The sequence below is a fragment of the Cupressus sempervirens genome, chromosome 2 (assembly GCF_028749045.1).
Source record: "Cupressus sempervirens isolate cs-2001-9-10 chromosome 2, ASM2874904v1, whole genome shotgun sequence".
NCBI lineage: Eukaryota > Viridiplantae > Streptophyta > Pinopsida > Cupressales > Cupressaceae > Cupressus > Cupressus sempervirens.
Genome location: NC_143119.1, coordinates 178,538,130 through 178,682,308, shown reverse-complemented (window position 1 = coordinate 178,682,308; position 144,179 = coordinate 178,538,130). Strand labels below are relative to the sequence as shown.

General features: G+C 34.5%; 2 pseudogenes across 1 annotated transcript; both read right to left on the bottom strand.

Annotated features, from left to right (window-relative positions):
* Positions 1-31,578: 31,578 nt before the first annotated feature.
* Positions 31,579-34,019, bottom strand: LOC149571656 (rust resistance kinase Lr10-like; annotated as a pseudogene). Its single transcript, XR_016359839.1, has 4 exons — positions 33,296-34,019; positions 33,108-33,137; positions 32,590-33,009; positions 31,579-32,457 (listed from the first exon to the last, which is right to left on the bottom strand). The product of XR_016359839.1 is annotated as a rust resistance kinase Lr10-like (transcript).
* A 3,024-nt stretch (positions 34,020-37,043) lies between these two features.
* LOC149571655 (rust resistance kinase Lr10 pseudogene) lies at positions 37,044-103,156 on the bottom strand (annotated as a pseudogene).
* Positions 103,157-144,179: the final 41,023 nt, after the last annotated feature.

Sequence of the window (144,179 nt, the reverse complement as noted above, 5' to 3'; positions counted from 1 at the left end):
GTCTAGGATGGTTTGATCTAGTGGGAGCCTCATGGTGCAGTAGCATAGCTACAAGATTAGTCTTGAAGTGGGAGATTATTTTTTAGTGTGGAGCCTAATCAATTCCCAAGTGGTAGTTCGTTAGTTTGTGGTGACTGATTAGGAAAGTACCATACATACTTCATAAATTCATAGTTTGTGATGACTAATTGGAAACTAAGATTGAGGATTTGAAGAAGGTACTTGAGAACATATTCTCATTCTACAAAAAACTATGTAATCCAACACTCTTCACCCAAGAGACTAGGATTCACATTCTAGGCTTGTAGAGCCAAATTTATACATTAGGTGCAAGATTACCAATGAATCCAACTCAGAGTGAGAAGTATTTTAGAACACTACTTCAAACATAGAGTTAGTTAGCTATATTGACAACAGATGAGGCTAACATAAGAGCCAAACTAACAAGCATACAAGCAACCCTCACCACACACATGGAACTATTTTACAAGGAGCTAGGCTATTCTAAAATTGTTAGTTTGTGGTGACTAATCAGGAAAGTACTGTACATACTTCATAAAATTTTTTGGGCCCTATTTTATCAGGATTTTGGGCCGACATGTAATTATTAATTATAACCCTAAAGAGGTTTAATACTTGTATAAAAGGGCTTAGGGTTAGGGATTTTTTTAATGAAGTGATGTGAAAAATAATTCTTGTGGTAGTATTGAGCTATAAGGGATTATGAATTATAATTAGGTTGTAATTATTGGATCATAATAATATCAGACTACTTTTTTGGTGGATGTAGCTCAAGGATTGGGTGAACCACATTAAATCTTGGTGCCTTGTGTTCTTTTCTATGGGATCTATTATTTTATATTATTGGTTATATTTGCATATAATTGTTATTGTTTGTTTGTGGTTTAATCCTAATAGAAACTCTACTGAAGAAAGACCCCAATCTTTGTACTTTAGATGGTCTAGTCTACCTTGTTGTTGAGCTTGCAATCCAACTCAAGTCATTGGATATTGCATGTGATAATTGGGATACTGCCCTCAAGATAATATTTGATGTTCATAAATCATTTTTGGACAAACACACAATAAGTGTATAGCCCGTTTGAGACAAGTGTCAAAAAGGGGGAGAATAGAAAGGGGAAGCATAGTAGTAGGGGGAGAAATATTCTTGAGGAGAACATGAACAAAGAGGGAGATATATCATTGATAAATAAAGTAGAGAAAGAGAAAAATGACATATATTAGCTAAGGGAGAGCACATCAGATGAAAGAGTATTAGTAGAAAAATGCATTGATGTCAAAGTGTATGAGTAGAGACATATTTACTCAAAAGGAGCACAAAATTTTGGTTATACAATAGACATATCAACTCAGAGGGAGTTATCAAATTTTGAGGTATACAAGTTATTGAAAATTTTGAAATTTTGAAGTTTTGTATATAAGATGAGTTATGAATATGTTATGCTTGAGAGATCAAGGATGATAACATATATTCAAGTGTTTTTGGCACTCATGTGAAAGGGGGAGATTGTTGATCTCAGATTGGTTTTGACAAGTTAGTGTCAACACATTTAAGTAATTTTCTTAGTTCATGTTGAACTAGTAATACATGTTGAGTCATAGTGAGTGTCGAGTCACTCATGTGCCTAGTCACTCAAGTGCCAAGTAGATAGACCATGCCAAGTGATTCTAGAGTTGAATAAATAATGGAAGTTGAGTAATGTAGGTGCCAAGTCATAGCAGAGAAATTAGTGCATGCCGAGTATTAGAGACTTCATATGCTGAGTGACACAGTTTTGAAATATATGTTTGTAATGGCACAAACAACTATGTAAACCATTTTTGAGTTGGCTTCAAGGTAAATTACAATATTTTGGAGATAAAGACAAATCTTTATTTGGATTCCTTATTCAATTACATGCATTCAATCAGAAAAAGGAAGGATTAAGTGACAAAATAGATGAATCTCAGCCGTAGATTCATACCTAACCCTAAGCCACCAAATTCTTCTTAAGGAGGATGAAAACCCTAAACTATCAATGATTTTGTAAGGAATTAAAGGAGCAGAAAAGATAGTTTGCATGACGAGAATAGATTCAAGGTCACTTAGAAGTTATGAAGAGATAGTGAATTGAAGAATTAGTTAGAGTTGAACAAAGGATAGAGAAAATGATACAACACTGAGACATATGATCAATAAGGATCAAGAGGACATTGTATAGAGGTGATCTAATATTAGGCAAGCAAGTGCCAATCATAGGATCTATGTTGAGACATTTAAACAAGTGATTTCAGTCAAATCTCTTAACATAGTAGTCTTAACAAGCTGTATGAAATCCTTTAACAGGGTGCTTAGTTAGTTGTAAGTTGAAGTTCTCTAACAAGGCATACTTCTAACAGGGTGCTGAAATCATCTAACAACATGAGACCCAATAGTCTTTGTAAGCCTTTAACATGGCAGACCTTTCATGTTAGATTGTGGTGACATGTAATTATTAATTATAACCCTAAAGTAGTATAAATACTTGTATAAAAGAGCTTAGGGTTAGCGATTGTTTAATAGTTGTGATGCAAAATTGGTTCTTGTAGCAATATTGAGCTATAAGGGATTACAAATTGTAATCAGGTTGTAATCACTAGATCGTAATAATATCAAACTTGGTGTTTGGTGGATGTAGGCCAGGGATTGGGTGAACCACATTAAATCTTGGTGTCCTGTGTTCTTTTTTGTATGATCTATTATTTTTTGTTATTGGTTATATTTTTATGTAATTGTTATTTCTATCTGTGGTTAAATCCTAACAAGTGGTATTAGAGTGAGGTTGTTTTTTTCAGTTATCCTCTACAAGAAAGTCTCATGGTTGAGTGGGAGCAATGGAAGACGAGGGTAAGTTGAGGGTTGATAGGTTTAATGGCAAGAACTTTCAATTATAGAAGATGCAAATGGAAGACTATCTTTATTAGAAGGACTTATGGAAGCCATTGGAAGGCAAAGCCAAGAATCAGGGATCTATGTCAAATGATGAATGGGATCTTTTGGATAGAAAGGAAATTAGAAGCATTTGATTATGCCTAGCACCATCAGTGGCATTTAATATTACAAAAGTGAAGATGACAAAAGAATTAATGAAAACCCTAGCAACACTGTATGAAAAGCCCTTTGCTTCAAACAAGGTATTTCTCACGAAGCATTTACTTAATAAGAAAATGGTAGAAGGTAGATCTATTGTAGATCATTTAAATGAGTTTAATACTATTACTAGTCAGTTATCTTCTGTGGGTATCAATTTTGATGAATAAATTAGGGCTCTCTTGATTTTGTGTTCTTTTCCTAAAAGCTGGAATGGCTTGGTAATGACTATGAGTAATTTTGTTCCTGGATCTAGTACCCTAAAATGTGAAGATGTGATCACTGTTGTTTTGAGTGAGGAAACTTGTAGGAAATTCTCAAGTGGATCTACATTAGAAAGTGCTTTGAATGCACAAAGTCAAGATAGAATGATTGAGAGAGGAAATAATTTTGAAAATTTTGGGAAATCAAGAGGAAAGTCAAAGGGGAGGAGGTCTCAATCGAGAGGACCAAACGACTGCCAGTAAAACCAGGTCATAGAAAGAAAGATTGCTAGAATCAAAAGAAAAATGAAGGAGATAAACCAAATGGAGATAAGGAGACAAATGTGGTAAGTAAAAAATCTAAAGAGGATGCTTTTCTTCTGTCTTTAGAAAGTGTTGATGATTCATGGATTTTAGATTCTGGTGCTTCATTTCATGCTACACCTCATAGAGGTTATTTCATTGATTATGTCCAAGGGGATTTAGGGCTTGTTTATTTGGGGGATAATGGACCTTGTCAAATTGTTGGAAAGGGAAAAATTAAGATTAAGTTTTAGAATGGGAATCATTGGCTACTCCATGAGGTAAGACATGCTCCAAGGCTGAGTAGGAATTTAATTTCAGTAGGGCAACTTGGTGATGAGGGTTGTATAGTTACTTTTAATGATAAAAATTGGAAGGTTTCAAAAGGTTCCCTTGTAGTAGCAAAAGGTGTGAAAGTAGGAACCTTACAGCTTTTTAGAGGTCATATGCTTCCTTCTAATTTAATTGTTTTAGAGAAAAATGAATGCTTAGGAATAATTGTTGCAGTTAAATAGGGAGAACAAATAGCTAGTGTAGATTTTGATACAACATTGTGGCACAACAAACTTGGGCACATAAGTGAGAAAGGTATGAAAGTACTTCATTCAAAGAAAGTTTTACCAGGTTTGAAATGTGTTAATATGGAATTCTATGAAAGTTGTGTGTATGGAAATCAAAAGAGAGTGAGTTTTGTAAATATTGGAAAGGAAAACAAAAAGGAGAAATTAGAGCTTGTGCATATAGATGTATGGGGACTGGCTTAGGTATCCTCCCTTGGTGGCTCTCATTATTATGTAACATTTATTTATGATGCAACTAGAAAAGTATGGGTTTATTTCCTTAGACAGAAATCTGATGTATTTCAAACTTTTAACAAATGGAAATGCTTGGTTGAAAATGAGATTAGTAAGAAATTAAAATGTTTCAGATTTGATAATGGTGATGAGTATTGTAGTTGTGAATTCGAAGATTATTTCTCCAATAATGGTATTCGTAGATAGAAAACTATTCCAAGGACTCCACAGGAAAATGGAGTGGTTGAACGCATGAACACAACTATAATGGAGTGCGCAAGGAACATTAGGTTGAATGCTAGGTTGCCCTTACACATGTGGGCAGAGGTTGTCAATACTATTGTATATTTGATTAATAAAGGTCCCTCTGCTCCTTTGGGCTATGGTATTCTAGAGGAAGTATGGATTGCTAAGAAGGTGAGTTGTTCTTTTCTCAAAACCTTCAGCTGTGAAGCTTTTGTTCACATAGATTCTCAAAATAGAACCAAGCTAGAAGCTAAGTCAAAGAAATGTGTATATTTTGGATATGGCATTAATGAATTTGGTTATAGACTTTGGGATTTTGAAAATCATAAAATTTTAAGAAGCAAGGATGTCATATTCAATGAGAAAGTGTTGTACAAAGATCTGTTGTAGCAACATGAGAAGAAAGAAGATGATTATGTAGTGTTGGATGATACTCCAAAAGTTAATGTTCCATCCATTCCTCATGATGTGCAACAACCGCAACAAAAAATACCACACACACCGGTGAATGTTAGATGGTCAACAAGGAAAATTAGACCTCCAGAATGATTCTCTCCCTCTTTGTATTCAATTTTACTTATTGATGCTGGTGAACCTAAATGTTATGATAAAGCTGTGTAGGTGGATACTAAGATTCAGTGGGAGTCTGCAATGAAAGATGAAATGGACTCTTTGCTGAAGAGTAAGACATGGGATTTATGCAAGTTTCCTATAGGTAAAAGAGCTTTATAGAATAGATGGGTTTACAGGTTGAAAGAAAAGGAAGGAGGTAAAAAGAATAATTAAAGCTAGGTTAGTTATGAAAGGATTTGCACAAAAAAAGGGATTGATTTTGATGAGATATTTTCTCCTATTGTTAAGATGATTTCCATTCATACTATTATAAGTCTTGTGGCTACTAAAGATTTGCGTTTAGAGTAGCTTGATGTTAAAATAGCCTTCCTTCATGGTGATTTGGATGAAGAGATATATATGGCTCAACTACAAGTATTTGTGGTCAAAGGTAAGGAGAACTTAGTGTGCAAATTGAAGAAAAGTTTATATGGCTTGAAGTAAGTACCTCAGTAATGGTATCTGCAATTTGACAGTTTTATGCATGAGCATGGATACAATAAATGTCATTTAGATTATTGTGTTTATTTTAAGAGGTTGGATGATGACAGCTACATTATTTTATGTTTATATGTTGATGATATGCTTGTAACTAGGTCTAACATGGATCACATTAATAGGCTAAAATGCCAATTAGCACATGCATTTTCTATGAAGGATTTGGGGGCAGCAAAACAAATCCTTGGTATGAATATTTGTAGAGATAGGAAGAATAGAACATTGACACTATCTCAGGCTGATTATGTGGAGAAGGTGTTGCAACATTTCTTTATGGAGAATGTTAAAGCTGTTAGCACACCTCAACCTAGTCATTTGAAGTCAACTAAGGAGATGTGTCCTAAGATACAAGAAGAGGATGATAAGATGTCCAAGGTACGCTATGCTTTAGTTGTAGGAAGCTTGATGTATGTTATGGTATGTACTAGGCCAGATATTGCACATGCAGTGGGAGTCGATAGCAGGTATATGAGTCATCCTGAAATTGAGCATTGGAATGCAGTCCAATGGATTCTCAGATATTTGAGAGGAACATCTAATAAGTGTTTACACTTTGGGGGCTCTACTACTGATTAACAGGGCTATGTTGACTAAGATTTGGTAGTGGACATTGATACTAGGAAGAGTACTACAGGTTATGTCTTTACTATTGGTGGGGCAATCATAAGCTGGGTTTCTAGGTTACAAAAGGTTAATGCTTTATCCACTATAGAGGCAGAGTATGTAGTTACTACAGAGGCAACTAAGGAGATGATATGGCTTCAGTTCTTCTTGGAAGAATTGGGACACCCTCAAAGGGATAATTATTTGTTTACAGATATTCAAAGTGCCATTCATCTTGCAAAGAATTCAGCTTTATATTCAAAGACCAAACACATACAGTTGTAGTACCATTTCATTCAATCAATTTTAGAGGATGGATAGTTAAAGTTGGATAAGATACATACAGATGAAAATCCAAAAAATATGTTTACAAAGGTAGTGATGGGGACACAACCCAAGAACCAAAATGGACACAACAGAAAAGGGAAAATTATATTAACTGAGAAAATAAGCTAGTACAAACAGTACAGGAAATAAACTTCAAAACATGCCCTAAGGGCTTACAATAGCATAAATCTGGAGATAATTTCTCCTTTCAGTACCTCCTGGGTAAGTGCACCAAGTTGTGGTGCCAAAAGGGGGTATAAGTGGACACCTTTTTCCTGAAATCAACAAATTCTGGACTTCAACAAGAATTTGAAGATAGATACGCTCAAAATTTTAAGATATGACAAAAACAAAAGTCGTAGTCCTTTGAATCTAGTTTTTAAACTACTAATTTTTTTTCAAAATGGTTTAGTTTTAGGTTCTCAAAAAAGGGGGCCACAAAAAGTGGTACTTTTTATTCCAAATAAACATAACATAGTACAAAGTGTGGCCCCCCTAAAATTTTAACTTTTTTTTTGAAATTCTTTAATCGCTCCAGTCAAAACTTACCTAACACAATGTAGTTTATCCCAGATTTTTCAGGTAATTTTATAATGTGTATTTTTTTTTAATGAATTTTTAAATTAGACCCATCCCAAAAATGTGAAATATCTGTGTGCTCCCCCTAGAAATGATTGAAAACTAATCTAAAATCAAAACTTCTTTTTTTCAAAGTGTGTAGAATGGAGTCTAGTTTCTAAAAAACTAAGTTGTTACAAAATTTGATGAATGAGCTAAAATCTACAACCCAATTAGTACATGGTGGTTTTTGACAAAAAATGAACATACATTCAAAAGAAATTATAGATGAAAGACTTAAAATAGTTCAAATTAAAAATAAATTATATGGTTAGATAGCTAACACAGAGACCTATAATGTTATGTAACCTGATCTTATCAATACCCAACCACGAGGAATCTTGAAGGGGAGCACACAAGAAAAATCAATCATTTTTTGTATGTTTGCTGGAAAACACATCTCAGACCTGTTTATAAACTCCAAACCTTTGGGTTGGATCTCCAAGGCAAAACCAAGCCTTGGGCTTGGTTTTAATGCAAAGCTTTGAATAGCGCGTGCGCCCTATTAAAACACTAGTGAATTCGAGGTAGTGCACACGCACTATTGAGACCTAAATTGCAAACCAAAACCAAGAGAGAGCTGGGGGGGTGGGGCGAGAGAATGGCTATTTGTGTGTGTGAGAGAGATAGAGAGAAAGTAGGGGATGGGAGAGGGGAGAGAGGAAGTGAGAAAGAGTAGGGGTGGTAGATAGAGTATAGGATGGGAGATAGAGGAAATGTGAGAGAGTAGGGGTGGCAAAGAGAGTACAAGATGCAAGAGAGAGGAAGTGAGAGAGAGAGAGAGTAGAGGTGGCAAAGAGAGAGTATGGGATGGGGGAGAGAGATTGAAAGTAGGGGATGGGAGAGAGAGGAAGTGTGAGAGAGAGTACAAGTTGGGAGAGAGAGATTGAGAGTAGGGGATGGGGGAGAGAGAGAGTAGGTGGTGGGAGACGGAGTGGGAGAGAGAGGAGGATGGGAGTGCATGTGTGTGAAAGAGAGAGTAGGGAATGGGAGAGGGGGAAGATAGAGTAGCTTGAGAGAGAGTAGGGGATGGAAGAGAGAGTAGGGGATGGAAGAGAGAGTAGGCGATGGGAGAGGGAGTGGGAGAGGGAGAGAGAGAGGGGGGATGGAAATGTGTGTAAGAGAGAAAGAGAGAGAGTGTGAAAATGTGAGAGAGGGTAGGGGGTAGCAGAGAGAGAGTAGAGAGAGAGAGAGAGAGAGAGAGAGAGAGTAGGCATTGGGAGAGGGAGAGTGAGTGAGAGAAAAAGTAGAGGATGGGAGAGGAGAGAGGGGGGATGGGTGTGTGTGAAAGAGAGAGAGTAGGGAATGAGAGAGGGGAGAGAGAGATAGAGAGAGTAGGGGATGGGATAGAAAGAGAGTAGGCAATGGCAGATGGAGTGGTAGAGGGAGAGAGAGGGTGGATGGAAGAGAGAGAGATTAGGCAATGGCAGAGGGAGTGGGAGAGGGAGAGAGAGGGGGGATGGAAGTGTGTGTAAGAGAGAAAGTAGGGGACGGGAGAGAGTGTGAGAGTGTGAGAGAGAGTAGGGGTTGCAAAGAGAGAGAGTGAGAGTAGGGGATGGGAGAGAGAGGGAGAGAGAGAGAGAGAGATAGTAGGTGATGGGAGAGGGAGTGGGAGGGAGAGAGAGAGGGGGAATGGAAGTGTGTAAGAGAGATAGAGTTGGGGATGGGAGAGAGTAGGCAATGGGAGAGGGAGTGAGAGAGAGAGAGAGAGAGGGGGGGAATGAGAATGTGTATAAGAGAGATAGAGTAGGGGATGGGAGAGAGTGTGAGAGTTTGAGAGAGAGTAGGGGGTGGTAGAGAGAGAGAGAGAGAGAGAGAGAGAGAGAGAGTAGGGGATGGGAGAGAGTGTGAGAGAGAGTAGGGGATGGAAGAGAGAGAGTGAGAGTAGGGGATGGGAGAGAGAAAGTAAAGAGGGAAAGAGAGTACTTGAGAGAGAGAGAGAGAGATAGTAGGTGGTGCAAGAGGGAGTGGAAGAGGGAGAGAGAGGGGGGATGGGAGTGTGTGTGACAAATCTAGAGAGTAGGGGATGGGAGAGGAGAGAGAGGGGGGGGAGTGTGTGTCTATGAAAGAGAGAGAGACTAGGGGATGGGGGAGAGAAAGTAGGCAGTGGGAGAGGGAGTGGGAGAGGGAGAGAGAGAGAGGGGGAATGAGAATTTGTGTAAGAGAGACAAGTAGGGGATGGGAGAGAGTGTGAGAGTGTGAGAGAGAGTAGGTGGTGGCGGAGAGAGCTCGTACGGGATGGGAGAGAGAGAGTGAGATTAGGGGATGGGAGTGTGAGAGAGAGTAGGGGATGGGAGAAAGAGAGAGTGAGAGTAAGGGATGGGATGGGAGAGAGAGAGAGAGTAGAGAGGGAGAGAGAGAACTTGAGAGAGAGAGATCTAGTAGGCGGTAGGAGAGGGAGAGGGAGAGAGATAGGGGGGATGGGAGTGTGCGTGATAGATGTAGAGAGTAGGGGATGGGAGAGAAGAGAGTGGGGGGATAAGAGTGTGTGTGTCTATGAAAGAGAGAGAGTAAGGGATGGGAGAGAGTGTGAGAGTGTGAGAGAGAGTAGGGGGTGGCAGAGAGAGAGTACGGGATGGGAGAGACAGAGTGAAAGGATGGGAGAGATAGAGTGAAAGGATAGGAGGGAGTGAGAGAGAGAGAGTAGGGGGCAAAATAAAGAGAGAGAGTACGGGATGGGAGAGACAGAGTGAAAGGATGGGAGAGAGTGTGAGAGAGAGTAGGGGATGGGAGAGAGTGTGAGAGAGAGTTGGGAATGGGAGAGAGAGAGAGAGAGTAAGAGTAGGGGATGGGAGAGAGAGAGTAGAGAGGGAGAGAGAGAACTTGAGAGAGAGAAATAGTAGGTGACTTGGGAGAGGGAGTGGGAAAGGAGGAGAGAGAGGGATGGGAGTGCATCTGACAAATCTAGAGAGTAGGGGATGGGAGTGTGTGTGTGTGTGTGTGTGTGTGTCTATATCTATGAAAGAGAGAGTAGGGGATAGGAGAGAGTGTGAGAGTGTGAGAGAGAGTAGGGGGTGGCAAAGAGAGAGTACGAGATGGGAGAGACAGTGAAAAGATGGGAAAGAGTGTGAGAGAGAGTAGGAGGTGGCAAAGAGAGAGAGAGTAAGAGATGAGAGAGACAGAGTGAAAGGATGGGAGAGAGTGTCACAGAGAGTAGGGGATGGGAGAGAGTGTGAAAGAGAGTTAGGGATTGGAGAGAGAGAGAGAGAGAGAGTAAGAGTAGGGGATGGGAGAGAGTGTGAGAGAGAGTAGGAGGTGGCAGAGAGAGAGAGAGAGTAAGAAGTGGGAGAGGGAGGATGGGAGTGTGTGTGAGAGATCTAAAGAGTAGGGGATGGGAGAGGAGAGAGGGTGAGAGAGATAGAGAGAGTAGGTAGTGGGAGAGGGAGAGCGAGAGAGAGTAAAGAATGGGAGAGGGGAGAGAGAGAGTGTGTAGGGGATGAGAGAGGGGAGAGAGAGTAGGAAGAGAGAGAGAGAGTAGGGAGAGAGAGAGAGTAGGGAGGGTGGAGAGTGATGTGTTCTCATATAGTGCATACACGCTATAGCGCGTACGCACTATGTGAAATCACCTAAAAATAGTCAAAAAGCAACTTTGGGGCCCATTTCATTCATTCTCTACTTTTGTTCTGTTCTGCACTCTGTTATCTTGACAGAAATCGTGGGTATCAACATAGCAAACACTCTTTCAAGGTGGAAAACACTATTTCAAGCTAACAAACACTATTTCAAGGTGGCAAACACTTTTGGAAGCTAGCAAACACCAAATTCAATCATTGGATACACGATTTGAAGACTTTTTGAATATTCCTTGTATAGAAAAGGTTAGTGCAATCTATTTTAAATATTTTTTGTTGATATATAGATACAAATTTCATTATAATTTGACATGTTGTTTAATATATAGTGAATTCATTGAAATTTGTATGTTTCAATGAAATTTTATTTCGAAATGGTTAGAAATTTGACAAGTCGTTTTATATATATATATTGTGTATTCATTTAAATAATTATAATTTTTATATGTATTTGAATAATTTGTAATTTACACATTTTAAGTAATTCAAATGTTTGAATAATTTGACATGTAGAAATCATCATCATGCCAAGGAAGAAACCAAAAAATCAAACAAATGAAGATAGGGAGAGAGATTTGGCAATTAAAAGAGATAAAATGAAATTACTACGTGACCAACTAAAATTGCAAAGCAATAATGAAGAATTGACTTTTGAAGAGGATCAAGAACCACTAGTACCAAGAAACAAAGAGGAAGAATTGGAAAGACAAAGAGAACGAATGAGACTGTTATGCTCAAGAAGACAATTGAATTGTGAAGCTACACCATCTTCTAGTGTTGGAGTCATATCGTCCGCTACACCATCTTCCAATGTTGAAGTCATATCGTCCTCTCATGTTGAAGAGACACCGATTTGTAGATCCGACGATATACACACTCCATCATGTCATGTTGAAGGCACAACATCAACACATCAAGTAGGTGATATTCCATCTTTTGCATCTTATTGCCAAGGCACATCATCTTTGGTTCAAGGTACGCAATACGCTCAACCTTATGTTGATGTTCAAAATGTTGAGAGAATTGAAGAGATTATAACACCTTCTAGAATTCGTTTTAGAAGACCAAAATATTTGATTGATATTGATAGTAACATTTTGAAATCAATGCCTGACAAGATTAACAAGCGTACTTGTCAAAGAAAAGTTAAGCGTATGTGGAGATTATTTTATGATGAATTAAATATTAAATGTCAATGCCAATTATTTGTTGAAATGATGAGAAATTTAAAATTTAGGCCTATCATGAAGATTCTTGGGCTAAGAACGATGGATGATTCAAATGAAAAAAACATTGTAAAGAATCTAATGAATGCTTATGACAAAGTGGGTTCTAAATCACGCACCAAAGATAGCAATATCGCAAGACGAGTACTTACATCGACAATAGTAAGTAGCCAAATGAAGAAAGCTTGACTCATGAGAAAGGCAAGAAAAACATTAAAAATTGGTAGAGGTACTCTAAGGAGAGCCATGCTAAGGCGTGAGAGATTGGAAGATCCAACAAAAAATGAGTTATGGACATTTAGCGATAGACTACCGCGAAAGGATAAAGAAATTAGTGAAGCCTTGAAATCATTGATCGAAGATTTTTGGAAAAATAACACACGTGTTTCCCCTAATCAAAGAGATGTTGTAAGAAGGAGGATTGGTAGCCAAAATCACGAGCCACATGCGAAACATTTTTTGGACACAACTCAGACACAATTTTTTGCAAAATTTATTGGTATGTATCCTCAAATTCGAATAAGTCAAAGATTTTTTGAGATGGGTAAACCTTTTTATGTGAAGATAAATCACACATGCACAACTACTTGTTGTAGGATACATATTGAATTTTCTAACCGTTTTGATGTTTTTAGGAATATATGCATAATTTTGCATTCTCAGTTTGTTTTGCAGGATTGTGACATAAATGAGCCACCAAGATCTTCAAGGGAATTTATATCCAATATTTTATGTAAAATAAGGGACGGCCAACAATTTTACAAGACATCATGCTTGGATGGTATGTGCTTATTTTGTGGTTCTTTGCAACTTTTATCAACTTGTCAACATATGGATAGTACACATGCAATTGGAAATGAAATAGTAGATTATGGAAAATTTAAGACAGTGAAATATGCTCTAAAAGATGGGAAACATGGTAAAAGATGTGATTTAGTCATTGAAAAGATTCCAGTGTATGAGTTCATGAAGATTTTTTGTGAAAACATTATTTATGAGTATGCAAGGCATACCCATAGAGCTCGATGGTTGGATTTGCAATTCAAGTTGTGCAAGGATATGTTTCCACTGGATACCATTGTTTTGGTTGTAGATTTCACAGAGAACTACACACTACAACCACAAAATGAGGTGCAAGCAAAGTATTATACTTCTCAACAGGTTTCCATATTTGTTCACATAACATTCATGCATTCACCTACAAGTGCAGAGGATGACAGGAAGATTTAGAGGGAGTACCATTTTTACATCAGCGATGAACGATCACATTCTACGGAGTTCGTACATGGTTTTTTTCAACTATTTTATGGAGATTTTGCTAACAGGGGCATCACATATCGTCAGCACATTATTTGGTCAGACAATTGTGCATCTCAATTCAAGAATGCACAGATGTTCTATTGGTTGAGAAGGATGCACAAGTTGTGTAGAATTCAATACATGTGGAATTTCACAGAGGTTGGTCATGGAAAGGGAGAGCATGATGGTGCAGGTGCATGCATCAAAAGAGCCTTAGCTCGTGAAGAACTAAAGTACAAAGATGGAGCAATATTGACAGATGCAAAATTCATCATCTAGTGGTGTAACACTACAATGGGTCTAGGTAAGGAAGGTGAATCTACGGTTCGTAGATATTCTTGGTTGATAGATAATACTAACATTGCACCATATCAGGATTGTTGCACACTAACAGGATCCAGTGAGTTGCACTCTTTTAGAAGCTCTGATGCATGTTCATGGAGTATCCACACACAAAAAATGGCATGCTATTGTCCATCATGTGCAGAGGAAAATTGGGATGACTGTGAGTCGACTGAATGGGTGGACAAATGGGATATACGGGTTTTGGACCCAATTGACACCTATTGTCCCCCACAAGCACTGGAAATGGTACAGATGGAATCGCCTATTGACTTTGACTGCTTGTCTAATCTAGTGCAACCTAGTAATATATATATTTATATATCTTTGTAATTTCAATATGTAACTTTATAACTTTTACGCAAGTGTTTTCTGAATTAATGACCGCATTTTGTACATTTGTCACTGCAGGCCATATTTTTGCTATTATTGCACCTGAAGACAATGAAGAAGAGACAGATTATTATTTGTGTCATTGTGTTCAAGCCAAACAAAAATTGATTCACTCGGTTATAGATGGTGAAGGTTTAGAGTACCATGTCGTTGTGGTGGTTGTAACTAGCACATGGCTTAGATGATATTCTATGAAGAACCCTAACTTGTGGTTATTCGAGGATTGGCAAACAGAGAGGAAGATTTTTCATTATTCAAATCTTGTTGTCGCATCAAATGTCCACTTGATAAAATATGGTGGAAAACCACATAATAAGAATCTTTGGAGAGTTTGTGAGTCAGACCATGAGGCAATACTTGAGATATTAAAATGTCAAGCAGATCTAGTTGGCTCATTAGATTGAATACATAGAGAGGGAGAGAGAGAAAGAGTGATCAACTGGATCCAAATACATTGTTGCAACCTCTTCCCCAAGACTATCCACATGACTAAGGTGGACCGTATTGTTATGATGCGTAAGTGATGAGATTTAGTTTAAATCATAGATTTTATGTTTTGATGTCTCCAATTTTTTTAAAGCTAGAACAATATTTTTCATATTTTCTTATTGTGATGATATTTTTCTTTCATTGCATGTTCTCTTGGATGACAGGAGGGAGAGAAGAAAAATAAGTAGATTTCCAAATAGCCAGCCACCCTTCTTCATGTAATTTATTCATTTAAGGTAAAAGTCCCATTTCCTTTGTTTGGCTAAGGTATTTGGTTATTTAAAGTCATTATTCTAGTTGGACCTTCGTATGTTTGAATTTTGGATTGTTTAGTGTCTATTTGTTATGATTATACTGAATTATTAATTCTACGATGTTTCTATTATTTAATTATTTAAAATAAATTAAAACTTTTTGTGTAAAATTATTATTTTTAATTTCTATCTATTTGTTATGATTATTTCTATTATTTAAAATAAATAAATTATATAATATCTCTATGATGAACTATTTATATTTCTAAACTTTACATATTTTACACAATGACCAACAATCAAACTATTATAACAATACAAATACATTTAAATAGTAATGTAAGAATAGTTTAGTTCACATAAAAAATAAGTCTATCTTAGATATTCTAAATACATCACAAAACTTTATCGCTTCAAAAAAATTGGAATTTCTCCCATCTACTTGAGTTCCCATCAATTGTCCATAAAACTGGGAAAGGGAATAGGTGCTATGCTCCCAATCCCAACATCCTCCTGTCCACTACTAGGAGATGTGTGTAATGTAGGATTCAGCTCCATCAACTTAGTCATTTTTTTCACTAGTTGATTGGGACTCTCTCCATTTGTTGCCAACTATGGTGACAATGCTTGGGGTTACACTTATTAAGTAAGAATATTTCCTAATATAGGGATTAGAGCATTCAACATATCAGAATGTGATTTATGCTATGGGAGAAGAGGTATGTTGGGTTCCAATATTGATTTGAGGGTTCCTAGTCAACCACACATTCCAAATATGTTTTAAGTAAGATTTTAATGGTGAGAAAAAACTAACATCCAATGATTGACACCTATAGATGGTATACGCTACAAGTGACACACAATCTATGCCCAACTTCTTTTCTTTATCAATTATTTTCCATGTCATATGGATTCCATGATCATCAAATACTAGAAGACACCTTTTTGAGAGAAACACCCCACATGGAATTGTTCTTACAAAGTGGTCTAGCCAATTCAAGAATAATTATTTCATCATCCATCCATGTACTTGGACTACCATGCAGGCCTTGAGATCATAATTGAAAATGTAGTTTTTTATATGTCTCTTAGCCTTGAACAAATAAAAATTGGAATTCTCTAACCAACAGTAATGTAAGGAGACCCACCCTGCTATTTTAGGCCACTATGCCCAAACTAACCAATGACTTCTTCTGATCGTACAGGGTTTCTTCTTGACCCTATTCCCAAGAGGATATCTCCCAGCTATCCCCTTCCCTAGGATCTATGCACACCAATTGACTATGTGACAAAGAACTCATGGTGGATAAATCTGAAGGAATTTCGTAGGAATACCTTTCTTTCCAAAATCACTCTCATCCATCCATGTTACTTCAGATTCTAGTTGATCCTTCCATTTGATAAGATGCTCCATATAGGTGCCATGACAAGTCTTCTTCTTGATTCTTGAATCCATAACCTTTTTAGCTTTTGGCTGAGATTATAATGGGATAGTGACTTCTTCAACCTTTGATTTTGTTTGTCCTTCTATGAATGTAGGCCCTTTATATTGAACTTAGTCCTTGACATTAAAGATAAGGTAAATTTCCAAGTTTGGTGGCAGTTCTATTTTGTCGGCATTAGAACCATAATTTGCAAGTACCTTACAAGGTCCTATCCTATGCTTTTGTAGCTTGGTTGGAACACCCTATGCAAGTACCAAAACTCATCCTTGGAATCATATCATGGCCTCAACACCTTGGATCATCTCAAAACATCTCATTGAACATGTTCCAACTCCTTGCACACTCTCAGCAACTCATCTCTTACACTTTCTCAATTTTGCCTCTTCTAGTCTTGTTCCAACTAGCCCTTGCCAGTCACTAATTTATTGTTTTCTCCAAAATTTTCCACAGAACTTCCTAAACTATTGGGTGATTAAAATACCCTTTTCCTCACTCTAAAATATACTCCAAAACCAACTACACTTGTTTTGTAAAATATCACTCAAAACTGGCTATTTCAGTCTGCCAACTAGGCCTAGTTTGAGGCCATTTACAAAGCAACTCACAATCCCTTGACTTTTGGAACTCCCATGACCCAAAAAACTCTTAAGACACGACTCAAATGCAAGGATTCTTCTATTTTTTTTGGTCTCATGATCAACTTTACAATGGTTTTTACAAAACCCTCCTTTCTAGCCCCTTTACCCTAGGGCTTTCTAGAATTCTTACTTTGCAATGTCTCTAGAACCCCAAAATGGTTCAAAAACCTTCACTTTGGTTGTATTAGATGACTTCAAACATAAAATGGAACTCTTGTTTGGAGAAAACACTAAATCCACCTTGGGAGCAATCACATACCCCTTTTTATGCACTCAAATTTTAGGGAAAATTATGCAAATACTTATTAAATGGTTTCAACACTCAAATTTTCAGATGGAAATGGTTATTATAGACTCAAACCAACAATAAAAATCCCAAACTTGAGGTTTTTCAACACTCAACAATCAAATTTCAAAACTGTTACCAGCACTTACTACTAGGACAATTTCTAGTTTTAATGGTTGAACTCCCAAACCATATAAAGGACCCCCCACTATTTTTGCATTTTTAAACACTCCTTTTGGAGACCTACAATAACTTCTCTCACTTTTTGGAGATCACACTCCGTTTTCATTTTACGATGCCATCTCGGGTGATGCTGAAACTTGCAATGTCAGCTAGTACAAAGTTGCCAACTGCCAAATCTCTCTCACCTTTCCTCGTGGGATCGAACTATCTACTCTGTTAGCTCCGTGTGTTTAGGTAAACCCTATCCTAAACCTCATCCTATCCCCTTCATTGCTCGAACGTTCTCAGGCATGCCAATCCAAAATGTCCCCAAGGGTGACTAAATGCCATAGGGATGCGATCTTTGATGGGGCATATCTCGAAGCTCGTGCGAGGTATGGATGTGATTCTAGTTCCTACAGGACCATGTTTCGAATACCTACAATAACCTCTCTCACTTTTTGGAGATCACACACTATTTTTGTTTTACAATGCCATCTCGGTTGATGCTGAAACTTGTAGTGTGGGCCAATACAAAGTTGCCAACTGCCAAATCTATCTCACCTTTCGTCGTGGGATCAAACTATCTGCTCTGTTAGCTCTGGGTGGCCGGGTAAACCCTATCCCCAACCTCATCCTATCCCCTTTAGTGCTCAAACATTCTTAGGCATGCCAATCTGGAATGTCCCAAAGGGTCACTAAATGCCATAGGGCTGCGATCTTTGACGGGGCATATCTCGGAGCTCGTGTGAGGTATGGATGCGATTCTAGTTCCTACAGGACTGTGTTATGGAGACCTACAATAAAATCTCTCTCTTTTTGGAGATCACATTCTGTTTTCATTTTACAATGCCATCTCGGGTGATGCTGAAACTTGTAGTGTTGGCCAGTACAAAGTTGCCAACTGCCAAATCTCTCTCATCTTTCGTCGTGGGATCAAACTGTCTACTCCATTAGCTCCGGGTGGCCAGGTAAACCCTATCCCCAACCTTGTATTGTCCCCTTCAGTGCTCGAACGTTCTCAAGCATGCCGAACTAGAATGTCCCTAAGGGTCACTAAATGCCACACGGCTGCGATCTTTGACAGGGCATATCTCAGAGCTTGTGTGAGATATGGATGAAATTCCAATTCCTACAGGACTATGTTGCAGAGACCTACAATAACCTCTCTCACTTTTTGGAGATCGCATTATGTTTTCATTCTACAATGCCATCTCGGGTGATGCTGAAACTTGTAGTGTTGGCCAATACAAAGTTGCCAACTGCCAAATCTCTCTCATCTTTTGTCGTGGGATCAAACTGTCTGCTCCATTAGCTTCGGGTGGCCGGGTAAACCCTATCCCCAACCTCTTCCTATCCCCTTCAGTGCTCGAACGTTCTCAGGCACACTGAACCAGAATGTCCCTAAGGGTCACTAAATTCCATAGGGTTGTGATCTTTGATGGAGTATATCTCGAAGCTCGTGTGAGGTATGGATGCGATTCTAGTTCCTACAAGACTGTGTTGCAGAGACCTACAATAACCTCTCTCACTATTTGGAGATCACATTCCATTTTCATTTTACAATGCCATCTTGGGTGATGCTGAAACTTGTAGTGTTGGCCAGTACAAAGTTGCCAACTGCCAAATCTCTCTCATCTTTCATCGTGGGGTCAAATTGTTTGCTCCATTAGCTCCGAGTGGCCGGGTAAACCCTATCCCCAAACTTTTCTTGTCCCCTTCACTGCTCGAACGTTCTCAGGCACGCCGAACCAGAATGTCCCTAAGGGTCACTAAATGCCACAGGTCTGCGATCTTTGATGAGGCATATCTTGGAGCTCATGCGAGATATGGATGAGATTCCAATTCCTACAGGACTATGTTGCAGAGACCTACAATAACCTCTCTCACTTTTTGGAGATCACATTCTGTTTTCATTTTACAACGCCATCTTGGGTAATGCTGAAACTTGTAGTGTTGGCCAGTACAAAGTTGCCAACTGCCAAATCTCTCTCATCTTTCGTCGTGGGATCAAACTATCTACTCCATTAGCTCGGGGTGGCTGGGTAAACCCTATCCCCAACCTTGTCTTGTCCACTTCAGTGCTCGAACATTCTCAGGCAGGCCGAACCAGAATGTCCCTAAGGGTCACTAAATGCCATAGGGCTGCGATCTTTGACTGGGCATATCTTGGAGCTCGTGTGAGATATGGATGAGATTCCAATTCCTACCAGACTGTGTTGCAGAGACCTACAATAAACTCTCTCTCTTTTTGGAGATCACATTCCATTTTCATTCTACAATGTCATCTCGGGTGATGCTGAAACTTGTAATGTTGGTCAGTACAAAGTTGCCAACTACCAAATCTCTCTCATCTTTCGTCGTGGGATCAAATTGTCTGCTCCATTAGCTCCAAGTGGACAGGTAAACCCTATCCCCAACCTCTTCCTATCCCCTTCAGTGCTCGAACGTTCTCAGGCACCCTAAACCAGAATGTCCCTAAGGGTCACTAAATGCCATAGGGTTGTGATCTTTGATGGGGCATATCTCGAAGCTCGTGCGAGGTATGGATGCAATTCTAGTTCCTATAGGACCGTGTTGCAGAGACCTACAATAACCTCTCTCACTTTTTGGAGATCACATTCCGTTTTCATTTTACAACGCCATCTTGGGTGATGCTGAAACTTGTAGTGTTGGCCAGTACAAAGTTGCCAACTGCCAAATCTCTCTCATCTTTTGTCGTGTGATCAAACTTTCTACTCCATTAGCTCTGAGTGGTCGGGTAAACCCTATCCCCAACCTTTTCTTGTCCCCTTCAGTGCTCGAACGTTCTTAGGTACACTGAACCAGAATGTCCCTAAGGGTCACTAAATGCCACAGGGCTGCGATCTTTGACGGGGCATATCTCGGAGCTGATGTGAGATATTGATGAGATTCCAATTCCTACAGGACTGTGTTGCAAAGACCTACAATAACCTCTCTCACTTTTTGGTGATCATATTCCATTTTCATTCTACAATGCCATCTCAGGTGATGCTGAAACTTGTAGTGTTGGCCAGTACAAAGTTGCCAACTACCAAATCTCTCTCATCTTTCGTCATGGGATCAAACTGTCTGCTCCATTAGCTCCGGGTGGCCGGGTAAAACCTATCCCCAACCTCTTCCTGTCCCCTTCAGTGCTCAAACATTCTCAGGCACGCTAAACCAGAATGTCCCTAAGGGTCACTAAATGCCACAGGGCTGCAATCTTTGACGGGGCATATCTATGGGCTGTCAATACTTTGACTATACTTTAAGTCAACGATTATCAATATGTGAAAAAATGGAACTCGTTCTATTTTGAAGTACTGAGAAGATGGCCTTGCCCTTCCCCAGGAGTTTCAGAAATGGGAGACATTAGGTAAGAGAGTGAAAATGTTACTATCGCTTCAACGCACATGACGCAATTGGAAATGCAAATTTTGATGGTAATCATTTTGTGATAAGGGAGAGACTAGGGATGATCATTGTTACTATCTCTTTAGTAGTGGAATTTTGTTTTCTCTTGAATTTGGTGGTGGGGGATTAGTGGTAAGACTCCTTGGATATTCCTTCTTATGATGTTAGTGAAAAGTATTTCTCTTTGAAAACACTTGTACAATCTTTTTTAAATTATTAGATAAAAATAGAGAATTGTAAGTATTAAACATGATTAGCCTTTAGTTCCTAGAAGATATTTATTTCCCCATCAATGCATTTAGAAAGTTAAGTTTTAAGAAGATCATAAATAGAAAAAATTAGAGAAGCAATTTAAACATTTATATTGATTGGAAACATGTGAGTCTTGAGTTTTCTCTACCTTTTAAAGAACGTTCCTTAGCTAGTAGACCTAATTCCACATTCCATAAGACTGTCATTGCGCTAAACATTTAGGAAACCAACTGCTCTAAGATAAAGCTTCCCAGTCAATAATAATCTAGCCTATTGAGGTACATAATACTTCTCAATTAAACTTGTGTTAATTCAGTATTAATTTTGTAATTAACTACAATTTCAGTATCTGTGTACAGGGGGTGACTGAGAAAACTATTTGAGGTCCAATTTGAAAATATATTTGTAAGGATCTCGACCAAGGTTCACAACTTTGATGACTAATGCATTCATTCAAGCCAGAACCTCACTACAAAAAAATAATATATAAAAAAGGTAGTGAATAACGTCATGTCTAGACCCAAATGCACCAATGAAAGTCAAATTAGCATAATGTGGAACAACAATATATGCATTTAGTGGGTTGTCATAAAAAAGCTTCATAATAAAATTCATGTCTAGAATTAAAAGACCTTAAAGAACATTTATGCTTGTAACACAAATGGCCATTCAAAATTGAATATGATTAAAATATGTGAAATAGCATTTGTGAACATCGTGTTAATTCTTGTAAGAATCCCTAAGATGCTTGTTATACTCAAAATTTTGTTGAAATTGAATTAGTTTTTATCCTGTCGGTTAATTGGCTTAGGGTGATATATGCTTCTTGGATGGAATAATGAGTTCGTGATTAACTTTGTATTAAGATTCATAGCATCTTCTAGTTATTTGCAAAGAAAATTTATAAATTACTTGCTAATGTCATATGGCTTGCTTGAGAAAGATGTCCTTGTTCTTATTGATGGGTACTAATGACTATCCACATTTAGTTCTTCAATATCCTATTTGACAAGCTTTCCATAGACATTTCTTTGCCATACTAAGTATTTTTTAAAACATATTTGAGTAGAAGGACTATAGTAGATACTACATGATGTTTAAACAAATAAAGTAATGGGTTAAAGACTATTATTTCCAAGGTATTATGTCATAGTATTTTAATTGTAATGATCTTAGACTAATGATATTCTTGAAGGTAACTTCGACATGCAGCAAGAAAGACAACCTACAACCAAGGCTATATTGTGCCTACAACCAAAGCCATAAATGCTCACAGCCAAAGCCATGGATGCTTATAGCCAAAGTTACAAGTGTTCGCAGCCAAAGCCATGAGTACATGAAGTCGATGATCACAATTGTTTACAACTATTCACCAGAAACAACTTCTTTGCAGTTTTTGAGAAATACTAATAAAGCAAAAAAGAACATCTACTAGTTGGTAGACATAATGGCAACTCTCTAGCAATTGAATTTAATTTCATACATGCACATATCTAATTTAATGTCATACACGAACATATCGAATTTAACGTCATATATGAACAAACATATAATATAAAATGATAACAAATAATGTCATATACATTAACAAACACATAATATATTATGATAACCAATAATGTCGTATATGAACAAACATATCATATATTAACCAATAATGTCATGCATCAAATATGTCATACATCAAATATAGAATGTCATATGTACATCAAATGTGTATCGAATATGTCTCTCAGATGCCTATATATATACATGGGGAAGGAAAGAAGTCTCTATATATATGTATCAAATATCTCAACTACATCTTTTCCTTCCCACGAGGGGAAGGAAACAAGTCTCTTGACATCCTCTTCCGTCGTGTGGAGGGAGATAGTGGAGATGATGGGGCCCTCCTGACACGCTCACTTGACCTCTTGTTGAGGTTCTTCTCCAGGTCCAACTGATACAAAGAAAGTAGATATGAATCAATATTTATTATACGTTGAAATCAAATATATGTGCTCACAAAATCAATTATTTTCTTACCGCCAACAAATAGTCACTCTGTAAGTCCACCTCAAATGCTCGTGGACGATCAGGCGTGACAAGACCCTACAACAATTCAATAAATATAATCAATTATAAATAACATTAGAAATTTTGAGATTAACTATTATAAACAACAACTAAAATGAAGAAAATTCTTTCATACCTCTGTCAGTGGCTGTGAGCTAGCCATAGCTGCGGCCACTCTACTATCAACATACTGTTGCAGATGAGGAGGTGTGTCCGACATCATGAGATGCATGTCATAAAATACACGTTATATCTAACATGAAACATGGAATAAATATAATCAAATGAATTAAATTAACATGAAACAACTGTACCTGTGTGAAGCTCGTATGATGTCTCTGCTCTGCATCTGTGGTAAAGGTTGAGGGTCCTGTGGAGAACTTATGCACATGCATATTTTTTTGGGTCAATCCTTAATATGATTAGGTAATAAATATATGTATTAATTAAAATGATTAAATTGATACATACCTCAGGACTCGTCAAAGGGACAAAAAAAGGGCCTGGAGGATCGCTGCTAGGCCCAGGAACACTTTGACCCTAAATTTTGAACAATGTCAATAAATCCTAATTAATTAATCATTCACTATATGTATGAAATGTGATAAAATTAGTAATTTACCTGTGTGTCAATGCCAAATGTCTTGTTCAGGAACTGATCGATGACAAGCCCATCATCTGCACCATCTCTGACATGAGTGCCAAATGTGCATAGGGATCCGCATGAAGTGCAGATGTGAACATGATGTATAGAAGGCTCCCCCTCAACTAATGGGCTCGTGGAATGGATGAGGGTCTGCGTCAAAGCATTAATGGTCCCTAGAGTGCTGGCCTCTACATGTTCCTTCACAACTGAAGGAATAATCACATGCTCACGCTGTGGATGGACCACGGGTGCCCTAACTACATTAGGGTCACAACGTGCTCCGGGCCTCTCAAATGATGACCCCCCCACCTCTACCCTGGGAGTCTAACATATCAAAATAATTGGGGATCTCCGCAAGGACAAACTCACAATATAATTTCTTCAAAAAATACATGGGGACCTCGTGATTGTTGCAAGGAGGGGCATCAAAAACCATCCACCATCTATCCCAAAAATTATTTCTAATAGCATCATGTATGCACCAATGGATGGGGAATCATTTAGTACCCTCTCTAACAGTATTTTGCTCACCGAGGTTTCTAAATAATGCACATATACTACCTTTTGGTATTTCCTTTTTTCTAACATCTTCATATGACAATTTATTTGCATAAAATCTTTTTTGTTCATCCCTCTTAGCCTGCCAAATATCTAACTGATCACTAACTGAGGATATTTGAGTGTTAATGGATTCAAGGGATGATGCCAATTGAGTCCTCATTGGATTGGTTTGTCCGGATTCTTTCAAACGAGCAATGATTCCTTCTAATTGAGTTTTGCCTCTCTCTATTTCATTTCTTATATTTTCTTGTGTGCCTAGTGGAGGTCTTGCAATTGGTTCGGGTTGTAGAATTTGTTCTTCTTCTTGAGGAGGATTTTGGTTTTGGGGTTCTTGAGGGTTTTGATGTTCTTGTGGATTTTCTGGTTGATTATGAACATTTCTTGATAAAAAATCAATTGAAATTCAAATAAATAAACAAATCTAAATGAAATTTATAAAAACCCTACAAAAGAATATAAAAAACTTACAAAAAAATATGAAAAATATATCAAACAATGCAAAGTTAGGTTTATATCACTTACGACTCGTCGTGGGTGCACTTGTGGTCTTGGATTTCGTCGACAAGGAGGCATTTTGGCAAATGGTGGTGCAAATGTTGAGTCTTCAACTTGCGTGCGCGCTGCTCGTTGTAGGAGTAGTAGAAAATGCTGATGAAAATGATGGGCTGTGGGTTTGCAGCCCATCATATATACTTTTTATTTTTTTTAAAGTGCGTATGCGCTATAGCTCATGCACGCTTTTTAAAATAGGAAAAAAAAATTCCTTGTCACCTTTTTGGCACCACAACTCGGTGCATATGCCCTCCTCTCAAACTCCACTCCGAACTACCTTTTACAATGCCATAAATCTCTTTAAATAGACTCCGAAGGGTTAAGGACTAGGAGTACATTCTAGAAAGTGCTAGTAGGCATCCACCGACCAAATAGAAGGTTCCAGAAGCTATGTTAGAAGTCAGTGCAAATTTAGAAGAATCTAGAAATGGTAACCAAACTTCCAGGAGGCATAACTTTTGAACTGTAGCTCTGATTGATGAACTGTTTACATTTTTGGAAAGCTCTCGAAGCACTCTATAGCCCTATTAGAAAGCTTTGCTCATCCCCCATTTTTTGGCCCTTTTCAAGGTCATTAAATGCCCCTAACCTGACTCTGAAGCATTCTTAGGAGGTCTCCAAAATCCAAAAAATTGCAATAACTTTCAAATTGTGGGACCTTTTGACCTGATTCTTTTTTTGGAATGCTCTAAATCACAATTACATTCATCTGGCCAATTCACACCTTCTAGGTCACCAAAATGATGGCAAAATTGCATGCTCCTATTTTTTTGAGATTTTCTAGCACACTGATAGTTGAACTATGAGAGTTGGAACCTTTATTTGACCCAAATGGGTATCCAAAAATGAAAAGACATGAAACAGAAACTAAGTCTAAGTACATTTTTTTGGGTGACACAAGATTGCCCTTATACCTCTGGATGCTCCTGCATCAGGTAGTAACAAGGGAGAAGTTGAACTCCTCTTTAGCTTCAGTTGGTCTTTTAGACTAAATATGAATAAAAGCATAGCAGAATCGAGGGTAGTTTGATCCAGCAGGAGCCTCATGGAGTAGTAGCATAGCTACAGGATCAGTCTCCAAGTGGGAGATTGTTAGATTGTGGTGACTGATCAAGAAAGTACTATACATACTTTATAAATTCTTTAGGGCTTGGTGCATCGGCCTAAAAAATAATTTTGGGCCCTATTTTATTGAGATTTTGGTCTGACATGTAATTATTAATTATAACCCTAAAGTGTTAAAAATAATTGTATAAAAGAGCTTAGGGTTAGGGATTATTTAATAGTTGTGATGCAAAATTGGTTCTTGTGGCAGTATTGAGTTGTAAGGGATTACAGATTGTAATCACTAGATCATAATAATATTGGATTTTCTTTTTGGTGGATGTAGCCTAGGGATTGGTTGAACCACGTTAAATCTTGGTATCTTGTGTTCTTTTCTGTGTGATCTATTGTTTTTTGTTATTGGTTATATTTGCATGTAATTGTTATTTCTGTCTGTGGTTTAATCCTAACATTTGATAAGATAGATCATATTTTATGGTTAAAAAATTGTAGCCTTCGTTGGATACACTTTATTGCTATAGTAGTGAAGATTTTTGGGTGTCATACCCACCACAATTTTACCTTCTCACTTGGAGGGTTTCTGGGTAATCATATCTGGTGTTATGTGTGTGAATGCTTACATGTTTACATGACTTAGATGTACATGCTTTATATGTTATTTCAGTTTACTCATTGAATACATGAGATGAATATATGGTGAAATTTTTATGGGTCCAAGTTTAAACTATTGATTCACCCCCACCCTCTTATCTTTCCTATTGTAATTCCAATGCCATCTCTTCTATCCACTTCTATTGTTCATCTTCTAAAGTTTCTACTTGGATAGGTTCTATTGGAGTATATGGAGGTGTTTGTGTAGAGTTTCTTCTTCTCTCTTCCTTTGCAACTTTGGTCGAGTGGGTTCTCTGGCTCAAGCAAAAAAGCTCTATTTTCCCCCCTTCTTCCTCATCCTCTGCTTCAAGGATGGTCTTTGGAACTTGTGGGGAAGGAGTATTCTTCTTTCATCAATTTCCTCCTTTGAGCACCCACCATAGTTATTTTTTTTCTTTCTCTCTTTAGAGCTGAGAGGGAGGTTTTTTCCTCTAAAGTTTTGGTTGGTGGGACCCATTGTTCCTTTGGTTGTTCCTCCTTTTGCTACTTTAGAGGTTGCTCTTGGTCAACTTAAGGTTGGTCCACTAGCTCTAGCTCTTACTAAGCTAGTGTTGTTTGGGCCTCAACCACTTCTTTCATTTTCCTAGGACGTTGCCCTCATCCTCCTTTTACCTTTATTTTCCTGGAAGTATTACCTCTTATTCATGTTAATGTACAATTTCTAGCCTTACTAGGGATTGAGAGGGGTAGGTTGGTATGGTGACCTTAGCACCTTTTCCTTTTCAAGGTCTGGTCGTAGCTTGTACAGGTATGGCCTGGGGAACTAGATCCATTCGAAATGGCTTCCATATCCATTCCCTTGTTAGCTTGACCATGTGTCTGGCCTAATGATCTATGTCATGATTTTCCTCTCTCCCTATCTTTGTGTTCATGATTGACTTGTCATAGATTTTATCTCTGTTATACAAAGGATCCATGACTTTTGGGGCATCCTTTTCTATAGCCTTTAGAGGAATGCTCATTTCCAACACATTCTCTGCTAGATAGACTCCTCCTACAATAGTGCTTTATTCAAATATCATAGTCATCTTTTACATTCATCTACTGATATTCTAGGGCTTCAACATGGATGGACTCTTTTCCTACCAAATGCTAGACCATCCCAATGTTGTCAAAATATGAGTGAGGAGAGTTGTATTATTCCAAAGGATATTGATCCCATTCTGAATCAAAGGTAGGAATATCATGCTTTTTCTTTTCCTTGAATATGCCAATTGTGATTGGCTAGACCCATGTCTTCTTGTGTTGTTTCCTCACTGTGTTATATGCAAAAGTGAGCTGGCAGCATATCTCCAAGAGTATCAGTCGATCTAAATGGTATCTTGGGAGCTTTTTGGGGCACATAAGAGTACCAGCTACCTAAAGATACATGAATGTCTTGAACTAAATGTAGTAGGCTCCTACTTCAATGATTCTAGCTATCACCTCTACTAACATTCTTTTCACATAATCTCCTTCAATGAATTTGATGATGGCAAAGATGAACCCATCATTAAGTGGTTTGTATTCCACACTTTGCAGTGGGAGCTTCTTTTTCACTACTTATTAATAAGCCACATAGGGCCAAGCATTTGCATCTTGTATGCTTCCCTTTCTATATAGCCTTGGATAGTCAATAGTTTTGGCTCCTAGCAAGTACACCATGTAAAAGAGAGGATCTATTTTGATAGTGACTATTTTCTCATCCAAGTTGTCACTTAGGATGGTGGCCCAATCAATGGGCATCTTTGTGGTCCTTATGGTTTCAATAAAGTGAACCATCCATGTTTGTAAGCGATCCACTGTAGGGAGACCCATCATACTATTGAGGAGGAAAAATGAGTATCCATTGTCATCTTTGATATATCCTCTAGTCATATGCACCTTGCCTACTCTTCAGTCCTCAAGTGTCTTGGCAATTAAGAATGGTGTTTGCACTAGTTTTTTTTCCTCTTTCTTATTCTCTCTGGACCACCTTTCTAATCCATCATATGATATTTGGAGGTATTGGTCTACCCTTGAGAGGTGGAATACTATCTCAATATTGTGAGGTTAAAGGTCTAGGACTATCTCTCCTGTGATGCTCTTTATGACCTTCTCCTTTGTCACATAGTGCTCTACCAATGTCATTATTAGTTTAGAAGATTAAATTGATGTAGGATGTGATACTGTGTTCACAAACTCAGTTCAAATCAATTCATAAATCATTTTTGACCTCTCCTTCAATTTGTTGCATTTGGTCAAGAAAGTGTTCTAGTCAATATGGCCTAGTTCAATATCTCAGATTTCTACATGTTCATCCTAGAGTCTTGATTTCTTAGGTACTCCTTGGTACTTGAATGCAATGAGTTTTGGTGTCATTTTCTTAGCCATGGAAGATGATGATGATGCCATTTTATTTGCATACAAGAAGCTAAAATTAGTCTCCTTATGTTGAAAGATCCCCAAAAGGACTCTACAGGACTTAAACTAATGAAAAAATAGGTAGAAATTGATTTGATTAGCAAAACAGTGAAATCTCCCCCCAATTAGCTAGTTTTGCACACTTGTGCACCTAGCACACCCTAGAAGGTGCACTAGTATGCTTATTTGGCCTCTAAAATGGCTTAGTGTATGGTTGCACACTAGCATACCTACACACCTTGTGAAGGTGTGCAAGCTGCAAAATTACACACATGCACATTAGCACAAGTTCTTAAAAAGGGGGGACTTCATTATTGAGTTTTAGGTTGGGAGGTGCACACATATGCAAATCTTGGGGGTGTTCATATGTGCACCTCATTGGGGTTGCAACCTTAGTTATTTTTTTGGCTTTTTTTTGTTCTTTTTAGTTTTTTTAGAGTTTTCAAGGGTTTTTTAGAGGTCCACACATGTAAACCTCTAAGGGGTGTGCATTTGCACACCTCATTGGAGGTGTTTACTAAAGTGTTTTCATATGTAGGGGAGATAGCACATGAGTGGAGAGCTCGAGGGTGTGTAGGTGTGGCCTTAGACTAAAGGCAAGAGCAAATGGTAAGAATGGAAGGAGGGTCAATGGTTTTATATGGGCTACTGGGGGTGCCTTGTCTGCACCTCCGAGGGTGTGCACATGCACATGTGAGCATTCCCAGACTGTGGTGAAGAATACTTGTGCGCATGTGGGCACATTTGTGCACTTAAAAGCACAAGTAGAATCCAAAACTTGATTTTTGTCTGTGTCTGACTACATAACCCTTCTGGTCAGAGACTAAGGTTTAACGTAGACTCAAGGAGGGTCTAAAATGGTTGAGACTCCAAACTAGAACCCTTGTAGGGAAATTTTCTCCTAGGGAGTACCTATTTTATGACTCAAAATGGGGTGTACATTGTGGGACCACAACACCCAACCATGAAATATTCCTTCTAGCTTAGTGAGAATTGAGCTACTTGGTATTGAACTCCTCTTAGGCAACTCAAGGAAGAATCAAAAGCCTTAAATAATGCAAAAAAAAAGCTACCTCTGAAACCCATATTGATACCATCTCTCGTAAGAGCAAGCCCCTTCAAATAAGTCTTCTACTTTGAAACTACATAAAACTAACTAGGGAGAGAAAAATAGTTACGTTGATGTTGACAAGAATGAATTTGAGGAAGAAATAAATTCTAGTTCTTGGGGAGAGAAAATGGATGACTCCTCTAGTGATAAGAGAAATAAGTTAATCTATGGTGAATACAGGTCTATGAGGCTTAAGAATAAAAAGGAAAAAAAAGAATATGGAGGAAGTGGGCCAGGAGCTTGAGCCATAAGAGATACAGGAAATTGATAATTCTAATGATGAGGACTATGAGAAGGCCAAAGATGAAGATGGCACAAAGGAGAAAAATTCTACTGAGCTCACTATTAATCTAAATGATATGGTGAATATTTCTAGTACCTCCCCTATCTTCGAGGAAGAAGCTACAGATAAGGATAATCCTACTACCCAAAAGATGCAGAACCTCAATGAAGTTTTCTTTATGAACTACAGTAGGGCCCTTCAAAATAGAGTTACCATGTTCGAGCATGTTATTTTGGATTTTGTCTCTACTGATGAATTTAACTCTTCTTTCACCTTCTTGTGCAATATTTTGGATGGTCTTGTGATGAAAGCTATGCTTGGAATGGTCATGGGGATATTGGAAAAGAGAGTTCAAAGAAATAACTAGATGGTACTAGTGATGATCCGGCATAGGAAGAAGACTTTCAAAACTAGAAGAAGGAAATCAAATACCTCACAAGAAATTAGTGGGTAATTGCTAGCAATAAATGATATTTTAAAAGGGGCTTGTAGTTGTTATGCCATTATTTTGTGTTGTGCTTAATATTGCTATCTTAGTTGATATGCTAAATAGTTTTTTTTTTAATGTTTCCTAGGACTTTAACCTCTTTGCTAATATCTAGATGGGATTAGCTAGTATTAAGACTTTCAATGTTGATAATAGTGTTGGTAGAAGCAATATAGCTGGATATGGTATTGATCAAATAACTTTGTTTATTTTATTATTATTTTGAGTGATGGTTGGTTGCTTCCAATTCTAATTGTCTAAGTTTTAGCATTTTATTTCTACTAGTATGTGACTATTGTATTCAGGTTTAGGGCCCTCTCTCCATTATCTAAATAAAAATATTTATAATTTTAAAATACCATATAATTCCCAACTCAGTTAGAGTAAGAATTAGATTAATAATTTATTTTAACAAAATTATTAATGTAGAGTAAGTATATCTCCTTAAATAATCTCATTTCTAAATAGACACATAAAATAGAATTCTCTTTTAAGATTTTAAAATAAAGTAGAATTCTCTTTAAGATTTTAAAATATGAATTCAGATTCTTTGATGAAAGATGACAAAACTCCATTACACAAATAAAAATAGTTGAAAAACAAAATAATTTTTATTAATGACCTATACAATTATCAACTAATTTGACCACTTCTAAAAAAAAATGTTATAAAATCTACGCTCCCATTGACAAGAATATGGCTCATCGAATGATATCTCCTATCAAGAAAAATAATATGAAGTGACTAATCCTCATAGAATGGGGATGCCTCCTTACATCACGAGGATCAAAAGTCCTAGTTGTATGCGGGACCCTCTATAGCATGGATGAAGATTCTTCAAAGGAAGACGACAATGGCGCTTGACGTGCTGGGGAGGAGTTGAATGGTAGCGGAGTATTGCTTACATCACCACCGCGTCCTTCCAGCATTTCTACTACTCTGCTCATTGACGGCCGGTCATTGGAATTATATTGAATGCACCACAGTCCGACTTTCGCCATTCTCCTCACCTTCGCTTCAACTTGCAATTCCATCTCTAATCCTCTGCCTCTTTCTCTCAATCTCTTCTCCAACTCCCCACTCTCTATCAATTTGAACACCCATTCCGGAAAATACAATTGACTCGAACGACTCACCTGAAGCTCAATGTTCTTCCTCCTTCCCGCTATCTCCAGTAATACCATCCCAAAACTGTAAACAGCCGATTTGTCTGTCACAGATCCCAAATTTCTGGACCAAACCTCTGGAGCAGCATATCCTGGCGTCCCCCTTGCTCCCGTCATCGATATGTGGTCCTCTGCCTTCCCATACAGTTTTGCTAGACCAAAATCAGCTACCTTGGGTGTGAAATCTTCATCCAGTAAAATATTGTGAGGCTTTATGTCAAAATGAATGATGCGCTGGCTACAATCTTGGTGCAAATACGCTATTCCACGAGCTGCTCCCAAAGCAATTGAATACAATTGATCGCAATTGAGCATTTGTTCTTTTCCTTTCTCTGCAAATATAAACTTTTCTAGGGATCCATTGGCCATGTACTCGTATACTAGAACGGCTTAAACATCACACACTAAGGCTTGATTCCTAGTGCAAAAGTGTCAAATAATCAAAATTTGACTTACTTTTCCAGACTTAATTTCTTCCTTACTCTGTGATGTTTAAAGCTGGCCCTCGTATACAAGTGCGCTTCTAAAGCCTTCAAAACAGTAACCCATGAGACGAACCAAATGAACGTGATGAATGGTTCCCAAAGTTGCAACCTCGTTCATGAACTGCCTTTCACTCTGTCTCGATTGATCAAGAACTTTAACGGCCACCAACAAACCGCTGCGCCGCTTTCCTTTGTAAACCACACCGAATCCACCTTCTCCCAATTTATCTGCAAAGTTGTTGGTGATCTTCTTTAACTGAGAAAATGAATATCTGGTCGGCATTTGGTAAATATAACTTTGGAGAAAATTTTCCACTCACCCAACAGACCCTGAATTCATAAGTTCCGTTGCAACAGAAGGTTGAATTCCTTTTAAGTAGAACGACCTCTTTCGATAAAGAACCATAAGAAACAGTGCTACTGTCATTATTAAAGCACTTGCCCCAATAACTATACCTGGTATAATAAGAATATAAATGCACATGAGCGAGTCCATCAGAAAAGAAAATTAGAGGTTTTTCAGAACTCAAAGTAGAAGTTTCCTTAGCATTTACCTGCTATCATTCCGCGATTTGAGCTCTTGCCTGTTTAAACATGGTAAACGCTAATCAGATCGGAAAAATAATATATATTCAACTGCGTCATAGATGAGACGATTTCATGTTTTTGTGTCTAAATTGTAATGTAACTAAACATAATTAGGCACTAGGAGGGAAATCTAGTGAGGTTTTGAACCAAATACCTTTTGAGAGTGGGCAACGATTTGGATGGATTTCATCCCCGCAGAAACAAAGGAATTGCCCTGGAGCGGAGATATTATAGCCACACCAACCACCGCTTGATTCACAACTGCCACAATTCTGATACAATGGGTTATATGTAATATTCCAATGTGCTATTGCCCCTCTAACAGTCACCTCTTCCAATTTACACGAAAACGAAGGTAAATTCACGTCATCATATACACACAGCGCGCCACACTTGAGGACTTTCAGACTGAAGATCTGTTGTGTGATAGTATCGAAGACATTGTTGTCCTTTAAGTCATCAAAGCTATCATATGAAGAGTTGCACTCTTTGAAGTAGTCGTCGTCCACTATTGATGAGGTGAGATTATTGCGGAAGACATCTACGATTGTGTAATTGTGGCCTCCAAATTCGATTACACGACGCACGTCCTCTTCACAGTCGATCTGAAAGCTTGGCAGACCACATCCACTTTCCCGCAAACCGAAAGGATATGGGATGGCTGTACCGCCACATAATGTATTATTGCAAGAGGTATAACTCGGGTATGCACATAGCGAACCGGGGAGCAGAAGGGCATAGACAATGAAGGAATAGAGAAGATTAAAACCAGACACTGGGTGATGTAAGGGTGATTGTATTGAAGTAAAATGGGTAAAAATGGCGTCCATCGACATGGATTTGGGGGAATCCAATAATTGCAGAACTCTTTCTCTATAATGAAAAGAAACTGCCATTTGAACTATTTGATTATCAAGTCAACAAAGATAGGCATTCACGCGTCAATTAGCGCAGTGAATTATTTCAAAACTTCAGATCTCCGCGTAATCTATGTGGACAATGACTTCGGATGCAATTTGTAAAAGAGGATTTTGTATTAAGATGTGATATGATAGGCAGAAGAAATGAAATGCAAAACAAGTTTAATGCAAAAGATTTTTTTTTTAAGTTTTATTTTTTAAATTGATTAATTATGTTCAAGTTTTCTTTGGGTTTTTTAGTATTTTCTTTATTTTTGAGAAATTTTTTGTTGAAGTCTTTGTTTCTTTTGTGAAAAGTATAAAAAGTATGATCCTTGTATAATACTATATTTGAATTATCATAAAAGATGCTTCTAAATTTTTATTTAGACATTCTTCAAACTCGACAAAGTTCTTGTCATTCACATTACTTGTCATGTTATTTATGTGGCTATTTAATTTAAGTGTATTATTAATGATGGATATAATACCAAACTCTAACATGTGACAAAGTCTTGCATTAAGCGATCTCAATTTATTAGTAACTTGTATCATATTCAATATGACATATTCTATGGACTCAACCATTTCCTATTTTATTTTTTTGTTTATGTTATACATAACTCTACTCATCTACATACAACGTGACAAAAGACATAAATATTCTTTATAAGAAAGTGCAAACACATTTCACTTATATGACTCAACTCCTACTTTAATAACAATTTAATCAAGCCATAATTTGGTCAACTTACTAATTAATGAACATTTTTTGTGAAATACTTGATAAAAGTGTAACACAAAAGAAAGAATAATGAAACATTTATTAATATTTTTTAAAGAAATAATGATATTAATAGTTGAAAAAAGAATTTAATCTAGCATCCTATTTTTTTAAAGAAAATAGATAGTGTTCAATGTATAATGCTATGTAATATAAAAATAAAAAATAAAATAACAAGATACTCCATAAAATATCATCATTATTATCATACAAAACTTTGAGGAGGAAAAAATAACTAGTTGTAGTGATCTATTCACAATATAGAATTAACATTAATCGATGTGCCAGTGGATGAGGTATTATCTCTGCTTTTGACCATCTTCTATAGCTTCACAAGCTTCTGCAATCTCGCTAAATGAACATTTTTCCAAACAGTTGACACACTGCCATCGCCTTTCTTTGTTTGATTTCTGCATTATCTCAAGCCAATACTTTGCATATTTCATTCTCTTCATTGTTTGTGCCTTGTTCCGCTTCTTTGCTCGATTTAATATTCACAATTGTCACATAACTTGGATGCCTTGTGCGAAGTGCGTAGTTCAACATTTTTCCGCATATGCACGATGGCAGTCACAGTTACGACCATAAAGTTTAACAAAATTTCCCTTAGTATGTGACGTTAACACTACTTTGCAGAGTCGAGTGGGTTTGCTGATCCTTTCATAACCATCCATCGATTGTAATATACCATTCAATCTTATAGTGATGCAGGTTGTTCATTGGCATTTGGTCAAACATATCAAGTTCATATTCTTTTATCTGAGACCAACGCTTCGTGTTTGAGCTGGCTTCATATTTCAAAATTCAGGTGTATAGCAAGACTGTTTCTCCGCCTTGAGCGCTCCTTTATCTGAAGAGGCACAACTCATCCTTCCATATTCTTCCAGTCAGCGTGAGCCTTCATTGAGCTTGGCTATCGGGTTCACAGTCGCGGTTTCGGTATGCGCGTTTACTCCAACAACATGTTATCTGGACCCCATTTACACTCTAGGCTTACTGTGCGACAGTTTTGTGCATTCTCTTTGAATTGGCAATGGTCTTGCAAGTGCATTTCAACTCCTGCGCAATCTGACATTTCGCACGGTTCGTGTTCATCACTCATGACATTTGATGAAGAAACTGTGAGGGATTCCTGTAGATAGTCGAGATTAATTCATACCCACCATCATCGGGAGTCTTTATCTATTAACCCATGTTTATCAACTTTCGAACAATTGAATTTGGGTGGGGTATCATTTAATCTGTTTTCAGGGAAGATGAATTTGGGTGGGGCATCATTTTATCTGTTTTTAGGAAAGACGTAAAGTTGAAACTCACCGAAGATTAAAACATAATAACTTCTTGAAGAGAGGAACTTAGGAATGCTCAAATTTGGAGTATTTAGAATCGCCTCACTTATGTCCGCGTCAATTTCACGCATACCCAACCTTCTAAAATTTTGACTTATTCAAGAACTGGTTATGAATGCTCGATTTTGGAGCATTCCTAACTTTGGTTGTGTCTTTGACCATTTCTAACGTCCATCATTTTCACTTTGACTTTGACAATACTATCGTTAATTGTGAATGTATTTTGCTAAAAGTACTTAACACGATCAAATTTAAAATTTAACAATAAGACTTAATTTTGGCAAATTAAGTCCGCAGCATTATTTGACAAATTAAGTTAGTTTAATGAGAACTACAAGATAATTAAAATTATTTTAAAAATTAATTTTAATTATTTGTAATCAAATCTTAAATCACATGATTTAATTGAACATTTGATTAGGAAAATTTAAACATAAGCTATAAAAGGCAACAGGCAACAAAGCCCAAATGTAGGATTTCAAACAGCTACTTCTAACAATATTTGCTCCCAATAGTTAAAACCTGAGAAGCAGTAGCAATGGATCATAAAGGATATTATTTGTGAGGTTCAATTAACAAGTAGATTTTCAGAAACAACTAGATCAATAAGGATACTTGCTAATATTTTTTCTTAGTCAAGTACTCACAAGAAGTTATATAAACACTGAGATACAAGATGCAACCAAATTGATTTTTTTTCGCATTTACAGTAAATTCGCTTTAAAACAGCAAGCTTGAATAATTGTCCATAGTTCATAGTGACCCTTAAACCTGCAAGGTTCACATAGTATAAAGATGGCCCCCTACATTATTCCATTTCTAAATAGACAATCGTCCCAAGTCTTCTTTGCGTCTTTGTACCATGGATATTTAAGTGGAAGATGACAATCGTGCTTCCCATGGTGGGCTGGAGGGGTTGAAGGGTAGTGGAGGAATGCTTACATCATCACTGTGTCCTTCAAGCATTTGTACGACCCTGCTCATTGGCGGTCTGTCAACGAAATTGTATTGAATACACCAAAGTCCTACTTTTGCCATTCTCCTCACTCTCTCTTCATCTTCCACTCCCATCTCTCCTCTAACTCTTTCTCTCAACCTCTTCTCCATCTCCTCACTTTCTATCGGTTTAAACACCCATTCTGGAAAATACAATTGACTTGAATGACTTGCCTGCACGTCAATGTTCTTCCTCCTTCCCGCTATCTCCGAAAACATCATTCCAAAACTATAGACATCTGATTTGTTTGTTACAACTCCCAAATTTCTATCCCACACCTCTTGTTAGCGTGATTGATACATGGTCCTCTTCCTTATTAGAGAGTTTAGCAAGACTGAAATCGACTACTTTTGGTGTGAAATCTGTGTCCAACAATATATTTTGAGGCTTAATGTAAAAATGAACGATGTGCCTATAAAGTTCGCTGAAAGTGCAAATTGAGAAAGAACATAATAACAAGAAAGAGGAAAAATGTAAACACACTTTTTTATCATGGTTCACCACAAATTGTGGCTACATCCACACTGCAGGGAAGATTTCTTATTAATGTTAAAGTGTGAACTTTACATCACAGCTGTAGCTTCAGCTCTTCAAATACAATATGAAATAATGAACTTCCAATACATATATATAAAGTCTCAAGAGAAATGAAGAGAAACAATTAGAGGGAAACAATAATAAATGTAAATAAGAAATGAAAGACTGTTGGGCTTTACATATACACCCAACAAACCCCCACTTGAAATCCAATTGCTGTAATGTATGAGTCTCTCGTGAATCTCTTACTATTATTTCTCTACAATGCCGAGAGAAGCTCAGCAAAACTCAAACTTCTCTCGTGGAACAACCTTTGTGAGTGCATCAACTAGAGTTTCCTTGGTGTTAATCTTCAAGACTTGAAGTTTTCCCTCCTCAAGTTTACTTTGAATGAAATGATAATGTACTTCTATATGCTTAGTCCTGCTATGAAAAAATGCCATTTTGGCTAATTCAATGGCACTTTTACTATTACAATACAAGTTTGATCCTTGTTGAGGACAATCAAAATCACCAAATAGATATTGCAACCAAATAAACTCTTTTGCTTCTTTAGTGAGAACATAGTCTCAGTAGTAGAAAGTGAGACCACTTGTTGCAACTTCAATGGCCAACTAATCGAGCTGCTCAGTGAGACCATACTCCATATCTGAATCAGTATAACCTCTAAGTGAAGTGTCTTTGCCACCAAAACACAATATAAAATTAGGAGTGCCCTTAAGATATCTTAAGATCCACTTAACTGCATCCCAATGTTGTTTACCCAAATTACTCATAAATCTATTGACAACCCCCACTACTTAGGCAATATTCGGACACGTGTAAACCATTGCATACATAAGACTACCCAATGCTGAAGAATATGGGATGTTCTTCATGTAGTTTTTTTCTACTTGTGTCTTGTGACACATGCTTGAAGATAATATGAAATGATCAGCAAGAGGAGTGTTGATCGATTTGGCATCTGCCATGCCAAATCTTTCTAATACTTTGAAAACATAGTGTTCTTGAGAAAGCTTTATTTCCCTCTTTTGTCTATCATAGATAATGTCCACACCAAGTATCTATTTTGCTTCCCCTAAGTCCTTCATAACAAACCTTAGTGACAACTTTTTCTTTCAATTTTGAAATCAGCTTCATAGATGAATCGATAACATGCATGTCATAAACATAGAGCAATAAAAGAATAAAGGAACCATTAGGTAACTTCTTGCAGTGGACACATGGATTTGATTCACATCGAATGAAGTTATTTTCAGTCATGAATCAATCGAACTTGAGGTACCACTACCTCAGAGCTTGCTTGAGACCATACAAGCTCTTCCTCAATCTACAATGTAAGTTTTCTTTATCACATTTAATGAACCCCTTTGGGTTGCATCATGTAGATTTCTTCATTCAAATCACCATGGAAAAATGTCATTTTTACATCCAGTTGTTCAAGTTCAAGATCATGAGAAATAACAAAACCAAGAACAGCTTGAATTGTAGTCATCTTGACCACAAGTGAGAAGATTTCATTGAAATCTATGCCCTTTTTCTGATCAAAACCTTTAACAACTAGCCTTAGTTTGTAATGCTTCTAATTTTTTCCTTCTTCTTTCAACCCATAAATCCATCAATTTTTGAGTGCTTTCTGATTTGGTGGCAAAGGAACGAAATCCTAAGTTTTGTTTTGCAATAGAGAATCTATTTCTTCTTACATTGCTACCTCCCATTTGTGAGAATTTGATGCTTTGCAAGCTTCTTTGAAGCTTTCTAATTCAACTTGGTCTGAAAGTAAAAGTTTGGGCTCTGCTTCTTTGGAGTACAAGAGTTCATAATCAGAGAATCGAGCAGGAAACCTTCTCTATCTTGCAGATTTTCTCAACCCTTGAAAATTATCCCCATTATGTATACCATCATCAGCATGTCCTTTGTCAATGTCATGAGAAGTCTTTCTTAGTGATTCATAATCACTTTCTTTAGAAGATGTGAAATAACTCTTCTTAGCATTAGTGTAACTAATTGTTGTTTGCACAATCCCCATATTTGAATTGATGTTGTGTAAATGGCTTTTCTCATTTGTAGATTGAGAAATTGCTTCACGGTAACCTGATGTGCTGCAGTGGTGTGGTCCATGCTGACTCGTGGGTGGACTTGGACCAATGTGAGAAGGAGATTGAGAGTCATCCAACTCACCTATGGATCTGATGACAATATCACCCAATTTATGCCTAACTAGAGCTGTGTGGTAATGGGGAACTTGCGGTTGAGTGTTACAAAGACCTTGATCAAAGAGACTATGATGTAGGGAGTTGAAACTGTGGCATTCATCCTTGTCTCTGCCAAGAACAGTCCTCATGCTATTTTGAAAATGTGTGCCAAGTTCTGTTACTAGACTCACACGAGGACCATGTTGATGGAGGTGACAATGAACCTGCAACTATTCATAAGAATGATCCTTGTTAGTGATTTCCTCCTTGTCAATATGGGAGATCCTTGTGCAATGGTTATGCCATGTGTCTCTAACCACAAGTAGGCTCAACTCAACTTGTTGAACATGTTGTCACTGATTGGTTTGTGTATACCCTACATGGTCTGCATGAGCTTCTCCTATGTGACTAGCTATAGAGGTGAATGGTACATCGTGAGGGAGTCTCTACCCATGCTTGGTGTGGTGTAGGGAAGACCATGGTTGAGGCTTTGTGTGGAGTCCACCTCACCCATGAGTGTCATGTGCTATGCATTAACATGCCATGGACTAAATGCATCGACAGGAAGTGTAACTTCATTAACATATTTTCCATTTTCTCTATACTCAAATAGAGGATTATCGTCTTTATTCTGATTTAAATTTGAAACTAGAGTTTCAAGACTGTGACTGCCTAAATCATCAATACTCTATTCACCAGTAGTACTGAAGTGACTCCACATGCTAGTAGAAGAAGATGGTAAAGGGGTAGGCGATAAGACTGAGGTGGGAGATAATGAAGGATTTGATCAATACAAATCCACAAAGCCTTTGAACACCTGCATGCAAAAAATCTGTCACAAAAGAAAAGACAAGAGGAGGCAAGGGTTTGTCTTTAAAAAATATGCAAATCTATTCTTTGAAATGGAAGAGATAAAAAAAATTACAAAAGATCAATCCTTATAAAAGGAGATCAAAACCAAAGAGGGTAACCTAAAAAAGAAAAGCTATTTAATAATTACTAATTAATTATTAAATAGAGATGCAAAAAGGTGCATATAGTAAAATCTTAAGAAGAGAATAAAGTGAATTTAATAAATTAAATTAAATTAATGCTTTACTCTAACACCCCCCTAAAGATGAGCAACAATGTAGCTACAAGAAATGTAGAAAGAGAAAGGAAACTACAATGCAATGCTGAAAGAAAACTTAGGTCTTGACAACAAGGCCTAATGAGGTACCCAATCATAACTAAATCTCTATGAAATAGAGAAATAGAGAAAACCTAGTGAAAAAAACTCTACTCCAAAAAGAGATAGCAATAAAAAGAAGGAAGGACTCATCACTGAGACCCCCTAAGGACAACTTCCTTCACCCCAAGCATAGAACATAGCTAAAGATACCGTAGGGATGCAAAAGGTTTAGTGAAGATGTCTATAACTTGCTCAACAATAGGAATGTACTCCAAGCTGAAGGTGCCATCCTAAATGAGATGCCCGATAAAGTGCACATGAAACTCAATGTGTTTGGTCTACTGATGCTCAAATGGGTTGCATGAAATGTATATAGTGCACTCTGATTGTCACACCATAGGAAGGTGGGACTATCAAGAGGTAATCCAAACTCTGTCATCAACTAACAAAGCCACAAAACCTCTTAACTAGCCAATACAACTGCCCTATATTTTGCCTCTATAGATGATAATGCATGAGCATGTTGCTTCTTACAAGCCCATGTGATTGGACCATAACTAAGACAAAATACAAAACCAGAAGTAGACTTGCAATCATCAATATGACCAGCCCAATCTAAATCTGTGAAACCAAAAATATGAGGATCTCCTAATGTGTAGTGTGTTGGTGTCTTGAAAAACTACTAAGCAACAAAATGCTCAATACCAAAATGATATCACTCACACAATCCAAGGATTAGCCAATTCCCATTAATAATTATGTGTGAAAACCATTTGGACCCAACTTCCACAAAACCAAAGGTGTTTTTCTACTCTTTAGGCTCTGCAAAACTAGGGTGGGTATACCCAGGGATGATTCAAGACTAGGAAACACTGAATGAGAATTATTTTAGTTTCATTCTGATTCTCATCTCAAATCCTCAAATACATGCATAATTCTTGATAATTTGATAAACACATCCCATATAACAGATCTAGCCAAAATTCTTCTATAGATTTGCACGTGTTCTCAGCAATAGTGGTTAACTAAAGCTAAAACATTCCATGCAAACAAGTACTGGCCAACTTTAAAGATCTATAGGAAATAAAAGTAAAATTGATTATAATTTTGCATTTGAAAATCATTTATGACATATTTCTCTTCCAACTGAATCAATTTGACCAGTGCCTAATCCATTAGGGCTCAGAGTCTACTACAAATCCTTAGATCTAATTTGTTTCCTTACAACCAATATTATCACCAATTCTTATCAGAATTTATCATTCAAAGATCCTTTCTACTACTATAGCAACCTTATCAAATTTATCAAAGCTTTTACTTAATCCATTGAACTAATAGCAGTGATGAACATATATACAACCTAACTGGATTGCATTCAATTGCTCAAGCCTTTACTCATACAATATCAAGGTAACCAAGTAATCAAAAGGAGGCAAAATTTAGAAAGAACTGATATGGGGACAACTCATAATTTGTATTCATTTTCCTTAAAAATTGTATACATTTGCAGTAAACTCAGAATGACCTTAAGAAGAAACACAGAGATCATTCTATATTAATGTATTCTCAAGAACTAATAGAGAAAATACATCACAAACTTCCTCAAATATTGGACTGAGAACAAACTAAGTATATCAGCTAGAAATAATAGAAATCAGACCCTTCTCTAGCCCTAGAATCTCACTTATATAGTGTGAGATGCAACAAGCTTTAGGCTTAAGAGAAATTGACAAGTGTCCTTTACAAGAAATATTTAAATACACCTATCACAAAATGACAAAATGTGAATAACAGAAAGACTAGTACACTAAAAATCCTTTTGTGGTTATTCCCTTTGGGGAGGCAAAAACACTATGATCAGATTCCTTTAGTGTTCTAGTTCCTTGGGATAGGTGGCCATCAAATGTGACAGTGATGAGTCATCTCCTGCCACCTGAGGATCCTCTTTGTCTTTATCATCAGTGTCAGAGGTGGCTTCTACTTTTGTGCCCTCTTCTTTATCATCATTCACCACCTTATCATCTCCTTCTATCCATTTTGTAGACATAAACTCTTCCTTCCACTTATCATAGGTAGTGTCCTCCAGCCAATAAAAATTTATAACTTCTCTTTGTATAGTTACTAAAGAATTTTCATTTGCCTCTATATCAACAAAATATTTTCTAATGGAGTTATAGAATATCTGTACTTTTACTGACTCCTCATTTGTCATTGCCCATAACAGATGGCTCGTTTCATTTATAACCTTATTCATTCTTTCATAGAAGACTTCATCTAGCTCCCTCTTCCATTCTTCCTTTTCCTTTATTTTATACAATTTTTTTAGAGCACAAGGGAATAAATCAATTTTTTTGGCAAAATACTTGGAAAACAAAATAGTTAATCTTCTGTAGAAAGAATCTTTCTTATCATCAAAACCCTGCAACTTATTTAGGAAATCAAAAATTCCTTCTATTTGATGACATGTTAGCTGAATAATAGATATACACATAGCAGTGATAGCTAAATTTCTCTTTATCCACTTCTATACAATGGGTTTGAATATAGCTTCATTTTGCTTCAATTCATCCCTGATAGCTGAAATCTTTGCTAATTGATCAAAACATGTAGGCCATTCTATCATGTCTATTAAATACATGATACCTTGCCTCAATTTTTCTTCATATTGATTATTAAGTTCTGCATGCATTGCATATAACTTATTTTTCTCCTCTTCAAAATCCTCTACTGTATAGAACTGAGGCCTTTTTGGAGTATCAGGTATCTCAATAATTGGTGTTGATTTAAAAGGCTCAATAGGTGGTCATAGGGGGTATGCAATCCTGGGATTACTGGTCCCTCCTAATTTTCTTTTCCGAAGAATTTTCTCCATTTGAGTTACTTTATTTTCTAATGATTGAATTTGCATGCCCCTCTTCTCATATGCTTTCAAAAATTCTTCAAACCTAGCATTGAGTTGGGAAAATTTTACTTCCTCTTGGCCAAACACCATGCTACAAAATTTCGGCATCTTTGATGCCATCCCAATTATTTGTTTACTACCTACCTCACCAGCCCTGAACACTATCAATGCATGAGCATGCTCTGCAGTGGGAATTTCGTGCATTGTGGTATTGTCCCTTTTTCCCATGGACCATATAACAAGGGCTTGGTGGTCATCACTAAATTTGACTCCTCTTTGAGCCTGTAGTATTTCTTTAGCAGTCCTTAGTTGAACATCCCTTTGTTTTCTTATTGAATAAAAAATAATGGCATTTGTTATATCCCATTCCTATAGAAGGAGGACTCCTAACTATCTAACTATTTTCTTCCCAGCTTCAAGAGTAAATTGAACAAAATCATTCAAAAATTTAGATTTCACCTCTTCTTTAATATCTGAATCAAGTTTGTCAGGTTGTTCTACTTTTATCTTGTCACAAGTTTTCTTAAAATTTCCCATGTTTAATCTCCACAAAAATTGAGCAAAAGCCCTAGACTTCACAAAATTATCATCATTAATAAACCTTTTAGAAGCTTGGGAAACTATCGGATCAATTTCCTTACCTTGGTAATCAGCAATGGTTAGGTCCAAGGAAGGTGTAGGAGGTTCTTGTGTCTCTCCAATCTCCAAGTTTGTAGAAGTAACAATTACATCCCCTTCTCCACCCATTTTTCTAAGCTTCTCCCTTAAAGATGTTTCATCATTGATTCGGATTGGGGACTAGCTTGGGGAGTATTGTTCTACCTGAGAAGAAGAAGATTCTTGTTCTAATTTCTACCTTTTTGGAGAGCTGGCTGTAGATGGACTTCCTGGTCTTGGCCTTTGATGAAGGGTTGCCTGTTGCACACTTTGAACCATTACATAACCTTCCCTTCTCTGCAAAGTATACTGGCTAGGAGCCACCACATTTCTGTTGCTTATCCTTCTTTTTACCTTTGCAGCCTTGTTTGAATATGTCTCAACATATATGGCTTTCTTCTCATTCATGGTTTGGATTATTATAGCAAAATTATTCATTAATGCTTGCATTTTAGCTCCCTAGTATTTCTTATCTTTCAATGGGTCATATTGGGGGTCAAAAGCATTAATGAATTCTAAAGTTTTACTGAATACTATCCATTTTTATTTTCATAATTCCTATTCTTGCAAAGTGAAAACATTTCTGATTATATCCTCTGGATAATAAACTTGTTATACCATGCGAGAAGCTTTCACCCTCTCTCTTAAGAGGTTATAGAATCCTTTAGCATTGATAAATCTGGCATGAGATTCTACCATGTTATATCTATCTAAAAACAAATTAAGGTGCTTCCACCCTTTCCTGACAAAAACAAAATCATGCACTACAATAATAATTGGAAAGAAGGTACCCTTCTTAGACATTTCCCTCTCATCTAAAGTGCCTATCTGCCACAGGATTTCATCTATCCCTATCTTCAAGGGCACATAGAAAGGTAGAACATGAGGCTTTCCCAAAAATCCATATAATCTTATTACTGTTGAGACATTGTAAGGGATTATATCCCCCCCAATTATGACTAACTAATAGCCCTTTTGCATGGTCCTTGGGTTTGACCAATTCTAACAATGCTTGTGGAATTCTAGGGTTGTCCCATTTCAAAAGTAGCCTAAGATTTTATGTAAAGTATCTATCAAATCTCACATGACTGGCATCTATAGCTTCTGTAGTCATATCTACACTCCACAGTTGCACTGGATTCTTCTCTCCATCCCTGGTCATTTCCAGCTCCATAGCCTTGGACAAAAAGGTAAATCCCTTGTACAAGCATACATGCATGAGCAATGAATACCAATAGAATGGTTTTTCCATCTTTCCCCATGCTATCCCCATGAGGCCATTATGAATTTCTTTTGCAAGGAAAGTAGAAAAATCTAGGATAGTGCTCATAAAAAATTGAAGAGTTTGAGCCATGATAAGGACAATAGAGCTTGGGATTTGATCAGCTTCATCCATTCCAAAAATATTGCAAAGAGAAAAATATAATGCTTGAGCTCTAAGGTTGAAATGCCTTCTTAGCAATGGCTCTGGGGTACTCGCTGTAATCACAGGCATAGTGCCAATTTTAGCAGCATGCTCCTACAATGGCCCTGTTCTTAGGTAAATCCTTTGTGCATCATACATTTCTTGAAGGTCATCCATATCAATAGTTTCATGCACAACATGGTTAGGATTGAGGTTGAAAACCTCATTAATTAATTCAAGGCAAACTCTAAAGAGATTCACTCCAGCATGGTTCTTTACCCACCTCGTAATCGGATCATATTTCTTTGCCAAATCCATCAATAAATCAGTATCAAAGAAAATCACGGGGACTATTAATTTACCAATGTCAAACTCCCATACATTTCTCATAGGAGTGTCTAGTTTTCAATTCGAAAACCATTTCTTAAACAACTCTAGAACCTCCATGGAAACCTGGGCATCTATTACCCAATTTGCCCTATCATAAAAACCTTCTGCCACAACTACTCTCGGGTGTTTTGGAATGAGTTCCCTCCCCTTAGTTATTTCATGTACCAATAAGGGGAATTGTTCAAGAAAATCATCATGCACAGATCGCTTCAAATAAGTTGTTTTTCCAATGAACTCTTTTCGGGGAGGCATTTTGAATAAAACCCTAGAAAATCTATAATAGTAGATGCTTGAATTTTTTAAAGAGTCATAGAGTACTTACCTGCTAGAATTCATGCTTCTACACTATGTGATTTCTCATGCAATTTTACTGGATCACTAGCTAAACTTTTTGTGCCCTGGCTCTGAGAATTTTGTATACCTTGATGTTCTTTTTGCACTTTGCTAATTCATTCATGGTGAGATCGTGAGTTCTTTTCATACATTGAAATTGCATGAATGAAATCTAAATCATATTTATTCTCAGTAATTGTTACCTCCAAATTGCAACCAAATTTGAATCCTATCCATCAATTTTCACGAGATCAGATGGCTTTAATTTAAAAGGCAACTAGCTTTATGGCTTTAAAAACAAGGCCTCATGTCATAATACTGCTTGCCCACATTTCTTAAATTTCTTGCACCTTAGAATTGTGGGGGAGTGCCACTCATTGATCAAGACAAGATCAACGATCAGATCAATTCATATTTGAACAAAGTCCAATTAGCTATACTAACCAATAGGAAACCTTCATATGAGTTAGTGCCTTCTAACAACTTCCGCGGCAGTGGGTCCCATACCTTCTTCTGAGCGAGTAGGTGCTTGGCATCATCTTTTCCATGTTTCAAGCTAGTACATTCCCACTTTTCTTATCTAACAAGCATCTTCAAATTGCTAGCTCGTGCCAGTCGTCGATCTTTGAAAGATCAACGGTGGTAATGCTAGAAATCTGTAAACCTTACAAGATGAGAAAAGTGACGTTACCATGGCCACATGCCTGCATGGTGCATTCCCATTTTGTTTAAACTTCACTCAAGTTCTTTAGGATCAATGGTGTGAAAGATTTTTTTACTTTATGGTCAATCATCCATTTGGACCAATGAAATGACTTTGCTCAACCCCCGTTCTCTGACCCGCCTGACTACTACATTAATTTTTGATGTTTTCGCGCTCATAGCATAAGTACTTCCAACTAAGCACAAGTGGTAGACCACATGGCATAACTCAGCATTCTGTCATAATTTGGCCCCACTATGACACGCATCAGAAAGGTGCATACCCACATTCCTTATTTCACTAGTAGCTTCATAATGCAAGATTGCACTAACCCTCAATCTTTGAAAGATCTACGACTGATGAGGCTTCACTTCCATCTGGCAAACAAACTTCTTCAGTGGCATATCTGGCAGTACATGTCAATGATCACTTTATAGTGTGTCACACCATAGCATACAATTAAAATTTCTTGACCCCACCTTGTCACATGTCCAAGAACCACTTGTCCACATTATTTATCTCTCGTGCAACTTCAAAATGTAGGCATGCGCTAGCCTTTGATCTTTGACAGATCAACAGTTATAGAATCAGGCGTTTTAAATACCACATTGGTTGCAGTGATGAATAAAGTATCTCCATCCATTCCAACTCATCTGAGATTTTCCATGGAAGACATTTCATTATAATCTTTGAGAACAATGGACCCATCTTGTCAGACTATGCCACTTGTCCCATTTTCGCTTCCCCGCATTATTTAATTCATGAGAATCTCCTTCTTGCAAAAAAGTGCTAGCCCTTGATTCAAATGAAATCAATGATTGATTCTTCTTGATGATAAAGGCATATCTTTTTTAGTAACTCAACCAATGATATCGTAGGAAATCTAGAATGTGCACGAAAAGTACTAACCAACCTACAAAATTTTTGACTAGCTCTGATAACCACAAACCATTTTCGGTGCACTAAGGCTAAAATATCGGCAGGGACTACATGTCAAAAAGGTGCTTTCCTGCAATATTTAAAGACCTCATAGCTCCATATTGTGGGCAAGCCTTAACCCTCGATCTTAAAAGGATCTACGATGCTTGAAAGATATCACAACTTGGACCTTTTTTCAAATAAAATAATGCAATTTAGGTAAACTTTAGAAAGTTTATCAAAAGATTAGTAAAGGCATCTTTGTGTGGATAAATCTTTAGGATAAAAATGTCCTGCCAAAATTTATTTGAAATAATACTTTTTAAAGTTCTCAAAGGCTAGGGCCAAACAAGAAAAGGCACAAGGTTATTTAGTGAATTTTTTTTCCTAGGGTTCTTTGACCAAATTTCAAACTACTTGGAGTGCACATTTAGGGCTTTTCACTTCTGAATACAACAAAAAAAGGGTGGTGAAAAACCAGGCCAATACTGGCTCTATTTGGGGACAATGAATAAGCAAGATTCATATGAGGGCTCAGAATCCCTGGGAGAAGCAGACCACAAGCTTGACCTTAAAAACTATGACAACTTAGAGAGAGAAAAAATGCAGGACAAAAAAATATATAGGGATTGTATAAAAGAAAAAAATATTATACAAAATGTATAAGGAAACCTAGACTACTATTCATGGAGAAAATAAGTATTTTTCAAGAAAAATACCTCTTTAAGAACTGTCCATGAACTGGCAGTTCAAGAATATTGTCTGATAGATCTTTGAGAACATAAGAATCCTCACCCCAAGTATTTTCAATCAAATAAGGGCCTAACTAGATAGGATCAAATTTGCCATGTTTTCCTTTATCTTCTATCCTAGCATTCCACACAAGGACCAAATCTCCACTTTCAAATTTCTTGCTTACTGTCCTCTTATCATAGACTTCTTTAACCTATAGTTTGAACTTTTGGTTTCTAGTTGATGCTTCTTTCCTAGTCTCAGTTAGCCCAACTAGTTCATCCAATCTTTCTTGCATATCATCAATAATATCATTATCATACATTTGAATGTAATTATACAAGCCTACTAGGTTGTTCTGAGGCATTCTAGCTTGAATTCCATACACCATATCAAATGGAGCTACACCAATGGCTTTCTTCATAGTTACCCTGTCAGCCCATATTTCTAACTGTAACTTTGAATCCCATGCTTTCTTGTTATCATCCAAGGTTCTCTTAATAACTTTTAACAGGCTCTTATTTGTGGATTTAGCTTGTCCATTTCCTTGTGGATGATAAGGAGAAGATGATGATCTTGTTATTTCATATTTATCAAAAAATATGATAAATTTCTCAGACCTGAAGCACATTGCATTGTTTGTTACAATTTTCTGAGGACAACCAAATCTAGAAATAATATTATTCTATAGGAAATTATTGACAACTTTACTTGTTGCATTTCTTGTTGGGATAGCCTCTACTCACTTTATTAAGTAGTTAGTAGCCACTACAAACCAAGAATAGCCATTGCTAGACTTGGGGGAAATCTCTCTTATGAAATCCATACCCCATTGTTGAAAGGGTGCTTGGACCTCCACTGGCTTCAATGGAGTATTACTTGAGAACTTTATTTTTCTAGCAAACCTCTGACAAGGGTCAAATTTCCTAATCATAATTTGAGCATCCTTGAAAAGAGAGGGCCACCAAAATCCAGCTCTCATCACCTTATGTGCAGTGGTCTTGGCCATATAGAGTCCTCCACACACTCCAACATGCATTTCATTTATGACTTCTTTTTCCTTTTCTTGATCAATACACTTCAACAATACCACTTCAAAATTTCTCCACCATAAAATACCTTGGACAATTATGTATCTGATGGCTTGTAATTTAGTACTCCTCTTTTTATTTTTCAAAAAATGGGGAGGAGCTTCCATGTGTTGCAGGTAATATATAACATTAGTGTACCAATCACAATGATACATGTCACATAAGTCAGATTTGAGGTCATCAACTACCACATTTATCTGATTGGCATCCAAATTAGATTCAGCCATGAGTTTAGCCAAACCTTGACCTCTTACCAACTTAGTTATCTATATTTCAATATTGAATTCTTGGATCATGTTGATCCATCTACACCTTCTGCCTGATACTTCTTGTTGAGAAAATATGCCCTTCACAGTTGCACTAGGTATAAAGGCAATGACAATAGCACCTACTAAGTAGCATATGAAATCCTTTACAACCTTTACTAAAGCATATGCCTATTTTTCATTTATCTAATATTTCAATTCAACAAGTTGCAGTGATTTACTGAAAAAAGCAATCGGTTGTTCATATCCTTCTTCATTTTTTTGCAACAAGATTGCGGCTACAGTGTGAAAGGATGCAAAAGAAAAAATATGCATAGGCTTTTTATAATCTAGGGTTTTGAGGACTAGGGCATTTTTTATTGCAGTTTTAATATCCTAAAATTCCTGTGAAGGCTCACCATTCCAATCTATAGTAGCTCCCATCTTGAGCATCTTTGAGATAGATCTACTAATTTCAGCAAAATTGGTAACAAACCTTCTAAGAAAATTAACTTGGCCAAAGAAGGATTGAATTCCTTTTACATTATTTGGCTTGGGGACTTTATAAATAGCTACTACTCTCTCAGGATCTATTTTCATCCCATCTTTAGACACTATATGTCCTAATAATCTACCTTCTGTCACCCCAAATGTACATTTCTTTGGGTTCAAGGATACTCCATATTCCAGAGCTTTGATAAAAAAATTCTCCAAATGCCTACAGTGATCCTCAGCCTTCTTGGAATAGGTTGTAAGATCATCTTAGTATACAACCATAAATTTTTTGATATAATCATGAAATGCCACATCCATAGCTCTTTGGAAAGTAGCTCCTGCATTAATCAAACCAAATGGCATCCTTACATGTACATAGGTTCCTCATGGGGTTGTGAAGGTTGTCTTGAATTGTTCATTTTCCTTTACTAGAACTTGATTGTACCTTGAGAAACCATTGATCATGGACAGTAGTTCAGAACCAATTACTTGCTGCAACATGGCTTCCATATTTGGTACTCCATAATTATCCTTCAAGGATGCAATGTTCAAATTCTTGAAATCCACACATAATCTTATATCTCCATTTTTCTTTCTGACAGGTATCAAATTTGAAGCCCAGGTGGAATGTCTAATTGGTTTGATTATCCCCCAATCCATTAGTTTCATCAATTCTTCTTGCATTTCGGGAGCTAGGGTAGGGTGTCCTAATCTTTGTTTCTATTTGAAAGGTTTTACATTATCTTTTAGTGGTATGACATGTTCGAACAAATCTTCCTTATAAGCCTTACGATCATCATATGACCATGCAAAAACATGTCTATACTTCCTAAGCAAGTCAATCAATGGTTTTCTGATTTTAGCATGCAGATTTTGGCCAATATAAACTTTTTTGGGAGCTTCATCAGTACCAAGGTTTATCTCTTCTAATTCCTGAGGCTTAGTGTCGTTAACTCCTAGTTTTACTCTATCCTGATTATCAAAAATATTTTCCAAAACCACTAACCCTTTAGGCACCTTATTGGTTTTCAATTGCACAATCTTCTAGCCAAAAATGGTTTCCTTACCATCTATGGTTTCAATTAAATCACTGCAATCCATTTCTTGACCCTGGTATTTATCTTCATTTAACAAAAAATTTATAATGTCTTTATCATCTTCAAAGACTTGCCAATTTTCAAAATTACTAGGTATTGAAGGTCTACTTTTTACCTCAATTTGAGAAATTCCTACAAATGATATCTCCTTAGGCTTGATTGCTACATTTGCTAATAAATCTACCATTTTATTCTGAGTCCTATCTCTCCATGAGATACCAAATGCATCAAAAGATTCTATCTAATCCCAAACTACATTTCTATATTGTTTCAATCTCCTGTTCTTGGATGCATAGGTTTCTTTTATCTAGGAGATAACTAGTTGAGAATCCCTTATGACATGAAATTTCTTAATTCCATGATGTGTAGCAACTTTCAATCCTAGCAATAAGGCCTCATATTCTACTATGTTATTTGTGCAAGAAAACTTCAAAGTGAATGAGTATCTAAAAGTATTTTTCTCAAGGGAAACAAAAACTACCCCTACCCCTGCACCCTCTTTAGAACTAGCCCCATCAAAGAACATTGTCCATAATATTGGTGAGTTTGTACAACATTCAACTTCATGTTCAATTACAGTAGGAAAATTCTCAACTTCTTGAATAATCAGTTCAGCTCTAAAGGCATTCGCACCAGTATCTAAGAACTAAGTGGCATATTTGTCAATTTCTTCCCCTAAAATGTGACTAACCATTGGCTCTATGTTTAACTTGATAGCTTTATCCCCGATGTGAAAAGTAGTATACATTAAGTCACATTGCAGACTATCCTCCATAGCAGCACTCCATTTTTGAGAAAGCAACGTTCCATAGTGTGGAGGTATATCCACTACAAGGACTGACATGGTTAACTCTAATTCAAGATATGCAGCTAATTTAAATGGTAAAGCATTTATGGTACCTATGACTGGGACTTCCCTACCATCCATTCCTCTACATCTTCCCTGCTTGGTGTCCACTATCAACCCCAAGGCTTCCATTACCTTGAAAGGCATTATGGTGTTAGAAGCTTCTGAGTCTATCATGCAATTTTTTAGGGTCTTCCCTTTTATTATTAGACTGAGGAAAAAATGGTCAATATCTTCTATAAATGCCATTGAGGAATCATCTAAAAACATTTGGGGAATCTAAGATATGATACCACTATCCTCTACTACTAATGGGGTTTGTTGGACAATAGTTTGTTCTGCAACAATATTATTGTTTCTTATTTCTCCCAACAATGATAAAGCCTTGCTTTTATGCTCTTCAATTCTAAGAAGTTTAGACAAAGGCACTTTTACAATTATTTGGGATGACATGGATATCATATCAATAGGTTCAACAATAGTGGGTTTTACAAGAATACCTGGAGTTAAAGTCTTGGAGTGCACATTTAGGTTTTCCACTGCTGAATACAACAAAACAAGGGTGGTAAAAAACCAAGCCAACATAGTGAATGCCATAACATGTTGTACCTCTAATATATATCAAGATACATTTGGATGCTAGCTAATGACCCTCATGAGGATCGCGAGAGAATCAATAGACAAGTCCAACTGCAAAAGAAATGTCAAGATATGTGTGTGTGTTAAGTACAACAATCTACCCATAAGCTATTTGTATAGAGTGGAATCCTTTGTAGGAGTAGAGAAAGTGGAAGATAAAATAATGGTTGACTAAAAAGGTATGGGGGCAGGCTTGCAGTCAAGCATGTCAAATCTCTAAAGCATATCAAGAGCATACTTTTGTTGGAGTATGGCTATCCCATCTAAAGAATAAACAACCTATAGGACTAAAAGATATTACAAAAGTCCAAGATCTATCATCTCAAACTTCTCTCTCAATGCATGCTAAACACCCTGTATCATGGAGATTGAGCTTCTTGTGATGATGAGGTCATCAACATAAAGGACAAGTATCAATAAGTCACGTCCATGATGCTGAATGTAAACTGTAGGAACATAATGACATCAAGTGAACTATGGAGCAAGCAAGAAGGAATCTATCTTCTCATACCAAGCCCTAGGGGCCTATTTGAGACCATATAAAGACCTCTAAGGCTGGCATACCAATGAAGAGTCTTGCACAAAACCATGAGGCTACTTCATATAGATCTCCTCATGAATATCTTCATGCAGAAAAGCACTCTTCACATCCATCTGAAAAACTATCCATCCTTGTGAAGTTGCTAGAGAGTGTGCAAGGCAAATATAATTCATCTTGGCAAGAAGGACAAAGGTCTCAGAGTAATAAATACCCTCAACCTGTGAAAGACCCTTTGCAACAAGCCGTCTCTTCTACCTATCAATAGAACCATCTGTAGCATACTTGGTACGGTACACCCAATGACACCAAACCAACTTTCTTCCTTTTGGAAAAGGAAAAATATCCCATGTGTGGTCTTCATCAAAGAAGAATACTCCTCATCCATAACCCTATCCCACTCTAAGTGTTCTATCACATGTGAAATTTTTTGAAGATCATTTAAAATGACATGACTCAAAAGGCCACTACCTATAGTCTAAGAATGAGTACGACGAGCATTTGTAGAATCACCCATCGAATGTTTGGCTACATCAATAGTATCATGAGCCCATGTGGGCTCTCACAGAACATCTAATGGAGGTGGTGAAGGGGGTTCAATATCAAGATCTTTCTCAAAGGATGCATAATCATGTAAAGGCATAGAGGAAGTAAAAGGTAGTGAAGAAGAAGCTAAAGATGGAGGATCCATTGGAGGATAACGCTCATCAAATTGAACATCTCGCCCAAATAAGATATCTTTAGAATTAGGATCAAACAACTTATATTTCTTCACATCCTCATAGTAGCCAACAAAAATGAGTGGTTGGATCTTCTTCTTAGTGGCTTTTTGGTGAGCGTCTGGAATAAATGCCCAAGCTTGACTACCAAAATTGTAGAAAGTAGAAACATCGGGCTTGACATGAGTCCAAGCCTCCTCAGGATTCAAATGTCACAATGCCTTGTGAGGCATTTCATTCTAAATATAGTTGGCAAAATTGATAGCCTTAGCCCAAAATGAAGAACTCATAGCATGAGACTGTATCATACAATTGGCTATCTCCCTTAATGTCCTATTCTTTCTCTCTACAACCCCATTCTATTGAGGTGTATGGGGAATAAAGAATTGATGTTGTAAACCATTCTCAGTGCAAAAATCTCTAAAAGAATGATTCAGATATCCCCCCCCCATTATTAATGCACATACGCTTGACTAAAAGGCCATACTACTTCTCCACAAAAGTCTTAAAGATTCAAAATGAATTGAAGACATCATACTTGTACTTCAAAAAGTACACCCATGTGCATTTGGAGAAGTCATCAATGAATGTGAGCACATATCAAGCACTTGAAAAAGATGGAGTGGGAAATGACATAAGATCACTATGTATCAACTCCAATGGTGCCTTAGCACATGTGGATCTACCTGCTAGAAAAGGATCTCTGTGATGTTTTCTAAGTGCACAACCTTGACACACACTGTCAATACAAGAGATCTGAAGTAATCTAATCACTATCTCCTATGTACTCATCTTCTATAGATATTTGTAGTTGACATAACCAAAATGCTCATGCCAAAGCTTTCTCACTATGTCTACATGAACAATGAGAGAAATACCTGTAGATCAACACTCCCTATAATAATAACCAAATTAGGATCATGGAGGTCTCAAGTAACCACATCATGTGGTGAGAACTCAACTCTCTTTCCAAAGCCTGAATGACAAATCTGAAAGATAGACAGAAGGTTCATAGAAATGGCTAGAACCAAGAGAACATCCTATAGTGAACCACCTTCTAATGGGATAGTTCCTAAAACTGTGACTGAAAGCTAAGAAGAATCACCAACTACAATCTATGTAGTAACACTATGAGAAAGTAAGGTAACCAAATCAAGTGAGTGTGTCATATGATGGGAAGCTCCAAAATAAAGAATCCAAGGAGCTAGAGAAGACAATGCTCATATAGAAAGAGTATGTCCTTTCCTAATATGTAGAGGTGGAGGCTTCAGAGAAGAAATACTAGAATGTTGCATGGCCTCCTATAATGCCTCAAGACATTTGCAACACCTAGAAACTAGATGTCCTTCCTTGCCACAAAAATTGCAAGGTTCACAAGTATACTTCTTAGTCTTAGAGAAAGACTCACCAAACTTAGAAGTATTACCCTTCTAAGACGGTTTCCAAGCATTTGATTTGGGAGGAGGCTTGGAGGAACTCTCATTTCCTACTAAATCTATCTTATGCTTCACTTTTTGGTTTGGCTTTCCTATAGATGTTTGAGCTACCAGTGCCTTTGTCTTAGAACTAGTCATAGTATCCAAGTGTGTGAGCTTTGACTATTCTTTAGTCAAGTGATCACAGAAGACCTCAAAAGAAGGCATAAAAAATCTATTCTCGAAAGCATATTTGGTGGAATATAACATGGAAGAAAATATCTAAAAATTCCCTCAAAGCTTAGAGAGAATCAAATAGATGCACTCAGTATCATTCTTCATCTTTCCACAACTTTACAACAAGGATCTCTATTGAGTAAACTTCATCAAGAAGTCATCAATAGTTGGAAAAGAATCCAGCACAAGTGATGTAAGGTCTATCTCTATCTGAAGTGCCTTGAACTCATTTAGTATACCAAACAAGCCATGAAACTTGGTCCACTTATCTAGAGGAGTATTACAACTATCTAAATGAAATTGTAAACTATCTAATACCTATAATGCAATCAATCAGATTTCCTCATCCATTTTGTTTCAATGTTGCATGATCTCAAAAAGCCTCTAAAAAATAGGATGCATGGCATCTAAACATGACCACAATTCTTATGACCAAATCAATTAAGTCATTGAGGTCTTCTAGATGTGATAATTGTCAGGGGTCAGAAGTTCTAGAGAAAGTGGTCATAGCCATTGTTTTAGAAAGGGTTTGTTATGTTTTTTGATATAATGATATAATAACTTAAAATAATATAAAAATGCCCCCACAATGCAATAAATCAAACCCCAACTTACAAATAGATTGCATAAATGAGAGAAGAGAAAAAAAGCTTTACATATGAATAAAAAATACCTAGTACCAAATACTAGCAAAATGACTAAGAATCTAGAAAGTTCTTGAGAAGAACTTTATGAAACTTTTTTTAGAATAGAAAATAGAGCTATAACAAAGAAGTTATGTAGAAGATAGAAGCCATCAATAGACTTCAAGTGCCAAAATAGGTATCAATCTAGAAAAAAATCCCAAAAATTTCTTCTCCATCATCTCTATCTTAGAACCAGCTTTCTGATGCTTCTTTTGGATAAAAAAAGATCCTTGTATGCTCAAGTTATTGCAAAAAAGAAATAGGGTCCCCAGAAGTAAGAGAATTTTTTTTAAATAATTAAAAAAACACTGCTGGCTAGTGGTGGCAGAGTGGCTCTCTTGGTGGCGGAGCTGAGCTAGTGTGACTAGTTAACAAGGAAAGCCAATGTCGAGTTTGAAAAAGTGACCGCTGGAGTCGAGACAACATCAAAAAAGGATTTTTTGGTGCCGGTAAGGGCCTGTGGGCTAGAAAAAACAATTGTGTGTGTGTGTGTGTGTGTGTGTGTGTGTGTGTGTGTGTGTGTGTGTGTGTGTGTGTGTGTGTGTGTGTGTGTGTGTGTGTGTGTGTGTGTGTGTGTGTGTGTGTGTTTAATTGTCTCATAACACATGTAGGAGGTTATACGACATTGTAGGCAAAAAAAATTTCTGCCAGATCAACGTTGTAAAAAATGGACAAACTTTATATATGGAAACAAGGTTTTTAACACCTTTTGGATCTATCCTAGTGTCCATTTTGTCTCAATTTGCTTCAAAAATCAGTGACCCCCCTCTTTTTTCCACAAAAATACCCAAAAAAATCTAGATCTATTATGTCAAACCTATGTTCTTCTTTTTCTCCAGATAATGAACAAGCTACACAGATCTAGCTCTAATACCATGAAGGATTTGATCAATACAAATCCACAAAGCCTTCAAACACCTACATGGAAAAAATCTTGTCACAGAAGAAAAAGAGGAGAGGAGGCAAGGGTTTTTCTGTAAAAATTATGGAAATGTATTCTCATAAATGGAAGAGATAAAAAACAATTACAAAAGATCAATCCTTATGAAAGGAGATCAAAACTCGAAAGGGTAACCTAAGAAGGAAAATCTATTTAATAATTTAAATTAAATTAAATTAATGCTTTACTCTAACAGATAATGCATTTGGAGAGATAAGATTCCAATTTCTACCAAGATTATTATTATAAAAAATGGAGAAATGGATATACTCACTTGCATATTTTTCTTCTATGTTGAGAGCCAGATATACCTTCTCATTGAAGATGACATCTCTACTTTTCATAAGTTTCTTCCCAACTAGATCCCAAATTCTAAAACCAAATTGGTTTTCACCATAGCCCACAAATATGCTTCTTTGTGATTTTGGATCAAGCTTCATTCATTTCTCCTTCAGAACATGTGCATAAACTTTGCATCCAAACACCCGAATGTGAGAATATGAGACTTTCTTTCTTAGCCACTCTTCCTCCCATATGCAAAAATCTACCCAAGAAGAGGGACTTCAGTTGATTAAGTAGACTGTTGTATTTCATGCCTCTGCCCAAAAATCCTTGCCTAAACTAGCATTAGAAAGCATACAACAAACTTTCTCAGGGATTTTTCTATTCATCTTCTTTGCTGCTCCATTTTCTTGCAAGGTGAATGGAGAAATCTTAATTTGATGGATGCCATTATCTACATAAAATGAATCAAACTCCAATGAGAAAAATTCTCAGCCATTATCCATTTGCAAACACTTTTTTTTGTGACCAATCTGATTCTCAACTAAAGCTTTAAAAACTTTATACTTGCTAAAAACATCAAATTTCTTATGCAATATGTAAATCCATACCTTTCTTGTGCAATCATCAAGGAAAGTGAGGAAGAAATTTTCTCCTCCAATAGAACTTTCCTCGGTGGGTCCAAACACATTGGAATAGACAAGGGCCAAAGGAGTGCCTTTCTTTTCATGTCCATTCCTTAAGAAGCTGACCTGCTTCTATTTTCCATAGAGACAATGTTCACAAAATTGTAAGTCAACTGATTTCAGCTTTAGTAATTACTCCCTTTTATGCAAAACAACAAGGGCCTTTTTACTCATGTGACTCAACCTTTGATGCCACAATTTCAAATTGCTATCTTCAATTGTCATGGAAGCCCCCACTTCATTGATATTTTCTACAATATAAACTCACAATTTTGTCTCCTTTCACAACTAACATGGATCCCTTTGCCTACTATTTTACATGCTTTATTATCACCCAAGTATACTTCACTGAACTTACCTCCTTGATAATTTGAGAAGTAATCCATACATGAACAGGCGTGAAATGATGTGTTGGAATCCAAAACCCATGAGCCTAAAGTAGTCTCAGTTGTAGATAAAATCAATACACTATCATATTTGTCATAGATGATGTTGCTTTGACTTTCCTGCACTCGTTCTTGTGCTCTTTAATAACCTCTACAATCCTTTTTCACATGATCACTTTTTCCACAAAACCAACAGTCTCCTCCTTTCCTTTCACTTGACTTCAACTGCCTAGCTAATTTTGATCTTGTATGATGATTGTTTCTTCCCCTATTTTGGCTTCTTCCTCTAGATTCAATGTTGACTACCACCAAGGATTCATTAGATGAGGATTCCTTGTTGCTTCTCCATATATTCTCACTAAGTAGAGTGGCCATTACTTCATCATAGACTAGCTTATTCTTTGAGGAGTTAGAAGTACTAACTATTGTAATAGCAGGATCCTAACTATCAAATAAGGAACACAACAAGATGATAGCTTTAGATTCATCATCTTGTGTCATACCAACTAAGGTTGCTTGTCATAATAGAGTGTTCAAATCATTTATATGATTTGACATCATAATCCCATCCTTCATTTTTAGCTTTCAGAGCTTCTTCATAATGAATATTTTCTTTGCAGTTGAGGCCATTTTGTACATACATTAAAGTTTATCCCAAACTTCCTTGGTCATAGATTCATTGTGTACATTGAATAAAACATTCTATGATAAGGAAAGAAAGATTGTTGCATTTTCCTTCTCATTAGTTTTATCCCAGTCTTCATCCTTCATTGCAGTTAGCTTCTTTTCTTTTCCATCAATTGCTACTGCCAAGTCTTGCTTGACTAGCATAAATGCATCTGAACTTTCCACAAACTAAAATTCTGTCCTGAGAATTTCGACACTCACAAACCTTCCATGACATCAAATTTTCAAACACTAAAATTGATTCTAGTGACTATGCTAAGCTTTGATACCAATTGTGAAGTTCACTGAAAGAGAAAACTAAGAAAAAATAGAACAAAAAGAAAGAGGAAAAACACAAACACACAATTTTATCATGGTTTACCATAAATTGTGGCTATATCCACACTATAGTGAAGATCTGTTATTAATGTTAAAGTCTAAACTTTACATCATAGTTGTAGCTTCAGCTCTTTGAATAAAATATGAAATAGTGAACCTCCAATGCATGCATACACACACACACACACACACACACACACACACACACACACACACACACACACAGATATATATATATAAAGTCTCAAGAGAAACGAAGAGACAAACAATTGGAGGGAAAATAATAAATGAAAGATTTTTGGGCTTCATGTACACACCCAACATTGCTTGATATAATCTTGGTGTAAATATGCAATTCCACGAGCTGTGCTCAAAGAAATTGAATATAGTTGACCCTAATTGAGCACCTACTCTTTTCCTTTCTTTACAAATAGAAACTTCTCTAGGGATCCCTTTGCCATGTACTCGTAAACAAGTGCACTTCTAAATGCTTTAAAATAGTAACCCATGAGGAAAACCAAATGGATATGATGAATGGTTCCCAGCATTGTAACCTCATTCATGAACTTCTTCTCACTCTATCTTGATTGATCAAGAATTTTGATGGTCAATAAAGTGCCACTAGAAGATTACCTTTATAAACCACACTGAATCCCCCTTCTCTCAATTTATTTGCAAATTTGTTGGTGATTTTCTCTACCTGAGAGAATGAATATTTGTTGGGCATTTGATGTTTATAACTTTAGAGGAAACTCTCCACTTTGCCAATAGTCACTGAATTCATAGGTTCACTTGCGACATAAGTTTGGAACTCTTTAAACTTAAAGAAGTATGACATCTTTCAGTAGACAACTATGAGAGTTCGTGCTACTATGAGAATCAAAATGAGTTAGCATTTATGATTCAATTATCTGGCCATCAAGAAAAGTGAGGGCAATGGCTATGCAACTAGTTATTTAGATAATACTTAGTTTTTTAAAAAAAGCCTCCCTTTGATAAGTTATCTAAACGTGCTCAGGATGCACCATGATTCTGATTACACTTTTTTTTTTCAAAGTCAGATAATTAAGATATTCTAAAATAGTCAAATTTGGGTTGGGCTTAACCGGCCACTACAAGCATGAACTTCTTGGGGATGTTGGCCCATGGGACCCACGTAACATTTTGTTCCTCCAGTTTTTCTTCACTTGTTCACAATTCTATTTTTGGAACAATTCATTTCCATTATTTTGGTTGATTACTCTCTTCGTTCCTGTCCTCGCATAGATGGATGCTAATTAAAACTCAGTTTTTAAAAATAGATGCTGAATGAAAGGTAGAAAGGGGAATGTGGAGAAAATAAACAAGTAACCAGTAGGTCAAAGTGTTGAGATAAGGTGACTAAGCCTTACCGTGATTTATTGTTTTATTTGTTCTTTCTTGGAAAGTTGCCAAATGAAGCTAGATTTCCCACAATTAAACCTTAAAGGAAAGTGATTGCAATTTACCGATCTAAATGAATTTAAGTAGCGTTATGACATACAGATTATTATTTTACAATCATAAAACTAGAAGAATGAGATAGAATAGAGAACACGGATATACGTGGGGAAATCTTTCCAAGTAAGAACTCCACCATCCAAACCATCAAGCTAATGTATTATTCAGCAACAAGTTACAATACATTTTCAACCTTCACATGGAGATTTACATCTTGCTCCATTCTACAGAAAATCTAGTAGCATAACCCTATGCAAATAATTTCTCATCTCTCTCTTAATTCTCTACAACAATGCTTTGTATTTATAGAGTTTTCATACAAGAGGAAATAGTTTCTAAAGCATCTACATTCAAAACATCTAAAAATTATTTTAGAAACTTCCTTATGCAAACCCTTCCATAAAAATAAAGCATAAGATAATAAATCACCAAAAAATAGAAGCTTTCTATTTTTCTACTCCAAGTCTTTTCTTGTGGAAGAATCCAACTTTAAATCATGGTAAGGCTAAGTCACCTTATCCCAACAATCTACCACTTGACGAAGACCTTGCAAGATTCAAGCTAATGAAACTGTATCATCACAACCTTTCATGAAACCACATAAATCTTAACACATACTCTCATGCTCCAACTAGACACCTATCCAAATAACACAAGCATAATATTCTAGTGATAACAAAGGCTACACAACATTGCCACCACTCCGCTATGCTCATGAGCTACACAGAAGAATAAAAAACATTAACTTCTTATCACAACAAAACTATGAAGTCATCCTATAGAAAAAAAGATAAAACATCAGCGAGAACAACAACCAAACTAATTTTTCCAATCCAACTAATAAATGCACAAGATTGAAAATAGCATCCACAGTAAATGCTAACTCATCCAATCACTCATACCTCAAAGGTATCCAATACCAGAAAACTCATGCCAACAATATAACCAACCCATGAACTACAACCTCAAGCTTTATGTGCAATTCAATCAATGAAGACCAAACACATACAATAACTCCCATTGCATGGGTAATGTCAAATTTGAAAAATCAAAAGTGTACTAAGTCTACTAGAATAACAACACAAAGCAAGTGAAATCATGTAGTACCAAGGACCTTCCACAAATACATGCTGATCCTATAGCAAAAACACTACAAGAAACATCTCTCTCATCTAGTCTCCACAACTCTCTTGTGTTCTCCACATCCAACAAAGAAAAGAGATAAATGAACCACCTTGTCATCACAAAAAGGAAGAAGTACAAGTGATAACAAATGACCACAAAAGAGTGACCACCATAGCTTCAATAAATCTCAAAAATAATATTATGTGAAACAAAACATCCAAGAAGATAACTAAGACCAAAGAAGGAAATTGCAAATCATAAGCATGTAGAATGTCCTTCTAAAAACACTTCTAAATGTCAACTATACCAAGTATGACCTCCTTTGAAACCCCAAGAGAAAAGCCTCAACAACATCTAAAACTATTCAATCTCAAGAGATCAAACATAACATTATATCATAAATCTGCATGGATGTAAGCCTCTCAAAGAAGATCAAACAACTCTATTCCCATTTTAGGAAATTTTCCCACTACCATCTCCTATTGTCATCATAAATGAAAATACACCTCAAGGAGATAATCATGTTATCCATCTCTCATAATGAATCCTGCAGAACCATCTAACTGTAGCTCAAGATCCATAAATATGAAAGAAAAGATAAAGCACCTAAAAGTAACATTGGGCAATACCTCTCACATGATAAAATACTGAGTAAACCAAGAACAAGGAATGTGAATGCTTCTCTAAGATAGGCAAGTCAACCTATGACTTATCCAAGAACAATCTCCTCGTAGGTCTCTATTGAACTCACATCTAACAAAGGTGTAGGCTCCTTAGACTTTTTGTTGAAATCTCATCAAGAGTATACATCTCAACAACATTTATCTCATCTCAAGAGAACTCTAGCCTCACCTAAGTCTCCAAGTATCCACCAGCACCTATAATCAATCACTCCAAGAAAAAATCCACTACAACAGAGCACTATCATGGAGTATCAAGAAAATGATCAAAGTACTCAATACCAAGAAACTAACCAAGATCAATGTCAAAGCTCTAACCATGGATTTAGGAACATAAATATGACATCATGATCTAAACCATCTCCTCCAAAGAGATAAAACAATATGATGTCACAACTCTAAACTGGTAATAAAGAGAGAACCATGATATAAAAGCCGCCATGATAACATATCAAATAAAAGCATAAACAACATCTCTACCAAGGACCCCTTGAATCCTAAAGATGTCAACATCTCCAATCACATGAAGATACCATCTCCAACTAGTGAACCAACAAATATGAAAGACCCTTTTGCAACAACAGGATTTGAAGCATCCTCGAACATCTACAACACTAAAGAAGATCATCCATCACCATATGATGGAAAAATATAGCCATTACCAAAGCTCTCATTGAAACATGTTACCGAGTCATCTAAGCACATATGACACACCATCCTCCAAATTTGAAAATCATCCAAGCCCACACATCACACTGAGTGAAACCAAGATCTCTATACTAAGGAAATTCACCATACTTTAGGACTCCATAACTGACTAACCAAGTACTGAAATATCATCCACCCTCTCATCTCAAAGCAACCACACAAATGTACAAGTAACCACAAACAAGGCCAGCTAACAAGTTTGCACCAACACTGAATCAAATTTGATGGATACAGTCTGTGCACATCCAAGTTATCCCACTGCAATTAAATGGGTGGCCTACCCACTTGACTGCATAACTTATAGATCTAATCATTGAAACGTGCAAACCCACTATCACATTAGTGACATATAAAAATGAGATAAAAAAGAATAATCATATAGAAAATATGACTCAAACACTAGATCAAGCACAAATCTGATTTGCCAATCATGTCCACATCAAGCACCATAGTTTAGTAATCCAACAAAGCATCACCATAGAAATGTTGAGTGACTGATCACGTACCAACATCTCCATGCAGAATAATAAAAACACCTCCTTTCACCATGCACAAAGAATACATGCATGTAGAACTACAACTATCTCATCTGGTACTACTCTAAAGGAACAAGAGTCAAGAAAATAGCTCGTTAATAGATCCAAAAAAAACCAAAAGTTTTTATTTCAACATGAAAAACCTACAAATAACATTGTCTTTAAGGGCACCCATGCATATTCACACCCACTTCTCATTTGGAAGACTCAAAGTCTGAAAAAAATACCAAACAAATGAACCCAAAATAATGGATTATCATAGATGAACATTGCCATAGATTTTTTACGAAAATCTATAAACCTCTTAGATCCAACAAACAAGAATCCAAGCCATGCATGTATAAGCATCCAAGAGAAAAAACATAGTACTGGAACTCCAGGCCCACTTGTAGACCAATTCCACACCCACTACGAGTACATGCATCTAAGTGAGATAGGCTATCTAGAAGTTTCTAGATCATCTAAGGATCAACTCATAATATCTATGCATTCTAGGTAACAAAAGAAACATCTTCCAATACCAATGCATCAAGAATTATTCTTTTGTCAGCCAAGAACTCTAGATCAATATCATTTCAACATGACCAACTCTATTTTCTCTCTCTTCACCATCTTTCAAGAAATGTCTATTGTCTCCTAAAAAGTAAATCAACAAAAAGAGATCCACTCATCCAAGGATTAATTATTAGCCAAATTCTTCAAAAAAAATCTTCAAGCTTTGCAAGCTAAGAAATCTTAACAAAAGAAATACCCAGAACCAAAAACTTTGTGAATCCTCACATGCAAGCAACATGCAATTCACAAAACTGAGCTCTAGTACCAATTGAAGGGAATTGAGAGCACCCCAAAAAGTCATCTGAGATTAGTATGCACATCTTGTATACAATAGTTCATTGAATAGCTTCTAATAAGAAAATACAAGTGCATACTACTATGCCATTAGAGTGGAACTAGACATAGTTGATTTCCCACAATTAAATCTTAAAGGAAATTGATTGCAATTTACCAATCTAAATAAAATTCAGCAGCATTATGACATACAAATTATTATTTTACAATCATAAAAATAGAAGAATGAGAGAGAATAGAGAACATAGATATACATGGGGAAAACCTTTCTAGGTAAAAACCCCACCCTCTAGGCCTTCGAGCTAATGTATTATTCAGCAACAAGTTACAATACATTTTCAGCCTTCACATGGAGATTTACATCTTGCTCCATTCTAGAGAAAATTTGACAGCATAACCCTTTGCAAATAACTTCTCATCTCTCTAATTTTATGATTGTAAAATAATAATCGGTATGTCGTAATGCTGCTGAAATTTATTTAGATTAGTAGATTGCAACCACTTTCCTTTAAGGTTTAATTGTAGGAAATTACCTATGTCTGATTCCACTCTTATGGCATAGTAGTATGTACTTGTATTTTCTTATTAGAAGTTATTCAATGAATATTGTATATAGGATGTGCATACTGATCTCATATGACTTTCTAGGGTGCTCTCGTTTCCCTTCACAAAGTTCCTCCAAAAATTAGTAGAAAGAAGAGTAGAGATATGTAAATGAAAATAGAAACCAAGAAAATTGAAATACAAGCTTATCTAGTCTGTGTGAGTGTTGACAAAATTTGGATGTGATATAGAAATACTGTCTTTCATTGGCAGGTGGTTAAAAAACATTATACAATGGAAATAGGCATAAACAAATGGCATTGTACTTCATTCAAATATAACCCAAATCATATTAATAAATAATGAATAACATGTCCACTATCATAGTAAATACATTTAAAAAAAGACTTTGTTGCACTAATAAATGATTAGAAAATTTGTATTTTAGGCCACACATCTTTTCTCTTGAGATACATGATAAATTGTGTTCTATATGTGAAAAATACAAATTTCTTCAACTTACTTGTGACAAAGGAAAATCACAAATTATTTTGAAGCCATCATCCATAAAATTAGTTACAATGTAGTCAAGATCTCATGTATACTGTATTAACATAAAAAATAATAATGGAGGAACAATAGAAATGCACAAAATGTAATGTGAATTTTTTAAATTCTTTTTGCTTAGGCACTTTAATTTTTCTTTTTATATGCCAAAATATAGTTTCCAGCATCTACCATATTCACACAAGCACACCATCTTAAAATGCACATTAAATGGTATTGCAACAAAATTGTAATCATCGATACCCACTATGTTAAAACTTCCACCTATTAAGTACAAAAAATTAGCATTAACATGAAATCCCATAAAGTTTTCAAAACTTCTTTAAAATTTGCAAAACCTCTTTAAGATTAAAATTTACAAGAGCTTTCCATTGACATGAATAGTTGAGTAATGAAGAAGAAGAAGGGTTTCTTTAATACTAATTAAGAATAATAAATCCTTTAAACCATTTAAGACCAACTTATTTGCTAAATTGACAATGTTGAATGTGTCCTACATGCTAACCTTAAGATGTAATAAAGTAGGTGGAAGGCCTTTGGTGCCAAGCACCATAGACAAATTGAGCTATTTTTCTCAAGTCCTTTGATTCTTGTAATTGGACAACTTTACCTTGAAGACATGCATGGTACTTATCTTTCAACATATAAATTATCTAAACAGAGAAAGATCAAATATCCATGAAGAATAGAATGCAAGCTGGAACATTATCTTTTAAAATTTAGAACTATTGATTTGTAATGGAAAAAGATGGATTGTATATTAGTTTGATTATATGGGAACTAGCAACACCAAGTGGAGCATCACAAACATTTGATCAAAAAGAAATATGAATTTTAATGAATGTGAAAAAGCATAAGATATTGTAAATGTATTTTGCAGAAATGGTAAAAGGAACTTGGAGCACTAGACACATCGAAAGAAAAGTATTAGATATTATAGTTAATGTACCACCACAATTTCTCTATTTTTATAATTGGGATATATTTTTTCCTTAAAACATATATTTATTATAGAATGACCAATTTTTATTTAAAAATTGAATCTAAAACCTTGTAAGGAAACTTGGAAATAAAGAATATAACCATTTCCACATAACCCATAATAGATCTAAAATAAATATGTAATTAAAATCCACATGCTAGAGAATAGACAATATACCCGCAAAATTGTGACACAAGATATACCTTGGGAAACCCTCATTGAGGGAAAAACTTAGCCTCCAAAAGCATCCATCACCATGTATTATTCAGCAAAAATACCATTTCCATACAACCATTAAAGCCTTCATGGCCATAGCCACAACTGAGAAAACTATGTGAACAACCATGAATCCACACATCCCATGCCATGCTTTCAACCTTCACAAATGCTCCCTTGGCTAACCTGTCAAGCCTTGTCCTACTTGACTCTTGCCTTTCTCACTCTTACCCTACAACAACTACCCTTATGGCTGCTTATATAGTAGCAAGTCCCACAAAACCATTAAGTGGTATTACATAAACCATTTTCTACCTAACCCACTAACCCCACATTTAATATTGGGCATTTAATTTTTTTTCCCAATATTAAATAATTACATAAAATATTATCACAATGTTACAATACAACTCATCAAGAATATTGTATGAGAATCTTTACATGTTGCCTGTCCATCTAGATGGAACATTACATGATAAAATAAAATAATAAAATATAACAATATTATGTAATGCATGCAACACCCATTATCTCAACAATCTCCCACTTGTTGTATACATTGCATAGGGTCAATCTGTAGCCACATAAATGAACAAGGGAACAATCCCTCCCAGCACATCCACCATCATGAATCAAACTAAACCAAGTGCTCCATCTTGGTATTCACAACAAAATCAAAGTATCTAGCATCTCAAACATGAATGATCTCACCTCCTATTATGCCACTGCCACTAAACATACATAGAAGCCATCCAAAGAGAAAGCCACCCAACTTGTCGCATTAGAATATCATAAAATCTTGTACCAACTAAAATTTCAAGCACAAAAAAACTTGATCCAAAGGTAATCACATATATCCGTAGTTGTTAATATATCCATAGCCGAAATAACACCCACATCAAGTGCCAACCCATCCAACTATCCATACCTCAAAAGTATAACAAGTCAATCTCATATCACCGACATATCTAATCTGCAACCTGCAGTCACAAGCCTCAAGAGCAATACCTACCACATATATACCAAGAAGCTTCCACTACAAAAGATAATGTCAAATCTATAACCAATCCACTCACAACATCTTAAAGAAGTGAATCCATGTAGTATCAAGGACATCCACAATACATAAACTAATATCCTACAAGAATAACTCTCATAAAAAGTCTCCAATGCTCTCCCAAGTTCTCTACAACCAACAGGGGAAAGAGATAAAGTAATAACCATGTCATCTCTCACATGACATACATGAACACAAACTAGTGATCACAATCTCTAACCAATCTCAAATCCAATGTAGGCAAAACTGAACATCCAAGAAGATAACCACGACCAAAGAAACTATGCAAATCATAACCTATATCATGTCCTTCTACACACACCTCTAGATGTAAACTATGCAAGTATGATCTCCTCCATTAAACCCCAACAAGAAGCATCAACAACACCCAAACCATACCATATAGATAGTTATGGATGTAAGCCTCTGACAAGAAGATCAAACTCAATAAACCATTCCTAAACCAAGGAATATGCCCAATATAAAACCATCTCCTAAACTCAACCAACATAATAACATATGCACATGGAGATAACCAATGCTAAACCATCTCTCAAATGAACCTTCCATAAATAACTCATGTACCATAGCTCAAGATCCATATCCATAAAAGACAAGCATAAATATAATGCAACTAAGAAAAATAATAATGGGTTATACCTCTCAAGTAGCAAACCACTGAGTAGACCAAGAGTGGGGAATGAGAATTCTCATCAAGACACCCAAGTCTCCAACCAAGACTCATCTAAGAACAATATCCTCTCACATCCATATCAGGTGACTGCTCCTCAAACTTCCTATTGAAACCATCAATCATCCTAACAAATACTTCTCTAATCCAAGAGAAATCAGCATCACCACCGTCTCTAAGTACCCATGAGCACCTGTAACCAATCAATCCATGCCAACTCCAAATGCAACATAGCAATATCATGAAGTATCTAACTTATGATCAGTGTACTCAATACCAAGAAACTAAACCAAGATCAATGTCAAAGTTCCAACCATGGCCTCAAGAACATAAACATGACAACATGATCTAACTATCTCAACAAAAGAGATAACATGCTCCACAAGAACATACCATAACATGTCACAACTCTAAATGCATATCGAGTATAACATGACATAATAATGAAGCCATCCTCATACCAAGGATAACATGCCAAATGAAAGCATAAACCAAACCTTTACTAGGAACCTTGTGAGTCCTCAAAATGGAACCATCTCCACACACCATGAAGATAACCAAGAACTCCATGAGTCCTCAAGATCTAACCATCTTCACACACCATGAAGATAATCAAGTGCACCATGCAAATGTCAAAGATGCTTCTGTAGCAACAAGATCTAAGATAAACCTCCAATATCTGCAAACACTCAATAAATATACCAATGCCAACAACTCCCACTCAACCGTGGTACCAAGTCACCTATGGCATCATAAAATCCATCTCCTCTATGAAGATCCAAAACAAACTAGAAACTAATCCTGCACTGTCACCCCATCACTGTCACAAGCTCCCACTAAACCATGTATCCAAGCTATCCATGACATCATGATAAAAAAAAAAATCCATCATCTAACTATGAGAATCAACCAAGGCATCAAACCATCAAAGAAGTCAAAGTGTACATCATGAGCTCCTCAAAAGAAACGAAATAACCATGATCCTCAACCAAAAAGATATACCACCATAACTGAATCAAAAAAATCCAAGCTAATGAACATGAAGGATGTACCCAGGTTTAACCAATCATGTCATGCCAAAATCCATGGCACCATGATCACATCCATGAACCAAGCATCTGGATCTCAATATGTCTAACTTGTCAGCATAAAATAGTCAACCATAATTCTCCACCATGACTTAACCTAGTAACAACATCTCATCCCTTTTACATGAAGAAAAAATCAACAAATCATGTGTCTTAGGGCATAAACAACCCAAATCCAAGCCACCAATCTAAATATGCATCAATAATGAAAGATCAATGGGAAAAGACAACCCATAACCAAGCCATAAATGCAACTTGTAAGTATAGACCACTTACAACACGTCACAACTTGTAGATCCAACAAGTCATCATACATATACAAACCAGATATTGATACCATATCATCATGAGACCAATCTGAAATAATGAACTGAGTATACAGTGATATCAAATCTTAAATCTACAATGCCATAAATTCACAATGTTACCATAGTATAAAATAATAATAAACTATTCAAACAAATATGTCACCAAATAAATCATGCCAAACCTACACCAAATCTAAACCAATGTTGAAAGCTCTCCAAGAGCTTTCCATTGACTACTTGATGTCCAAAATCTGACTTTGTATCCCCAAGTTATGTCCTAATCCATGCTTAAAATAAACAACATCTAACTTTAGGGCTCTTAAAACTTGACAAAATCTCACAATCACAGAACCAAACCTATACCATGTTGTAGTGCTCTAATTTAGCTTTCTAACGCCTATAAGAACTCTAAAATTTGATATTCTAAGAGAAAGTTATGGTCATTTTACTAAGACAGTCTTTTTACCATTTTCACTATGATTTTTCATTTCTTTTTTGGTGACAAAAATTTTGACGGGATTAAATTTGATGGCCATCACGGGCTAAAACTAAAAAACTCTTTCATTTCCTTTGAACATGGCCAAACTAGGGCATATTATATATCAAAATTAGTGGAAATGTCGATCCAAATCCAATGGTGAGGTCTGTTTTTACCCAAGAGGTCATTTCTACATGCTACCCCCCAAAAACCCTCATTTTAAATGAAACATACAAAAAATTCTTTTGTCCAAAAAATTTCACATGCCCAAATATTTTAACATCCCATCATAATAGCAAACCCAAAGCCCTTAGATCTACAATAAATCATTCATATATCTTGCCCTTTTTTTTTATCCTCTCATGCATTCTCACAGATTCAATCTAGGGTTACAATAATAAAATCATAGCTCTGATACCACTTGTAAGAAAACTTGGCAATAAAGAATATAATCATTTCCACATAACCCATAATAGATCTGAAATAAATAAGGAATTAAAATCCACATGCAAGAGAATAGACAACATACTCATAAAATTGTGACACAAGATATACCTTGGGAAACCCTCATTGAAGGAATTCAACAAAAATATCATTGCCATACAACCATGGAAGCCTCCATGGCCATAGCCACAATTGAGCTAACTATGTGAAAAAACATGAATCCACACATCCCATGCCATGCTTTCAACTTTCACAAATGCTCCCTTGGCTAACCTATCCAGACTTGTCACGCTTGACTCTTGCCTTTCTCACTCTTACTCTACAAAAACTACCCTTGTGGCTACTTATATAGTAGCAAGTCTCACAAAACCACTAAGTGGTATTACATAAACCATGTGCTAAAACCATGTGCTACCTAACCTAGTGACCCCACATTTAATATTGGGCATTTAATTCTTTTCACCAATATTAAATAATTACATAAAATATTATCACAATGTTACAATACAACTCATCAAGAATATTCCATGGGAATCTTTACATGTTGCACGTCCATCTAGATGGAACATTACTTGATAAAATAAAATAATAAAATATAACAATATTATGCAATGTGTGCAACACCCATTATCTCAATAAACTTGTATATTATAACTCTTCATTGTCTAGTCAGTTCTTTTGCATTTCATTTCTCTTTTCATAGATAAATATGGTGCATCAGTTGAAATTTGAAACAATAAGTTTAAGGTGAGTATAGATAAATATGATGCATCCGTTGAAATTTGAAACAATAAAGTTAAAGTTAGTATAGACAAATGTGGTGCATCAATTGAAATTTGAAGTAAATAATAATAATGTTGCTGCTCAAATGTATGTAATTTTTGACCTAAATGTCAATTAGAATGAGCATACTCATTTCAACTATAAAATATTTATGGGCACTTATTTAGAGGCATGTTTTTCTGAGAGACATATCAATAGGTTATAGTAATAATTATTTGGTTGCAGAAGCAAGAAGCTCCTTACGTGAGAGGAAAAAAAGTCTGGATTGAAGAACATCTATGCCTATTTTAATGGAAAACTTTTGTAATTAAGCATTTGAGAATTTGGATTGTTGTAGCACTGCCTTTTTTATTATGAATGTTTGGCAATTTTCCCTATTATTTTTTCTTCCCAATGACACCTTTTTCAAAAGGGGCTAGAGCTTTGTCTCTGTCAGTAAGGTTGTGGTCTTATGGACTAGGAATATTTAAAAAGGGAAGTTGCTTTAAAAAAAATAGCTCCTAAGTTCAAGGAAGTTTGTTGTCTCATCAAATTTAAAATTTAAAATTATATATTCATGTTTGGTGGGATTATTTAAATTTGGTGGGAAAATGAAGAGTAGGTTTTTGACAAACCAACACCACCTTATTCTCAAGGACTTAAATTGAGAGGCTAAAAAGTTGGAGCTCCTATTTTATAGAAAAATATTCCAAATAAACATTTAGGCCCCTTAGAGTGAAAGCACATTCCATAAAACTCCTCTAGCCCTACCTAAGACTTTTAACTGAGAGTGCAATTCCAAAATCATAGGGAAAAATTACTTTGCCAAATGTTTAGAACCAGTGACAACTACCAACAAGAGAATAACTTACTGAAACTCCAACTACAATTTTATCGATATGGCTATGTAGCCAAAAGAATCACTAAATATTATAATTTATTAATCCTTTCAAATTTACAAAACAGTCAATACATAATTTTAAATAAGCCCAACTTTGATATATCTAATAATAGCATCTCAAACAAAAAAATTGTGGAAACTAAATGAATCACCTCAAAAATAGGTAGCTGACTAAATGACTCCCACTAATTGTTGGTGTTAAGTGTATTGGTATGAAATTTGAATAGATCAAAGAGCAATACACAAATGGCTTCCATATTTTATGGAGACACCTTGGCCCATAATGTCATAATTGAAGTAGTTGTTCAAGGCTAAGTCAAAAAATTTTATTTCTTCTTATTATTGTCTTCAAAATCTAGTAGTTGCAACTAGCAACTAGCAACTAGGGATCAATTTTATGACCAAGTTCCAACCACTTAATTGATTCAAGTGAACCTACCACAAACTTAGTTGCTTTAATCAGAGTGGAAGATTGGTTCCTAGTACCTACTCATTCTAACTATGGATAGAGTGTTCACTAGTGCTATAGGTAAAGGGGACATTCCACATTTTAAGCATAACCTTCATTATTTTAATTTAATATTAATATCATTTTGTAGGCTGGGTAGAGCTTCCCAATTTTATCACTACTAAAGATGATGCTTAAAATTAAAATTATAAATTGATTGTTTTGTAAATTTCAAAGAATTAATACATTGTAATCTTCAACCATTTTTTTGTTAATGCAAAAGATGGGACATCATTTGAAAATATGTACTTTATATGCATTATAATTTGGTCATGATGGACTAGCCATGAGAATCTCACACCTTGGTCTTCCCACACATTCTTCAAAAGTAGGGCACAATTTTTAGGTAGGTCTTGGGTTTGCTAAATAAATGACATGCTTTCAAGTGAAAATATTCCTACTCATATAGATGTGTGTTGTAACACTACCATAAACAAACCCATACAAAAGAATCAAAGAATGAGAACAAAGAATGCAATAAATTTATTTTTAAATACCACTTAATACAAGTACAAGTAAACAGATTGATTACTCTTAATCTAAAAACCTCATAATAAAAATAGACATCATCCAAATATGATTTCATAAAGATTCCAATACATAATGAGTTTAGTACAATAAAGAAGTACAATATCATTCTAGAACAGCTATGTCCAACATTCAGACCCTACTAGTAACTGAATACTAGTTCAAGATGAACTTCAATAACATCCTTAGCTACTAGAAATCTTGAAGCACCTAAAAACCACACAGAATGCAAAAACACACAAAAAAAGGGGGCTCAGTGTACACTGAGTTGAAAAGCGTAATCCACCTGTGTACATGTTAGATTAAGCATATACATAATAATAATGCAGATATCCGATTCACTTAACATAGTGCAGTTTCAAAATTAATATGCAAGAAGTAGACATTTACTTAACAATGCAAAATTAAACTCACACTAAGAATAACCCGAAAATGAACCATATATATACTGAGGTGTCATCGTTATGGCACTAAGATTCTGCATCCATGTATGGTATGCTCATAGACTCACATAACGGTAAACTCTATTTTACTTGTCAATGACAGAATAGAGTTATGCCTTGTTCTCCATACTTAACCATATAGGTTTAAGTCATAGGTAAGGCCAATTATCTTTTATATGTAATTAACCCACCCAATAGATTTCATAGTTATCACTAAACTAATTAATTGAATAGGATAAACCAAATTTAGCCACCTCGATAAATGTTCATCACAGCTATTCTTAAAATACACATCAAACAGATTTACAAAAGAACGTTCATGCAACAGATATAAATCAATATTCAACATGATACTACATCCTTTAAACTATTTGAACCACATCTTATTCTGTCAATTGCAAAAGTAATCTAGGTTACTATAACAATAGGAACCAAATTATAGCATTAAGATCCCGTAAATATAATTTATCTAAACATATCACATTAATGACATTTACCAAATCTTAATATTACACAATTGTACCCTGCTGTCATAATAAACTAGATTTATCTTTTACAAATGACTAAGATAATAGAATAACAGTAAATATGATATTTCTATTTTATCAACTTTCATTAAACTAATATCATAAATCTAACTTTTGATTACAATAACCATTTAATACTAAATAGAATAGCATATAAGAAAATAATTCCAATGTTCATACATATGTGTTTCACAAAGAAAATATCTCTATCCCATTCCATTCCAAATTACAATAATATTCAATACAATACCCTGCTGACTACAATCATCAATTTAACCAACATAAACAGTTTCCTACAATATTAATTAAACTACAGTTTGATCGTTCCCAATGTCCTCATATAAACATTTCTTAATCAATAATGCCAAACTATTGTTTTACCTTAATTCTAAATTCCGAATAGCAATTCTACTATAATCAGCATACAGATTTTATTCAATTTTCATCCCAACACCATCTTGTTAAGACAAAACTACTACCCGATTACAACGAAACGGCTACTCTACAAACAACTTTCCTATAACTTGATGACTAGAGAAACTACACTGTCTTATTAAAATACAACAATGATTTCAAAATGTAAACATAATTTACTATCTTTATGTTTATGACTATGACAAAGAACAACAACTTTTAATAGTTACCATATAACATATAACACTATAAACACTCGAAAAAGTAAATTTTGACAGCATCCTTCATTTTCAAAGATTCATTTCAATCACCTCTTTCTTCCAAACTTTTTGAAGTCAAAGCAATAACTCAACTAATGTTTGACAAAGCATATTCAAGAAAACCAAAACATGGTTCAAAATGTGTTTGATCAAATAACAGTGCTTAATGACAACACACAAACCCCATAAACTAATCGACAGGTTTCAACTAATTGTCAACAATAAATTCACATCTTAACACCTTCCAGACCGTACACAATTTAACATAATAAAGATTTCATACCAATTTTTTATCATATTATCGTTGTTTTCTACAAATCAATTCGGCATTAAAAAATTTCAAGATAACTGTTTAACTAAATGTCACAGTTATCAACTGTGATCTTGAACTCGAGATTTTAAGAAACTCGAATCTAAGACCGAATCTCCCACACCATATTCATAAAGGAAACTTTGAAACACGCCGCTCACAAAACCTGATGAAAGGGTATTACAAATAATACACATATAAGATAACATATATACTCAAACAGTCATGCCTACTATAACATGCATACGTTCCTTACGTGGCTCAACTCTAAGAAAAGACACGGGTAAAAGAATCCCTTATCCCACTTCCATAATAGAAAAACACATTTTGCTTAAATATATGCCTATAAACAATTTTGCAAACAGACCGAGTTCAAACAAAAGCCCATTCAAACTATAAATGTAACTCATGTCGTAAAATCATGTAAAAGACAAATTACTAACCATTCATAGATGGAAATGAAACTCACAAACAAAATCACAGATTTTTAAAACCTGACACTGAAAACCCCTATTTTATCATTAACAATACCCAGATTTTAACAACAAAACAACAAACATGCAAATATGTGGAACACCATATCCAAGTGTGAATATACACATAACTAGACAACTACTCACCCATTCCTGCCTATACCCATGCTTGGGTATCAGTGAGCATCTTTTAAACCACAACTTTCATACTTTCTTCAACAAAATAAAACTACAAGAATAGTAAAATATGTAAGTTAGAAAATGCCCCCTACCTCTGTTCATTGAAAGAGGAAGAACCCAATAAAACTTGATACCAAAAGCTCAAAATGCCCAACTCGACAACTTGAGAGAAACCCCGAACACCAAGAATAACAGAGGCTGTGTGAAATTCAACCTTCTCGGCCTCATAAAACAAAGCTTTTTCCCAAACATGTTGCCTATACAATGGCAATGTCTCACAGATGTATTACATCACAATGCAAGCGGCCCAAAACCTGGCCAAAACCAAACAAACACAAAACCAGATGAAATGGCCGACCCAGTCCTTGGGTACCATTAATTCCCACATGAAAGAGCATTAATTTCAATTGCAGTGTCGAGTACAGAAGGCAGTCCAAATCCACCACCAAACTTGGCTTACAAACAATTAACATAATTCCACATAAAAACATTTGAAACCATCTAGGGTTTTAGGGAGAATAAATCTTCATAGATATTAAGACTGTGAATTAATCACACATATGAAAAGTTAACTAGAATATCTCCCTCATTATATTTATGTGAATCAATATATATGAGTGATTATTTCACATTAAATCTTATATGAATTGTGTGTGAATTTTCATTAAATATTCCCATATATATATTAACACAGGTCTAATACATAAAAGCAAACTGAATTTCTCAAAAGTTATAAAAACATCATTATAAAGGAGAAATTCCCAATAACACCTGAATGAATATTCCATATGCACATTAAGTGTGATTAATTTCCAAACTCAATAAAACATCTAAGCTCATCTTAAAAGAATAAAATTAATTCTTAACATTAATCAAATTAGAATTACTATGTTGAATATATATTATTTCAATGCTTAAGTCAAGCAATTAATCATCAAATTAAATTCACTACCATCTAACTCAAAATTTAGTATCAGATCCGAGTTCAAACATGAACTAAGAATCAACATACTCAGACAGATCAAAACAACTGAATCCTCAAAAAAATAAACTGACATAAACAGATAATGATCACTATAACTGTATCAACACAGACCACATTTCAGCTAACTAAATTAACCAATATATAAATAAAGTTTGATAATGTAATGAACTTTGAAACACAACAACAACTGAAGCAACAAAGAGAAACGGGAAGAAGTAAGGTCAGGCATGACATGTGTGTAAGGGGGCTGACTAAACTAGTAAGAGATTAGTCAATTAGTCCCCTAGTTTCAATTGAGGTTCAAAAAGAACATAGTCTTGCAATTTTCTCAATAATTTATTTTGAGGACTTTCTATGATTTTTTATACATCTCTTCCTTTCTTTCACTTGCATACTAATATAAAAATTTTGCAACCTATTTTTCAAAAAGAGTATTTAATACAAAATAATTTTGTGCTCATCCCGAACCCACAAAAAAGTGTTGTGGGTGCATCATTCAACATTTGTAGAAATGGCTATACAAACAACATAGTTTTTAGTGCTTACCTTTCAAGGTAGGGAATAATGTTTTCCATGCAATCCATTCATAATCAACAAGTAGATTTGAAATCTATGAGGTTTTAAAAACCCATTCTAGAGACATGAATATCATCTACCAAAATTGAAGGCATGTGGTTTCTCAACAACCTAGATGTTGAAACCAAGAACACTTGGAAAGGACGAAGAAACCCAATAAAACAAAGAAACTTTCTCTGACACCCATAGCTAGGGAGAAAATTTTAAATTTTCTCAACTTTCTAAATTTGAATAGCAACCCAATTAGAAGTGCAACATTTCTACAAGAAGCGAGCTGAAAAATCCCTCTTCTAGGGAGATGATAATATCATTAAAATGAAAGTGCCCTACCAAACACTCAAGTTTGGTAGGCTAGAAAATAATTTGCATTGAAAAGATAGAACACCAAACACCAAAGCCTTTTAAATGAGACAATAGATGACTAAAAGAGCCAAGACAATAGAGGGATCTGTAGCAAGAAGTCTAAAGGAAAGAGAGAGAGAAATTTTACAAGAGTGTAATTTCTTGGTAACCCGGATGGGGATAGGAAGAAGCTAATTAGCTAATAAGCAACACAACACTAGATTTTCTTTGGGTACCAATAAAAGATAACAATCAAAGGTTCCAAGTGAGGGAAAATTCTTTACAAAGCATTAAAGAATGTACATAGATTTGAACCAACAACTAAGAAAAGAAGATTACAGGGTATTTTTCTATCTGAAACCCTAACTGAAACATCTAGAAGAGACAATCTTACCTCGGTGCAAGTTTTTAAGATTTTTGATTTGCTAAGAAAAGGGTTGAAATGGTGAAAATATTAGATTTGTAGACTAAGGAGAACCATATACTCAAAAATAGCACACCCAATTTGGCTCTCCACCATTCAATGGGGCCACAAATAATGGATAGGTGTTTCATAATACACATCCAACTATACAATTTCATGGTTGTAGATTATGTATTTAAGACAATAATGGCCTTTTTTCCTCACGAAAAGCAATGGCTAAAGCCTAAATGTCATGCCTATGTCCAATACGCGCTAACCATGCATACAACTCGACAAAGCTATGTCAAGTGCAATTAATATCTTTGACATAATTTTTATTTTTTATTACTAGCACTTGTACCTGTGAGAGGTACAAGGGATAAGATGATAGCATAATTTTAGAAAATTATTATTGTATGAAATTGAATAGTATAGTTAAGGGTTAAACATATTTTTTCTGATGATATATAAAATTATTTATTAAGTATGATTTTTAGTGTGTTCCAATAGTGCATCACAACAAAGGCATTTCAGAAGTAGAAGAGTAGTATACAATAAAATTGAAAATTGTTATTTGAAGCATGCATAATGTTTGATATAAATGTTTACCAAGAAATGTATGTGTGGAACTAAATAGTAGTTAATAATATAATTGTAAACTGTCATTTGAAACATGCATGCTATTTCATAGTAGCAATGTCTGTAAGTAAAAATTAGTGTGCCAAATTTGATAGTACAATGCATTTTTATGGGTATTACTTGTAAGATATCCAATAAATGTTGAGAAGAGAATTTATTTGGATTACATATATATATCATCTATATGATAAGTCAAACTAAGTTTTTCCATCTTCTTGCTACATATATTGAACCTGTAAAAGAGTAGTAGACAAAAATGTCATCAAACAAATAAAATTCTTAGATAAGGTAATTGAAAAAAAAAGGAAAAGTGTATAGAAGGGAGGAAGTATATATATAATAGTACCTTATCAAAGTGAGAAAAAGGACAATCAAGATTCTTCTTTCTTTCTAATAATATTGTAGGGGTTTTTTTTCATTTTGTAAAAGCACTCAAATGAGAAAGTAGGTTCAATTTGAAGGCCTTGTAGGGATTTGACCCTTGATATGGTTGTAAAGGTTAGGCCTTGTCTTTCAATTTTACCTATATCAATTGTGGTCCATTCTAAAGTTAGGCCTTGTGATTTTTATATAGTGATAGCCTAGCTAGTGGTTAGTGGTAGCTGGGTATAGTTGCCTTAGGTAATTAGATGGATTGGAATGGTTTTTGGGTTGTTGACATCCCATGGAGGCACATTGTAGCTATCAAATGTCCCAGTAACATATGTTGGCAACTGAGAAGGCTTAGAGGATGGGGCATATACAATGTCCTTAACTTAACCAAGTGATCCATTAACAAGGCCACCTTTTATCCATAGGTTTGTGGTAAGCATGACATGTTGGAATTTACATATATAAATTTCTTGTGGTAGTTGGTCATCTATTTATGTTTCAACATTATTACGTCGAGTATTCATAGCTACATAAAGTGGAATAGGTGCATTTAGTTGTTTTAGTTTTTGTCTATTATGTACAGCCACTAGTTCATTTGTGGCAAACAAATGTATTGCTGGGTTGAATTCTGCTTGCTCAGTTGGTTGAAGGTGTTTGTTTGTGCATGTGATTAATAATTTCCAATCATCCTTAAATGGTTCATCATTTCATATGTTTTGTAGTGCATGATGAAACTTTTTTTGTGTTGGGTCTCCATTGTCTCCTCTAAATATTGTTTATAATGTTAGATTGATATTAAACTTGTGCCAAAGATTTTGAGCTATTGTCTGTGCTACATAAATAGGTTTGTCCATAACAGGAGGAAGCTATGCAAAATCACCAATTAGAATTATCGATAGTGTTGGAAATGAGAATGGAGTAACTGAGAGGGGGAGGGGGTTAATTAGTTACCACAAAAACATTTCACAGTCCCTTACATGTCTAAAAGATTGATCTTAGTTACAAATTACTGAAACTTGATAATACAGCAAATTATTATTATTATTAAGAACTGATAACCAAAAACAATTAAGCAATCATGAACACTAGAGACACCAGATTTAACGTGGAAACCCAATATGGGAAAAACCACCAATGTAACTAGTTACTATTTTTCACTCTTCTGAAGTGAGCCCTGAAGTGAGCCCTGTTAGGAGCCAACCCTGTTAAAGGTTACAAAACACACTATTAGGTGTGACCTTGTTAGAGGATTTAATCACCCTGTTAGGAGTGGACTTGCTAGAGGTCTTTAGAACAATTCAACTGAACTGTCACATTGTTAGAGGATTTACAGAATGGCTGTTAAACCAACTCTGTTAAGAGATTTTGAGTTCACTCTTACAATGGTTAGAAAGCAACAATGAAGTGATCTGATACAATATGCAACTTATCTTTGCTGATTACAGATCTCTATTATTCTTGACCGAATCCTTACTGATCAAATACAACTTTTTAGCTCCTTCAACGCATCTGATCCTTCATCAGACTTTTCTCAACATTCGCCTTTTCATTTCACACTATAATGCACCTTCATAAATTTTTCACACTTCTTTTTTGATTTACAACTTGAGTGACCATATATACCTTTCAAATTATCTTAGTCAGCTCAAATCACTGACCAATAATCAAACAAATACAATAGTTGGCTAGAAATAATTAAAATTACAAACTAACAAATCCCTTTACTGGCCGACCCTGCTCGGTTAATACTATTCAAAAAATAATTCCTGTGTTAACTGACTGAGCTCAGTTAATACAGCGAACTCTGTGACAACCCTTTAATCATCGGGAGAACTTGGTAAGTACTGAGTTTCCATAGATGACCGAGTGAGCTCGGTGGAAACTGTCTTTGCCAAATTCCTTTGTTGACCGAGTGATCTCGGTTAACACTGTCTGCCTCATTTTTTTCGATAATCGAGTGAGCTTGGTTAACACTTGTCTGCCTTATTTTCTTTGATGACTGAGTAAGCTCAGTTAACACTTGTCTACCTTATTTTCTTTGATGACCAAGTAAGCTCGGTTAATACTGACGGCTTCATTTTCTTCGATGACCGAGTGAGCTGGGTTGACACTATCTACCTCATTTTCTTTGATGACCGAGTGAGCTCGGTTGATACTGAGACTAATAACTGATATGACATTTGTGTGACATTAAGGACAACATTATCCAACAATCTCCCTCTTTGGCATTGATGGCAACACAACATGTCATAATAGAATGAAATTTTGAATTAAGTCCAACAAGATAACAAACTTCTCCCTCTTTTAATAGTCTCCCTCTTTTAAGGAACTTCATAGCAGATTTTCAAATTTCACAAATTTCAGAAGGATATGATAGTAGATCTCTCCCTCTTTGACAACACATGACAAAGATAACAGAAGTAAAGTGAATTGCAATGTACCTTTAGTACTGATTCATATGCAATGATTTTTTATTAAACTGCATCAACAGATAGATTTTCAATCTTATATGCGTTGATGCATCACTAAAACTTATTTTAGTGAACTTCAGATAGGGGAATGACCCCTAACTTACCTCTAAGATACAAAAATGCATCCTTAGATAAGGGCTTTGTGAATATATCAGCAATTTGTTCCTTTGTGTGAACATATTCCAATATGATCTCCTTATCTTGCACCAATTCTCTAACAAAATGATATTTGATTGCAATATGCTTGGTCTTGGAATGCATCACTGGATTCTTGGATATGTTGATTGCACTAGTATTGTCACAAAACATAACAACCGGTTCTTTGATTTCCATCTTCATTCCTTGTAATAACTGCTTAAACCAAACAATGTTGGAACAGTTTACTGCTGCAGCAACATACTCTGCCTCTACTGTAGATTGGGATGTACAATTTTGCTTTTTGCTTGTCCAAGAAACCAATCTCTTTCCAAGAAAGAATGCTCCTCCACTTGTGCTTTTTCTATCATCAAGATTCCCTACCCAATCAGCATCAGTAAAAAATTTCAAATCCAAATTACCTCCAAATTTGTACCATAGTCCATAATCTTCAGTTCCTTTCAAATATCTCATTATTCTCTTGATTTCCATTAGGTGACTTTCTCTTGGTTTTGCTAAAAATCTTGCAACAATACCAACTGCAAGAGCAATATCTGGCCTGGTATGAACTACATACTGCAACTTTCCAATCATAGATCTATAAAATGTTTGATCTACTTCTTTGGATTCATCATCTTTGGTAAGTTTCAATCCAGTACACATAGGAGTTCCAACAGGTTTACAGTCCTCCATACCAAACTTTTTCAATATCTCCTTGATGTATTTTGATTGAGTAATGAAGATGCCATTCTTATTTTGTTGAATTTGAAGACCAACAAAGAATTTTATTTCACCAAACATAGACATTTCAAATTCCTTATTCATTTGTTTTAAAAATTCTTTGCAAAGATCATCATTCCCTATGAAAATAGTATCATCTACAAATATTTCTGCCAAGACAATCTTATTATCTGGTCCTTCCTTTATATACAAGCTACTATTATCATTAGTTCTTTGAAAACCAATATGAATAAGATAGTTATGCAATCTTTCATACCATGCTCTAGGGGCTTGTTTCAGACCATACAGTGCCTTGTGTAATTTGCAGACCATGTTCCTTTTATCTGGATCAATAAAACCTTCAGGTTGTTCAATGTAAACCTCTTCATCCAGTATTTCATTAAGGAATGCTGACTTGACATCCATCTGATAAACTTTGAATCCTTTGTGAGCAGCATATGCAAGTAAGGTTCTGACTCCTTCCAATCTTGCAACAGGAGCAAAAGTTTCCCCATAATCTACACCTTCTTCTTGAGAGTATCCTTTACATACCAATCTAGCTTTGTTTCTGGATACCTTACCATCTTCAGTCAACTTTTTTCTGAATACCCACTTGGTTCCAATTATATTCTTGTCTTTAGGCTTAGGTACAAGATTCCATGTCTTGTTCTTCTCTATCTTTTCTATTTCCTCATTCATTGCCTCAATCCAACTATCATTTTCCAATGCATCTTTAATATTTCTAGGTTCAAAATCAGCAAGTAAACAAGTATTTTTCAACTTACTTCTTGTCAGGGTTCCTTCAGATTTGTCTCCAATGATCTGATCTGGTGTATGATGTCTTCTGACATATTTAGCTAATATAGTTTCTTTACCTCTTGAATGAGTTTCATTGATATCTGCTCGTGCTTCAATTTCATGTTCAGGTTGTTCTGGCTTGGTTGCTTTAGACTTGGTAGATACTTGCTTAGTAGTGTCTGAATGTTGTTGTGGCTCGGTTTGAACTATTTGCAACTTGGTTACTGAAGACTTAGGAGTTGAGGATTCTTGAGTGAATGGTATACTTGGTATAGTATCTGGTTCAATGTAAATAAATATCTTGTAGTCTTCAGGTATCTTTTTGCTTTCTTCTTCTGATTTGTCTGCAAACTCATCAACTTTCACATGTGCACTTTCTATGACTTTGTGAGTGGATAGATTTAAACATCTATATGCTTTTCTTTTGCAAGAATATCCCAAAAATATTCCTTCATCACCTTTTACATCAAATTTTTCTTTTCTAGATTCTTTCAAAATATAACATTTGCTTCCAAATACTTTCAGATAACTTACATTGGGTTTTTAGCCATACCATAATTCATAGGGAGTCTTGAATGAGTCCTTCTTCAACTGTACTCGATTTAAGGTATGAACTACAGTGCTGATGGCTTCCTTCCAGTATTTGATAGCAATATTTTTTTCTATCATCAGGGTTCTTGCACAATCGATAATGGATCCGTTTCTTCTTTCAGCTATTCCATTTTTTTTTGGAGCTCCTGGTGCTGAAACCAGTCTTTTAATACCTCTTTCAATGCAGAAGTTATTGAATTCATGTGAAATGAATTCACCACCTCTTTCTGACCTTAAACATTTCAGCCTTTTTCCTATTTTTTTTTCTACTCTTGCTAAATAGCATTTGAATTTCTCAAATGCTTCTGATTTATTCCTTAGATACATGAAAGTCATCATTCTTGAATAGTCATCAACAAAAGGAATGAAAAACTTTTCTCCAGTATAGCTTTCTATTCTAATGGGTCCACATAAATCAGTATGCACAATTTCTAATATATCTTCAGACTGATAGTTTTTACCTTTAAAACTAGTCTTTCCCATTTTACCAATCTGACAATTCTTGCATAGACCAACCTCAGATTTCTTAATGTTAGGAATGCCTCTTACTTTCTTGAATTTTCTTATTTTTACCAAATTATCAAAATTGACATGACACAACCTTTTATGCCATAACCAACTCTCGTCAATTTGAGCAATAAAACATGAGCATTTACCAAGTTCTAGATAGAACAAGTTACCTTTAGTTTGGGTGCCAGATCCTATCAGTTTTCCTTGCTCATTCAATAGCCTTGCCTTTCCATGCATGAATTCCACCTTGAATCCAGTATTTAGTAACTATGCAACACTTAGAAAATTATGTTTGAGACCTTCAACCCAATAGGCATTATTACATATAAGCTCTTTGGATAGACAGATTCTTCCTCTTCCTTTTATGAAACAAGGTTCATTATTACCAAACCTTACACTACCACCATCATAGTCTTCAAACTGATCAAACTTAGTTTTATCACCAGTCATATGATGTGAGCAACCGTTGTCTATAATCCATGTATCATTCTTACTTACATGAGAGATAAGAGCCATTTTATCTTCATCATCACTGTCAGAGTCATCTTTAACAGCAATATAAATAATTTCATCCTCACTATTATCAAAATCCTTAGAATTTTCAGCCATGAAACATGATTTCTTACCTTTGTTCTTGGATGATTTAAAGTCTTTCTTGCCATTCCATTTGTGATCTTTCTTTTCATCATTGTTTTTCTTGTTTGGGCACCTTGCTGCAATATGACCAATTTCATCACAAGAAAAATAGATTAGAGGAACTTTACCTTTGTATTTTCCTCTGCCTCTAGAATATTTCCTTTCTAGTAGAGATTCAATCACTTCGTGATCATTGTCTGAACTTTGGCTTGATTCATTTTCACTTTCTGACTATGATTCTATCTTCTTTTTGTTTTTCTCTTTAAGTGAGAGCTTGGCTTGAAATGCCGATTCAATGTTTTTGGAGGCTGGAACATAGTTGTCAAAGTTATCTAGTTCAAATGCAGTTAGTCTTCTGACTATGGCCTCAAGATTTATCTTATGATTTGCTTCACACCTTCTTTCCTGAATTGTGGAGACTCTGAATGCATAAATGGGAAGCAAGGTTCTGAGAACTTTTCTTACAACTTTTTCTCCTTTGATGTCACCTCCAGCTGCCGTGATTGCACTTACACATGCTTTAACTCTTTCAACATACTTTGCAATGTTTTCATCCTCTCTCATCCTCATTTGATCAAATTGTCCTCTTAGACTTTCTGCTTTTTCTCTTCTCACATTATCATCTCCTCCATAGATCTCTTTTAGCTTGTTCCACATGTCAAAGGTAGTTTTGCAGTCCTTAATGTCATCAAATTCTTCATAGATGAAAGCAGATGCTATGTCTATCATCATATTGTTGTGAGTCTTCTTTTCAGAAATATCATTAACTGACAATGTGCCAGAAGGTTCTTCATATTCTTCTTCAAGGTATTTCAATCTAGTATCACCAACAGTAGCCAGATGAAGTTTCATCAATCCTTGCCATGCTGAGAAGTTATCTCTGTTACGTTTTGGAATTTCTCTTTTGTAAGACATCTTGATCTTTGGCTTAGAACCTTGAAATCTTTTCCAGCAAGCACCAAAAGCTCTGATACCAATTGTTGGAAATGAGAATGGAGTAACTGAGAGGGGGAGGGGGTGAATCAGTTACCACAAAAACATTTCACAGTCCCTTAGATGTCTAAAAGCTTGATCTTAGTTACAAATTAGTAAAAATTGATAATGCAACAAATAATAATAAATATTAAGAACTAATAACCAAAAACAATTCAGCAATCATGAACACTAGAGACACTAGATTTAACGTGGAAACCCAATATGGGAAAAACCACCAATGTAACTAGTTACTATTTTTCACTCTTCTGAAGTGAGCCCTGTTAGGAGCCAACCCTGTTAAAGGTTACAAAACACACTATTAGGTGTGACCCTATTAGAGGATTTAATCACCCTATTAGGAGTGGCCTTGCTAGAGGTCTTTAGAATAATTCAACTGAACTGTCACCTTGTTAGAGGATTTATAGAATGGCTATTAAACCAACTCTGTTAAGAGATTTTGAGTTCATTGTAACAATGGTTAGAAAGAAACAATGAAGTGATCTGATACAATATACAACTTATCTTTGCTAATTACAGATCTATGTTATTCTTGACCGAATCCTTACTGATCAAATACAACTTTTTAGCTCCTTCAACGCATCTGATCCTTCATCAGGCTTTTCTCAACATTCACCTTTTCATTTCACACTATAATGCACCTTCATAACTTTTTCACACTTCTTTTTTGATATACAACTTGAGTGACCATATATACCTTTCAGATTATCTTAGTCGGCTCAAATCACTGACCAATAATCAAACAAATACAATAGTCGGCTAGAAATAATTAAAATTAGAAACTAACAAATCCCTTTACTGGCCGACCCTACTCGGTTAATATTGTTCAGAAAATAATTCCTGTGTAAACGGACTGAGCTCAGTTAATATAGCGAACTCTGTGACAACCCTTCAATCACCGGGAGAACTCGGTAAGTACTGAGTTTCCATAGATGACCGAGTGAGCTCGGTGGAAACTATCTTTGCCAAATTCCTTTGTTGACCGAGTGATCTCGGTTAACACTGTCTGCCTCATTTTCTTTGATAACCGAGTGAGCTCGGTTAACACTTGTCTGCCTTATTTTCTTTGATGACCGAGTAAGCTCGATTAACACTTGTTTGCCTTATTTTCTTTGATGACCGAGTAAGCTCAGTTAATACTGACTACTTCATTTTCTTCAATGACTGAGTGAGCTCGGTTGACACTATCTGCCTCATTTTCTTCAATGACCGAGTGAGCTCGGTTGATACTGAGACTAATAACTGATATGATATTTGTGTGACATTAAGGACAACATTATCCAATAGATAGACCCTCAAAATGAATATGATGTCAGTGGGGAAATGCCTCATGTAACCTAAAATTATTTTTAAGTAACAATTTTTGGCCTATAAAACTCATTTCATCGATCAAAATATATTTGATGTTTTTCATTTCTTCTTGGTAAGTTGTAAACATTTTTCCTTGTAGTGGTTTCATTTCTCTAATTGGTATTTTAAGGGTTGCATGTTTATTAAATGTGGCAATTCTAGTTGGTGCAAGAACAAGGATAGGAGTTAAGACATGTAGGAATTTATTTTGAAGAGATGTGTGTATGCAATTGATTAGATATGACTTTCCCATTCCTAATATTCCTTGCAAGAGCATGTACAAAGGTTCAATATTACTATTCACAATGGAATGGTCTAAAATTAGTTGAAGGACCAATTTTTGTTTAGGTGACAACTTGGAGTGGCAATTGAACTCATGTGTTGGTGGGTGAATATCTTGTTGAGATATCTTAGTTCTATGAACAAATTGGTTTGCATCTTTGTGCAATTATGAAGGAACTTCGTGACCTCCCAATTGTGGTTTTTTTCAAAATCATGTTTACCCAACAAGTCAAGTTCATTAAAGTTGAAATTATTGGAATGAGACATATTTGAAATAAGTTCCCACTCATGCAATTGGGGTGGGTCTTGTAGAGATGGTTCATCCTCACTTTCATTATCTTCTCCCAAGTCATTTTCAATTTTTTCTTTGCGATCAATATGCAAAACATTGTATATTTGCAATGACATGGCCTTCCAGTGAGAAATGATTTCTTCTTTTGAAAGACCTATATCTATTGTGAGTGAAAAAAAATGTTTGTACAAATAAAGTTCACTCTAAAAAAATAGTTCAAAATTGTCAAAGTCTTCAGGTGGAAACATATAAAATTTTGGGTACACTTGAACAATTACTTTGTCATCTCTAGGATGCCATTTACACCCTTTATGATTGGTTGAATATGTAAATGATCTACTAGATTCAATGAGTGAAATTTTCTCTAAATGTGATGGGTGCTTTATGTAGGCTTGTATTTAGGTAGATTGTATCTCATGTCCATTTGTAGTTGGTTTAATGTGATGAAATGTTTTTTTTCCAACATTAAGCGATATGAAATGTTGGTTCCAAATGACAAGAGGAAGTTTTTGTAGCATGTGGCATGTTTCTTATGTGCTAATATTGCACTCCAAAATAATTTTTTCCATGAATTTTTGGTATCCTTTGATGGCATTATCTTGTTCATTAGCATCTAAACATATCCTTGATAGCATATTTACACAACTCTCAAATTTCTTCTCTACTTTAGAAGTGTATTTGGTGATGTATTTGAGAACAAGAAGTTGTGATGTGACTAGTTGGCAATCAATGTTTAACCCTATAATCATTGCATGTGGGCACATATGACTCATGACTTGAGTCATCACATATCAATTGTGACTCATCACATTCTTTCCAAGGTGCTTTATACCTACATACTAGTTGGTGCCCTTTTTTTTGTAGGCAAGTCCATTCAGTACATTTGGTGTGTCATTGTACATGATTAACCAAATAATCATAGTCAATGTGTGAATTAGTGGCATTTATTGCATGTGTATTGTGCAAGCATGGATTACTAGTTGGGGCCCTATGAATAACATTTTCAATATCATATTTTCCTTGAGGGTTCCAAGTAGTTACATATTGGTCAAAAAATTCTTTGGCCTTTTTTACTTCATCTGGATTACCCCAATCAAATGTATCCATATTGGGTGCATTTTTAATCCAAATGAACCCATGAATGTGAACAGACCCATGATTTTGGCACTCATATCGGTACCAATAATTGACTACAAAAATTAGTTTTTTGATGACCTCTTCACGAAAGATTCTAAAAAATTGATCTAGGTATAATGTTGTTGAATGGGGGTTTCTAATGACATTATGTATGTGTGATTTTTTTGTTTAGGTCGGTAGACACTATGTTTGGAGATAAAATAACATGTAGGTCTAGCCATTTGGTGTCAGTTGTGCTTAAAGTGATGAACAATGTGGGAGATCCTATTTGGGTAATAAGATTTGTTAGATTTGTGTGGTAATTATTCTAGTATGAGTGTGTACCTCAGAAGGTGGATCCAAAATGCATTAGTTCTTCAGCTAATTGACAATCGGTTAGGTCTATTAAGTGGGACCAAAGATTTTCTATAGTGGAAGGTATATTGTCATCAATTTTGCATTTAATAAACATTGATGCTAGAGCTTGGCTATGATGGTGCATCATAAGGTTAAGTAGGAAGTATGTAAATCGTGGTTGTTGACCAAACCTATTGTCATGATAACGCATAAGGTGTAGAGCATATTCATGAAGTTTCACATCTCTTGCTCATTGTTGCATGGGTTGTGCTATTCCATTTGGGAATAGAGTTCAAAATACCATGTCAAACAATCCCTCAGTGGTGTACTCATTAATTGGTGTTGAACTATTGGGAGGCCAATCGAGTGTGGTGTTAGGTTCATGGTCAAGGTGCAATGATTCCTTAATGATTTGCAACTTGCATTGTTTGTTTGGTAGACTAACCATAAATAAAGTAGAATCTTGTGTGTTTTGTTCTTGGTCAATTGGTACACTTTCAAGGTCATTGTTGGTTGAATGTGGCTCTTCATGTTCACTATGTAACGAGTGAAGCATTTCAGGGATGTTAGTAGTAGTATCTAGAAGTATCGATAATGTGCTCTCATCAATTATCACGTCATTGTAATAAGGGTCATATTTAATTTTGTATTGGACTGAATTGTGGATATGACTTTTATTGACATAACAATCATAAGCCTTCCCATGTGAATTCAACTTATGTACTATTAATACATCCAAATTATGAAGCCTATGTGGTAATGTTTTTGCAATGAGTTTTATATCTTGGGGGAAGCTTATTGTATGACCACTATATTTGTATTGTTTTCCATGGGCATCTATTACTTATAAGATTGGATTAACACATGCAATGAGCATTTCTTCTACTTGTGTGAGAACTTTAAGAATATTTGGTTGTTCAAGTGGGTCCATATTGTTTGGAAGTGAGAAGTAATGAAGACCTTTCTTAGCAATGCATCTTCTACAAGCTATGTCTTTGTGTGAGGATCTTACAAGCATACCCAAGTAGTGCTCATTACATATATGGCATGTGTGCAAGTTGGACAATGCATCTAGCCTAGTTCTAAATGACTTAGTCATGTCTAAGAAGGAAGATGATGCATTGTAATCCATATTGGTATGTGGGAGTGGATGTGGAGCTTTATGTTATGGAGGGTGTGTTTGAAAGTGGGTACACAAAAAGATGACATGGTTGGTTGGAAGGCCTTCTATAGATAGACAATGTGGCTGATTTGATGTATGGTGGAGTCATTGCATGCATTGGAGCTTTTCCTCTCTATGATGAGCATAATACAAGCGGCTTCTCTTATGTGTATGTAGTTTAATGGGGTTATTGAAGTGTGAAAGGTTTATAGAAGTGTGCACATTTGAAAGTGGAGGTGGAGGGGTTTGTGATGGAAGTTGTGTTGAAATGCTTAGATTGGCTAATTGATGTGGGGTGGTAGTGGAAGGATGAGAGTAGGGTTGGAGTGTATGAACAAGAGAGATGGTGGAGGAAGATGCATGATGGATCCTACATTGTGCACTTATCTCAGCTCTATGTCTAGCATAATATAACCATCTTCTTTCATGTGATTGAAGAACAACAAGGCTAGTTAAGTTTGGTTGTCCATTGTAATCATGTACATTTAAGTCCATTATCTATAGTCCATAAAAGAAAAAAAACAAGTGATTAGTAACTATGATAAGTAATACTATATACAATTGTAGGAGCATGTGTGGTAGCAACAAACTTATTTGTTAATTTCATAGCAAGGTTTAAGGTGTTACAATTAATCATGTGTAGTTAACTAATTAAAATATCTTAAAATTATACTAAGAATTGTAGGATAAAGGTTATAGTAGTAATCTATGTGAATGTAGATTGAATTGGTCTCTATACAACATTAAATATAATTGTAAGCCTAAAAAAACCAAAATCATTAAGTTAAATATAACGAATATGAATATTAAGTATTCCAAAGTGTGTGGACATAAAAGTTCATTTTTTTTTAAAAAGGGACTCATAGATATGTACGCAAGAGAACTAGTAGCTACATTTGATGTTTTAATATAACCATATATAAATTGCTAACTATATGTCTAGTGTATGTAACAAGTTTTGAAGGGGCCTTGAAACCTTATACATAGTTAGTACACAAATAAGTAAAAGAAATAAAGTGAGTATGGAAGAATAAATAAGTAAAGAGGTACATGTAAAGGTATGTAGGATTGAGGTGCTAAGCATCACTCAGAAGACAAAATGAAGTAATACCTTGTAACCAAAAGTTGATTTCATTAGTTAAACCAAATTATGTAACATCATCAATAGTTGATTTCAAATATGTTTCATTGTTGTATGTTTCCATGTGGTTTGAAAGGGTAAAATGGAATTGATGGTACTACAAATTTTTTATGACAAACTCAACAAAATGTTCATTGTCGTGGTTAAATTGTAGTGTATATAGTTCCTTTCCAGGCATCCCAACAAGTTTAGTTGTAGCCTCATCAAAAGTTGTTTCAGAAAGACCACCTATGGAGTCTTCAATCTTTAATTGAAGAACATATCTATAGTTGCATTTTTGAGAAGTAAGTAGACATTTTGAACAAGACCAATGTCCATCAAAATTTTGATCTACTCTTTTTCTACATTTCTTACCCCCAATCACATTGGGACAAGCTGGAAGATGACACATTGTAATCCATATTGGTATGTGGGAGTGGATGTGGAGCTTTATGTTATGGAGGGTGTGTTTGAAAGGGGGTACACAAAAAGATGACATGGTTGGTTGGAAGGCCTTCTATAGATAGAAAATGTGGTTGATTTGATGTATGGTGGAGTCATTGCATGCAATGGAGCTTTTCCTCTCTATGATGAGCATAATACAAGCGGCTTCTCTTATGTGTATGTATTTTAATGGGGTTATTGAAGTGTGAAAGGTTTATAGAAGTGTGCACATTTGAAAGTGGAGGTGGAGGGGTTTGTGATGGAAGTTGTGTTGAAATGCTTAGATTGGCTAATTGATGTGGGGTGTTAGTGGAAGGATGAGAGTAGGGTTGGAGTGTATGAACAAGAGAGGTGGTGGAGGAAGATGCATGATGGATCCTACATCGTGCACTTATCTCAGCTCTATGGCTAGCATAATATAACCATCTTCTTTCATGTGATTGAAGAACAACAAGGCTAGTTAAGTTTGGTTTTCCATTGGAATCATGTACATTTAAGTCCATTATCTATAGTCCATAAAAGAAACAAAACAAATGATCAGTAACTATGATAAGTAATACTATATACAATTGTAGGAGCATGTGTGGTAGCAACAAACTTATTTGTTAATTTCATAGCAAGGTATAATGTGTTACAATTAATCATGTGTAGTTAACTAATTAAAATATCTAAAAATTATACTAAGAATTGTAGGATAAAGGTTATAGTAGTAATCTATGTGAATGTAGATTGAATTGGTCTCTATACAACATTAAATATATTTGTAAGCCTAAAAAAACCAAAAGCATTAAGTTAAATATAACGAATATGAATATTAAGTATTCCAAAGTGTGTGGACATAAAAGTTCATTTTTTTTTAAAAAGGGACTCATAGATATGTACGCAAGAGAACTAGTAGCTACATTTGATGTTTTAATATAACCATATATAAATTGTTAACTATATGTCTAGTGTATGTAACAAGTTTTGAAGGGGCCTTGAAACCTTATACATAGTTAGTACACAAATAAGTAAAATAAATAAAGTGAGTATGGAAGAATAAATAAGTAAAGAGGTACATGTAAAGGTATGTAGGATTGAGGTGCTAAGCATCACTCGAAAGACAAAATGAAGTAATACCTTGTAACCAAAAGATTATTTCATTAGTTAAACCAAATTATGTAACATCATCAATAGTTGATTTCAAATATGTTTCATTGTTGTATGTTTCCATGTGGTTTGAAAGGGTAAAATGGAATTGATGGTACTGCAAATTTTTAATGACAAACTCAACAAAATGTTCATTGTCGTGGTTAAATTGTAGTGTATATAGTTCCTTTCCAGGCATCCCAACAAGTTTAGTTGTAGCCTCATCAAAAGTTGTTGCCGAAAGACCACCTATGGAGTCTTTAATCTTTAATTGAAGAACATATCTATAGTTGCATTCTGGAGAAGTAAGTAGACATTTTGAACAAGACCAATGTCCATCAACATTTTGATCTACTCTTTTTCTACATTTCTTACCCCCAATCACATTGGGACAAGCTGGATAGCAAGTAGTTTTGGTCTTAATAAAAACCAAGGTTACTCTAACAATGCAGTGTAGTGGTTGTAATGTCCTTGAAGGATCTTCAGTGATAGATGAGATGGTATTTTGTTTTATGTTGGTGGATGGCCCTACAAAGTGTCTTCAGGGAAGGAGGAGATTTGAACCATTTGATGCAAACCAAGTTTGTAGTTTCTTTGTCTCATCAATATTAGGATTGATAAACAATTGTGATATTGCCAATATATTCACCACCTTACCATTGTATTCAGTAATGTGGTCATTTTTTATGGCAAGACAAATCACCTTTTGTAAATGATAATTTTTTTGGAGTTGACTACCTTCAATTTGGGTTGTTTTACTCCACAAAGTTACAATTATTGTTGATGAAGACATATCTATAAGTTTGAGACTCTACCTAAGGACTTTAGTTGCATCATTTTTTCATTTTATTGTAGCAAAATGATCAACACATATAACTATTCCAACAATATCTAGAGAAGTATTAACATTTTGAGACAAGATATATAGAATGTGTGTAAATGAGAAATGTAGTGTTGGAATTAACTAATCATCTTTAGAATGGTTGACCCTAGAATAATCATTCAACATGATTTCTATATCAGTATTAAGCTTATTATAAAAAAAAATTGCAGACTTGATAGCTCCACGAGATAATGTATACACACTTCCAAGTTGAATTTGTTGGAAATATTGGTCTGCTAGTTCATTGAAGCAAGTTATACATACTTTAGTTCTTTCTTTATCTATCATATCAAAACTAAACATATGCCCATTTCCTTTGTTGTTTTTGAAGTGGTGGATCTCCTTCTTTGCAGTAACACGACCTTGTATCATCCACTATGGTTGGAATGGATTCAAGCTTTGAATAGGAGAAATAGTAGTGGGGGCAGATTTTTTTATTAGGGATGCATGCAATCCAAACATCAATTTTGGAGGAGTACATGGAACGGATGTTGGAAATTATTTTTCTTTTGTGTATGTAACTAAAGAAGGTTGTTCCTTTTCTACAAATTTCTTAGGTTCTTTGAAGTACAAGGTGGGGTCACCAATTATTGCATGTGGACCAAGGAGACCAATAATTTGGAAACTACAATCCACCTACAGAAAAGAGAAGAAACGTATATTAAGTATAGTTGATACTTGGATGGAACAACAAAATTGGTTTATTCTAAGAAAGTTTAGACAATAGGTGGCTTACTTTGATGAACAAATGGTAGGAATAGTATATGAAGTAAATTGGATAATAGTACCCTTTTGAATCTGTCATGTTGTGACAAGGCTAGTGTACTTTCTTGCCAAGGTTGCTTTTTGTAAGTGGATCCCATCTGAGAGCTCTATCTTGTATCTAGTTGTTGATTGAGTTGTATGACCAATTGGTGCAAGAAAAAAAACTTGAAGAAATGGATGCACTTCTAAGTTGTCACTATTGAGAAGTTTAATAGAATCTTTAATGAGAGATGAAGCCATAACTAAATGGTAAATCATAATGAACATATTATTAGTCAAGAGGTCTTAAGCATTGTTTAGAATAAAAAGAAGAATAAATATTCTATATTAAAGAGCATGGAAGAAAAGAATGGTATACAAGGAAATGATGTTTGTTTAAACATCGAACCACAAGCAATAGTAATGTATAAGTAGAAGATTATGAAGAAAAAGGCAATAGAAAAATTGTAGGTTGTCATATATTTAATAACATGTTTTAAATTTGTTGGAAAATTATTTCTTTGTGCAAATAGGTATAATAAATTAGTATTAAGTTGGGCTAACACAATTTGCAAGGAAAAACATAGCAAAGATAGAAAGAGGCACCTTCAAGCAACAAGAAGATGAAAGTATGATGTAGAACTTGTAAATGATAGGTACAATAAATCCTACAATACAAAATAGGGAAGAAAAAGTTAGATATAATAGATATAAATGGGAAGAAATTGCGGAACATGGGCTATGATAGTTTAGATTAATAATATTAGTTTGTCAAAAAATAATTTAAAAGCAAGGGTATTGTCATACCATCAATAAAAATGGTTAATAAATATCCAAAATTTGCATAGAATAAATGTACTTTAACCTATAACTAATGTAGTGGTGTAATTATTTTTAAAAATAATGAATACTTCAATGAAACAAATTATAAAACAACTATAAAGAAAAAATTAATATGACAAAATAAAGGATAGAGTAATTAATTTGAATGGTCTAAAAAAATTAAGTGTATAGTGTATTATTTTGAATGTTCTAATAAGTAATAGTAATGCTTATAGTTTTTTGAGTAGACTAATTTTATTATGAAGTATTTAGAATGAGGGATAGATTCAAATTTAACTTCTTGCAAATATGACAATAATATAAAAATGTATATATGAAAATTTGAATATACTATTTTCTAATAGATAAAAACTATAGTATTAAATGAAGAGTAAAATGTACTTTATAGTTTGCAAAATTTAGAAATGCAAAATAATATAATATATTGTTACAATTTATTTAAATACAATAAGTAGAAATAACCAGCCATAGTCATCTATATTGATAGGGTGTACTCATTCAGGTTTTTAGGTAATGGAATTTTGTTCCATAATGTCGTAATGTGAGAAAAAACAATGTATAAATATAAATAGAGCATTTGACAAAGGAGGATTTTTTGTAAAAATATTCTGAAATAAATTATTTATGACACATTTGATGAAGAGTCTCTAGGAATCAAAATACAAAGTTTGTGTTCAGTGTGCACACATAGATATTATAGAAGATGTAAGAAGGGAAATAGGTCCATGTAGTAGATCAAAGAAATTACAACATCTAGAAGTGAATAACCATACAATCTAATGAGTTCAACAATGTCCAATGTCAATTTGAAGGCTACATAGGATATTAAATCCATAACAAATAGCTAAGTGCAGTTGAGATAGTCTTGGAATGCACGATGAATAAGTGGAGCATTGCCTTGTTGATAGTATTCATTAGCGTGCATTTCCCTCGGGAAAGTATAGAATCCAAGTAAATATATCATAATGGCCCTAAATTTTTTCAAGCATCTCATGTATAGCCAAAACTTTTCTTTCTTTAACATCACATGTATTTCGACATATTACTTTTACTTGTTGAATATTGGTATCAAAAGCTAGATTAATTGAACTTGTGTAATGCTCATTCCTTTTTTTTGGATACCCTTCATAGTTGATGGATGAGTATGAGGAAAATGATGAATGTGAATACTTATATCAGACATGCTACTTGATATATCTATAATTTGGTGTTGAAGTGGATTATGTACCATGACCTATAAAATATTTGCAATGTTAAATATATGATGGAATAGAAATTGTACAATATTTTGGGTTGATGGGCTGCAATATATACATTTAAAAAAAACTATATATATATATATATATATATATATATATATATATATATGAAGAAAAAAAAATTTAAAATGTAAAACCAACATTTTGAGATAGCTTCTTGTAATTCATATAATCAAATATTGTAATGAAAAGAACTTATTGAACATAGGATTTGAAGATCAACATGTATAACCAACCTTTCTTCCTATCAAAACATCATTTACCCATATCAAAATAATTTAAATTTCTAATCAAAACCCAACAATGCAATAATATATTTGTTAACTAAATAGAAAGTAAATTTTTTCATACGATGTATAAGTATTGATCTAAAATGAGTAATTTTATATAAATCTTGTGTCCTATTAATAAGAACAAAATTATCAAATATGATTATTGTAATGTCCATAGCACATGGAAAAATAAGATGTACTACCTTCCTAAGCTTTGGTTTTATGATGACAAGCCTACAAGGATACCCCACTAGTAAATTTAGCCCTAAATTTTGACGAGAAAAGGTTGAAATTGTGACTAGAGTTGGTCAAATAGATGACTAAACCTATCATCAATCTTTTTTAGTCAATTTTTCATCACAGTAACTATGCATCAAAATTTTGACTCAAAAAAGGTCGACTTATCGACACAACTTTTGTCGATTTCCTTAGTCCAGCTCGTACTTTCATTTCCTCATTTGCATCCATCGCTGCTCAAAATTTTGACATACACCCCTTGAATTTTTCAACAGTAAAGCCAAATGTTCAACGACAAAAAAGACCAACTATCATTGAAATTGTGACCAAGATCCCCTTCAAATACTATCAAAATTATGACCAAGACCCCTTAATTTTCTATGGTGGTACTATACATGCAATGGCAAAGGGAAGACATTTTGGTTGAAATTGAGACCAATGCTTGGTAGAAATTTAGATGAGCTATGCCAATTATTGGAAAAGCTTTTCTCTCATAGGAGCCTTCTAAACTGCACAAAATTGGATTCTAAAGCATAATTGCTCAGTGTGAAACTCAGGGTATCGTACACATTTCTACCTCCACACCATTGTTTCATTCATATCACATGATTTATTTCATACAGAATAATGGGAAGGAGGAAGAAATTTGCACGATATCCTAAGTCTCCATCGAGAAATTGTGCTTTAGAATAAAATTTTGTGTAGTTTAAAAGGCTCCTATGAGAGCAAAGCCTTTGCAATAATTGGCATAGCCTATCTAAATTTTGGTTCTTGAGACATTGTTGCTTGTGAAGACTATAGGGAAAAATAAAATTAGGAAAGAATTATTTATCAGGAATGAAAGCCAATAACACTAACTAATCTCTATTTTTCAAATAGATAAATGTGACAAAAAAACTTACAGTCCAATCACATCTTCATAAGAGCGCATATATAACTATAAACCCTTATTTGGCTACTTGTTGATAAATTCCTTGGAAAGAGAATCCAAGACATAATATTAATATGCAATCAATCACTAAGCCTATTTCTAGCAATTGAACTATACTATAGAAATAAAAAGTTGCCTTAAAATTAACACCTCACTAGTTGTAGTTCATTTGCATCCATAATGGCTTCACAAAAGTTGAAAGCTTACCATTTTTCAAGAACACAAAAGGCACTCATAGTTTAGCTACATCAATAAAAGTAAAGTTATTTGAATGTTCAAAAAATGTGAAACTTCCACTTAATAGCTAGAAAAGCCATATTTCCTTAGTATACATCATCTTTGATGGAATGTTCATAAGTGAATAATTTTCTCTAAAAGCCCAAACTTATGTACAAAGAAGCACCATGCTCTTGAAGATATATATATAGGTTACAAGACTGATATATCAAAAGGAGAACCGCGAGGGCAAGAGACTATCATCAATATCGATTGTGGAGTTATAGATAGGTAAGTGATATACATAGAAAGGTAGTACAAGGAACCATTTGCCTTGTTCTAATATGATGAACTACCTTGGAGTTGGTTCTAAACCTTGATTTCTTAATGTTGGATTTGATCCAACGGTACCATTATTTGGAGGAGGTCCCACACCCCACTTTCCTATTGATTCTAGAGGCTCAATGACATAAACTCCTTCGTCAATCATTCCAAGAGTGAACTAATTTGAGTTAGATGGATGCGATGCAATTACTAGAGGATAGGCACTACATGAATAATCAAAGGATACATTTTGAGTTAAATCATAAAATATGAGAAGGTTGTCACATGAATATACCGCACTTGAAATGGGAGTAGATAGAGAATCATGAGGTGTCAACTACAGTACAAACAAATGTGATATCAGTTTACACTCACATAGAGAAGGTAGCTTATATCATTATCATTTACTAACTTTGAATTCTAAATTGTTAACAAAGACTTACATAATGCAAATGGTCAAACTTAGAAGCATAATAAATAGCAAGCTGGCTCTCATTAACAACCAATAAGAGAACTTGATCATTATGGAACTATACACTTGTATCCCCAACCAATGGTGATGATCTTCTTGTTTTCACTTGTAAAAATTTTGACTTTAGCTTCCCCCATCTATCAATGCTCTAGAAATAGAGCTGCTAGAACATTGCCTAAACATCTCGTAATTTGAATCTATACACATGCAAATGTATAAAATGAGATGGCAATGGATATACAAAATGAAGACAAACTTGGGCATTGGCCCTAGAAGATACCAATACATTCAAAGTGCATTAAAATGCCAAGCCTATAATTTTCCTTTGGTGGCCTTTAAGCTTCATTTTTACCTGGTTAGTTTAAACAAGTTTTGAAAAGAAATAAGTTAGAATTTCATCATATTGAATGACCCCAAATGCTCTTCCTATAAAATAAACACCAAAACAAAATGAATAGAATGAGGATAGTTCGCTTTGACTGTGTATAACATTTTTGCATCGACTTTGTAATTCATATTTTAGAATCTATAATCTAAACAGTGAATTTGTCAAAAAGAGAACTACCATGATGTATCATTTAGTATAGTGAGCTTGAAAAGAAACAAAAAGTCATGCTAGATCATAAATATAATTTCAAAGATACCTACAATCAAGTCTACAAGCTTTCCAATTTAAGATACAAATTAAGACTTTTTCATATGAGTGTGGTCAAGTTTCTAATGGATCGGACAAGATAATGGGCTAGAAAAGAGAAAAGTTATGATGATAGACAAAGCTATGATTTCTAATTCTGAGTTTACAAAAATACACAATCAACTCAAAAAATGAAAATTCAGAGCGAATAAAGATTCTGTTTATAAGTAGTTTTCTTAATGTACACTATTTTTCTCAGAATTTAATGAATTTCAAAGATTTTGATATGACTTCATAAATCTCTTTTGCATCAATATTTATGATTTATTAACAAGACATTATGGAAATGGCACATACTCCATTATCTATCATGATCAATAAAGGAAGTTAGAGAACATGAAAGTTGTGATGGTAGATCATAGAACATGATCTAAAATATTGATAGGAAAAAATGATAAAAATAACTGAATTTGAAAACAAATTAGGTTGTCTTATTTTCTTGGTCTATGATAAAGATTTTCAAAGAGTTCAAACACCCATCAATATAATGAATTTTTAAAAAAATTTAAAAAATCCTGACAATGGATTGTAAAAACATGGATCATACTCTATAATGCATTATTAAAACAATGATCTAGAAAAGACAAGGTGATAGTGGATCATAGAAAATGTTGACATAGATAAAATATATGCAAACAATTTCCAGAGCATTCAATTTTGAAATAAATTTGGCAATCATACTCTATAGATCTACATTAAAGACCTTAAATATTTGAATTATTATCTATATTGAAGATACTAAGCTAGATAAGAAAAGTTTGATACATAGATCATAGAATTTTGGCATCATACTATGTGATGCATCAAAATAATAAATCACAAAGGAAGAAAGCTATACTAATGGATTGCAAGAATGAAATCTAGAAACCTCCCAAAAATAAATCAATAATGTACAACTTCATTCATCCAAAATTTGAATAAAATCACTATTCTATAGAGGTGCAAATTGACTGATTGTGAAATAGAGAAACTATTCTACAAGCTTTTCCAAACTAGTTTTTTCAACTTATTTTCAAGTTCTTCCAAACAACTCTCCAAAAACATTAGGGTTTTAGATACCCTTTACAAATTTATACAACATATATCAAATTCAACAACATTTATTTTGAACCAATACCTCAGACCAAACCCTGCTACCCCTTTCAAGAGTTCCAATTAGGCTACTTTTACAAAGAAAATTGTCTTTCATTTTGCAACCAAGTTCTTAAATTTTGCACAATGTCTCAATTTATTGCCAAACCACATATTCTTGCACCAGTTTACTTAGCCATACTCATTTTATGCATTAACTCCCAAACTCTCACTATTAAGCCTCAAACTAGGGCATCATGAAACTAAGCCTCCACTTACCTTCAAACCCACCTAAACGACCCCTCACCATGTCCTTAACATAAGAAAAAATCTATCATAAAACAATACGTCTATGTGGAATGTAAGGAATCTTGGCAATAAAGAATATAACCGTTTCCACATAACCCATAATAAATCTAAAATAAACACGGAATTAAAATCTGCATGCAAGAGAATAGAAAACATACCCACAAAATTGTGATACAAGATATATCCTGGGAAACCCTCATTGAGGGAAAAACCCACCCTCCAAAAGCATCCATCACCATGTATTATTCAGCAAAAATACCATTGCCATACAACCATGGAAGCCTTCATGGCCATAGCCACAACCGAGCAAACTATGTGAACAAGCATGAATCCACACATCCCATGCCATGCTTTCAACCTTCACAAATGCTCCCTTGGCTAACCTGTCAAGCCTTGTCCTACTCGACTCTTGCCTTTTGTCTTCTCCTTGTCACTCTTTCTCACTCTCTACAACAACTACCCTTGTGGCTGCTTATATAGTAGCAAGTCCCACAAAACCACTTAGCGGTATTACATAAACCATGTGCTAAAACCATGTGCTACCTAACCCACTGACCCCACATTTAATATTGGGTATTTAATTCTTTTCCCCAATATTAAATAATTACATAAAATATTTTTACAATTTTACAATACAACTCATCAAAAATATTCCATGGGAATCTTTACATGTTGCACGTCCATCTAGGTACAACATTACATAATAAAAATAAAATAATAAAATAACAATATTATGCAATGTGTGCAGCACCCATTATCTCAACAATCTCCCACTTGTTGTATACATTGCATAGGGTCAATCCGTAGCCACATAAATGAACAAGGGAACAATCCCTCCAAGCACATCCACCATCATGGATCAAAAAAACACCAAGTGCTCCATCCTAGTACCCGCAACAAAATCAAAGTATCCAGCATCTCAAACATGAATGATCTCACCTCCTATTATGCCACTCCCACTAGACATACATAGAATCCATCCAAAGAGAAAACCACCCAACCTGTCGCATTAGAAGATCATAAAATCCTCTACCAACTAAAATTCCAAGCACAAAAAACCTGATCCAAAGGTAATCACATGTATCCATAGTTGTCAAAATATCCATAGCTGAAATAGCACCCACAGCAAGTGCCAAACCCATCCAACTATCCATACCTCAAAGGTATAACAAGTGAATCTCATATCACCGACATATCCAATCTACAACCTACAATCACAAGCCTCAAGAGAAATACCTACCACATATATACCAAGAAGCTCCCACTGCAAAAGATAATGTCAAATCTATAACCAATCCACTCACAACATCTCAAAGAAGTGAATCCATGTAGTATCAAGGACATCAACAATACATAAACCAATATCCTACAAGAACAAGTCTCCAATAGTCTCCCAAATTCTCCACAACCAACAAAGGAAAGAGATAAAGAAATAACCATGTCATCTCTCACATGAAAAACATGAGCACAAACCAGTGATCACAATCTCTAAACAATCTCAAATCCAATATAGGCAAAACTGAACATCCAAGAAGATAACCAAGACCAGAGAAACCATGCAAATCATAACCTGTATCATGTCCTTCTACACACACCTCTAGATGTAAACTGTGCAAGTATGATCTCCTCCATAAAACCCCAACAAGAAGCCTCAACAACACCCAAACCATACCATATAACTAATCATGGATGTAAGTCTCTCACAAGAAGATCAAACTCAATAAACTCATTCCTAAACCAAGGAATAACCATTCCTAATCCAAGGAATATGCCCAATATAAAACCATCTCCCAAACTCAACCAGCATAACAACATATGCACATGGAGATAACTAATGCTTAACCATCTCTCAAATGAACCCTCCAGAACTAACTCATGTACCATAGCTCAAGATCCATATCCATGAAAGAGAAGCATAAATATAATGCAACTGAGAGAAAAAATGAGCTATACCTCTCAAGTAGCAAACTGCCGAGTAGACCAAGAGTGGAGAATGAGAATGCTCATCAAGATACCCAAGTCTCCAACCAAGACTCATCTAAGAACAATCTCCTCTCAAGTCCATATCAGGTGACTGCCCCTCGGACTTCCTGCTGAAACCATCAACCGTCCCAACAAATACTTCTCTAATCCAAGAGAAATCAGCATCACCACCGTCTCTAAGTATCCATGAGCACCTGTAACCAATCAATCCATGCCAACTCCAAATGCAACATAGCAATATCATGAAGTTTCCAGCTTATGATCAGTGTACTCAATACCAAGAAACTAAACCAAGATCAATGTCAAAGTTCCAACCATGGCCTCAGGAACATAAACATGACAACATGATCTTACCATCTCAACTAAAGAGATAACATGCTCCATATGAACATATCGTAACATGTCACAACTCTAAACGCGTATCAAGAGTATACCATGACATAATAATGAAACCATCCTCATACTAAGGATAACATGCCAAATAAAAGCATAAACCACACCTTTGCTAAGAACCCTATGAGTCCTCAAGATGCAACCATCTCCACACACCATGAAGAAAACCATCTCCACATACCATGAAGATAACCAAGAACTCCATGAGTCCTCAAGATCTAACCATCTTCAAACACCATGAAGATAACAAGTGCACCATGCAAATGTCAAAGATGCTTCTGCAACAACAGGATCTAAGACAAACCTCCAACATCTGCAAACACTCAATAAATATATCAATGCCAAAAAACTCCCACTCAACCATGGTACCAAGTCACCTATGGCATTATAAAATCTATCTCCTATATGAAAAACCAAATCAAACCAAGAACTAATCCTGCACTGTCACCCCATCATTGTGACAAGCTCCCACTAAACTGTGTATCCAAGCTATCCATGACATATGATGAACAAATCCATCCTCTAACCATGAGAATCAACCAAGGCATCAAACCATCAAAGAACTCAAAGTGCACATCATGAGCTCCTCAAAAGAAACCAAATAACCATGATCCTCAAACAAGAAGATATACCACCATAACTGAATCAGAAAATCCAAGCTAATAAACATCAAGGATGTACCTATATAACCAAACATGTCATGCCAAAATCCATGACACCATGATCACATCCATGAACTGAGCATCTGGCTCTCAATATGTCCAACCTGTCAACATAGTCAACCACAATTCTCCACCATGACTATACCTAGTAACAACATCTCATCCCTTCTACATGAAGAAAATATTAAATCATGTGACTAAGGGCATAGACAACCCAAATCCAAGCCACCAATCTGAATATGCATCAATAATGAAAGATCAATGGGCAAAGACAACCCATAACCAAGCTATAAATGCAACCTGTAAGTATAGACCACTTACAACACTGCACAACTTGTAGACCCAACAAGTCATCATGCATATCCAAACCAAACACTGATAAGCACATCATCATGAGACCAAACTAGAATATGAACTGAGTATAAAATGACATCAAATCTTAAATCTTTCAATGCCATAAACTCACAATGTTACCATAGTCAAAATATACCTATAAATTGTTCAGATCAATATATCAATAAATAAATCATGCCAAACCTGCACCAAATTTGAACCAATGTGTAGATCTCTCCAAGAGCTTTCCGTTGACTACTCGAAGTCCAAAATTAGACTCCGTATGCCCAAGTTATGCCCTAATCCGTGCTCAAAATAAATAACATCTGACTTTAGGGCTCTGAAAACTTGACAAAATTTCAAAATCATAGAACCAAACCTATAACATCTTGTAGTACTCTGAATTAGCTTTCCAATGCCTATAAGAACTCTGAAATCCGATATTCTGAGAGAAAGTTATGGTCGTTTTACTAAGACAGTCTTTTTACCATTTTTAGTATGATTTTTCATTTTTTATTTTTTTCAGTGACGAAAATTCCGACGGGATTAAATTTGACGGCCATCATGGGCTAAAACTGAAAAACTCTTTCATTTTCTCTTAACATGGCCAAACTAGGGCATATTATATATCAAAATTTATGGAAATGTCGACCCGGATCCAATGGTGAGGTCTGTTTTTACCCAAGAGGTCATTTTTGCAAGCTACCCACCAAAACCCTCATTTAAATGAAACATCCGAAAAAACCTTTTTGTCCAACAATTTCCCATGCCCAAATATTTTAACATCCCATCATAATAGCAAATCCAAAACCCTCAGATCTACAATAAATCATTCATATATCTTGCCCTTTGTTTTATCCTCTCATGCATTCCCATGGAGTCAATCTAGGGTTACAATAATAAAACCATAGCTCTGATACCACTTGTAAGGAAACTTGGCAATAAAGAATATAATCGTTTCCACATAACCCATAATAAATCTAAAATAAACACGGAATTAAAATCCACATGCAAGAGAATAAAAAACATACCCACAAAATTGTGACACAAGATATACCCTGGGAAACCCTCATTGAGGGAAAAAACCACCCTCCAAAAGCATCCATCACCATGTATTATTCAGCAAAAATACCATTGCCATACAACCATGGAAGCCTTCATGGCCATAGCCACAACCGAGCAAACTATGTGAACAAGCATGAATCCACACATCCCATGCCATGCTTTCAACCTTCACAAATGCTCCCTTGGCTAACCTGTCAAGCCTTGTCCCGCTTGACTCTTGCCTTTTGTCTTCTCCTTGTCACTCTTTCTCACTCTCTACAACAACTACCCTTGTGGCTGCTTATATAGTAGCAAGTCCCACAAAACCACTTAGTGGTATTACATAAACCATGTGCTAAAACCATGTGCTACCTAACCCACTGACCCCACATTTAATATTGGACATTTAATTATTTTCCCCAATATTAAATAACTACATATATATTTTTACAATTTTACAATACAACTCATCAAAAATATTCCATGGAAATCTTTACATGTTGCACATCCATCTAGGTACAACATTACATAATAAAAATAAAATAATAAAATAACAATATTATGCAATGTGTGCAACACCCATTATTTAATAGTGAGAGTTTGGGAGTTAATGCACAAAATGAGTATGGCTAAGTAAACTGGTGCAAGAATATGTGGTTCGGCAATAAATTGAGACATTGTGCAAAATTTAAGAACTTGGTTGCAAGATGAAAGACAATTTTCTTTGTAAAAGTAGCCTAATTGGAACTCTTGAAAGGGGTAGTAGGGTTTGGTCTGAGGTATTGGTTCAAAATAAATGTTGTTGAATTTGATATATGTTGTATAAATTTGTAAAGGGTATCTAAAACCCTAATGTTTTTGGAGAGTTGTTTGGAAGAACTTGAAAATAACTAGTTTTTTCAACTTATTTTCAAGTTCTTCCAAACAACTCTCCAAAAACATTAGGGTTTTAGATACCCTTTACAAATTTATACAACATATATCAAATTCAACAACATTTATTTTGAACCAATACCTCAAACCAAACCCTGCTACCCCTTTCAAGAGTTCCAATTAGGCTACTTTTACAAAGAAAATTGTCTTTCATCTTGCAACCAAGTTCTTAAATTTTGCACAATGTGTCAATTTATTGCCGAACCACATATTCTTGCACCAGTTTACTTAGCCATACTCATTTTATGCATTAACTCCCAAACTCTCACTATTAAGCCTCAAACTAGGGCATCATGAAACTAAGCCTCCACTTACCTTCAAACCCACCTAAAGGACCCCTCACCATGTCCTTAACATAAGAAAAAATCTATCATAAAAAAATACGTCTATGTGGACAACTTGACCAATCCAATAGTTGCTCACACATTCCATTTACCTTTCTTGAAGATTTCAAGGGAAAATATATTCATAATAGTACTAGAGATGACCACAAAGTTTTGAAAGGTGGTTGGCTACCTCAATGTTTTTAAATCCCAATCATATATGTATATGTTTAATTCACTGATCCATTCGATATACATTAAATACTATACATTCCACATGGACATGATGGTTCACCATGCTCAATTTTAGATTTGATGTCCTATCTGTAACTTAAATGGGCAGATTAGAGGATGTTACTCTAACATTTCTCCATAATTTAAAATTTGAATGCTCAATTATGAAAGGGGTCATTTTCTCTTATAAATAATTCATTAGTACCTACTTTCAATCATTCAACTCATAGCACCTCTTTATTGCCTGAGTGTCTTTAGATTCTCTCCCTTTTGACCATGTTACTAGGTCTTCTATTCTCTTTCTTGGTAGAATTTTTTCAACACCTATTTCCTTCTATAGTTATGGTTCTACATAGAAAAATCACTTCAATCTATAATATACACTAATCTGAGTCTCTAAGGCCCAACTCTAAAATGTTGCTCAAACATTCTTGTTAAATAACAAGAGCGATGGGAGTTGAGATCACCATCTATTGCAACAAAGAAATTACTTGAATCTCCTATCTACAACAATCTTGTGATGACTTCAAACCAATTTATTTGAAGCCTTGTTGGCAGAAATTTCAAAATACAACTTGTAGAATACCATTCATTTGCAACTTATAAGATTTAACAATTTCAATAGTTGGAAAAGATACATGTTCCAATTGATTAAGGCAATGCCTCTAAAACCAATTAGAATGTTCTTGTGCTATATACATCACACTTGAAACATGTTGTGATTCATTCCAACAATGTTATCACTAAGCTGCATCGCATGAATGATTTTTATGGCTAATTAAGCTGCTCAATGATCCTTCACAAAGGACACAATCATTTCCATTCTAGGTACATACATTATGAAATTATAAGTGATTTTCAAAAGTTCCCTATTTGAAATGACAATAGTCTACTTCATATGCATCTTTACAAATTTAGGTTAGAAATAATTTGGCTGAATTTTTATTCTCCAGCATTACACCACCTTATTCTAATCATTTACATTGCCTTCCAACTACTACTCCTAGAATTTATCATAGACTTCACTGCACTTCATCAACCAATAGAAGTGGTCCTTTATTGAAACATTCAACCCAAAACTAAAGTTAGGTTGAAAATTAATCCAAGATATCAACACAAAGTCATAGAGCTTCTTTCACTTCAATCAATATTTCACCAACTCAATGCAATTTACATAGAAAGAAAACATAATAGAAAACATAATCATTTCTTTAATCAAAGTGACCTAAGGTTTGTTGAGAAAAATGTGTCTTAACCTTATGACTTTTCTAGATAATTCTAAAAATGTATCATCACATATAGGTCACTAATTGAGATTTAAGGGTAGCTCTTTGAAGAAATATAGAATAATGGTGATTTATTGCATAGAATCCTAGGTTAAAGCTAGTAACAACATCTATGGAATATCTTCAATATAATTTTGAAAAAGTACATTTTTACTTGACAAAAGAAAAAATAATTTTGAAGGCACTATTGAGATCTCTCCTTCTATAGTGAGGGGTCTGTAACAACTTGTGGTCTAAATTCTAGCTTAAGGTAATTTGTGAGTAGCTCTTCATACATTTCATAATAGGATATCATTCGAAATCCCCATTTATCTTTCACTTGTCTGTAGAGGTTAAGATTCATCTCTGGAATAAGAAATCCATCTTCATAGTGAGAATTACATGGAGTACAGGAAGCATCTAGTGCTGAAAACACATCTAACATTTCTCCATTCAAGCACTCTTACAACTAGTGAGAGATAGTATTAAAATAGGAAAATTTGAGTGAATTATTTTATTGATCTAACCTTTGGATTCCAAGACAAGAGAGAATTGAAAGTAACTGTAACAAGCCAACCCCCCAAACCAAGTAACAAAAGACACCAAGCTACCAACATTGCCCCTCATATTTATAGGAAATATTTGCATCAAACCATGTTGGAATATTCAAATATGGAAAGAGTACTTATGGGGGGGGGGGGGGGGGGGGATGGTGAATCATAAGTACCATATTTTAGCAAATAAAACTTTTAACTGAAAGTAAATTGCATGCATGTAAATAAAACATGAAATTTAACACATGCATCAATAACTCATAACACTGGAATTTGGTAACCAAGAAACCCTCCAGGAATAAGAAGGTAAAACTGGGGTAGGGATGATACCCACAAAAATTACTGCAGCAATATTGTTCAACCGCTTCTGATGGTCTACCCTGTTAAAGGCTTTACACTGTGTCAATAGTGACCTAGTTAGAGGATTTCAAATACTTAACATGAAGTGTCACCCTATTAAAGGATTTAGTCACCTAATTAAGGATTTACAAAATAGCTGTTAAGCTAACCTATCACCGTAGGATTTTCATTCTAATACAATTACTAAAGAGTATTAGGTATCATGAACCTGATAGATTACAATCCTTGATTTCTGAATGCAGGCACATGTTCCACTTTCTCTAATCTTGATCCTTTAGTGATCTGATAATCCTCACTTCTGAAAATAGAATTCCTTGTGCACCCTTGTATGTCTTTTCACACCTCTACTTTACAGTGTATGTATTTAGGGTTAGGTATGGATCTACGATCCATATTCAATCTTCATTTTTCGCTTATTGTTTTCACTTCTTCTATTGGTTGCATGCCTTCATCATTTTTCTTATTGGTTGCATGTAGATTGCATAGGAAATATAAAAGATTCTATCTCATCATTAAATCCTTTGAGATTTACTTTATGTCGGCTACAAAAACTATTTGCATCATAGTTTTTGCAATCACAAACTCTTATGCTGATATACTAAGTTACTCAGCTCCTGAAGTATTGCTGATACTCGGCACATGTTGTTTCCTAGATAGCTTGGCACTTAAAAAAAATTGTATCACTTGACACCTTATGTTACTTGGCACCTGATCTTCACTCGAAATCTGATCTTCATTCGGTATTTGATCTTTACTCGGTATCTGATCTTTTACTTGGTATCTGATCTTCACTCGGTATCTAATCTTCACTCAGCATCTAAAAACTACTTGGCACATGAAGATTACTCAGCATGCATGGTGTACTCGGTTCCAATGTGGAATGTGATTAAGTGTGTTGGCACTCAAGTGTCAAAAACCATTATGAGGTTAACAATCTCCCCCTTTGACATGAGTGACAAAAAAACTTAACTGACCTTATAAGTACATTTAATAATATGATTGGTATATACAGAGTTTAAAGAAAACTTGATCAAAATTTGTAACTTACAATATATACCTCAAAAATTTTATAACTCCCCCTGAGTTGATTGTGCCTTATCTGTGTATCAATCAAGCTCCTCCTTTGTATCTTTTGTCATTTTATAATTTTATAACTTCCCCATTAATTTATCTCATAATATCTGTATCTCCCCCTATTATGTCTGTTTTCTCCCCCTTTTTGACACTTATGTCAAAGAATATTTAAGGGTTAAGACCATATTTAGCCAAAAATGTGTTGTTTACCTCCATAATCATCTTGAGAGTTGCATCCCAATTGTTCAAAGCAATTTCCAATGACTTATGCTGGATGGCAGTCTTGGCAGCAAGATGAATAAGTCCATCTAATGTAGAAAGATTTGGGTCTTTCTTGAGAACGGTTTCAGCATATACTTGCTCTTAATGGAGTATCTCTAAATGTGGTGTAATGGAGGACTAGAGCTTTATTAATTTGGCCTTGATATTAGCCTCATCTGCTGTTAATACAACTATTTCTTTGTGAGTGTGAAGCGATTGAGAAAAAGGCTTCTCACTTTGCGCTGGATCATTTGGTAGTTGCATGCTTGAAATGTTTAAATTTCTTTCCAAGCTCAGTATCTTTTGGCTTGTTTCTTGTGTGAAGTATGAAAAATTTCACAACTTTTTGTACAGTGAGAATATATTCTCAAGTACCTTTTTCACTTTGTCAATAAGTTTTTCCAATTCAACTTGTGAAAGTGCAATTTGTCTTGATATTTTCTCATTCACTTTCCCTTGAAATTTTCTTTCTAACCATTCCATAAGTTTTGCATTTGTTTCTAGGTCTTCATTTGTCACCTAGTCAACAATATCTGCTAATTGCTCTGTGATATGCTTTGACTCATCTGGTGATTGCAAACTGAAGGCATCCATAAAGATGTCCTTAATCTCATATAGTGTTTGCTTATGTTTATACTCCTTTCAGAGTATTTTTTGTCTTTTTCTCCTATTCAGTGCATCCTATACCTCATTGATTTGATCAATGGTTATTGATTTTGAGTCATAGCTCGGTATGACTATCTCCTCATCTAATTCAAGGTCTCCATAGTGAAGTACCCTTGTAACTCTGGTAGTACTAGATGATGGCATTAATATTTGCAATGGCTGGTGTGAAGGAGTTCCCGAGGTAGGAAAATTTATTAATGTTTGTATTGCCTCCTATTCTTTAGGGGTTTTCACTGTTCTCTCCTCCTTCTATCTACCATGATCAATTATTGTAATTTGTGGAAGTGCACCTTGTGTTTGTGTTGTAGGATCAGATGTAATAGTTTGTCCTGTTTGTTATGTTCCTTTTTCTACAGTTGCACTTTTCTTCTGTCTTGCAGTATCAATTATGCTTATTGGTATTTGGAATTGACTACTAGTAGTTGTAATAGAAGGTGGTTCTTGTGGATTCACCTTGTCTTTGACTGTATTTTCTACTAGTTTTTGTAATTCATCTATACTGACCAATACTAGATTTGTACACAATATTTCTTGTTGTGTAGATTGTTCAAGAATTATTTTAAGATCTTCTATAGTTAATGGATTGATATTCTAACCAGAAGTATCAAGAACATCAATAATAGTTACAGTGTCTGCAGGTGAGATGGATGCTTGAGTAGGGCTAGGGGGTGGCAATTGTGTGTCTTGCACACTCTGATCTGGTTGCTGCTCTTGCTCAGCTATTGCCATTTTGTCCTATTTTTGTGTCTCTTCCTCCTCTCCATCTTTCTTTTCTTCTTCCTTCTCTTATTTCCTCTCTTCTTCTCTTTTCTTTTCTTCATCTTCTTTCCTTTTTCTCCTCTCTTCTATTGGTATAGCAGCTTCTTCCTTGTATTCTTCCTCAAGAAAATCTTCTATCTTTTTATACAATTTCTTCCATGATTTCATTGTTCTATGAACAATCTCTTCCATTCTATTTTGAAGTATGAAGAATGCCCTATATTTAGGTGTAAAACTATTATTATGCCTTTTGACTGCCTTCCTTACTTTTTCCCTGGTCAAATTTGGCAATACACTTGCTAGGGTTGATTCTCTCATCTCCTTCTCCATTTTTAAGCAAAAATGCCATCTGTCTTCTACAATTTTTGATAGTTCTTTTGGCAATTGACCATCTAGTTCAAGTGGAGTGTACTTGAACTGTGTCATCATTCCATACACTATTTCTTCTATCTTATTTTGTTCTTCTTTTGTAAATTTACTAAAATCAACTTTATTTAAATTACTCAAGTCACCATTTCCAATCTTTTTACATAAGGTATCAACTGATGAATTGCTTACCTTTTCAGATTGGTCTTCTTCATCAGTTTCAGGTTGAGCCACATACCTTCTTCTCTTCCTCAGCTCTTCCTGTGTTTTCTTGACTTGTTTCTTCTTGGTAACTTTCTCTTTGGCCTTTTGAGTGGAGGCCCTTGTTGTAGCTCATATTTTTGGATTTTGAGGTGATGGCACGGCAGCTTTCTTTGATCTAGGCTTAGCTGAAGGTTGTTTTGTTGCCTTTCTTTTCTTTGCCTCAACTTCAGTTGGTGCTTCCTTGACTTCTTCTTCCTCTGCACCTTCCTCCTTATCTTCTCCAAGACCTTGAGTTAGTTCCAACGGCCTTTGTTCTTGCTCATCTTCATCATCACCGTCATCTTCTTCTTCTTCTTCTTTAGCCTCAATTTCTTTGCCAAACTTCTTCTTAATCTTCTTTATTAATTTGTCTTTCTTCTTCAATGTGGAAGCAGTTTTTAATTCCATGTTTATCTTTAATCTTACCACATCATAAGTGCCAAAATGTGGAGCACTTTTATCTGTTTCTTCTACCAATAATGCAGTTATTGCTGCAAATGCCTCATCAATATTAATTTCATATCCAAATGGCCTTAGCCATCTTACCCTTGGTGTTACTACTTGAATATAGGTAAAATCAATGTCAACTAAGAAACATATATCATTAGTATGTTTTTCCACTAAGGAAGCTGGTATCCTTGATCTTTGCTTCATGGATTTCTTGAAATCCTCAAAATATCTTGTCATCAAGGTATCAAAATTTTCTCCCATTTGTTCTATATATTTATTAATTTGTGCAATGGTGGTTCTATCATTCCTCCATGCTACTTTTCCAAAAGAAGGAAACTCATTCTGAACATAAAAGAATATGCAAACTAGGATTGCTCCAAATTTGCATTGAGTGCCCTTAGTTCTTCTTATGGCAACTAGGTTTTCATTGATTTGTTGCAGTTGCAGTTCTGCAAGATCATAAGTATGATCCTTTTTCACCAATTTGTAACCTACATCTACTGCAATGCATGGTACACTATTGAGTCTACTAGATTGATAGAATTTATGGGCGATGACTCTAATAGCAAACTCAACTAGAGAATACTGTATGGTATGAATTGTGATTCCTCTTTTGTTCCATTGTGCACCAATATTCTTTTCAATAACCTCCTTTGATTCACTTCTCAGGGTTTTGTACCGATCTAGGGTTGGGTATCTTGTTACTCTATGTATAATTTCCTTGGTCAATTTGATGGGAATATCTTCTAACCACAAGTTTCCACCATGAATTTTTCTCAGTACAAGTCTAACCCATTTTGTTTTGAATACGGTGGGAAAACTTAAAACTCGGGTCAAACCATTTCTTTCAATGATTTTGAATTCTTCTTTCAAGACTCCATCTACACACAGTTTATCATATGCTTGTCTAATTTCCATGTCTCCTAGAGCACCTATCTTGCAATTGTAACATTTTCGCATGTCTTGAACCATTACAACTTTTGGGAGAATATGGGAGAGAGCTCCGGCTGGGTCATTTTTGTAGGCAACTTCAGGAATAGGATGGAAATCAGGTTGCTTGACCTCATTTGAAACTAACTGGACTTCAAAAGACTCTTTTTTTTTTCTTTGAACTTGATGCCATTTATGCAAACTAGGGTTTTCACAACAAAAGGATATGAAACTACGTAGCTCGGCACAAATGAAAATACCTTAAGATCGATGAAAAAATGTTTGAATGAGGTTGCAATCTACTTGAAATGTTGGATTCTTGCTATGAAGTCACTCAACTCTCTTTCTTCTCCTTTGCTTCTTGATTGCGATGAGTAAAACTGATTAAAATTGTGATAATATACGCTAATTCCATCGCATTAAATGTTCAACTGCCAACTCAGCTTCTAAAGAAATTTTAACCTAACTTGGCTTCCACTATTTTCTTTTTACTCAGCTTCTATTGGAGTTATCCAACTTGGCATCATTTATCAGCTCGGTCGCTATTGGGAGCTCGACATCAATTTTAACTCGGTATCCAAAGACAGCTCGACAACAACATTTTTTTTTTCTTGACATCTTGTTTCATGTAGGTCTATACTTTGCTTATCTTCTTTGTCTTGGGACTGATGTATGATATAGCTTTGTATATCAGTCCTGTGTACTTCTCATGCTTAATCTGATAAAGTGTGATCACTTGACCCATTGGGTGAAGTGATCCCTCCACTTGATGTGTTACACTCATCTTTCTTTTTCCAAGTCTTATTCATTTGCCCCCTTATCTTTTCGACATCAATCTTTTGTTTTCCTTTGTTTTCTTCAGTCTTGGGTGCCTTTGATCTTGTAGGATAGTTTTTGCTGATATGACCAATTTTCAAACAACTGAAACATGTAGTTTGATTCAACCATCTTTTGTACTTCCCTTTGAAATGTTTTCTTATGCAGTTCTGTGGTATATGTCCATATTCTTGGCAATAATGACAATCGTACCTGGTATTGTAATCCCAATGATAATGACTTTTATTCCCTTCAATTTTTGCTGGTTCATTTGATGTCCACATAGGTTTTGATCTTCATTCAAATGCCCTATGTCCATACCTTTTGCAATTGTAACAATGTCCATCAAATCTCTGAGTCCTTGTGACATTGGATCTGTAATTGTGTGTCATATATCCTTGCATGTTGCACTTGTGATAGAAACTTTTGGGTATGTCTGATTGATTGAATCTTCTACTCCTACACACATTAGTTGTATGTCCCTTCTTATTACAGTAATGACAAGTGGGTTTTGCATTCTTACCTTTATTATTTCTTTGTTTAGCACTTTTTGATGATTCCCCAACAGTGTTATTGTATCCTAGTCCTGATGTATCATGGGAAAATTTTGGGGATTTCAGAAACTGTTCAAAATACTTGATGGCTTCACTTGATTTGTTGAGATTCTTTGCTACCTCTTTTTCTCTGTTCAATTCATTCTGCATTTTTTCATTCTGCATCTTCAAAGTAGAGATCTCAATATCTTTCACATTGAGTTCATGATGAAGGTTCATCATTTGGGCAAGTCTATCCATCTGCATGTTTGAGATCCTTGTAAGTTCAGTACATTTTTCTTCAAGTCTGTTTGCAAGATTTCTTTTTTCATTTTCCATCATGACCTTATCATCAACTGCTCTTTTCTTTTGTCTAGTAATTTCACATATATTTATGGCCTGTGATTCATATTCCATTTTGAGAGATCTTATCTCCTCTGCTTGAATTTTATTTTTCTCCATCAATTCTGCTATTGTTGCATCAAACTCTTTTGTATCTCCATTGGAAAATATGTTGGTGGTATCAATCTCCTTGTAGTGTATATCATTTTCAGCTATGGCTAGATCCTTCCTTTTTTTTAATGAGTTTCTCAACTTGTTTTTGAATTCCTCCAAGCTATGCAGAGCAAGTTGCACATCTATCACCTAATTTTCAATGATCTTTCTAAGTTTGAAAGCTTCCATCTTTAGATCTTTTCTCCAAGTTGTTAGGCTTTTCTTTGTGAGAACCTGGATTTTCTCTGATACCAATTGTTGGAATATTTAAATATGGAAAGAGTACTTATGAGAGGGAGCGATGAATCATAAGTACCATATTTTAGCCAATAAAACTTTTAACTGAAAGTAAATTGCATGCATGTAAATAAAACATGAAATTTAACACATGCATCAATAAATCATAACACTAGAATTTGGTAACCCAGAAACCCTCCAGGAATAAGAAGTTAAAACTAGGGTGGGGATGATACCCACAAAAATTACTGCAGCAATATTGTTCAATCACTTCTGATGGTCTACCCTGTTCAAGGCTTTACACTGTGTCAATAGTGACCTGGTTAGAGGATTTCAAATACTTAACATGAAGTGTCACCCTATTAAAGGATTTAGTCACCTAATTAAGGATCTGAAAAATAGCTGTTAAGCTAACCTATCACCATAGGATTTTCATTCTAATACAATTGCTAGAGAGTATTAGGTATCATGAACCTGATAGATTACAATCCTTGATTGCTGAATGCAAGCACTTGTTTCACTTTCTCTAATCTTGATCCTTTAGTGATATGATAATCCTCGCTTTTGAAAATAGAATTCCTTGTGCACCCTTGTATGTCTTTTCACACCTCTACTTTACAATGAAATTTTGTCTTCCTTATAAAGACATTTGAGAATTTAGGGTTAGGTATGGATCTACGATCGATATTCAATCTTCATTTTTCGCTTATTGTTTGCACTTCTTCTATTGGTTGCATGCCTTCATCATTTTTCTTATTGGATGCATGTAGATTGCATAGGAAATATAAAAGATTTGATCTCATCATTAAATCCTTGGAGATTTACTTTATGTCGGCTGCAAAAACTGTTTGCATCATAGTTTGTGCAATCACAAACTCTTATGCTAATATACTGAGTTACTCAGCTCCTGAAGTATTGCTAATACTCGGTACATGTTATTTCCTGGATTTCTCAGCACTTAAACAAAACTGTATCACTTGGCACCTTATGTTACTCGACACTTGTTAACACTTGGCACCTTGTGTTGCTCGGCACCTAATCTTCACTTGGTATCTGATCTTCACTCAGTATCTGATCTTTACTCAGTATCTAATCTTTTACTTGATATCTGATCTTCACTCTGCATTTGATCTTCACTCAGCATCTAAAAACTACTCGGCATGCATGGTGTACTCAGTTCCAATGTGGAATGTGATTAAGTGTGTTGGCACTCAAGTGTCAAAAACCATTATGAGGTTAACAAACCAAACACAAATAAATCAACAGATTATGAAATTCATTTAAATTGATTATAAATATAAATAAACCATTGATTATTGATATAATTTCCTTTAATATTTGGAAGGTTGGGTTTAGTTTTGACTAATGTGACCTAAAGACTAAAGTTCAATTACTAGAATTTCATTGTAGAATTGTCTTTTTAGTCTATATTAGCGGTGTAAAACTTTTGGAGAACACTTGCAAGCTCCAAAACTAATTGGCTTACTCAATTTCTTTATCTATTTCATAGTTAACGATTTGTTTTAAATTAATGTGGCCTAGGGATTAAGTTATAATCCATGTTTTAAAGCTCAGCTATTGATAGAGAGATTCTATAGTGGTAGGGTACATGCATTTGTAGCCAGGGGTAGGCATTCCTAATGATCCAAGGATTACACCAGGGTGTTGAGAACGATTGAAGTGGGATATAAACATTAAATGCCTTAGAGAATGAAGAGTCTAAATGAAAGAATGATTTAGAAGAAAAGCTCTCTAGATATTTTCAAGGCGGGTGAGGATGAGGGTGTATAGAGGAAGTAATCCATAAGGCATTGGGTCTTCTCATTAAAGAAAAGTCTCTTTATAATGATCATGAGGTCCAGTCTTCTCAAGAATAATGTCTAGCCTCTAGTAATCAAAAGAGTTGGGTACTAAACTCAGAAGAAATGATAAGGTAGGAAGTTTTGATTCATTAGTGTTTACTGATAGATTGACTTCATCTTTGCATTTTCTTCTTAACCTAGTCAATTCACTTTTCTAATGAGAACTAACCTCAGACATTATAATCCATGGAATTCCACCAACGCCTAATGAAAATGTTGCAATATAGGCCTGTACAACATAAATAAAAGAAGATATTATAAAAAATAATTTTTATTAGAAATGGATACTGAATTATTGAGATCTAAATAAAATATTGACTGGTTAATGATGTAATACTCACCAATAGACCAATCAAAGCTAGCCTACTCCCAATCAACTGTAAAATAGATTGTGTAGAGAGTTACTGTAGAACAAGGTAGACCAAAATAATTCAAAATAAACATCATAATTTTGATGTCCTATCTAATTATAATTTTTTGTAATTTATGTAGTTGGCAATTATGTTGAAAAATTGGCTGCCAACTTGTGGACTAAAGTAACATTAGAACTCAATTATCAAATAGAAAATATATGCTTGTCAACAACAGTTCCATTTTAAAACACATTGACACAAAAATGGCATTCCCTTTATAGTCTTAGATGATTTAACAAGAGAAATGGCTACTTTCTTTTGCATGACCATTAGGTAAATGAAATTAAATCCCATTAAATTGAGTTAGTGGACACAAAGTGTTATAATGAAAAGAAAGTGTAATTACCATTATGTAGAAAGACAATCCAACAATAAGGCAACTGATACTCATTCCTCTTGAAACAATATGAAGAAAGTTTTCTTTATTATTGTTCAAATTAATACACAATAAATGTCCTTATAATAGTCTATATTCAGAACCTAACTCATACCATTAGAAGTGGTCTCCTACCAGATTTGTCCATCAACAATGCACCTACTACTATCTTTTGTACCTGCCAAGCACTGCTTTCTAATTAATAAGTAAGACAGATGTGTTTGATAATTGAGAGGAACTAAATAAGATATTCTTATCTGGAATTGACCATTGTTGGCACCTAAACTATAGCAATTGCAACTGATGTTGTCTGACCCAAAGAATAGCCTACAAAAAAGTCCAAATTAATTAGATTACATTAAAGTCCAAAAGTCTTTTGACCTCTTATGAATTCTTTCTACCTGTAGTTTCAACTTGATATTACTTTTTATGATCTTGTTGCTTCTTTATTGTACGAGTTTGAACCCCATCCTGCTTTATCTAATTAGAATAATTATATTACATCTAAAATAGAAAAGAACACATTTATATCTATAGAAAGGAAAGAGAAACATCTAATATCCTAATGTAGCTTCTCACCAGCAGCCTCAAAGATTGCACTGGCAAAAAATATACACCATTGATTCCACCAATTTATTGGCATACCACTAGGCCAACACCAACCTAATATAGATAATACAATTGTTAAGTTGTAAAGGATGACTGGCTAAATAATTAAGATTCAACAAACAAAATTTTATCAAGTATAGTACATATTATGAAGTTGTAAATGATGAATGGATTATTGGAAGGAATTGTGCATGAGTAGATAAATTATGGAGAACCAACAAATCATTGAGTATATTGCTTACAATGACAATAGGAGCATAGTTTTTGTGAAACAAATCAAGTATTTTGGTCTTGGGAAGATTTTCCAACTCCTCTATATATTCTTGTATAATATATTCCATAGATTGATAACCTAATATCAGAAACAATCAAATATTTTTTTTAATGTCTTCATTGGAACTGATTAGCTCCAAAGTTTTACTCAAATTTCAGCTTACATTGAAATTGGACGCTAACCTAGTTAATGCCAATGAATGAAAAGTATATATATTTCTAGAATAGAAAAAGATATGCACCAGGATTTCAATTGCTTCATATGACACATTGCATTGGCTTTGCCTAAGAGTTTGTAATGCTTCTTTAAAATCTTTATCATGACCAGCCTTCGCCTAGAATGGATTAACAACAAATGTATTACAAAGAGCACCACATTTTGAACATGTAGGGTTTTTTAAATCAGATATTGTATAGTTCTTAGATGGTCATTTTAAAACATCTCACATTAATATGAAAATTGAGCATGGAAAATAAGACAATTTTGACTATTTAATAATTTTAGTTTAGAAAACAAGTCATAAATTATGTTCTTATAGTAAAAGAATACTTTGACTTAAGAAAAAAACTACACAATATTAAAACATGACATCATGCTTTAAAAACTAAAAATGGTACCTGTAACGAAGAACTTCATTTGGACTTGCTAATTGGTTGTCACTATTAACTATAAGCTTATCTTTAAAGTTTGAGCTTCACTTGGTTTTGAGAATAGTTTAATATTCTCTACTAAACAAGGCCAACCACGTGAAGGTGGAAGCTCATTTGCATGCCCCCCCAGCCACTCCCCCCCCCCCAACATCACTCTAAACTCCCCATTAACATTTAATAACATTCATTCATTCATCCATTTTTGAAATATAACATTCAATCATTATAATCACATGACAAAATTCATTAACATGCAACATTCATGAATAATTCATTAACAAAAAATTTATTCACACACAATATTCAAGAGTAAGTCATTCATGAATAATTCATTAACACCCAACATTCATGAATAATTCATTAACACATAAAATTCATTAACACACAAAAATCATTTCTTTTTGGCTTTCTAAGAGGAATATCAATGTCCTCATCATCCCCATCCTCTACTAGTTCTAAAACATGTCTCCTCCTCATCCATTCAGGAACATCATGAGACCGCTACACCAAAGGGGGGTCCACTGCAATAACAAGTACTTCATGAGTTAAATTCACACCATTTTAAATTAGTGAATTATGATTTTTTATTTAAGTAAAAGAACTATAAATCAAAAAATTAATTTAAAAGAACAAAACATAGATTTTCTTTACTTGAATGTGTGACATGAGCTACCTATTGATTAGTCTAAACATCCTCCGGCACTCGTTCAGCATGACATGATTCTATATCCTCTAAAATATACATAAAAAGGTTACACCAAGTGCAATTAAAGATGTTAAATTGTATTAATAATTACATAATTAGATTTAAATAGAAAATGAGCACCTTCATGGATAGTACGATGCACATCAAGGGCTTCATGATGTGGCATATGATCTGTGTCATGATTAACAACCTGCATTGCAATGTCATGCACATTATTATCAAATAGATCGTTGCTCAAGTATTCAATTTCTAATATATTTTTTGGCATATTTACCTGTGCACATGATGCAAGATGTTGTTCAGTTGGGGCAATGGAAGCTTGCCATAGGCATTCAGCCACGGCTGCATAGCCTTGCTTGAAGGTAATTCTTTTGTGTTCTTTCATGGCCCCTAGATTAAAATCAACGCCTTGCATTTTATTTTCATTTTTTATTAATTAACAAAATTATTTGCATTTTATAAATATTTTTTCTCTAACATTCATTTATTGCTACTTACAACTCATGCTTTGATTTTAGAACATCCCCCAGAGCCAAGTTTGTGTTGCTCAACCTTTTGGAGCCTAGCCTTTGTTGCCTTTGATGTGTCCTAGAACCTATGAAAAGTTTGAAATATGTTAGATGATATAGATATAAAGATCAGTACTAATTAGTGCATTATTACATTAATGTACTAGTAGTGAATACTATTGCATACCTTCTCTCACTTGTTGGTGTAGTTTCTCTTCGATCATACACCCTTTTCTCCTTTGCATCCAAAATGAACTCATTCCATTCCCTCACTATAATAAAGGGAGGACACTCGTACTTTAGGTTTAGGATGAGATTCTTTCTATATGAGTCCCTTCACAACCTTAAGATGTTTGCAAGCTTTTTGTAACATTTTCTTATGATCAAAAATATTATTACCAAACTCATGCTCTAAATCTTTGATGAGCTGATCTTTTAATTTTTGATCTTGAAAGTTCCACCTTTTAAGAAAAAACATAAAATTGTTAGATATAGCTAGTAAAAGAAAAGACTCAAATGAAAGGAAAAATGTTGCACCAATTAATGATATGAAAAAAAAAATAGTGGGATAAAATTAGTTCACTTATGATGTTCCACCTTGTACGTATGGTGGGCCCAAATATTTGTAGTGTGAGGTCATAAAGGTTCCTATAAAATGTATCATTTCTTGCAAAAATATCATGGGATCATCAATCCAAAGCTTCTTATGAATAGGTAAATGCATATTACAATTAGAAAATAATTATTTAAAGTACCAAGAATCTTAGGACATTTTAAAGGCATTGATTCATCATTGTCAATCAACAACGACATCTGCATAGCTCCCGTGCTAGAAACACAGGTAGCTCCAAGAAATGATGGTGAATTATCACCAATACTTGCACTATGATTTGTCTTTGGCATAGAAAATGGTGCATCTCCTACCACAAAAAAAAATCCACTATGTGATGCACCCAAGATAAAAGTACAAATTATCAACTCATAATTAACAAAAAAAAAAATATAACAAAACAAGGATTTACCAGCTGGATGTCCCCTTGTTGCCGACATTGCAGTTGGCAATCTCATATGGACATCCATCAACCTCCTAGGAGTCTCTTGCACTTGATGACCTAAAAAATACATCATTAGCAAAGACATTCTGAAATAATAAAAGTAAGAGTTAACTTAAGAAGTTTTTGAATGTTCAAAATAAAAAATTCTTTGTAACTTGTCAACTAAAAGATTGTTTTACTAGTGGTAGTTAGAGCTCTTCTACTACCGCCCTCACTGCATTATCCTTGACTAGGTTTGGATCAGTTGCCAAAAAATCCTATAATAAGAACACATATTACATATTTTACTTCACAACATAAAAGATTATAAAATATAAATCTTAATTGAACTTTTGTTATAACTAAAGATTCATTACTACTTCATAATGACGGGTTTGCACTCTCAAATCAGATAGCCTCTTCATCATTTGCTCAGATGGAATATTTGCTTCATCCAAAGTTCTCATTATTTTTAAATTTATTTTTTTATTTTTTTCTTCAACATTATTGTTACATTAGGAGTTTCTACAATATTCTCATTAGAAGGGGTAGCTAATGGCTTTGTAGTTGTTGCAGGTGCTTTTCCCTTATCCTGAACATCAGATTGTGAGAGGAATATCAGTAAAACTATCATAAAAACTCAAAAATTGTAAATCAAATAACATAATAATATAGCATTTTCCAACTATCTAATTTGTACAATTTCAATAAGGTTTACCCTTGCTGAAAAATGGGTGGGAGTAGCATCCTTGTGGCCTCTATCATTTGTCGGATCCATAATCTAACTTCAGCTAATTGAAAGCAATAGACAACAAAAAAAAACCTTATTAACAAAATTATATATATTACTTACAACCCCAATGATAGTAACTTTTTTTTTCATCTATGCGATTTAAATGGTAATCTATTAATAGTTCTTCCTCTGCACTTATTGATTTTATTGCACAAACAAAAACTTCATTCTCCTCATGTGCCTCAAATATGCAATTGGGTTGCTTACTAGTTGAGGAAGGTTACGTACTATTTATAAAACCTACAATATTACCTGTTTCTTTTGGTCTCCCATCAATGTACATAGAAAATCTTTTACTTTGATCATTTTCTTTTCATTGTATATAATTAGCTGATAGTGCATACCTATGCATACTTTTTTTTTATTGAACATCCAATCACTGTAATTGTAACATGGACCAACATACTTGAACAATTTGACAACTTTGTTGTAACATACCTTTATCCCATCCATTGAAAATAGGCCCAAACCATGTAATGAGGATGGAGCAATGGGATATATCCTCTCAATAACACAAAAATCTATGTTAATTAGAGGTAGCTCATTGGGTACCCATTCTTTCTCAATGTGTGTGTACCAAAAGGGCACCTTGATGTCACCTTTGGTCTCATCATCATAAGGACATGACCTCCCATTGGCAAGAAAAAATTGCATGCATTTATCAATTTTTTTCTAATCTTTTGACCTCTAGTTGATCTCCCTATTTTAGCCATACTACATGTAGAGCTTTCATTTACCATTTCTTCATTTCCCTCATTCAATGTAGATAGATCTGACAAGTACCTATTTGATGGCAACTGCAATCCATCAAGTGAAAATTTGATAATATTTAAATAATATGTATAGAATAATCAAGTCGTGACTCATATGTGCAGTTCTTCCTTGTCTATACATAAGAGATATAAAATGTAGTAAGTTGAAAGTGATTATACAATTATATTTCTATACAGACCTTCTTGGTCTATATATTGACTTATACCTATTGATCCATGTCATTATGCACGATCTAGGCCAAAGGGGTCAAATTTCTAGCATATGTTAATCATTTATCTTAAGTTAGCTAAAAATTACATGATACGTGTATGCTACAAATAACTTAGAAGAAAAAATGAACAATATGCAACATCATAAACATGAACAAATTTACCTTGTATATGAAATTCAAGATCGTCAATAGAAGGGTTGATGATGTCTGTAGTCAATTGACTATTTGTAAAAAGGGTGATAATCAGACACAATATAAATAATGGTAATTATAAATAACATATGTTGTAATCATTAGAATTGAACACAATAAATATGTAATCATATTTCCTGCATATGTTAATCATTTATCTTAAGTTAGCTAAAAATTATATGATACGTGTATGCTACAAATAACTTAGAAGATAACATGAACAATATGCAACATCGTAAGCATGAAAAAAATTACCTTATATATGGAGTGCAAGATCGTCAATAGAAGGGATGATGATGTTTGTAGTCAATTGACTGTTTGCAATAAGGGTGATAATCAGATACAATATAAACAATGTTAATTATAAATAACATATGTTGTATTCATTAGAATTGAACACAATAAATATGTAATCATATTTCCTGCATATGTTAATCATTTTTCTTAAGTTAGCTAAAAATAACATGATACGCATATGTTACAAATAACTTAGAAGACAACATGAACAATATGCAACATCATAAACATGAACAAATTTAGTGATAATTAGACACAATATAAAATAATGGTAATTATAAATAACATATGTTGTAATCACTGGAATTGAACACAATAAATATGTAATCATATTTTCTTCATATGTTAATCATTTATCTTAAGTTAGCTAAAAATTACATGATATGCATATGCTACAAATAACTTAGAAGACAATATGAACAAATTTTTCTTATATATGGAATGCAAGATTGTCAACAAAACGGGTGACGATGTCTGTAGTCATTGATTATCTTCTTCATCATCATCCTCATCATCATCATCATCATCATCATCATCATCATCATCGTCATCATCACCATCAACATCGCCATCATCACCATCACCATCATCATCATGATCACCATTATCATCATCATCATCATCATCATCATCATCATCATCATCATCATCACCATCATCATCATCACCATCATCTTGATCTTCATCATTTGCTTCTTCATCATATTCAATATCTTCTTCTTCCACTACATTATATTTTATCGGCCTTCCTCTTGGATCATGTCTAACAAAAAATGACCAACCCTATTTATGTGGAACCTCTAGGTAAAACACTTGCTCACATTGGCTTGGAAGAACATAGGGCTCATCTCCAATCGGCTCAAATGACCTTATATTAATCATTTTAAATCTATTATCATGTTGAATAACCATTCTATTAGGATAATTTTGATTTAGTCATAACCCGTACCATTTGATAATGAATAGAACTACTTTGAAGGAGTTAAAGTCACACTCAATTATATCATCCAAGATGCCATAGTATTGATTTTGATATTGTTGAGGATGTATGTTATTTCTAGATGATATATTGGTGACCTCAAAAACTGCAATTATCCCAGAATCACAAGTTTTCTTTGTGTCATCTAACTTTTTTATGCAAAATTTGTGGCCATGATAGTACATAGCTTTGTAGTGCTTGACCTGTAATTTTTGAAGCATGTGTAAATTATCTACATCGTGAGCTGATACAAAATATATGTCGAGTTATGATCATTAATAAATTTCTACATACCTCTCCACCTTTTAAACCCTTTACTAGATCAACTATCATCAGCATAACATTGGAATCTCCATTACAATGAGCTTTTGTAACCAATGAAGCAAAACCTTCCCATGTTGATGAGCAACCATTTTTTTGACATTGTTCAATCCATACTATCATCCAATCAAAGTTGTTCACAATATACAAATGTATTGCATCCCACTCTCAACCACCTATATAAAAAAAAATACACCAATTATAAATAACTTATGTTGAAGATTTATAAGAATTAATTAACTATAATAACATCTTAGATTTACCTCTCACTTTCCTCAATCTACCTTTTCCCATCAAGTACTCCCCTTCAAATCTGTTAATTAAGTTGGGATCCCAAATATGATCTACATGGATATTTGCTACAAACTTAGAAAGATATTCACTAATGTACACCATGGTCTGGTATACCATATATACCTCAACCATAGAACCCTTAGGATGTTCTCTCTTTCAAACCAAGCCTTTCAAAAATTTCAAGTGCCTCTCAACCATCAACATTGACCTGGTTGGTACAGGTCCACACAACTCAATCTCCTCAACTTGATGTATGAGGTAATGTTCTTGTGCATTGAAAAAATTTGGAGGTAGACACTTTTGCATTTCACACATAAGAAGAGGAATTTTTCTCTTCATATATTTTATATCTTCTTTATTGATTTCTTTAAATGACAACCACCTCATATATTTTCCAAGATCATATATAACCTATTTGACATTATTGGCAAAGTGGTGTGGGAAAGATAGAGGTAGAACATACTGCAATATTTTTAAAATGATCTTGTAATTATTTTATAAAAGAATGCAATTAAAACTACATGCAGTATACAAATATATAATGAATAAAAAATAACATAAATCATCTTAATAAATGTATGCCAATCATGTGTTTTCAACCTTGGAACAAATTCACTTTTCTTTGATATGATATTGTTTATGTTTGTAGCAAATCTTGTGGGAAATCGTATTTTTTTATGACTTCTTTTATAGCATTGCTCTGCTACTCTGATAATAACCAACTAAGGGCACTTGTATCAATTTGGTCTCCATTGTTAGTTGATTGAATGCCATTTTTCATTATATGGTTGGATTCTTCAATGTCACTACAAATTTTGACAATTTGGTCTTTGTCATGCCTTCTGTCCAAGATTTTCCATAATGTCACAGTTACATTTTTTCCAATATGCATAGGATCAAACAAATGCATAATTGGGAGTTTCTCATAGTATGGAAGCCTATTAAATTACATAGGATAATTTTTTAGTCCTTTTGGAAGTTGGTAATTGGTGCCTTGATGACCTTCACAAGCATCGATTACATCATCAGTAAAAAAACACAATATCAAAATATAAACTTGAAACAAAAACCATCAGATGGAATGACATTACCTTGACAATTTATTTTATTGTATGCCAACTTCCATAGGCAAGGTGTCATTCTCTATGGCTTTGATGTAGTCTCTTCTTTCCCATTGAAAAGATATTTTTTAGTAATTTGGTACTTCTAATTTCTATGTAGAAAGTGTCTATTCTCATCAAACACCTACTTTCTTAAAAAAATTGAATGATGAGATTTCATCTTTGGACCACAAACTAGACATGCAATTTTTTCCTTTGTCTGAAGACCTACAAGATCATGTATAATTGGATTAAATGTGTTAACTTTGTGTTGTCACTATAACATACCACAAAAATGTGTTAGCCCAAGGGCATCATGTATCGTCCATACAAGCATTGCATGAAATTGAAATTGTCTTTGTCTTATTAGTGTAAAGATGTCATACATAGTAACCCCATTCCATAACAACATCAACTCATTGATAAGGGGTTCAATATATACATTGATATATTTAACTTGGTACTTACCTAGTTGAATGAACAAAAACATTACATAATTATTATGACCATTTTGATGGATTAGTAATAATAAATTAATTTAGATGACCATTAAATCAAAAAATACCTGGAACAATTAGTGTCAACATCATGTGCTCTCTCTTTATGGACAACCAAGGAGGTATGCTATTGTTGATAACAAAAATAGGCCACACTGAGTAAGTAGGTCTCATCTCTCCAAAAGGATCGACACCGTCTACTGCCAATGAAAGCTTGAGATTACGAGGTTCTTCTTTAAAGTGTGGCCATTTTTCCTCTATTTCCTTAAATGCCAAACCATTTGTAGGCATTCTCATAATGTCATCTTGAATTCTATTGCATGCATGGTAATCCATAAATTGTGCCAAGCTATTACACTTGAATAATCATTATAGACATGGAATAATGGGAATATGTCGAAGAACCTTACAAGGCACCTTTTTTTTTAATCGATCTGATTGATATCTACTAGTATGACAAATAGGGAATTGTGTTGCAAATTCATGCTATTTATGATATATAATATGATGATTCAAACATGCATGTATTGATTGATACTCCATTCCAATATCTTTCATGATGGTAGATAATTCTTGGTATGAGTCAGGTAGAATGTTTGATGGTGGTAACAAACTCTCACCTATCAACCTACGACCAAAAATATAATTTCTTAATTTCAAGAATATTAATATCTATAGGAACCCAATTTTAATTGTAAGGGAAGTACAAGTAAAATAATGAAAGAAAATGACATACCTTAACATACATGTCATTGCTACATTAGATAAACCATTCATAACCTTCAAGTTCACCAACAACAATATAGCGGCAAGAAGAGTTGTTTCAAAGCCTTCATATAGGGACTCATGTGACTTCTCAAGTATAGGTAAATCAAGCTCTGCATCAACATCATCATCATCATCATCTTGATCATCATGATCTTCATCATCATGGTCTTCTTCAATTGTATCATTTCCTTCTATGTCAATATTCACACCTCCATGTTCCCTCATTTGGAAACCTACACTCTCTAAATTGTCATGGTCCATAACATGAAACTCAAGGCCATTGACCTATATGAAAATAATGACCTTATATTAGCCATGACCATGGTGTCATCATCAAATCATGTCTTATGTAATTTATAAATTATTAAAATACATACTAATGGATGATATTCGTTTCCCCCTTCAATGTGACCATGTTGCCTACAATGTTCCTCAGTTGTTTTGACTAGATATCTTTGATTCTTTAAGCTGTTACAATTTTTGCAAGGAAAATAACATTTTCCATCACCTTTTCTTTTTAAGTTAGACCATAGTCTAGAAATTGGCTTCCTATTTTTTTGTGCATTGATATCGTCAGACATGGTCTTTCTTGAATGGAATGACTCATTGGTGGAAGAAGGATGATTTTTTTGCAACCTACAAATGGAGTAGTAAGAGGAAGACACGTATAAAAATGAATACTAAAGCAAGACAGATAGAAAGAGACATAGATAGAGAGATAGATTGATAAAGAGATAAAGGAATATTAAAAATGAAAAGGAAAAAATACTTAGTTGACCTTCCATAACTCTACCTCTACATGTTGCACTTGCTACATACAAGCACTTCCTGAGAAAATGGGTAGTAGCAGCCAAGAAGGGAATAGGAGAGTCCATTTGGCTCAAAAGGAGGATGCACAAAGTGACCAAGGGGCAAGGGGAAATGTTGATCGAGAGAGAGGAGAGTCTCTAATGTTCAATAAAACCCTGTTGAAGAATATCACAAAGCAAGAACCTCCCCAAAGAAAGACATTATTTAGAACTCTCTAAAAGGTAAGATGTAAGGTCTATAGAGTTATTGTAGATTTTGGTTCAACTAATAATATAGCCTCAATAGAAATGGTAGAGAAGCTTGGATTGAAGAAATTGCCTCATCCTAACCTTTATAAGGTTTAATAGCTAAATAAGGAGTAACAGGTCATAGTAAATGAACAAGTTCATGTTTAATTTCAAATAGGGGAGTACAAAGACAAGATTGTCTGTGATGTTGCAAAAATGGATTCTTGTCACCTATTGTTAGGTCGGCCCTGGAAATTTTATCTCAATTCTAAGCATGATGGAAGGAGCAATGTTTACATCATATCCAAAAATGGGAAGGAATACACCATGAGACTACTGCTAGAAGATAGGAAGGAGATCCAACATGCATCTAGTGCGATGATGGTTGGAGAAGATTTTTGAAGACCCTATGGGTGAAAAACACCCCTTTCTTTTCCATTGTAGTAAAGCCAAAACTTGGAGAAAAAGGAAAGGAGTTAGGTCTATGAACCAAGTATGAGTTAGGACATATTTCATTGTCTTGCCAAACTAATAAACCTCCAGGCTAAACTAGAAGGGAGTTCAAGCCCTACAATTCTATGCCCTAGGTAATCTAGATAGTTTAGCTCGGGAGTGCCCATTTCTTTATAGGAAAATGCAAAGGATGGTCAGGCTGAGAAACTTGCCTACATGTTGGAGTGGGATCAGCCCAAGATATTTTGGAATCTTCAAGAACCTAGTAAAGGGTATCTGGAAATGTGAAAATAAACAAGTATTTTTATAGCTACAAAGGAGGAATTGAGAGCATTATAAATAATGAAGAAACTTAAATCCATACGGCTTTACCTCTATTTACAATTTGACCATTTTGCATGTGAAATATGACAATATAAAAAATTTCTAGTCACATTTTCACTTAAAAAAGAACACTAAATATACCTTTGGTACAATATATTCTTCAGATTCTTCACTATCAGATTCTTCAGAACTACAAGCTCTTATGCAGAAAAAAGATGAGATGTACTAAGTAATTTTTGATGGGTAATATTTAAACAAATCAACTATCAAAAAAATAATTTATGAAATTCAGTTTCTTTATTATGTACTGAAGACTTGGCCTAACCATGGAGTACCTCATCAGAAGACTCGTCCTCACTTGATTCTTCTTTACCATTTTTTAAAGCTGCAACTGACCCATTCTTCACTACAATTGTGTTATTCTTTCCCAAGCACTTGGGCTTTAATGTGTTTCTTGTAATGCACTTTGAATAATATTAAACAAAAATTTCTTATCTCTCTTTCAAAAAGTACAAAAAAAATTATAAAATGAAAAATGTCATGATAGTATAGCAATATTTAAAGATAAAAAACAAATATCTATTAATGTTATGCTAGAAAAGTACAATGAATGTCTTCGTCATTTAGAGAGCGCCATTTTTTTTGTTTGATTTTCAATTTTAAATAAGGCATTTCAATTAACCATTTGTTCACTATTGAATGTCAAAATTCCATAAGCTTGTGATTCCACTGAAACATTGTTCTATTCTACAGATAATTATCCACAACAAAATGACTAACCTCCTCAGAAAAAGAACCCTCATGCTAGAATATTTTGCTAGAAGCTTCTTTGCGATGGCAAGATTTTTTCTTACAAGAGTCTTCACCTTTATCTATAGAGAATTAACACAAAAATCGGTACCATAAAGTCAAAACATATGTTATATTATCAATATGATCCTAAAAAGAAAAAAAATAATTGGTATTCTTCAAATATGGTATTTTTTTCAACATAAATTTTCTAGTTCACTCATTTAAAATCTTAGTAGGAAGGGTCTCAAAATAGTTAGAAATGTTATTGAAACCAAACTCAACCCTTTAGGAGTGATCATGACTTTCCAAGTCATCAAAGTGAAAAAATTACAAAAAATGTCAATGACAACATTGATAGCAATATTAGAATGTCACCAAGAAATGGTTAGGGACCGATGAAGAAAGTAGGTACTTGGACAATAGAGCTATATAAGCTCATTTGAAATCATTTTGAGGGGTTGGAGTTTCCAGTGTGTGAAATATTGACTAATAAAGAAAATTGTTTGATGAATCATTCCAAGTAATTTCTTAGTGCATTAATTAAGTTCCCATTTTATGTTCTGGCAGTTGTAAATAAATTTTTTCTTCTTGGCTAGTTCACTGGCCTAAGTAGATTAGTTGGTGTAGGAGCCCCACACACAATTGACCACAAAGATAGCTAGAGGAAATCAGGGAATTAATTGGCAAGTTATAAGAATTAGACTAATATGATGATTCAAATATTTGTAATGTCCTTAATAGGACTAAATGAAATTCTAATGGACTATCATTTTCCAAGCACAAATAACATTGGAGTATTTAGAGTCTAGGAATGTTAGTGATCATGAAAGATCAAAATTTGGTTAATGGTCTTTTTGTTTAAAGGGATTCCATAAAATATACGTCGACATTAGTTTGAGTTTGTTCTATTTTAAAACCAAACCATTCAACTAACAAATGATAGTTGTATTCATTTTGAGTTAGTTTTAGGCATTTCTATATTTTTGTTTTGAGTCTCTGTTATAAGAGAGACAGTCTGGTGTATGGACAAAGGAGAAAGACAACAATAAGAAAACTCTATTCTTTGCAATTGATTTCCATTACTTTGGATCTCCAATTGATTGGTTTGCATTCGAAAGACTTTGACAAGGTTTTATTCATGAACTACTATGTTTTATTGATACGTTTCATAACATTGTAGGTTTTCTATCATACTAGTCTTGACTTAAAATAGTTACTCTTGATTTTAATTTGCTATTGTAGTAACACCTTAGGTAGTTTTGTGGGGTGTAGAAGTGATCATAGGTTGAAGATATATTGGAATTGAAAGCTATATACAGCAAGAAATATTCTACTCGAATGTGGAGTGAATCCTTTGTTGGAAAAGCATATAAACATATATAGTAAGGAATATTTTGTTGCTTTATGTGAACTCTATAGATTCTCAAATATGATAATAATAGCATTCAAATTTGATATGTGCTTCAATCTTTTACTGAAGCTTTCAATACTTACCTCATAGCTGTTGGAGGCTTTGGAGGTCTTTGAGCTCCCATTTCTATCTTTTGCTATTTTAAACCTTATGAAGATAGTGCAAATGTATACACTTCAGAGAATTTGATGGAGGTCATCTGAATTATCAAATTCCTATTAAAATGGAGTTCAATTTATTATGATATAAGGTAGTTGACTTCATGTGAAAAATGCACCTATGATGACAATAAAATACTTGAGAAGAATTCATTAAAGGTAGTAATATAGGAAAGACAATAAACTTATAAAGTATAAATCTCATATCAACTACAAATTATACTTACTAAATAGTGCAGAGACAATTCTTCTATAAATTGGGCAGAGCAAGCTTTTGAATAAATTATACTTTGAAACAAGGAATCACAATTTGGCCTATAATATACACCAAGCATCATGCACTTCTTGAACTTAACATAGAGTTTAGTAGAAGAGAAGCACTAAAAAGAAAAAAATAATTTCATATTAATTGCATAATACTTACTACCTTGCACAAAGGAAGCTCTTCTAGAAAAGTTCCACAAACCTCAATTAAAACTTTGTGAATGGCCGATTTCCTATTGCATAGACTCCTTCAAGTTAAAAGGTAATTAGCCAAGTTGATTTGATAAAATGTAGCATTGATTATGTACAAATAAATACAAGCCTGAGACTTAATATAGAATATATACAAAAGCCAATATAACTCCTATTAATTTAATAAATATACTTACCCATTAGTGATCTAGTTGTAAAGGGAAATTCCATATACGTACTGGATTAACCTTCTCTGCAGGGCATTTGTCAAGTTTTATGCCAGTACATTACTATGTACCAGTCTGTCAAATAGTTTCTCCTATCTCGAATTCTTCATGTAATTGCACAAGGATCCATAGTTCATGCATGTTTTACCATATCTATGAAAATCTCCCTGATAGAACTGGGATTTTCTCTATGGAGACTAAAATAGTTAATACAAGCTTAGGGGAGAGTACCAGATTCCCCAATGTGGCATTTATCCATGGGATTAAACTCTGAGGACCTAGTTTTATAGGTTAAGCATTTATTGGAATATATTATGTAATGGGGTTAGGGAAGGGGCCTATTTTATTCACCTTAGAACTTGGTAAAATTGGTGGAATAAAACTTCTTACTACTTGGTGGACTACATTATTTCTTCTCCCACACAAGTTAATTTATATTGGGGCAGACACCATTGAGGTAGTCATTGAAGAAATCAATGAGCTACTCTCCTTTTCTAAGGAACATATTTATAGAGACCTTTTACTATATTAGGATAAAGAAAGTTTTTGTTGATGGAGTTCTTCTTCCCATCCATCCTAAGGTTTGGAGTATTGATGTTCAGGGAAATGGGAGAACTATCATTGATTTTGGCACCACCTTGACCTATATTGTAGAGCCTACATACCAGATAATCTTTGCAACATTCAAAATGACTATTGTATCTAAGAATAAGACTTGTATAGTGCTAATTTGATCTATGATTCAATGTCTCAGGTATTGCCAGACTCTAATTACCAAAGCTTACAATTATTTCCAAGGGTGTCACAATATTTAATTCTTCTCCTTTAAACTATTTCATCAATGTTGTTAATGACAAGTGCTTAACATTATAGGGTGTCTCTTCTCTTACTATTTTCTCTATTCTTGGTAAGATTTTGTAGCAGAACTTTTTTATCATGTATGATAGGGAATTTTCTAGACTTGATTTTTCTCATATTGATTGTCTCACATCTTAGGATGTACATTTTTCTTGAGATTATTGTCATTTGAAATGCTACCATTATAGATAAAAATTCATTTTCCTTTGATTCTAACTATGCTCCTTAATGTATATTTGCTAGTCATAGCATCTGTCAGACAAGAAGCTTGTCTGTTACACTTTATTTACTAAGTGATTGTATCTATATGCCAATTTTGATAAAAAAGAAAACTAATAATAATTTGGAGTATTGGAAAGAAGACCTTTACAGTGACTCAAGGATGATGACAAAGTGCAGCACAAGGTTCTTAAAAATAAGATGACAAGTTTTCGAAGGCATTGTTTTCTTTTGCTTCAACGAAAAGTAGCCCCGCATACACATTTTCTCAACTTAATTTTACCAATTCCAAAAAAAAATTATATATTACATCTATTCAAATTTCAAAGGACCAATAAATTTCAACGTATTTCTTAGTTGAACATTACAAACTCTTTCTTTATTCTAAGGTTGAAACTAGATAAAGATTTCTTTTATCCTTCTTATTTTATTAATAGAAGAAAACTTGTTATTATTTGTTATCAAACAATTATATTAATATGAATGATAGAAACAATCATTTCTATAATGATCAAGAAGGGAAATCATCAACAAACTAGTCAAAATGCAATAATAACCATAAAAAATTTAGGGATACAGAGAACAAAAAACTTCAATAGTTTTAATATTGCTAAAAGCATCAATGATGGGAGGGATATTTATTGAAGATACAACTTATTTATACAATTGATTCAAAACTTTTGTTAGAAAAATTTCATATTGCACAAGATATTAATCAATATAGTAAGCATTGACATCTAGAGAAATATGTGAATCAAACAATTGTATAAAGAGCAACAACTAGTATATTCCAAAAGTTGCTAACACTTACTTGTAAAGGATACGTTATGAGATTTGATCTCACATCCAGATGGGTATAATCAAATATTATTTTTTCTTATTTATCCATACTTGGATCACTCAAAGTGAGTAGAGGCTCCCTTAAGGCAATCTATTGAACATATTAAAACATTGAGAATGACACCAAAAGACATCACCATTTGAATTATTATATCAAACAAGAGATTACCCTAAAGTAAGTGGTTTGATCAAACCAAAACTGTAGAAATCATTACACATTTCTAAAGGAATATTAGGAATGGTAATTATTGTTATGTCATCATGAGTGATAAGGAAGGGATCAGTTGCTTAATTTACATAGTAACATTTGAGACAACCAAATTAAGTCCTTTCCTTATAATTATATATATATATATATATACACTCAAACCTAACATTCTAAATTATTATTTATATAAAATTGCAAGAAACCAAACCATCAGCTATGCAGTAGCCAGATGTACCTGAAATTGGCATGGAGAAAATAAAATACTTGGATAAAGTACTATTGCCATTCATATATCAACCCAAAATGAAGCGTTCAGAGACATCTCTTTACAGTCTCCATGTGAAAATGATAATATAACTCATTATTGTTAAGTTTAGCTAATTTCCTATTCGATTTAGAGGGGATTGCTACTAAATGAAGGGGAGGGGATCAATTCATTAGGTGATTGTTGTATGATATATATGTGCAACAATCTTATTTCCCTAAGATCTATTATGGTAATCATGAACTATTGTTAGTTCACTATTGACAGTAGGAGAGAAAATTAGTTCACTATTGACATTAGGAGAAAAAAATGTTAAATCATAACATGCTAAGATAATTCCTCTGTCAGGTTTAATGCAAGATCAGAGGCATGACAACAAACTTCATAACAATATAATAGATTATTTAGACTCCCAAATACACAACTCGAACCACATAGTAGATCTCATAATATATACTTCAAAAAAAATATTAGAACCAACCCATCATGTAAACTAACTAAATGAAGCAAAAAATGAAAGAAAAGTATATTTAGATGATAGAAGATTGTCCAGCCACTATGATGGTCCTACATCACTAAGTCACAAGTGAGCTTTATGGAACCACTACAGGACATTAACCACATCCTAAAATTGCAAGTAAAATTGGGAATTGAATTTGGATATACAAGTCACAAGGACGTCTTACATATTGATTTTGATGTTTATTGACATGGATGAAGCTCTTTAGGAGTAGACACTTGTGAGATATAGTGCTTGCTTCTACATTATTGAGCCAAGCAGCAAGTTCATGAGCTTGTGAAAGGAATTGAAGCTGGTTTGAGCATATTCAATTTGATAAGGGACTATGGTTGTCTAGAAGATTGAGAAATATTGTTTATGATTGCACTAATTTGAAGTGTATGAACAAAGTGACAAAAGATTCATCAATATCTTCTTCACAACTCAAAACCATTTTATAAGACAAAGTAGCTATGGATATTCTAGAATATATTTGAGATTAATACAATAGCAAACCTTGTGATGATGATATTGAGCAAGGGCCAAATGCCACCAAGTACTCTCAATATTTTAAAATATGATATGAAAAGTGAAAGGTACTCCATAGGAAGTTTAAGAAGGATTTAATGAAATAGATTTTGGACACCCACTTTTTGAAAATAAGACATGTTAAAATTGGCATTGAACATACTTCTAATGGTCTAATTTTGATCACTTTCTGATGGCTTCTCTATTTGGACATCTTGTATATTTGTGGTAGCTATATTCTAATATTCATCTAGTTTGTCATTCTTGTACACTTCTTTTTTGAAATGAGAAAATTCCTATGATAGAAAGTGGAATGGATAATATGTGTAAGATAATTGTGAGATGGCCTCAATGTTGGTGAAGATTGATTAATGGCAATTCAGAATTGTGGTCAACTCCATGGAGAGATTGTCAATGGCTTTATAAATTAGTAACATACTCCTCCCTCTCTTCTTAAAGAAAATGAGATTGAAAATAAATTTATATTATTGCTCTGGTAGGTTATAGTTGATTGAGTCCACTACGTAGATGCCAAGGGTTTGAAATGTTGGCATTCATGTTAATTCAGAGTTTTAAAACTTTTATTGGTGCATAAGAGTTAAGACATGAATGTTATATGGAAAACTAGATTTGGACAAAAAAATCTCAGCACAACAAATTGAAATGAAGGATACCAATCCCAAATTTATATTAAGGGTGAAGGAAATGAATTTGAGAAAGTTAATGCACCAGCATTCAATACTGTATATAGAATGATCCACAAATGGCAGGGTTTCCCTAAGGCATAAGGTAACCATCATAACTAGGGCTTCCTCAAACTACACCTTCCCCCAATCAATCCCCAATCAATGATTGTTTAAACAAGAAGGTATCAACTCACCTATTCATCTATTCACCAGTTGTGATGTAAAGCTAGGCAATTTTGTGTATGCTCAAATGACAGTTGGAAATTCCTATTTAGGGTTGCAATAGATAGGTTTCCAAATGCTCCAATGATGAAGAATGCACTGGAAATCCTCAAATATCTGTAAAATGATGCTTAACTAGTATGACACTCAAGTGAAGTGAAATGCACTCAGCTAACTTGCCACTCAAGTGAAATGCTACTTTTTTTTGTTTGTCTTTATGTTGCCGTGTTGGTCGCAATTGAGACCAACACAAAATAAAAAGAATTGGTCGCAATTGTGACCAATGCAAGTATGTATTAAAAAAAGAACAAAAGTTTACATTATAATGATGACCAACCAAGCCAGTTAAATATGTCTGTCAAACTTTAAGGTCAAAATTTAGGGTTAAATCTACTAGTGCCCAATCGACATCTATGCATCTTTAGATCATAATTGTAAATGATAACCATAACTATGATGCTAAACGTAATAGAAATATAATGGTTAATCATAACCCAAATTATATTAGTTAATTTAACATACAAATATAAACCTTAACTATATTCATAATTACAATACATACCCTAAACATATGTATAAATACAAACACAAGTCTAACTGTAATGGTAATCAAAACCTTGACCCCAACTTGACCCTAACCATAACTATTGGCCTAAGTATTCTATCTTCAATCCTAATCAATCAAATATAGACATCTAAAATAAATCTAACTTAACCTATCAATTAATAGAATATTTAAGATTAATATTACTATGCAATTCATTATTCATCTATTTAATTAGAAAGGTATTTTTTTAAGTATAATTTGTTTTAAATATATACATAGAGTGAAGAATTAAATACGTCATTAATTACAATAAACATTTTACATTTTAATTTTACTAGTTAAAATATTAGCTTTTGATTTTTAGCTTTAATAGTTTAGATTAGAATAAAATTTTACATTTTTGAAACTAAAAAATAATTACTTTAGAAGTATGAAAAATATAGTATGCTAATTAAAATTTAAAATATTGTGGTGAGGATATTTTAATAGTCATTTATAATTATCACTGTAGACATTAATGTGTTAGTTAAAATATTATATATATTTCCACATCTAAAACTTTTACATTAGCTTTAACTTTATTATAATAATAATAAATTGGATTAGTACTAAGTGATGTTGTACCCTAACCATAACTATTAGCTTAAGCATTCTATTTTCAATTGTAATCAATCAATTATAGACATCTGAAAGAAATCTAACTTAACCTATCAATTCATAGAATTATTTAAGATTAATATTACTACGCAATACGTTATTCATCTATTTAATTAGAAACACATTTTTTAAAGTATATTCTATTTTAAATATATATAGAGTAATGAATTAAATAAGTCATTAATTACAATAAACATTTTGCATTTTAATTTTACTACTTAAAATATTAGCCTTTTATTTTTAACTTTAATATTTTAGATTAGAAAAAAAAATAGCATTTTGAAAATTAAAAAATAATTACCTTAGAAGTATGAAGAAGATAGTATGCTAGTAATTTTTAAATATTGTGGTGAGGATATATTAATGATCATTTATACTTATCATTGTAGACATTAATGAGTTAGTAAAAATATTATATATTTTTCCACATCTAAAAATTATAAATTATCTTTAGCTTTATTATAATAATAAAATTTTGCATTAGTACTAAGTGATGTTATATAGTTATATTAACTAAAAAAAATTATGAAGTATAATTTATTCTAATTACTAATTTGAAATATGAACTATAATTTCTTATTATTTCCAATATTAAAAATAAATGGTGTAAACCATGTAGACAAAAATACCTACATAGTAAAGTATTATACAATAACTAATAAAAATGGATGCACATAAGGGTAGCATACCTTTCTCCTTCGCTCAAGGCCTAAAATGTCTTTCTATTTACTTTAGAAATTTCCTCTTAAAATAGTGCTCACACGAATCTCCTCTCCATAAGTCTGATACATATTCCATAGTACAAACATCAGGAAGACATAGTTAAAGTCTGAAACAAATAATTTGTGAAGGCAAGGGAAAATATTAAGGTAAAAGTAGAAGTTACTGGGAAAAATAATTCAAGTATAATTAAATTGAACCTAAGAATGTATACACTTTAGTAAAAGGTAATGAATAGTTTGTGATCTAGTGTGATCAACAAAATGGTGTCTCTTTATCCATAGTAAGGTTGGGCTTTTTATACTGCCACTTTGTAGACATCCACTGTCAACATGTCATGCATCCCTTTATATTTGAATATAGACTACAATTATCAAGACATATGTACTGTAAACTAGTACTTATGGTGTGATTCAACATTTATAACCAAGGCTTATCATAAATGGTTAGAAATAGTCAACTGTAATGGTGGGTTGTTTAGTCAAAATGCCACTGATCCTAATTAGAACAGAGATTTGGTTGAAGATTTCTCCATTAAGACAGATTCAACAGTTCAAGCAAGGAGTTCTCAATGGTAGAAGAGTAATCAGTAACGCCTTCGAGATATGTTCTCAATAACATAATTTCTACATTGATTTCAAATTCCTCCACATCACAACTATCCTGCAAGATGAATGGCAGTGCATTCCCACTCAATGCTTAAACTCAAAAGACCTTTTCGTCTCACAGTAGTGAAGATTGAGATGCATATATTGTTGCGAGAGATACCTATTTACGCATGCAATCTAAAGATTGATGCCAAGCTTTAATCCAGACTCCTTGTTTCCAACTCTTCACCGATTCCACTGGGCTACCAACTCAAGTTTCACCATATTTCATGTCGCATGTAGTTTTGTATCTAAACTGATCTTGCTCAGCTTTTCTTAGATTTTCAACGCATTAGAAGCTAATTCCAATTAGGAATGCATAGTTTAGTCATAATTCACTTCTAATAAAGTAATTCTCAAAACTAACATTGAGAATGGTTGAATCGTTATGCTAGGGAATGCAAGTTGAGAGTTTGATTTGAATAGTGCTATCATGAAGTTTTGATATAAATGTGAAATCAATATTTAATACAAAGCATTATTCTAGATGCCACATTATATGGTGTCAAAGACCAGTACAATTCAGTAGTAGAAATGTAAGGGTAATCTTGTGATTTTATTACAAATTTAGAGAGAATCCAATTCACATTCATGCGAGTCAATTTTTTTTGTGACTTAGTTGCGTATTAATTGCATGAGACAACTGACTATACATGAGACATAAAAAATATCTATTTTAGATCTATCACTCCATAGGAGAAGCCTATCATCTTAATTAAGAAATTTAATTTGGTGTATTGCTAACTATGAGGGCCTATTCGGTTGTAAGAATTACTCAATGTAGAATTCAACTATCCTAGAACACGCTCTTTTCTAGAATTCGCACATTTTGGAAATAAATTCTAGAATATCATTTTGAGTTGTTTGGTTATCTTGGAAGAGGAATTGGTAGATGACTATTCCATGTTTGGTTGCATCAATAAAAGTAGGAATTTGAATAAGTTTTTTTCTTTTTAAATCTTAATATTAGTTTATAAACTAGCACTCGGATGCTTTTGTACATGCAATGAGTGCGCCAATAGGAGATGATATTTAAGAGAAAATTATAGAATAAAGATTAAATAATGTAAATATAAGTTTTAAAAAAAATAAAAATAGAAAAATAAAAAAGTTGAAGATTAAAACATAGATACAAAATTTAGGAAATTTAAATATTGCTTAAAAAACGTGTTCCATGATTTCAAGATTTTACAATTAAATTCAATTTATCAAATATGAAAAAAAAAAATCATTTAAGAAAACCCCATCAAAAAATCTATTACGAAAAATTAATAAGAGAAATTTTAAAAAATAATATGAAAAAATAACAACATCTCTGACAAATATTATGTTGACTAAATAAATTATAGAAATTGAAAAAACAATATTTAAAGAAAAAACTAAACTAATATAAAAAATAATTTAAAAACTAAAACTTAAATCAATTGAAAAAATCAAAAGTTAAATAAATACATCACAACATAAGCTAATGTGGAAATCACAAGTAATTATTTTTTTAAATAAATAAGAAAAGAAAAATAATAGTTAAAATTGGATATTGAAAATATAATCTTATGTGAAGAAATTAGATTATTAATCATTTTTAATTTAAATAACATAATATTTACTAAAATCTTCTAAATAGATTAATAAATATTATTTATTTAAATTGAATTTATCAAATATGAAAAAAAGAATCATTTAAAAAACACATCAAA